The sequence below is a fragment of the Brassica rapa genome, chromosome A09, assembly GCF_000309985.2.
Source record: "Brassica rapa cultivar Chiifu-401-42 chromosome A09, CAAS_Brap_v3.01, whole genome shotgun sequence".
Taxonomy (NCBI): Eukaryota; Viridiplantae; Streptophyta; class Magnoliopsida; order Brassicales; family Brassicaceae; genus Brassica; species Brassica rapa.
Genome location: NC_024803.2, coordinates 28,511,503 through 28,645,590, shown reverse-complemented (window position 1 = coordinate 28,645,590; position 134,088 = coordinate 28,511,503). Strand labels below are relative to the sequence as shown.

At 36.1% G+C, this 134,088-nt stretch overlaps 14 protein-coding genes, 2 long non-coding RNA genes, 1 other non-coding gene and 1 pseudogene across 30 annotated transcripts; 8 read left to right on the top strand and 10 right to left on the bottom strand.

Annotated features, from left to right (window-relative positions):
- Positions 1–6,760: 6,760 nt before the first annotated feature.
- LOC103838950 (receptor-like protein kinase HSL1) lies at positions 6,761–10,530 on the top strand. The gene is made up of 2 exons (XM_009115413.3): positions 6,761–9,623; positions 9,832–10,530. The coding sequence occupies exons 1-2, from the start codon at positions 7,034–7,036 to the stop codon at positions 10,224–10,226; spliced, it is 2,985 nt and encodes a 994-aa protein (XP_009113661.1). The 5' UTR covers positions 6,761–7,033; the 3' UTR covers positions 10,227–10,530.
- Positions 10,531–16,880: 6,350 nt separating this feature from the next.
- On the top strand, positions 16,881–19,409 carry LOC103838949 (NAC domain-containing protein 10). Its single transcript, XM_009115412.3, has 3 exons — positions 16,881–17,822; positions 17,942–18,134; positions 18,588–19,409. The coding sequence occupies exons 1-3, from the start codon at positions 17,634–17,636 to the stop codon at positions 19,139–19,141; spliced, it is 936 nt and encodes a 311-aa protein (XP_009113660.1). The 5' UTR covers positions 16,881–17,633; the 3' UTR covers positions 19,142–19,409.
- A 2,470-nt stretch (positions 19,410–21,879) lies between these two features.
- On the bottom strand, positions 21,880–23,159 carry LOC117127795. The gene is made up of 2 exons (XM_033278466.1): positions 22,050–23,159; positions 21,880–21,978 (listed from the first exon to the last, which is right to left on the bottom strand). Exons 1-2 carry the CDS (start codon positions 23,157–23,159, stop codon positions 21,880–21,882), a joined length of 1,209 nt encoding a protein of 402 aa, XP_033134357.1.
- Positions 23,160–30,720: 7,561 nt separating this feature from the next.
- On the bottom strand, positions 30,721–31,549 carry LOC103848134 (kunitz trypsin inhibitor 2). The gene has a single exon (XM_009125101.3). It carries the CDS (start codon positions 31,506–31,508, stop codon positions 30,840–30,842), a length of 669 nt encoding a protein of 222 aa, XP_009123349.1. The 5' UTR covers positions 31,509–31,549; the 3' UTR covers positions 30,721–30,839.
- Positions 31,550–31,797: 248 nt separating this feature from the next.
- Positions 31,798–34,478, top strand: LOC117128083 (B3 domain-containing protein REM7-like). Of its 4 annotated transcripts, none has more exons than XM_033279621.1 (5): positions 31,798–32,779; positions 33,275–33,337; positions 33,427–33,721; positions 33,807–33,889; positions 33,971–34,478. In XM_033279621.1, the coding sequence occupies exons 1-5, from the start codon at positions 32,582–32,584 to the stop codon at positions 34,268–34,270; spliced, it is 939 nt and encodes a 312-aa protein (XP_033135512.1). In that variant the 5' UTR covers positions 31,798–32,581; the 3' UTR covers positions 34,271–34,478. The 4 variants fall into 4 exon arrangements, with proteins under 4 accessions (XP_033135512.1, XP_033135511.1, XP_033135510.1 ...); XM_033279620.1 differs by having other exon boundaries at positions 33,804–33,889; XM_033279619.1 differs by having other exon boundaries at positions 33,807–34,478.
- A 181-nt stretch (positions 34,479–34,659) lies between these two features.
- On the bottom strand, positions 34,660–40,515 carry LOC117128082. Its single transcript, XM_033279617.1, has 2 exons — positions 35,231–40,515; positions 34,660–34,970 (listed from the first exon to the last, which is right to left on the bottom strand). The coding sequence occupies exon 1, from the start codon at positions 38,763–38,765 to the stop codon at positions 36,216–36,218; it is 2,550 nt and encodes an 849-aa protein (XP_033135508.1). The 5' UTR covers positions 38,766–40,515; the 3' UTR covers positions 34,660–34,970; positions 35,231–36,215.
- A 6,917-nt stretch (positions 40,516–47,432) lies between these two features.
- LOC103849836 (serpin-Z1) lies at positions 47,433–49,646 on the bottom strand. The gene is made up of 2 exons (XM_009126558.3): positions 48,592–49,646; positions 47,433–48,491 (listed from the first exon to the last, which is right to left on the bottom strand). Exons 1-2 carry the CDS (start codon positions 49,015–49,017, stop codon positions 48,255–48,257), a joined length of 663 nt encoding a protein of 220 aa, XP_009124806.1. The 5' UTR covers positions 49,018–49,646; the 3' UTR covers positions 47,433–48,254.
- Positions 49,647–49,674: 28 nt separating this feature from the next.
- LOC117128239 lies at positions 49,675–59,601 on the top strand. Its single transcript, XR_004451490.1, has 2 exons — positions 49,675–52,987; positions 59,473–59,601. It is a non-coding gene; the product is annotated as an uncharacterized LOC117128239 (long non-coding RNA).
- Positions 59,602–69,046: 9,445 nt separating this feature from the next.
- Positions 69,047–69,153, top strand: LOC117128624. Its single transcript, XR_004452018.1, has one exon. It is a non-coding gene; the product is annotated as a small nucleolar RNA R71 (small nucleolar RNA).
- Positions 69,154–77,796: 8,643 nt separating this feature from the next.
- On the bottom strand, positions 77,797–82,430 carry LOC103838948 (glutaredoxin-C9). Its single transcript, XM_033278967.1, has one exon. The coding sequence runs from the start codon at positions 81,597–81,599 to the stop codon at positions 81,186–81,188; it is 414 nt and encodes a 137-aa protein (XP_033134858.1). The 5' UTR covers positions 81,600–82,430; the 3' UTR covers positions 77,797–81,185.
- A 7,160-nt stretch (positions 82,431–89,590) lies between these two features.
- On the top strand, positions 89,591–91,960 carry LOC103838947 (syntaxin-61). Of its 7 annotated transcripts, none has more exons than XM_009115406.3 (8): positions 89,591–89,936; positions 90,222–90,278; positions 90,354–90,467; positions 90,702–90,819; positions 90,929–91,116; positions 91,234–91,324; positions 91,408–91,473; positions 91,577–91,861. In XM_009115406.3, the coding sequence occupies exons 1-8, from the start codon at positions 89,842–89,844 to the stop codon at positions 91,685–91,687; spliced, it is 840 nt and encodes a 279-aa protein (XP_009113654.1). In that variant the 5' UTR covers positions 89,591–89,841; the 3' UTR covers positions 91,688–91,861. The 7 variants fall into 7 exon arrangements, with proteins under 7 accessions (XP_009113654.1, XP_009113653.1, XP_009113652.1 ...); XM_009115405.3 differs by having other exon boundaries at positions 90,212–90,278; positions 90,706–90,819; XM_009115404.3 differs by having other exon boundaries at positions 90,209–90,278; positions 90,706–90,819.
- Positions 91,961–103,148: 11,188 nt separating this feature from the next.
- On the top strand, positions 103,149–105,869 carry LOC103838946 (transcription factor VOZ1). Of its 5 annotated transcripts, none has more exons than XM_033278963.1 (5): positions 103,149–103,356; positions 103,556–103,806; positions 103,890–104,042; positions 104,375–104,834; positions 104,921–105,869. In XM_033278963.1, exons 2-5 carry the CDS (start codon positions 103,576–103,578, stop codon positions 105,478–105,480), a joined length of 1,404 nt encoding a protein of 467 aa, XP_033134854.1. In that variant the 5' UTR covers positions 103,149–103,356; positions 103,556–103,575; the 3' UTR covers positions 105,481–105,869. The 5 variants fall into 5 exon arrangements, with proteins under 5 accessions (XP_033134854.1, XP_009113651.1, XP_009113650.1 ...); XM_009115403.3 differs by having other exon boundaries at positions 103,884–104,042; XM_009115402.3 differs by having other exon boundaries at positions 104,357–104,834; positions 104,921–105,868.
- On the bottom strand, positions 105,629–108,038 carry LOC103838945 (ras-related protein RABA1i). Its single transcript, XM_009115399.3, has 2 exons — positions 107,671–108,038; positions 105,629–107,602 (listed from the first exon to the last, which is right to left on the bottom strand). Exons 1-2 carry the CDS (start codon positions 107,889–107,891, stop codon positions 107,167–107,169), a joined length of 657 nt encoding a protein of 218 aa, XP_009113647.1. The 5' UTR covers positions 107,892–108,038; the 3' UTR covers positions 105,629–107,166.
- Positions 108,039–108,289: 251 nt separating this feature from the next.
- LOC103838944 (GDSL esterase/lipase At1g28580) lies at positions 108,290–110,887 on the bottom strand. The gene is made up of 5 exons (XM_009115398.3): positions 110,555–110,887; positions 109,457–109,672; positions 109,181–109,329; positions 108,822–109,098; positions 108,290–108,734 (listed from the first exon to the last, which is right to left on the bottom strand). The coding sequence occupies exons 1-5, from the start codon at positions 110,823–110,825 to the stop codon at positions 108,454–108,456; spliced, it is 1,194 nt and encodes a 397-aa protein (XP_009113646.1). The 5' UTR covers positions 110,826–110,887; the 3' UTR covers positions 108,290–108,453.
- An 886-nt stretch (positions 110,888–111,773) lies between these two features.
- Positions 111,774–114,092, bottom strand: LOC103838943 (F-box protein At2g38590-like). The gene has a single exon (XM_009115396.3). The coding sequence runs from the start codon at positions 113,484–113,486 to the stop codon at positions 112,149–112,151; it is 1,338 nt and encodes a 445-aa protein (XP_009113644.3). The 5' UTR covers positions 113,487–114,092; the 3' UTR covers positions 111,774–112,148.
- Positions 114,093–114,339: 247 nt separating this feature from the next.
- On the bottom strand, positions 114,340–118,306 carry LOC117127937 (annotated as a pseudogene).
- A 1,402-nt stretch (positions 118,307–119,708) lies between these two features.
- LOC117127938 lies at positions 119,709–122,649 on the top strand. The gene is made up of 2 exons (XR_004450928.1): positions 119,709–119,845; positions 119,898–122,649. It is a non-coding gene; the product is annotated as an uncharacterized LOC117127938 (long non-coding RNA).
- A 1,994-nt stretch (positions 122,650–124,643) lies between these two features.
- LOC103838941 (GDSL esterase/lipase At2g27360) lies at positions 124,644–132,784 on the bottom strand. Its single transcript, XM_009115394.3, is given in 6 exon segments — positions 124,644–124,899; positions 124,902–125,158; positions 125,249–125,525; positions 125,617–125,765; positions 125,875–126,090; positions 126,330–132,784. Coding segments are annotated over 6 exon segments (1,212 nt in total). The 5' UTR covers positions 126,598–132,784; the 3' UTR covers positions 124,644–124,854.
- Positions 132,785–134,088: the final 1,304 nt, after the last annotated feature.

Here is a 134,088-nt window from a genome sequence, read left to right as displayed (position 1 = left end):
CTCAGAGAATGCAAACAAAGCAATAATGAAATGCTTAAAACCAAAATAAGAAACATTATTCAAACTTGAAATTTCAAAGAAATAAAAACCAAATGCAGAAAACTTGAAGCTCCATGCTTCAACCTTCACCCGCTTCACCTTCACCCGCCTTCTTCCACTTCATGCTTCGACCTTGAAGCTTCAATCATCAAGCGTCTGTGCTTGAAACTCTACAACATAAAAACAAGGCATAAGAAAGGAGCTCATTGCATAAACAAATACTACACATAAGACAGTATAAAGAAACTAAGTGAAAAGATAGACATACCTTTCTGAAGTCGATCAAGCAACTCCACATCAGCAAGTATTTGCTCATTTGTAGTGACTTGTTCACTCACCTTGATGTCAGCATGCATCCATTGCTCAGTACACATGAGAACTTCTATCATGTAATGAGTTAAGCAACTCCGATATGGCTCCAAGATCCTCCCACTGGTGCTAAAAGCACTTTCAGATGCCACTGAAGATACTTGCATGGCGAGTAGATCTCTTGCCATTTCAGCAAGCACAGGATACTTCATCTTGTGGACCTTCCACCACGCGAGAATGTCAAACTCCACACCAAGCAAGAGCTTAGGAGTTTCAACTGCCTCCTTCAAGTACACTTCAAGTTCGTCCCTTGAATCCTCTCCCTTTTCAGCAACCATCTCCTTGTAAACACAATCCATCCGCTCATAACCGAAATCTTCAACCACCAGCTCCATTCTATCCGGGCCTTGATCTGTCGACTCTGGAGGAGGCTGAGATGATGATGCGTGATTTGACTGAGATGCTTCTCCAGTAGACCCTCTGAGTCTTGTGTTGTACTCTTTGAACATAGACCTGAGATCCAAAAACATAAATAAAATATTTATACAAGTTTTGGAGGCATTGTTATTGAGGTCTCGGAGATTAAATTCATGATTATAAAACAAATACCTGAGAAGATCACCAACAGATTCCAGCATTGCATTAGACTCTAAGCTCTCCTTCTCATAGAGCTTCTCAAAGCAGAGCTTGGCAAATTGCATCTTCTTCCTTGGATCGAAAACAGTGGCTAAGATCAGCATCCTGTTGACACTCTTGATACCATCCCAGTACTTGAGAAACTTCTGCAACATCTCCGACGCTTTCACCTTCAACTCAGGATCGAAGCTGTTGGCTAGTGCAGTGAGGTTTCTTTCTATGGTCACTATCTCACCGTAGCACTTGTAAGAATTAACCGTCGTAGAGGCAGAAACAACCAGAGTGCTGTTGTAAAAGATTATGAGAAACCTCTTGAGCTTCTCAACAGCACTCCAGTCTCTCAAAGAAGGTGGTCCACACCTCTTAACCCCATTTTCCATCTCTAAAAAATAATCATTATACAACCTATCTTCTGCCTCCATCCTATCAAATGCAGTTCTAAACTGAAGAGCCCTAGACAGCATAAGGAAGGTTGAATTCCATCTAGTCTTAATATCCATAGGTAAGCTACCTCGACTCATTCTCCCAGTAGTGACTCTAAGATCAAATGCATTAAGCCTAGGTGTTGAAGAGCGAACATACTGAATAGCGTTCCTAATGGCTAACACATTTTCTCCTACCTCGGTCAAACCCTCCTTAGCAATTAAATTGATGATGTGAGCACAGCACCTCATGTGCAAGAAACTCCCGTCTAGAACTAAAGACTCAGGGGATACATCACTAAAATCCCTATGGAATCTCCTAATGGCAGAAGTATTAGCAGTCGCATTGTCTACTGTAATGCAAAATACCTTCTCAATGCCCCATTCAGCTAGACACTCCAAGAGCACAGTTGCGATGGTCTGCCCCTTGTGGTCCATCACGTACTTGAAGCCTATGATAAGCTTCTTCAGCTGCCATGTTGCGTCCACAAAGTGGGCAGTTATCACCATATAACTTGCACCTGTGACAAATTAAACAAACAAAGTCAGAGTTCAGAAAAAAAATAAAAAACTTTATAAATATATCATATGCATAGAAGTTTTACGTGACAGTCTTTGTTAATTTTTTTTTTGAAAAAATGAATTTAGAAATTTTGAAAAGTGACATTCTATGCTAGCAAAAAGTATAGCATAAATAAAAGTTATAAAACAAAAAAAAAAAGCTGTAAAGAAAATACCTGTAACCTGTGAAACCCAAATGTCAGTTGTAAGTGACACTCTTTGTTTGGTTGTGCGAAGCATATTTTTCAAAGCTGCTTTCTTCCTCACATACATCTCAACGATGTCTCTGGTGGCAGTCCTTCTCGAGTGTGGCTTGTAGAGGTTTACCTTGCAAGCGTAAATAACAAAAGTATTAGTAATTTTTCATGTTAAAAGGAAGATAAAAAAATAGGTAATGGTATATTAATGAATTACCTTTCTGCAGAAGTGTTTCCAAGCACTGCTTTCAATAAATGAAAGAGGCAGTTCTCCTAGCACGATCAACTCATTTGATGCCTCTCTGAAAACAGCCTCTGCAACTTTTGATGACTTCAGGTTGCCATCAGTGTTGATCTCCATCTTATTCATACCTTGGCTGGTTAACCAAGCTTGGTACTCTTTGCAGATGGACAGATGCTTCTGGAGGTTTGATGTTCCTGATTTGGTAGCGCATGAGAAGATCTTCTGGCAATAGTGGCAGATGCATCTGTCTCGACTTTCTTTGGTTCGGGTGAAATGCTTCCAGACACCAGACCTTGGCACAACGATTTTCATCACCTTCTTTGACTGAGAAGAGACACCAGACGTTGCATCAACAGCAATGGCCTTCCCACGGTTTTGAGTTCGTTGGCACTCTTCTCCTTCAACTTGAACGTCAACGTCCATGGTCTCTTCAACGGTGTGTGGGATTTTGGAGGATGAGGAAACCATCTGCAAGATAATGAGAATAAAAATTACCATCAGTGACATCAAAAGAAACAATTCAGTTATTAGTTTCTATCCAAAAACTCAGCTCATAGCCGAAGAAGAAACATCAACATGTACAAAATTAGTTTGGAAAACATATATATCCGTAAGTTCATAAAAACCGTAAGTTCATGAAAAACCGTAAACTCAGCTCATAGCCGAAGAACAAACATCAACCTTGATTAATACGAAACAAAACCGTAAGTTCATGAAAAAGAACCTATTATTACTCGTACAACAAACCCAAAACATAAGACTTCCTTACAACAAACATCAAAATGCACGATATGTTTTCATTTCACATGTCAGCAAGTTCATGTAAAAGAACCTATGATCACTCGTGAATCGTGATGCTTGCTTAATACGAAACAAAACATAAGTTTTTCAATCTTAAAAATTGAACCAAACCCCAAAAACCCGAAAGCAAGAAAAAAAAATTTAAACAAGCATCGAGTACTCTGTAAAAGGAGGTGTACCTTTGCTTGATTACTTGAGATATGTGATGGAGGAGACGATGATGATAGCAGAAGTATTTATAGGATCTTAGACTTAGGGTATCGGGTTCAAATCGAGGAAGAGAATCGGATAGGAGGTGCAAAAACAGTTGGAGATATCCGATAATCGGACTTAGGAAATCATTTCGGTGAGGATATCTTGGGAGATCGAGATTTAGGAAAGGTTTCATGGATTCTCTCCTTGAAGATAAAGAAAAAATAAAATCGCGATACGATTTGGGGAAAAAGGGGATTAGGGTTAATGAGAGGCGGGTTTCGGGTGTAACCATTCGGGCTCTCGGGTTTTAACCGATCCGACCCGACACCCGACAGTAGCAAGACATCAGGCCCATTCGGTTTTTTTGACAGATCCGGTCCCGACCCATACCACCTTAAACGGACCGGGTTCGGTTCGGGTAATCGGGTTCGGGCCTTTTGCCCAGGCCTATTTGAAATAATTAAATGGATAACACTTTCTTTCCTTTTCTTTCTAGTTTTAACCTTTTGTCTTATAAGTATACGGTAAAGAAAATAACTGATGACATTAAAACTGAAAAGAAGAAAATCCGATTTTAACCTTTTGTCTTGCAAATATACGATAAAGAAAATTATTGATTATGTTAAAACTGAAAAGAAGAAAATGAAAGGAAATTACGAGGCATGGTTGATGATAGAGATAAAAAAACAGTAACAGTTATGAAACAACCGGTGATGATAATAGTTTTGATGTTACAATTGTGACAGTTATCGCGACGATGGTGATTATTGTATCGGCAGTGGTGATGATTACGGTAGGGGCAGATATGGATTCTGATGGTGATGATTATCATAGTATCATAGCAATGGATGTGAGTACGGTGGTATGGTAAAATTGTGATAATTTGAAGTATATAAAAGAGACAATGAGATAGGTGGTGATCGTGATGGTAATGACAATGGTGGTGGTGGTGGTTACAAAGAAAGTGGTGGATGTAGATATATAGGAACCAATGATTTTTTATAACATAGATTAGAAATAGTATAGAGCAAACTGGTGGTATGGCAAGTATTAGTAAAATTATTAAATAGAATGGTATATTCGAAAATGAATTGTGTTTCCTCCTCTACATCTATGGATGATTTCTACGTCCAAACCCAAACACTAATCACTAAATCCTAAAAGAAAATATAAACTATAATCCAAATATCAAAATATGCATGAAGCATAATCAAAATAGAATAGTAACAAATGAAATAGCGTAGTACATATTGTTCAAATTTTGAAATGTCTATGATTAAAGAAAAGAAGGTAATGTTTACTCCAATGTTAACCCAAACTTTCCATAAACTAAACTCAAAAGTCAAAACGCTAATCACTAAACCCTAAAAAGAAATATAAACGCTAATTCAAATATCAAAACACTCACATTGTACATAATATAAAGCATTATTAAAATAGAATAGTAACAAGAAAATAGAATAGTATATATTAACTTGAAATTTACAGTACATACGAGAATAACAGAATTGATAGAGGCGGTAGTTATTACGAAGGAAGAGATGATGGTTGATAGGATTGTGGCCTAAAAATATAAAATACTGAACAAAGATTACAGATTTGTGGTGATTGTAGTGAAAATGGCAACAATAAAGATACAATGGTGATTAAGAAAGAAATGACGGTGGTGGCGATTGGTAATTAAAGAAGAGCGTGTTTGAGATTTTAGTGATCGGATACTAAGGGCAATATAGTACATAATATAATAATAATGGTGACTCTTTTTTTTAGTTAGATTCTTAAATATGTTTTATTTCTTAGCTATCTAGCCTAATTTCCCTTACATTAATTATAAACACATTATACTAGTTATGTTTAGACAGAAATATCTTCTTTTTTTTTGAACGACAGACGGAAATATCTAAAACCAATCTAAATAGCTGCTACCTAGACTCATCGATATGTTCTCGCCTATTAGAGCATCTCCAATGGGTGGCTTCATTTTTATTTTTAAAAATTCACTTTCTTCAAAATGAAGCAAAAAATGAAGCAACATTCACTCCAATGGTTTGATTCATTTCTTTCTTGTAAAAGGAATATTCCAAATATATTCCATCTCCACTTTATCATTAATTATTAATATACACTTTATACTTTTTTATATTTACTTATTTTGACTAACTATTTTGTTTTAACAATAACCCAACATAATTATTATTTCATATAAATTTAACATTCTCATATAATGAATTTATTACATAACATGAATAAACAAACGCAAAACATCATAATTTGTATAAAAAACACCATATATATAATTTTTTTCTACGATTAATTGACAAAAGTGTTTAGAGTAAAAAATGAGTTTATTTATCTTTGATTTTTTTAAATGGAGTTAAAAAGTTCTTAAAAATAAATATTCATATATTTTTTGATATAAACATCTGATTAGATAAAAATAATAGTCGAAATTTTGAAATTAATTGGATTATATTAAAGCATATAGTTTATTTTAGCAAAAGATAAGAATAAATAAAAATTAAAGACCAATTTACAATGAAAAAGTTTATCTTAAAAAAAAATGAAGATATATACATTAGATCTTCAAATTTGAAGCAACACTGTTCGTTGCTTCATTTTGAAGTAAAAAATAAAGTAGGGTTGGAGCAAAACTTAATTCAAAATGAAACAAAAAGTAAAAAATGAAGTGAAGTTGGAGATGCTCTTAGCATGTACATCTATATATGATCTATATAAGTAAGATACATGCTTAAAATTACTAAACTTCATCTGGTATGTCTATATCTTTCTTTTCCACACAAAATCATGTCTTATTAATTGTTTAGAAAAAAACATGTCTTATTGCAGTAACTTACATCAACCCTTGTATAACTAAACTCGTTGGCAGAACAGAAACTAGTATAAAAGCAAGAACCAAAGTGCAAACACAATTTGCTCTCTAACGAGGTTAATCAACATGTCTATGGTTTCAGACTTTACTGAAAACATTTTTTTGTATAGAAGTACAATTAGTGCAAAATCTATTACACGACTATAGAAACTAACCCTCTTAGTTCGATCCCAGCACTCTCCACAGTCTTTAAAACAAGCGCTACTGATTTATTTTTTTATGTTTTGAAAAAACAAGCACTACTGATTCATCAAAACTTTCTCATCTGAGATTGACTCTTGTTTTTTTTTTTCTCTCAAAGAGAGCTAACAACACCACTAACCATCAGCCAACCTTATTCTCCAACATTCCACAGTTGTTTTAACTAAAATTAATTATTCTTAAATTAAAAGAAATATATAATTAGTTATTCTTATTGAATATTGATTTATAAAGGTTTTTGAACTAATAAAAATGAGAGAAGAATTTGGGAAATAATAAATGATAAATGTTCCCATAAGACTGACTAGTAGATATCATTATTTACAACATTCTCTTTTATGATCTGTAATAAATCTTAAAACAGAAAATAGTTAATAATAATTGCAACCGATTTAAAAATATTTGTATATAAACTCAATGATAGTAGAAACAATAAGCATGTCAGCGGTCAAAGCTTTCCAGACTTCTTATTATCATCTCACTTCCTTCAACACTCTCTCACTCTATCTCTTATCGCCGTTTAGACAGAACAAGAAACATGCATCTACTCTTTCTCCTCCTGATTCTTCCGACAGTTTACTCCCTAAACCAAGAAGGCTTCATCCTTCAACAAGTCAAACACTCTCTCGACGACCCACTCTCCTCTCTCGCCTCCTGGAACCCTCAAGACGACTCGCCTTGTCGGTGGTCCGGCGTCTACTGCGGCGGAGACTTCACTTCCGTCACTTCCATCGACCTCTCCGGCGCCAAACTCTCCGGCCCTTTCCCCTCCGTCATCTGCCACCTCTCCAGACTGTCGGACCTCTCCTTGTACGACAACGACATCAACTCCACGCTCCCCCTCGACATCGGAGCTTGCAAGAGTCTCCAGACTCTAGACCTTTCCCAGAATCTCCTCACCGGCGAGCTTCCCCACACCCTCGCGGATCTCCCCTTCTTGACGTCCCTCGACTTGACCGGAAACAACTTCTCCGGCGACATTCCGGCGAGTTTCGGCCGGTTCGAAAACCTCGAGGTTCTCTCTCTCGTCTACAATCTCCTCGACGGGACCATCCCTCCGTTCCTCGGGAACATCACCTCGCTCAAGATGCTCAACCTGTCGTACAACCCGTTTACTCCGGGTCGGATCCCGCCGGAGCTCGGGAACCTGACGAGCCTCGAGGTCTTGTGGCTCACGGAATGTCGTTTACTCGGGGAGATACCCGACTCGCTGGGCCGACTCACCGAACTCGTTGACTTAGACCTCGCGCTCAACGACCTGGTGGGTCCCATCCCTCGCTCGCTACGCGGGTTGAAGAGCGTCGTGCAGATTGAGCTCTACAACAACTCCTTGACCGGAGCGATCCCGCCGGAGCTCGGGGAGCTGAAGTCGCTGAGACTTTTCGACGCGTCGATGAATCAGTTGACCGGGTCTATACCGGAGGAGCTCTGCCGCGTGGCGCTGGAGAGTTTGAATCTTTACGAGAACAATCTCGAAGGCGAGGTTCCGGAGAGTTTAGCTTCGTCTCCCAACTTGTACGAGCTCAGGCTCTTCGGAAACCGCTTCACCGGCGAGTTGCCTCGTGACCTCGGCCGCAACTCGCCGTTGAAGTGGCTAGACGTTTCCCAAAACGAATTCTCCGGCGAGTTGCCGCCGGAGCTCTGCGGGAAAGGGGAGCTGGAGGAGCTTCTGATTATCCACAACTCGTTCTCAGGCCCTTTACCGGAGAGCCTTGGAGATTGTCGTAGCTTGACGCGTGTCCGGTTAGCGTATAACCGGTTTTCCGGTCAAGTTCCCGCCGGTTTCTGGGGGTTGCCTCATGTTTACTTGCTTGAGCTCGTCAACAACTCCTTCTCCGGTGAAGTTTCGAAGACCATCGGAGGCGCGTCGAATCTCTCGCAGTTGATACTTACCAACAATGAGTTCACCGGGTCTTTGCCGGAGGAGATTGGGTCTTTGGACAACCTTAATCAGTTGTCGGCGGGTGGAAACAAGTTCAGTGGCTCTTTGCCTGATAGCTTGATGAATCTCGATGAGTTAGGTACTCTTGATCTTCACGGTAACCGGTTTACGGGGGAGTTGTCTCCTAAAATCAAATCGTGGAAGAAGCTAAACCAGTTGAATTTAGCCGGTAACCGGTTCTCCGGTCAAATCCCGGTCGAAATCGGAAATTTGTCGGTCTTGAACTATCTTGATCTTTCGGGAAACCTTTTCTCCGGCAACATCCCTGTTTCGTTACAGAGTTTGAAGCTAAACCAGCTGAACCTGTCGTATAACCGGTTAACCGGTGAGCTACCGCCTTCTTTAGCTAAGGAGATGTACAAGAACAGCTTCCTCGGGAACCCGGGACTGTGCGGGGACATAAAGGGTCTGTGTGGCTCTGGGGATGAAGCTAAGAACAAGGGCTATGTATGGGTTCTCAGATCGATATTCGTACTTGCGGTAATGGTGTTTGTCGCGGGACTTGCTTGGTTCTACTTCAAGTACAAGACTTTCAAGAAAGAAAGAGCTGTGGAGAGATCAAAGTGGACGCTTATGTCATTCCACAAACTCGGGTTCAGTGAGCACGAGATTCTCGAAAGCTTGGATGAAGACAATGTGATTGGAGCCGGAGCTTCGGGTAAGGTCTACAAGGTTGTACTCACCAACGGAGAAACCGTGGCGGTTAAACGTTTATGGACAGGAGGATCAGTTAAAGAAGCAGGAGACACTGATCCAGAGAAAGGCGAGAGACGTGGAGTCAAAGACGAGGCCTTTGAGGCTGAAGTTGAGACGTTGGGTAAGATTAGGCATAAGAACATTGTGAAGCTATGGTGTTGCTGCACCACGAGAGATTGCAAGCTATTGGTTTATGAGTACATGCCTAATGGTAGCTTGGGAGATTTGATTCATAGCAGCAAAGGAGGAACGTTGGGATGGCAAACTAGGTTTAAGATCATCTTAGATGCGGCCGAGGGGCTTTCCTATCTTCACCATGATTGTGTGCCTCCGATTGTGCATAGAGATGTTAAGTCCAACAACATTTTGATCGATGGAGACTATGGTGCAAGAGTTGCTGATTTTGGAGTGGCTAAAGTGGTGGACCTGACCGGAAAAGCTCCTAAGTCCATGTCAGGGATCGCTGGCTCATGCGGTTATATTGCACCAGGTTAGACTAACTTTAATGTGGTTGGTTAATTAGTACATGTTGCATGTACATTCACACGAACTACATTTAAGGTATAGTAGTTGAGAGACTTAAATGTGCATTCACTGTCCATTGAGACATGTCTTAATCATTGGCTCCACAACGTTCACACTTGTTTATTAATGGATTTGTAAGATTTTAATTCTTGTTTGTTTCAAACTATTTGCAGAATACGCATACACGCTCCGTGTGAACGAGAAGAGTGATATCTACAGTTTCGGGGTAGTCATACTTGAAATAGTGACTAGGAAACGCCCGGTTGCTCCGGAATTAGGAGAAAAAGATTTGGTGAAGTGGGTCTGCTCGACGTTGGACCAGAAAGGCGTAGAGCATGTGATAGACCCGAAGCTTGACTCTTGTTTCAAAGAAGAGATAAGCAAAATCCTCAACATTGGGCTTCTCTGCACGAGTCCCTTGCCCATAAACCGACCCTCAATGAGACGTGTGGTCAAGATGTTGCAAGAAATCGGCGGTGGAGACGACGAGAGCCATAACAAGACTAAGGATGGAAAGTTAACACCTTACTACAATGAAGAAGCCTCAGACCAGGGAAGTATAGCTTGAGTCACAACAAGTCTACTTTATTATTGCCCCAAAAGCTCTCAATTTTTGGTTGCTTGAAGCTGTGAATGAGGGCGCTTAATCAAGATTCTCCTCCCATTTTTTTTTTTGCAAGGGTTTTGGTTTAAAAGAGGGTATCAGTGAATGTTAAGTTTTATCATATATATCTATATAAAATGTTCCTAAATCAGGAATTGGTGTTTCAGCTTCCAGTGTAAAGCTATTAGTAGTAACTCTGGTTTGTAAGAGTTTCGTTTTTCATTGCATAAATGCAAATTAAAATGCCAGCTTCTGGTGTTAACATGCATTTAAAATAGTTTCCATATCTGGCTAAACAGATTCTAGGTTATTGAAGGAACATGTCTGATGTATCCATCTTTAAAGCGTGGGCTCTCTCATTTTTAGTGAACTATTGGAGGCTCGTGTGTGTTGACAGTATGTGACTGTAGAGTCACATGGCTCTTAAATTCTCCAACTTTTTCAAATTTCAGGTTCTGTTATTTATATTTCCTTTCTTACTTTACGTACATAGGCATCAGAGGTAACAAGATTTGGCTTATGAGATGACTAAGAACATCAAAGTTCCAGCGAAAAGCTCTCTTATTGGGATACTTGTTTAAGTCCGTCTGGTTGGTTTTTCCGTATCTAATCAATTATTAAATACTTAAGATACAAAAACACATAAACTACATAATATATAAATACAAACAACGTAGTGTTTACTAATCTCTTTCTTCAAAAGTTACTATAAATCGTAGCAAACCCTTTGACCATAAAACAATATTGATATTGGAGTATTTAAGTGCGAATACTATATCTTCCACAAGTATGTATTTCTATATACAATATCGAGTTTAGACTCTTAAAAAGTAGTTAAGTCATCTAAATCAAAAGAAGGTGTTTAGGCGGAACGTTTAACTTCCTAACTGCAATGAATATACTCTTAATGATGACTTTTGTGTTAAAATATAACTTATATTGTCGATTACAAAACAAAACAAGAACAGTGACATCTTACCATTACATGTGCTTTATCTAAGTGGAGAATTTACCTACACAAATGTAATTTACTTCCTACTCGTAAGAAGTAGTTAAGTCATCTAAATCAAAGAAGGTCGTTAGGGAACGTTTAACTTCCTAACTGCAATGATACTCTTAAATCTTAATGATGATTAGATAATTTCTATGTCGAGTACAAAATAAAACAAGAACATTGACATCTTACCATTACATGTGCTTTATCTAAGTGGAGAATTTACCTACACAAATGTAATTTAAGATTACATAAATAGTTAAGTAAAGAATCTAAAGATTAGCTGTTGTTGGGTGAGGAAATTAGAAGTGGGACTAATAGGCACTGAAGCCTTCATTGGTAGAGAGTATCATTCAATAAGGGACATTGACACCTCGCCTTCATCTTTGCCTTGTCTCTCTGTCTCTTTCACTCACTTCCTTTTCTAAATCATTTCTCATTTTTGTTTTCATTTTCTTTTTGTTATTTATCAACATGTTGGATGATCAAGTCCAATACATATTCCACATATTTTGTTTTTTTCTACAACAAATATCACGCTTCCATTTTATCTTTGTGAAATTTTTATTTTTAATATACGTTGCAACTTATTATAGCAAAGCTAGGCAACTTCTCTCATTCTAATAATTTTGGTATTGTATTTGCTAAATGGTTGTCAAGTAAGAGAAAAGCATATAGTTTGTGGAGATTTTAAATAATTTATAAGAAACATTCTTTTAAAAAATGGAAAGCATAGTAGGGACCAGAGTGCAAAAGATAAGGTAGGATTGCGAAATGATCACAGACATATGAGTAATTGAGTATGATGACCCACATGCATACGGTACACACTCACACCTTGAGAGTTGGACAAACGAGTAATTGAGAATGATGACCCACAGGCAGACGGTACACACTAACACATTGGGCCATTCGGCTTTTGAATGGGCTTATCGGACCCACATGGTTATTTTCTACATTTTCACAAATCTTCACATCAACTACTATAACTTGTCAAAGACTGCCCATTCTAACAATAAGGGAATGGTATATTGCTTTAGCTGAATTTTGGGTATCTCTTTGGAAACATGATGAAGCCAGATATTTACTATCTTTCTTACATATACATCTCTTAATTATACTGTAATCTTTATATTCCTAAGACAAACGTTTGTTCTATGTTCTAACCATGTAAATTGGCAATTTAGTCTCACCGTCGGACTCAAGATTGGTTAAAAGTTGAGTGGTGGGAGGATTTAGTAGCTGAATCAGAAGTCACTTCCCCTAAACCATTTTATGTGCCATGGTGGCATGGTATACAGTACCAGTCCGTAGTCATGGGCGGTAGAAACATGTGCTTCTGGCCCAATACAAAATATCTAATTTTCTGGCTATGATTTGCATAAAAGCTCAGTAGTGTAGTTGGTTAAATATAATATTTTTCGATGTAGTAATAATTAGTTTTGTGTGTTTTATTTTTATTTATAGGCACACAACTATAAATTTTTCTCTGGACCGGTACTGATGGTATATAACATGGCAATATTAGAGGGTGAGTGATTATACGAAATATTTTGGCTTGAGAATCCATCAAACTAAGGGTGAACATTTCAGTTTAAATTCGGGTTTTGGTTTGGTTCGGTTTATTTGAATCTAAGAAAACGTTAATAAAAATCAATTGAAATTAGTTTGGTTTGTGTTCAGTTTGATTTAGTTTTGTTTCGGTTTAGTTTGTGTTCAGTTTGGTCGGTTTAGTTTGGTTTTGTATGTTTCAGTTCGATCAAATTAATTTCTTAGTTTTGTGTTAGTTCAGTTACAAAATATTATTTATAAAAACATAAAAATCATCATTTAACACTAAATCATTATTTTCTAAATTTTAAACATGAAGTCAAACATCACAAGAAAATATAAGAGATGCAATTTAATAATTTAATATTATTATCTTCCAACCTAATGTAAATATCATAGGTATTTTTTGCCATTTTTATGCTAATGTATGAAATTCATATTTATATTCTTTTATTTTATTTTTAGTTGTTTCTTCTATTCAGTTTGAAAAAAAATTATGTTTAATTGTTTAAATTTTAATGGTTAAATATCTTAAATCTTAATTTTATTAGTATATTCAAGTAATCTAATTCAAAAAAACTTTGGTTTAACACCGAATCAAACCGAACCATTTGAATTGTACAATTTTTAACAAAATGGTGTAGACATATATTTTGGTTATGTTTGGGTCGATTTGAGTTTAGCTGGGTCGATCTGGTTTGGTTCGGTTTGATTTTTTTCCACCCCGTACAGGCGTACATGACACATGAATCATGTATAGTGATATATGGTGTTTTCAACATCATAGTATATGTGTTTCTTGAGGTTTTTCAGTCTTCTATCGAATTTGTCTAGTCCTTTTGTGATTACTTCAGGTACGGAGTAGACAGAAGAATGAAAGAGAAGATGCATAAAGAAAGATGCCATTCTGGAGCGTTTCACGCGGAACAGCCAGTCGGAGCAGCCCGAAGATTGTTCTCACAGCAGAACAGCTGAGAGACTGTTCTCGACAGATAAGGAAACCTCCAAGGTTATTTCGGGAGTTTGCCCTAGCTACCCTATTCCTCCTTGGATATTATCGACGCCTTCATATAAAAACAATGCCCTAACTATTTTACCTTTTACACTAGTTTTGCAAGAGACTGAGACTTGTATTTGGCGATTGCAACTTGTACAGAAGAAGGCTTCATCTCTCGCCTAGAGAAGACTATCCTGAACCCTTGTTTCTTATTTTATCGTATACAGTATTATTTAGAAATGTTGTCTTTGAATTCTTGCATTATGATCGAGTAGTCGGCTAGCTCGTCTAGGGTATTAGGGTGTTGATTAAACAAGCTAAACATAGATAAGGGATTCCCTTGTGTCTTCATTTATATAGCTCTTATTGCTTGGATTAATCTGATCACTTAATGTTTGAACTTAAGTTTAATCACCTCGCTAACCGTGTAGGAGATGACTTGACATTGTATGAATGAGTTTAGTAACCCTAGTCAGCGAAAGTAGATATTAGGGTGTTAAGGTATCGGACTTGATCTCTAAGGCTTACCATCGTATCTTGTTCCAAGCGAAAGCTTAGGCAACAAGATCGATTCGCAAAGGGAGCAGCACCACCTCAGTGGGCTGATCCAGTGGAGTGATTCGAGTTCTAGATGGTTTTTTATTGCACTTGAATAATTGTTTGGTCAATATCAACACCCAATGAATTACCCTAGGCTAACCTCTAGTTACTTCATTGAAATCAAAACTCATTATTGTTCTTAACTTGATATAAAACTTATAAGAATAAAGTGTGAACTTGTCTCCTGGATTGAATCTCAAATATTACAATTACAACTGTTAAACTTCACAGTAGCAAAGATTTATTTTTAGTATATCATATAGTATTAGAGATCCGGACCAAGTATATGACACTTTCACTCGGGAAAATAGACATATATCTCATGAAAATATTTTTTTTTACTTTCATATCAACGTATTTTGTCCATAAAAGTTTAAAGTTTAACGACAAGGATTAGCGGTCAACCATAATTTATCTCTAACATGTGATAGGTGAATAGAACTAGTCAACATGTGAAAATTGAAAAATAACTTATAATTGATTTCATAAAACATTCTCGCTCTCTTCTGCAATTATATTTCTCTTGTACTAGGTCTCCTTGAGTTGCGTGTTTTTCCGTGGTTTCTTTATCCGCTATAATAAGTTGCGCTTGCAACATTGTACATTTTTTGAAAAAGATATAAATTTTAAAATTTTACCAAAGAAAAACAGAAAACATTTTGATCGATGGTTCATTACGGCAATTCTAAAGATGTACATTTAGATCTTCTTACATATTATCAGAAGTAAGAATTAATTCACTATTAGGGACTCAATAAACAATAATGAATTTATCTATAACTTCTGGTGAGGTATCTGCTGTCAAGGAGCTAAATATAAGAATTTTTGGTGTGGTTTGCTTGCTAAACAAGAAAGTTTGTTCTGTGCGTGAAGCTAGGGTCTTATTTCTGCTACACCTACACCAAGTAGGACCAACATGTATATATATATACAAGTAAAACTATATATGGACTATGGAATATGATCCAACATTTTTCTTTTAATTTTATGTTGTTATATAAATGAATTCTACATATATATATATACACATGTGACAATATTGATCGTCTAAGGGCAACTTAACGTTTAGACATTGCATAGTGCGCAATCTTGAATGAATCAATACTATTAAAAGGAAAGGAGTCTAAAAATATCTATCTATAAAAGTTGTTTGGACACTTTCATTAAATTCATTATTTTTTGGTCTTACCTTAAATTTATACTAACAATATTACCATATATTTCTCTAACAATAATTTAGTCAATTCTTTTATTTATTTAAATCTCACTCCTAAATTCTAATCATTACTATTACTATATTTATCATTTTGATTTTTAATCGTAAAAACATTGAAACTAATGTTTTATATTATCACTTTGATCATATAATATATGATTTAAAGCAAGATATACAAGACATATATGTGTACATTCTAACTTCCTCTTTCGTTTATAATAAAGTAATCATATCATATATAAACTTTCCCACTAAAATCTCATATCATATACAAAACTTTCAACCGTCTATAATTTGATAATATTTTCATATTTAAAAATGATTTTCCTGAATATTCATGTTACCTTCACAAAAATAAAGAAATTCATTGGTTCTATTAAAGCTAACCCGACTTCACGATATCAGTATTGATTATTCAAGATTTTGAAAATTATTTGTTTAGATATTATACTTTTATATACTTTTCACTTAAAACGAATCAATACGATTAAAAGAGAAAAAGTTTTAAAAAATCTAATATAAAAAAGTTGTTGGAGTTATGTATAACTATTTATTATTTTTTTGATAATACATTAATCATTCTAAACATACAATATTTTAAATATTTTTAACAGATCTTAATATTATTTCTTATGATACCTTTACTCAGAAAAATATTTCATCAACCATGTTTTTGTACAATAACGTTAAAAATCTATATCAAAAAGTTGTTGGACCTGATATGGACGTAATGGATCCACATCTGTTCGGGTATTTAAGATCCTAAAAGAATTCGAAATATATAAAAAATCTGAAAAATATTCGAAACACGAAAAGTATTTGAAACTCCAAACAAATACCAAAAAAATTTAAATACCTAAAATTTTAAAATCCTATTCAAAATCTAACACGATGAACTGGAAAATACCCAATTTCTTTTTTAATTTGAAAAATTTACCTGAAATCAAAACTCTAATCGTAAACCAAAAACTTAAAAACAATATCCATAATACCGGAAATATATTCAAAATATCCAAATATACCTAATAAACACATATTTATGATCGGGTCTAGGGTAGGACCCGAACTCAAACAAAGACCTGCGGGTCAAAAAAAACACAATAGGTTATCTTCTCTCGACCTGAACTAACCTATAATTTTGGGTCGGTTTAGTTTGTTTTTTTGATCCGAATATAATTCTCATGTCGAAAAGAAACTTACGTAAAAGTGTACATATAAAATCTCAAATAAACTAATTTGTAGATTATATAGCTGTTAAAAATTATATTTTTCGATATAATAAAATTTTGTATTATAATATAATCCAACAACCCCGCGCTTTCCAAGTGCGGGTCAAAATCTAGTTTTCTTTTAATGGTCAAAGGATTAATCAAAGATTATATTATGGTGTGATACCTTTCTGTCTTCTGACTACAAAAATTATTAAAACTGGCAAAAACTAAAAGTTAGAAAAAGAAAACAAGTTTCAATAACGACACTCCATCTCATTATCTTTCTTGTCTGTGAAGATATTACTTTCTGTCTTTTATTCGCATATATATAAACTACATATCCTGATTTAATATAATATTTTCGTGCACAATTGTTTTCTTCCTAATTGTAGTTGGATGCCACATTTAATTATTTAACACGAATCCGGCTAATAATATATAATACACGACAAATCAACTGTGGAAACTAGAAATAAAATGGTCAAGAATAGTCATAATCAAATTTTGAGAAATTTGCATTTAATTTTGTTGCAAACGTATAAACATAAACCATTAATAGACGTGACGTTCAAGCAACCTCTCAAAATATTATTTTAAAACCATTAACTTAGTTTAATATATACAATTAAGTTTTTGGAAGAAAACTTATCAATCACTTGCCTCTCTTTCTATATCACCTCATCTTTAGCTGGTCTCTCTCCCTCCCTCTCTCGACTCTATCTTTTAGTAGTACTAATTTTAATTAGGTTTAGATTTTGGTGGGTTTGTTCTATAGAGAGAAAGAGAGAGGGATCAGTAAAAGATGAGCTGGTGTGATGGTTCAGATGACCTCAATCTTGAAAGAGCATCCAATATTGATCATCCATCGATTCAACTCAAAGATCAATCTCAATCATGTGTCACGAGCCGTCCAGATTCAAAGATTATCGTTGAATCTCCCATTATGACTTGTTCTTCTTGTGGACATAAGATGCATCAACAAGACGACCAGGTTATATATATAAACCATGAATGGTTCACCTTATAAACCTCTCTAGTCAATTAAATTATACATATATCCTGTACTTTGTATTTTGGCGCCCATATTAATGTAAATAAATGAAATTTAAGGTTGGCAGCATCAAAGATTTACCAAGTTTACCGGCAGGAGTCAAATTCGACCCGTCGGATAAAGAGATCCTTATGCACTTGGAGGCGAAGGTTTCATCCGATAAGCGGAAGCTTCATCCGTTGATCGATGAGTTTATACCTACACTTGAAGGAGAGAATGGAATTTGTTATACGCATCCTGAGAAACTTCCTGGTATAAAACAAAACGCTCTCTTTGTAATATATCAAATTACATAACATATATAGTTGGAAGAAAGAATAATGTTTGTTGAAAATTAAATTAATGCAATTTTCTCGCCATTTTCATTTTTCAAGCTTACAAAAAATTCTTTTGGGTTTACCCATTTGTATTAGGGCTTTATTTTGTAGAAAATTTATTTTGTAGAAAATAAAATTGTAGAAACAGGGATATTTTGTCAGAAAAAACGGCAATCTTTCTTAGATTTGATGATAGTCGGTAATCTTTCTTAGATTTGATGATAGTTGTTTTGTTGCGCTTTACTTATTAATTTATCTCAAAAACAAATGATCAAATCTAGTAACGTAATGTGATATATTGGTGACAAAATATAACACAGTCTCCATTTTTTGTCTATGATTAAAGTGGTTTACATATGCTAAACTTATGTCAATCTTGTCCAAGTAGGAGTAAGCAAAGACGGGCAAGTACGACACTTCTTCCACCGGCCGTCAAAGGCTTACACGACCGGAACACGAAAACGTAGAAAAGTGAGCACAGACGAGGAAGGGCACGAGACACGGTGGCACAAAACGGGAAAGACCCGACCAGTTTTGTCTCAGTCAGGAGAAGCTGGTTTCAAGAAGATCCTAGTGCTCTACACGAACTACGGTCGCCAGAAGAAGCCCGAGAAGACGAACTGGGTGATGCATCAGTATCACTTAGGCCACAGTGAGGACGAGAAAGACGGCGAACCAGTTCTCTCTAAAGTCTTCTACCAAACACAGCCTAGGCAATGTGGAGGATCGACCGAAACTAAACCTAAGAATCTCGTAAACCTAAACCGGTTCAGTTATGAAAATCTTCAGGGCGGTTTTTCGTATGAGCATGGAGGGAAAAGCGAAGACACGACGCAGGTGATTCGAGAGTTGGTGGTTCGTGACGGCGATGGGTCATGTTCGTTTCTTAGTTTTACTTGTGATGCAAGTAAGGGTAAAGACAGCTTCATGAAGAATCAATGAAACATATAATATACAAATGCAGGTGCTTTGTGGAGTAAAGATGGGGAAAAGAATGATGTGACTGAGGGAGAACAGATTCTTTGTGTGTAGGTGTTGGGTAACTATCATAGTAAATTATCTCAAAGCTTTAAAGAGATTTTAGGTTTAACTTTTGTTTGGGATTTAAATTGGGGAGGCAACTTTAACCTCGACGCATTACTAATCTTTGTTTTTTTTCGTCCTAAATAAAATCTGTCGAAAAATACTGCAATAGCTCTTTTTTTTCCAATTATTGTAACAAAATAAGGTAAAATCAAATAAATAAACGGATATTAATACATATGAAAGTTGGATATCTGTCTCTAGGCTAATTAATGTATTTTTTCTATTAGTAAGCACCATGTTACGTAATCATATCCAGATTCAAATCCTCTCTGTGCGTTGCAGTATGCTCTTTAATTTTTTTTTTAAAAGAAAAAGCTAGAGGATTCTTTCTTGTATACAAGAAAAAGATGAGTTTCTTATTGTTATGTATATAATCCCGCATCAATAAGGTAACCCAGCACGATTTTCACATGGTAATTTGTAAAATTATTTCCATAATTTTATTTTTTAGATATATGTAACTATTAAAAATGATAGCTTATGTTTTCTTTCATCGAAAACATATTTCCTACTTCAGTGTTTCTTTATAAAGTAACATTTGTCAGCTAAAATTGCCGTAGTTATAATTCTTTTACGACTGTAATAACCCTAGTCAAATTTATCACTGACTTAAGTTTTTTTTTGTTTGATAATAAAAAAGCTAAAATATATGACACATGCCTAAAAATAATATATATGACACATGCCTATCCTATTATTATTGTTTTGTTCGTTTCCATATTTCTGAATCCTAAAAAAGCTATCTTTCCTGTTAGAGGCTTAGAGCTACCAGCCTACCACCAGTGGTTACATAGCGCTCGAAATGGAAGGAGTGTTTGGACGATACCCTAATGCATGCGAATGTGCTAAGTCAATGCTTACTGGGACAAGACCGCCTCTTTTTGTGTGTAAAGCTGGTTTAATGAACTATTGAGTCTGTCTCTGGATGACTGAATTGGATTTCCATTTGTGACCTTGTCTCCTTGACGTATTCCACTTTTGCCGCTGTCGGGAGTGAATGAACAAAGAGATGAATGAGAATGAGATTTCTGTCTCACGGAGTAGTATATTGCTATTCGTGGTGACTTGAGTCTCAAGCAAACATTGTGCATTTTGTAAAAAGGAAATGCTTTAAAGTGTCTTTGCCAAAAAAATGCTTTAAAGTGTCGGTGGCAAGATCGATATATATCAATGAAGTCTTTTGTTTTTTTTTCTTAATTGGCAACACGAGAAATAAATTCACATAAATGAACAATCAACAATCTCATGGAACCTAGCTAAAAGCTGAAGATGATAAAGTGCAAAACCACCGATAACTCATGAGAACAAGGTGCCCAACGACAGCAACATGTGACTCAATTGGTTATGTTTCTGACATGCTCTTATGGTCAGAATTATGATGCACACGATGTTAAAATTTACTGACCGTCCATCTGATGCATTAAACGATTACATAAGTCACCAATTTTTCCAGCAATTACAATGACTCAAAACTTAAACTTTACCGAGAGAAGAATATAGGAAATTCATCCTTTACATAATTCTACACCAGATAAATTGGAAACTAGAGTGAAGAAGATGATTCGTGAAGTGAAGAATGAATACAGAGGAGAAGCTTATATGATAAAGTGCAAACGAAGTAGAAGAAAAGGTCAAAGAGAGATGATGATGATGCACTATGATTGTGTCTAAGTTAGTCATTTGTTTTAAGAAATGATAACATCAGAGAAACCATATAAGAAAAGATGCAAAAATCTATTACACCTAGTTTTTGATCTTCTTGTCTTACTTTGAAGACAAAGGAGAAGCTCATATTTTATAAGTGTGGTCGAAATGCTTATAAACGAAAGAGTAGGAAATAAACAAGGAGCAGTTATATAAAGTGAAAGTTCAGACACACTACAATTAGAACCGTACACAAATCTCTCAAGAACACTTTCTTGTATATTAGAAATCTTTTAAACAATCCTCCTAGATCTGTTTAATCCGGTTTATGCTCAGTCACACACGACTAGCGACGGACCAATTTCTAATCTCTAAATCACAGAAACTCGAGCTGAATACCCTTCACTCGATTTCCGAAGCTGACAAGAACACACCTCTTGTTCTAGCTTTTTTCTATCTTAACGCGTAACCTAAAACACTTCTAGGTTTACTTGTTAAATACACGTGAAAAGGCAATATTCTACTTCCTAAAATATCGCCAACAGAAGATCTTCCTTGCTTCGCGCCAAAGCAATATCTTCTACTTCCATCAGTTTGTAACACGTCATCACGTCGTAACAAATATACCGCACTATGTTACACACTCATCACCAAGTGTAACACAGTCTAGGCACAAACCAAACAAGCTCATAATTCTTGAGCTTACATTCTCCCCCTTTTTATCTGAATGTGACAATCTACTCAACCTGTTGCAATCAAAGCTCAACACACAAGACCACACGACTATTTTCCATATCAACCATAAGGATTAGTCTAACATCATACCACAACCTTAAGAAATTAAGGTTTTTCAAATCCATACACAAACAGAAGCAAAGAAGGAAAAGAGTACGATGCAAAGTGCAACATCAAGGTTCAGTACATGGTGCATATAATGAAACACAACAGATTCACTCATTAGAAACTTTCACTTTCTTCACTGTCCGGTTCCACTTCATCTTCCTGCTCATTCTGTTGAGTCCGACGAGGATACTGTGGATATTCTCCCCCTGAGTAGATGCACATTAAGATAAAAACAAAAGGTTAGAGACTCAGAAAATTTAAGAATTTCAACAAGTACTACTCCCTTACTCCTCAAGCGAATCCGAATGCTTTTAAGATCAGCTATGGTTCGCTCAATATCAGCCAGAAGATCAGCGGCACTAGAGTTACCCCCTTGGCCTCTGCCTGCCTTGATGTCTTTTACCACCAGCTTAGGATACCCGGTATACTCTTCATCATCTTCAAATGACAGCACTGTCCGTTGATAGTCAATCACTTGCTGAATCAATGTAGGGAAAATGACTCTCCGAGACCTGTCAGTGCTGATGTTAGCTGCAAAGCTGATGATTTGATCATAGACCATCTGACCAAAGTCAAAGCCCCTGTGATGATGAAGCATGTAGAGAAACTTGAGTCGTTCCTGGTTCATTGACGTGTAGTTGGTGGTGGGAATCCAATTTGAGCACACCAGCTTGTAGAGGACTTGATTCGTCGGGGTCAGATACTTAGAGCTCATGGCTTCAGAACGTCGCACACGATTATCCGTCAGGAACGAGCACACTCGATCAATGTCTACTGCCAAGTAGTCAGGATCTTCTTCAAAGCCAGGGATCAAATACATAGCATTAATCAAGCTAGGCGAGAATTCAACCATGGACCCACGAAGAAACACAGCAACACCATCTCCTCTATTCTCAGCCGCACCCAAATTGGCAATAAACTCTTTCACAACATTTGGATGAAACAAGTCACTATCAATCAGAGTATAGATCAACCCTGACCTAACTACCACCCGTTTCACATCGAGCAAGTTCTCGTCAGTCACATCGATCCTCTGTTGAATCACAAACTCACGTGAAGCCAATTTTTCATACCTCTCAACTGAATTGCTGGTGACAAAACGACTCGAGAACGGAGTGATGTGGGAACGAAGTAGTTCGGGGTTTTCTTGATTTCGTGCTTGGAAGATCGCACGGCTTGCTTGATAGCGTGGCTCTTTGAGTTGAAAAGCTTCAACCTCGTCGTCGGTAGATGTATATGCAGCAGGCGGAGAAGACGGTGGCGGAGTCACCTTTCGGCGTTGTTTCCGGATACGTTTGCGGGAAGATCCAGACGGACCAGAAGAGGAGAGATCCGGAATAGCTGTTTCTTTCTCAGACAATCGATAGCTTCTTCGGGTGGGTTGCATGTTTCGATTTTGGAGAGAGAGATATGGCGAATCCCCCTTTTTTTTTAAAAAAAGATCCGACACAACCGATGACCTAATTGCACTCAATTTAAAACATTAGTCCCCAATCAAATATCTCAGCTCAAAAAAAAAAATTAATACGCTGAGTGTGATGCAATAGAACTTATGTGTAACTCATGCATGTAACCAGGAGCATAGACTTCACTTACATTCGTAAGAGAGTTCGGGAGTCATGAGAATTTGTGATAATTGTCAGGCCGATATACATCAATGGATATGATGCCTGCATCTCAGGGGTATAGTCACTGAAAAACGATTTTCGCCACACATCTAGCTACCAAAGCATTGTTTTTATTGAAAGCAATGAATCAACCCAAGTCTGTAGCTATTTCTCAGCCGAGTAGCTGTCACAAACGAGATTCTGCTGTGTCCATTCAGTCAACCCAACTCTGTTTTCCCACTTAGCTGTATGGTCTGGAAACACACGTTAGGCTTCTTGTGTGTCTGTCTCTCCAACTCACAGACATTCTCGTTTTATCAACAGGCAGTTAATACACAACTCTAATTCTAGGACAGAGATGAACTCCAGAGACAAAGTGGGATAACACCCTGCTCCGAAACATGTATCCCAAGAAATTGGTACCAAACCTGCCCAGTCAAGACAGTGATCGAAACCAGAGACAAAGTGGGATAACACCCTGCTCCAAAACGAGTATCTATCATTCCAGGCCTTCCTTTCCTTTTGTTTTGTTATGAGTCACATACCTCTTTCAGAAAGTTACACATGAGTCTTACCTTTGACCCTTTTTGCGTGACACACATTCTCCTTTTTTTTTTTTTTTTTTTTAACTATCTTTACTTACACAGCACTCATCCTCTTATGTGTTTCCTCATTCAATCCGGGCAGTGATCAATGCATCAAACGTGAAATGGGGTAACATCTCAGTTCAAGATGAGTGCCCTTCACCAGTGAACCAGGAAAGCGAGATAACAAGAGTCAGGTGACAGAACTTACACAGTAGAACTTGTTGACTCAAGGTGTTAGTGAGGGGGTAGCATCGAAGCATAGAGTCCGGCATTCTTACAGTGACTCTCCCCCCTTTTTTTAGGACTTACTCAGAGTTCCATGATTCCCAACGCCTTTCTAAGACCCAGAAAGGTGTTGTAATCCAGTGGTTTGGTAAAGAGATCAGCAAGTTGTTTCTCTGTTGGGACATGCTCTAATATCACAATCCTCATTTCCACCAACTCTCTCACAAAGTGATGTCTTATATCCACGTGTTTAGTACGTGAATGCTGAACTGGATTTTTAGAGAGATTGATAGCACTCATGTTATCACAATGAATAAGCATGGGAGAAGAGATGATACCGTAGTCAATAAGCATTTGTCGCATCCACATGAGTTGAGTGCAACAGCTACCTAGTGCAATGTATTCAGCTTCTGCTGTGGATAGAGAAACACAGTTTTGTTTCTTGCTATGCCATGAGACCATGTTGTTTCCCAAGAAAAAGCAACCACCTGATGTGATGTGTCTGTCATCTAAGCAACCTGCCCAATCAGCATCACAAAAACCTGCAAGATTCACATTAGTCTCAAATGTATAATGAAGACAAAAGTCAAGAGTGCCTTTTACGTATTTGATAATACGCTTTACTGCATTCATGTGAGATTCTTTTGGTTTAGCTTGATAGCGAGCACAAATCCCCACACTGAGGCATAAATCAGGACGACTTGCCGTGAGGTAAAGGAGACTCCCAATCATGGCTCGGTAGAGTTTCTCATCAACTGGTTTCCCATCGCTATCTCTGGAAAGTTTGGTTGTTGTGCTCATAGGGGTTTTTGCAATCTTACTTGTCTGCATTCCAAATCGCTTGATGAGATTTTTGGCATAGGTACTCTGTGACACTGTGATTCCATCGGTTAGTTGCTTGATCGGAAGTCCAAGGAAATAGCTCAGTTCTCCAACCATACTCATTTCAAATTCTTTTGTCATAGTCTTCACGAAGTCATCAACCATTTGCTTAGACGTTCCTCCGAAAATGATATCATCCACGTAAACTTGAATGATCAGCATGTCATCTCCATTTTCTCCGATGAACAGGGTCTTGTCCACACCACCTCTTTGAAAACCAGCTTGTACCAGGAACTCCGTCAGACGGTCATACCAAGCTCGTGGAGCTTGTTTCAACCCATAGAGGGCTTTCTTGAGTCTGTAGACGTGATCCGGAAAATGCGGATCCTCAAACCCTTTTGGTTGTGTTACGTAGACTTCTTCTTGTAATACACCGTTTAGGAAAGCACTCTTGACATCCATCTGATAGAGTTTGATTCTCAGATTGCACGCCATTCCAAACAGTAGTCGTATTGATTCAAGTCGTGCAACTGGAGCAAAGGTTTCATCAAAGTCTACTCCTTCGATCTGAGAGTATCCCTGGCCAACTAATCGCGATTTGTTTCGAATGACATTTCCTTCCTCATCAGTCTTGTTCTTGTGAATCCACTTGGTTCCAATAATGTTTACATTCTTTGGTCTTGGTACCAGTTCCCACACTTGAAGTCGTTCAAACTGTTCAAGCTCAAGGTGCATCGATTCGGTCCAAAATTCATCATCTAATGCCTCCTGAATGTTCTTAGGCTCAATGAGCGACACAAAGCATTCCACTTCATTCATCTTCACCACGAAACATGCCAACTTTACCATCTCTTTGAAGTCGATTTGTTTCTTTCTTGTAACTCTTTCATCAAACAGTCCGCCAATCACATCTGAAGAGGAGTGGTTTTTGTGTACTTTTCCTTGATCAAGATCGACCTTGGTCATTTCAGGTTCATCGTCTCCTTCAGACTCCTCTTTCACTTCATTCTCAGCTTCGTTTTCAGCTTGTCTTGAAGAACTTGGCGTGACACCGTCTATTGTCTGTGTTACACGAGCCTCATAGAATCCAATGCTATCGTCAAAGACTACGTTAACATTGTCACCTACAAACTTTGTACGCTGATTAAACACACGGTAGGCTGAACTGTTCACTGAGTATCCTAGAAACATCCCTACGTCACTTCTTGCTTCAAACTTTCCAAGATGTTCTTTATCATTCAGAATGTAGCACAAGCATCCAAACACATGCATATGACTCAGATTCGGTGTTTTGCCTTTGAGGATTTCATAGGGAGTAGTCTTGGTCTTTGGCTTGACATAGACCCGATTTATCACATAGCATGCAGTGTTGATTGCTTCCGCCCAGAATCCAGATGGAACACTGTTTCCACACAGCATTGCTCTAGCCATTTCTTGCAATGTCCTATTCTTTCTTTCCACGACTCCATTTTGTTGAGGAGTTCTTGGAGCGGCATACTGATGACGAATACCTTGACTGTGACAGAACTTGTCAAACTGCTCATTCTGAAACTCACCGCCATGATCGCTCTTAATCTGAATGATTCCTCCTTTGTCCTGTTTGAGCTGAAGAGCAAGGATTCTGAAACTCTCAAGGGCATCAGACTTGTTGCGTAAGAAGTCCACCCATGTATACCTGGAAAAATCATCAACCAATACAAAAATATATCGCTTACCAGCAATTCTTTCAGGAGTTATAGGACCCATGAGATCCATATGAACGAGTTCCAATATCCGTGTAGATCTGATCTCTGAAATTTGCTTGTGTTGTACCTTGACTTGCTTCCCTTGACAACATGCTCCACATACTGTCTCTGTTTGTTTCTCCAAATCAGGGACACCTCTTACAACTTCAGCATTTACGAGTCTGAAGAGTCCATTTGTGTTCATGTGACCCAGTTTCTTATGCCAGAGATCAAGTTTGGATTCAGCAGCTGCAAAACACACGTTGGAAGGTCTCCAAAGATAGCAGTTGTTTCCTGAACGAATACCTCTCAACACGACATTGTTTCTTGCGTCAACGGCACGACATTCCTTGCTGTTGAAGATAACCTCTAATCCCTCATCACAAAGTTGACTCACACTGATCAGATTTGCCTTGAGGCCCTCAACGAAGTAAACATTTGAGAGTTTAGGCACATCAGGTATGGAGGTTATTCCAATTGCACGGATTTTACCTTGTCCACCATCTCCAAAAGTGACTTTTCCACCTCTGATGAGTTCGAGTTTCTCAAGGTAGTCTTCATTTCCAGTCATATGCTTTGAGCAACCACTGTCAAAATACCATGGAAGTTGTGTTTGTGATACTTCTTCAGCAGAGGTATAAGCAACATTACTCACGATCTCTGTGTCTACTTGCACTCGCACCAGGTTGCAAACTAGATCATGTTCTGCTTCAGTGTGTGACTTATCAGAACTGGTGTTTATCTTGGAGTGATTGTTCTCTTTAAAGTTTGGATACAGATCACGTTTGGCTATCCATACACAACCGTAAGCAGTTGGTTCGGTGAAGCACAGATTTAGCCTCCATGCTCTCTCATACTGATGCCTTCGAAAGTAACAGAATCTGGCGTTGTGTCCTTGTTTCCCACAGAAATGACATCCGTTTCCGAGTCTTCTTGGTTTTGAAAGGACATTCTTGTTTCTTTCAACAGGGACTCCTTTCTCTTGAGGTTTCTTTTCTTCATTAAGAGATTCCTTCACAAACTTCGTTTCAGTATCCTTTGAGGTAGAACCTTTATATCCCAAACCGGTGTTGAGACTTGGACACTGTCCCAATGTGAGTATGTGATCAAGAGTTGCAGTACCAGATGAGAGCATGCGAACCTTCTTGTGATTTTCAGTTAGTTGACTTTCAAGTTGCCTGCTTCGGTCAGTCTCTGCGGCTAAGAGTTTATTCAATCTTTGTATGTGTGTTTCAGCTTCCTTACGAACTCGTTCCTGTTCTGTCATAGCTCTCCTTAGTGCAAGAACTTCTTGATCTGACTCTTGGTCCATCGAGTAAGTTTTTGTCTTAGTGGTAGGCTGGTCAAGTTCCAGTATGTTGATCTGAGCTTTCGTCATTGCTTTCTCCTTCAGAAGCTCGAGATTCTCATGACTGAGATCAGAGAATTTGTCAAACAGAGTCTTGTACTCAGTTTCAAGATCTTGTTCAAGATCATCATCCCCATCACTGCCAGCATCAATTTCCTCTCCACTTTCTCGACCAACTAGAGCCATGAAGTTTAGGTGCAGCTCACCTTCTTCACTCCCGTTTTCAGATTCAGTGTCACTGAAACACACAAGCGACTTCTCTTTCTTGAGGATGCTAGGACACTCACTGCGTGTATGCCCAATTCCTTTACACTCAATACATTTTTGCTCTTTTCTCTTAGCAAGGGGACACTCGCTCCTGAAGTGCCCGTAACCTTCACACTCATGACACTTCTTTGTGTTCTTGCTAGAATCATGCTTGGAGTGCTGAGAGCTACTCCTTTCATGATCATCCTTTTGGTAGCGTCCATTGAATCTACCACCACCTTTCTCCATACGCTTGACAAACTTGTTGAAGTTTCATGCCATTAAACTCAGGTTTTCTTCAATCTTAGTGACTCGACCATCATCCTTAGACTCAGCTGTGAAAGCAATGCTTTTCTGATTAGTAGATTGTCGGTCGGTTTTCTCAAGATCATGCACTTTCAAGATGCCTGAGAGTTGATCAAACTTCATCTCATCTGTGTCTACAGCCAGTGTAAGTACAGCTTTATAAGCTTCAAACCGGGGTGGTAAGCACCTTAGCAGTTTCTTCACCAGATCCTTTTCTTCATACTTCTTCCCAAGGACAGATGCTTCACTTGCCAGTTCACTGATCTTGCATATGAATCCATCAATCGGCTCATCGTCACTCATTCTCAGGTTTTCAAACTTAGAGGCTAGATGATCAAGACGTGTCCTTCTCACACTGGTATTCCCTTCAAAGTGATTTATGAGCGTATCCCACGCTTGCTTGGCAGATTCACATCCTTGTATGATCTTGAACTGCTCAACATCTACTGATGAGAATATGACAGTTAGAGCTTTGGAGTTGAATTTAGACGCCTTCTTCTCACCATCAGTCCACTGGTCTTTAGGCTTTGGACCTTCAGACTTATCTTCCAGGACAACGGTAGGAGCACTCCAACCATCTTCTACAGATGTCCAGGCATCTTCATCAACCCCTCTGATGATGTGTTGCATCCTTACTTTCCAGTGACCAAAGTTGGTACTGTCCAGCATGATAGGCTTATGAATGTGTAAGAGTTCCTTCATGGTGTCCATGAAATCCGCAGGATCTCAACCTGTAAGTAGTACTTGATACCACAGAGGTTTCCCGCTCTGATACCAAATGAAAGTTCAGAGACACTACAATTAGAACCGTACACAAATCTCTCAAGAACACTTTCTTGTATATTAGAAATCTTTTAAACAATCCTCCTAGATCTGTTTAATCCGGTTTATGCTCAGTCACACACGACTAGCGACGGACCAATTTCTAATCTCTAAATCACAGAAACTCGAGCTGAATACCCTTCACTCGATTTCCGAAGCTGACAAGAACACACCTCTTGTTCTAGCTTTTTTCTATCTTAACGCGTAACCTAAAACACTTCTAGGTTTACTTGTTAAATACACGTGAAAAGGCAATATTCTACTTCCTAAAATATCGCCAACAGAAGATCTTCCTTGCTTCGCGCCAAAGCAATATCTTCTACTTCCATCAGTTTGTGACACGTCATCACGTCGTAACAAACATACCGCACTATGTTACACACTCATCACCAAGTGTAACACAGTCTAGGCACAAACCAAACAAGCTCATAATTCTTGAGCTTACATAAAGTACTTGATGTAATAACATACAAAGATTAGACTGTTTGGTATGCTCTTTTTGTTGAAATAGATTATGCAAACAGTCATAAGGGCATTATACATATCTCACTAAAAAATATGAAAAAGATATACTATAATTATATACAAAGGCTTTGAAATTTGAATGATAACCAAGTTAAAAGAGTTATAAGGGCATTAATTCCATTAATACACAACTCCCACATCAAACACACAGTAAGCAGTAACATAGTTAAATGTAAAAAGTAAGCAGTAACATAGTTAAATGTAAAAAGTAATGCTAAAACACCGCGAGTCGTTATCTCAACTAGAAAGGACATTAACTATTGCACCAGAGGTTTTTGATTCGAATGATCGCTGGGACGAAACTAATAATAAATTTTGAGGTTTCGGGCATAGAGAGAATATGAGTTTCGGCCCCAACTTCATTGTATTCAAAAATAAATAATGCTATTAACACCGAATATCATCATTCTTTTAGAATTGTGTAACAAGTAATGTGAATGTGCAATGATATTCAAAACATGCTTGAGATGGAAGCATTCTTCCTGCACCTGAAAGGAGAGGAAGACGCGATTTCATAGACTGCTTCATTTTTCAGAGGTTCTAACCAAAAGTTTATCATTGTTAAAGCCGAATAGTAAATTGACACATAGAGAATGCTTATGATCGAGCAAGCAAGGGCCCAATTCAGCCACAATGTGAATTGTGAAGAGGTTCTGAGCAGTTTTGGTTGTACTGGTTTGCTTAAATTTGACAAGAGTTTGGTTTCATAAAGAACAAAGACCCTTTGGAACCAAAAAGCAAAGACACATTTAACTTCTTATTAAATCAAACGAAAGATGGTGTAGAGGTATTGTTTCAACCCATTATTTTTCATAATACAACTTATTAAACACCACTCGTTGAAATCTCGGTAACTTAGAAAGTAGGGAACATCCTAAGACCCTTCGAAAACACATTCTCTGTGGATGTGTCAACCTCACGGAACTTAACTGGAAAAACATTCTTATCATCATTATCATCGTTAAGAACAAGAATGGGTGCTCCGAAAAAACCGGTGGTTGCACCAATACCTTTTATAACCGAGTCACTCTCGTAGTGAACTAGCTTGTAAGTGCTTTCGTCGTTTCCATATTTCTTAATCCTGAAAAAGCTCTCTCTCGTGCTGGAGCTACCACCAGTGGTTACATAGTTCTTGTCAGAACTTGAGGAGGTATCGACTTTCCATATCTTTGAAGAAGGGCAGAGCCATATCGGAGACTGGAATTCGATAATTAGATCGGTATTTGTTGTCAATACATCATCATTTTGGGAAGATGGATTGGAGAAATTTACAGGAAGGCCTGGCTGAAATGGAAGGAGTGTTTGGACAATACCTAATGGACACAAGTGAGTTAAGTCAGTGCTTGCTGGGACAAGACCGCCTCCTTTCTTGTCTGAACCTGGTTGGATGAAGTACTGGGTTTGACTCTTGAGTGGGTTTCCATTTGTGTCCTTGACGGGTTCCACTTCATCTCCAGCCGATACTGCAACAGCTGACACGAGAAGGAACAAAGTGATGAATGACAATGGCTTATTGTTACCCATGGTATTTCTGGTGTGACTTGAGTCCAAAGCAAACACATTGAAATGGGTATTTATAGCAGCAAAATTAATGTTATAAGGAACTTCGACCGTAAAAATGTAAAATCTTTGTTGCTTTCATAAGCTTCTCGTGACGCAGAAAATGGCAAATATTTATGAGCCATGTGTACTGGTTCCTGTCATTTTCATGAAGGATAAAGTTCTTTATAACATCAGGACTATTAGATTAATACGTTAATAACCAATTATTTTGTAGGCAAACTATATGATTAATTTTGGAAATATTCAATTAGCATGTCACTTAGGTAGGGGTCACCTTTTACACTACTTATTCCAGACAGGAGTTCTATATATATATATATACCTTGAACTGCAAAGTTTCAAGTAATCTGTTTGCTGTGACCGTAATTGCAGACGCAAGGAAGATTGTTGACATGAAATATGAAGCTTGTTGTTAACAATCGCCAATCAAATTAGAAGAAAGCCAAGCAAGCAAAACATATTGAGGCAAATATCTGTTTAGGATTTATATATTATTATGTAAATGAATAATTTTACAATGATTTAGACTCATATTTATAACAGGCTTAAAACATGATTTTCTTTTCATTTTACTGGTACACCGAGATTTAAAACACATTCAGATATAATGCTATTCTATTTACTATTTATGTTGATGTTTAAAATTGTACAAATAATAATGAACGCTATTCTACTTACTATTTATCTCCATATACGCCCTATATATAATGGCAGAAGAACATAGTGCTATTTTTTTTGTAATATTTGAAAATAAACAGAATATCATTATACACACTATAGTTTTGTACACTGAATGATACGTTCCCACATCATCTCCTATACCCACCCAGCTATATCTCTAATCTCTGTAAGACATGAAAACAAAACAAAAATGGTAAGTTAAATAAAAAGCCGGAAATTACATTTAACCCTAGAACATTTGAAGTATTTACCGGTTGTACCTACCTTAACCAAAGGAATAACCGAATTGAGTTGAACCACGAACCAATCCCTAATTTCGACCCGAAATTAAAACATAACCGTCCAAAAACCGAATGGTACCAATTCCCTATCTTAAATCCCCAAACCAGACCCGATTCCCTCTCATTTTCGGGAAGCCCTTCCCTCTCTCGACACTTCGGCGACACAACCGAGGGAGATCCCCGCTACCCCCACCAGCGACGGCCAATTCCACCGAAGAGGAGACTCCTGACCAGCAACGGCCAATCCCACCGATAGCGACACAACCGAAGGTATGTCTTCCTCGTCGGTTCTGTTTCTCCATCGATCGAGTTTACCATTTTTATGAAGAAACTACAAAACGTCGGTTCATTTCTTTAGGGTTGGAGAAAACGTCGGCTTTGTTTAGTGTTGCTTAGGGTTTTTTAGATGGCGACACCACCAAATGGTTAATTAAGTTGCTTAGGGTTTTTTAGATTCGGTCCATCGATCGAGTGACGGCTTTGCTTAGCGTATTTGATTGATTGAGTTCATGAATTAGATCTGTTGATCGAGTTCATGATGCTAGTTTTGGTTATATCGAGTGCATGATGCTTGATTGAGAATTTTATGCTAGCTCAGTCGATGGAGTTCATGATGCTTGATTGAGTTCATTTGCTAGTTTTCGGTTTTAGCAAATGGTTAAATAAAACTGAAAATGATATAGAATGATATAGATTTGGTCTGTGACTTTAGCAAGTTCCTTGACATGCGTCTAACTTTGTCTAGCTTTTGTTTCTTGTTTGCAGATGGTGCAACCGCAAGAACCTCATTTCTTCCAACCTTTGCTTCCTGGATTCCAGACTCACTTGGTAAACACACTCTCTGTATTGCCTTTTCTTGATTGCAAGAACCTGATTTCTTCCTTGTTTGTGTAACTTACCTCAAATCTTGATTGCAGACAATACCCATTGTATTTTTCTCCAAGCACATCCAAGGGAAGACGAATGGGAACACATGGACACTAACATCCGACGCTATGGATCAAACATGGCAAGTGATACAAGAAGAGAGGCGACTCACCCGAGGTTGGAAGGAGTTCGCTGAGGCACATGACCTTCGAATAGGAGACATTGTCATCTTCAAACTCAAAGGTTCCATGGTCTTTCACGTCACTCCCTTTGGTCCGAGCTGCTGTGACATCCAGTACACATATCCCAACTCAATGGAAGAAGCCCATGACCACCAGAACAATAGTAAGTGTGATTCAAAGTCACCGCACTAGCATAGGTTACTTATGAGGTTTTTTGAAGTTGTTGTTTGTTTCTTGTGTTTCAGCAGGAACAGGGGCTAGGTTTTCTTACTCGTGGGACTACTGTTTTAAGGCTGAGGTCACGGATTCTAATGTCCGTGAAGACAAACTTGTGAGTGAAACGAGTGTTCTTTTGTGTACTTACACATCTTTATGTTGTTCTGACACATATGTTTATGTTCTTTTGTTGCAGAATCTCCCTGTGGGGGCTACTGGTTGTAATGCTCTGAACAAAGAATGCAAGAAGGCGAAACTAGTGAACATAGAGGGAAAGGCGTGGAATGTGTCAATGCGATTTAACGAATCAGGCGGCTTCTACTACATCAAAGGGTGGAGAAAGTTCTGTGCTGAAAACAAATGCCACATTGGAGACAGCTTTGTCTTCAATGTGGTTGGAGATGGGAACACTTTGCCATTGATGTGTGTCTGTTCTCCAAGTAAGGAGTGTCTTAAATCTGCAGGTGACATTGCTTCTTCCTCCCGGGTGAACTAGGAAGATCATGTGTTCTAGTTGGGGACGCGTCTATGTTGGTTGTGACTTGATCTTAAGAGCACAATGTCTTGTGCTTTGAACTTATTTTGTGTGTCTTTTATATGTTTGCTTTTTGGTACTTTCAACTTGTTATTTTGATTTGATGGTACTTTGAACTTGTTATTTCGGTTTGATGTTGCAAACTTTTAGTTAATCATTTTCATGTCAATTAGTTATATAGAGTTTCGACTTTTGGTTAATCATTTTCACGTCCTGAATGATAATATAGATTTGGTCTGTGACTTTAGTTAATCATTTTTCGACTTTTAGTTAATCATTTTCTTGATTTTGGTTTGATGTTGCAAACTTGTTATTTTAGTATAATGTCACAAGACACACGCATAGAGAAGTAAACCACAAAACACATAAACATTAGATAGATAGTTTAAGTCATAAGACACACACATAGAGTCATAAGACACACACATAGAGAAGGAAAGTAGCAACATGGATCAAAGTACCATCATAAGACATAGAACAACAACAACTTAGAACAACAACAACTTAGAGCAACAAGATGGGATCATGGACGGTGGAGTTGGTAAAGCTGAGCCTTGAGGCGATCAATCTCCTCAGCCATCTCTTTGACACGGTCTACTAACTTAGTAACCTCGTCCTGAATCGCGATCACCCACGGCGTACGAAAGTGGAGACCATTATTCTGCACAAGTTTTATCACAAGTTATACAAGTTTTTCAAGTTTTCCAGTTTTACCAGTTTCCTAGTTTTCCTAGTTTTCTAGTTTTTTCTAGTTTTTCTAGTTTTTTCTAGTTTTTCTAGTTTTCCTAGTTTTTTCTAGTTTTTCTAGTTTTCCTAGTTTTCCTAGTTTTCCTAGTTTTCCTAGCAAGTTATGCAAGTTTTACCTGCTTAGCAGGTTCTAGTTATACAAGTTTTACCAGTTTTGCACAACATGAAAATTACCTCAAAGTTTTTGCAGGTGAAGTACCTCCTTCCAGGTTGCGTATCAAAATCATTGGGAAACTTGTTACACGGAGATACCTCGGGAATGATACCTCCACCACACGGGCACTTGGTCGGGACGCCGTACTGCGCATCAGCCACGAAACCAAGCATGTCGTTGTGTCTCTTCAAGGCCTTCATGTGACTGTACTCCTCGTCGGGATGAGTCATGCTTCAGTTATTACTGTCAGAGAGAAATGGGAGAAACCGAAAGAGATCGAGAGAGAGGAATGAGGGATGGAGTGGAGTGGAGAGAGAGAGAGAGAGAGAGATGGCTCGGTAAAGAAGGGGGAGGAGGGAGAGAAGTAGAGGGATGGAGTGGAGAGAGAGAGAGATGGGACGTGACATAGAGGGGAAATGGAAGAAAATAGAGAAAGAAAATGAAAATAGTTAAAATAATTAAAATAATTATTTTCCCTCATATGTTTTGGCGCCAATGTAATTTCATTTCCCTCCCCGAAATTTGTTCTTAGTTTTACATAAGATACTAGTTTTACGAGATTTGCTCATAGTTGTACTTTCTGTGGTTTATAATTTATTCAGTGTTACCAGTGCTTTCAGTTTGGTTTTCTTGTTTTACTTTCGATTTTAGTACTTGAACATGATATTTATCTTGTTCACTGCACAAATATTTGGGAAACAAACATTACCTGATAATCTCTTTTGTGACATGTTCTTCATTCACAAAGTGTGAGTGAAACTATAAGGTTTATTATGGAGATAGTAAGAGTTTTCATAATTTTTGAGAAAGTTTTGAAAAAAACATGTTTAATTGAATTATTAGTCAGACTAGAGTAATCATAATAGTAAATGTCATAACGAATCAAGTTTCCATCTACATAATAATAATGTCACACTCGAAACACAATGCAGTTTTACAAAGATGATAAAATAGTTTTCCAGAGTTTTCCAAAAAAAATACAAATTACAGAGTAACAAGTTGTGGTTAGGCCGTGTTCTGCTCTGAAGGGCTTGAACCATTTCCAAATAACAGCCAATTGAAACCAAAATTTTGCCTAGGCCGCTTTTTGTTCTGTGTCCTCCTACGGCGTTCTCCACCAGATGGAAGTCTATTAACTCTTTTCCTTCCCTTCCGCTTGATAGGATCCGGAGGTATGATCTTCAGCTCCCTGATGTGATCCGGGACTTCCCATACAGACATGTCTGGCACAGCATAAATTGTCCTGCAATACGCCAATGCCCACAGTTCCGTCCAATAGTATTTTGAGCACAACTCATGATATACTATGTTGATATCACGGCTCCTACCACCCCCATTATCCACCTCATTAGTGTAATAGATATAAGCAGCCAGTCCGTGCAGACAAGGAATCTTTTCATAATCCCACACCTTGCAAGTACAAGTTTTGGCAATCAAGTTCGTCAAAAACATCTTCCCATGACTATCCTTGACCTCGTACTCTAGCTCATAACTATTAAGCTCCCGCACAGGTAGCGTTCGCGCAAGAACCCATAGATCGTGCAAGTAGTTCTCAACCAGAGGCACTAGCATGGTACCCAATGATTGTGAAACAGCATCCTTCCGACGTTGATTAAACCAATCAGAGAATGTCCTAATGATACAATCCAGCATTGGTATCAAGGCCCACCTCCTTGCCTCTCTAAACACTTTGTTCATTGATTCCACGCTGTTGCTTGTGTCCAAGTTGTACCTGTCACGTGGGAAAAAAACCCTTGCCCATTTGTCTTTTTCAGTTTTCTCCTCCACATACGTGTAAGCTGAAGGGAACCTTAGCTTAAATCTTTCGTAAGCAGCATTGAAATCAGCCATTGTGTACATCTTTCCCAACTCCATGAATCTATGCCCGACTACATCTTTGGTGACGTTAGAAGCATGCCCTTTAACATTTTCCTTCAAATGCCATAAACAATGACCATGGTGAGCCTGAGGGTACACGTTTGCTATTGCAAATATCAGACTTGGATTTCTATCACTCATGAAAACCAGTTCAGAAGAGTCTGGTATAACGCTTCTAAGCATCTCAAAAAACCAGGTCCAACTAGCATGATTCTCTCCATCAAGTACAGCAAACGCAAGTGGATAGCAATGACGGTTAGGATCTTGAGCTTTGGCAAAAATTAGAACACCCCCATATCCGTTCTTCAGCCATGTTGCATCGACAACAATCACTTTTCTCATAACTGCAAACCCTTCAATGCAAGCTCCCAACGCTATGAAGAGGTACTTGAATTTACCTGAGTCATCCAATTTCACACTAGTTTTTGTTCCCGTGTTCATTTTCTCTAACATGAACAAATAGCTATACATCATCCTGTAGCTATCTTCCGGACTACCACGTGTATCACAAGAAGCCAAATTCTTTCCACGCAATGCTGTGGAGTAGGATATCATGACACCAAGTTTGGACTTAACCAGAGCCTTAATATCTTTTGGAGTTGGAGTTTGCACATCTCCTGGGAATTCCTCATTCAAAAAACTTGCCACTACTTCTGCTGACGCTCTTCTCTTGTCGTTGCTGTCACTTTGTTGTGTCCGCGAGCATGTATGCATCTTCGTGTAGCTTTTTATTGAGAAAATTTCTGTCCCAGCAATCCTTGAAGCTCGTATTACCCATTTGCAGTCAGCTTGCGAACATGTTATCACCAATCGATTTCGATCTGACTTTTTAGTGACATAACGATAACATTCACAATATGCAGCTCTATCCACCATCTCCTGAATTGCCTTCTTACTTGGAAATTCGTCATGTTTATTAAGACTCAAACCATCGCCCCATTCCTCTATACAACTACTCCGTACTATTGCAGGTGGCTCTTCAACATACTTATCGGCGGTTGGATGTACGGTATCAGTCTCCGCAGCCGTTTCATTCTCCGCAGCCGTTTCATTCTCCGTAGCAGTATCATTCTCCATACCAGTATCAGTTTCCGCAGCCGTATCATTCTCCATACCTTTATCAGTCTCCGCAGCCGTATCATTCTCCATACCTGTATCAGTCTCCGCAGCCGTATCAGTCTCCGCAGCCGTATCAGTCTCCATACCAGTATCAGTCTCCATACCAGTACCAGTCTCTTTAGCACTCACCTCGTTATTCCCCTGGTTCTCACCAACGTACAATGTAATGGCATTAGGTCCAACTTCATGTTCCAATAGCTGCAAATCGTTGTAGTTCATACCAACAGAACTTTTACCCGCTATCGAAAGTTTATCTTGTGGTCTCGCTCCCGACCTTTCACTACTCTCCACAACCAAAAGACATCTTTGGTTCTCTTTATCGACACATCCGAGGTAAACATAAAGATCGTCATCATCAGCAATAGTTACAGCTTTCTTGCAACGTATCACCATCGGAATGTAGCTCAATTTCAGTTTTTCCTTACGTTCATCCAACCCAAGCTTCTTATATATCTTTTCATGTAACATTGACAACGTCACATCCTCCACTGATGCCTTCACAGATATACCATACATGCAGTCTTCATATGTAAAATGTACGAATACGTTATTGGTCATTCTATCCTGCCAAAAATATCGCACAAGATCAACAAAAACAAAGTTATACCAGTTGTTCGAGTTTTCCTAGTTATTCCACTTTTCTCAGTTTTCCAACAATAATCCAAAACACTAGGTTTCGAATCGCATCTATCAACGTTTAATTCAACCACATTAATGCATTTTATACCAAATCGCTATACTAATTGACCCATCAACTAAACAATGCCGTTGTGCATTGCTCCTAGCTCGATTCCAAATACATGCATTTCTCAAGAGAAGTTGGGGGACCTGAGTTTACCTGCAATACCCAACTCTAGACCTCCGGAAACACTTTGAAAATGGAGGAGGAGGAGAGAAGCTGCGGCGACAGAGCCGGATGGGGGAGCGGGGATGGGGGAGGGAGCTGCTCGGGGAGGGGAGCGGGGGGAGCTGCGGGGGGGGAGGAAGAAGATTAAGCTTTTCTCAATTAATTTTTTTTTAATAAAACCATTAACCAAACTTCCCAAACCAACGATTTCAATCACAAACCCAACCCAATCACATTACAATTTTCGATTTTCATTCAACCCATCCCCCCAAATCAAGGTCAGTTTAGTCTTTCCACAATTCATTAAAGAGTTATGGGTATAGATGATTTTAGTAGGTATAGGAGATTGAGTGATGAGGAGGATGGACAAATGAGGTGATGTCCCCCCACAATGTTCATGTGGGTTATAGGCACATACTCACTTAGAAACACATACAGTTCTCGATTTATAATGATCGTTTTTTACGATTGAAATCATAGTATATGTGAAAAGTTATTTACTAAGCTGAAAAAACAAAAGGCATACACTTTTTTTTTTGCGATATATAGGACATTACATCCAAACAGGTTTTGATATGTGTATTGTTCCTGCCTTCTTGCATGCGTATTGTTTATTCATGGTGATTATCGAGTGACTTGAGTCTAAAGCAAACACATTCATATGTCTATTTGTTAATTTGTTATAAACAAACTACAAGTCTACAATAAAAAGTAGAAATATTTTATTGCTTGCTTGAACTTCTATTGACGCTGTCAGAAACAAAATTGGCCTATTCTTCTTAACAGCATGAGAATCATACGTGATTAGCCACTTTGTCGTTTAACCACGTTTTTCGTATTATATTCTCTTAACATAATATAGCTTAAGAGCCACCGTTTAATCGACTCTTTATAAAAACAGAAGCAATAAAGAACTTTTTTTATTGTAACTGGTAAGTGAAACTTATGATCGCAGACACGAGAAAGATTCACACAATTGAATTTTTTAATGGGAGCACCTAAAAAGATAAAGATGATAGTACTATCCACCGGCTAACTCATGGGAGTAAGCTGAAAAGTATCAGCGACATATTTTTGTTCCTGGCATGTATTAATTAATACACCGAATTTAACAAATGTGTAATATTTAAATGGAAGATACTCTCTACGGAAAGGCTAATATGTTGCACTGTGTTAAAGACAAGAACAGAGGTGAACACAGAGCACTGCTGCCGTAAATGATACTAGGTGGTTGATTCAATATTTAATATCCCCTATACATTAAAAGAGAAGTCACTTTAGTGATTTCTGCTGAAGTAGCACTTATATGGAACTTCTCAGGAAAAACGTTATAATTCTATTGGCTGGTTTTTTTTTACTTTTTCTTTTTCATTTATTTTAATCAATCGCTTATGTAGACAAGCCCAAAACTATTGTCGATTTTGTTAAAGCCCATATATAGCTAGGGGATAATAATTATCGATTTAGTTTAGCCTTGGGTACCCGTTCGGGTTCGGGTCAGGTATTTCGGATTTTCGGATATTTCGGTATAGAAGTGTAGAACCCGTTCGGGTATTTCTGTACTTCGGGTCGGATTCGGGTATTTTTAGTTCGGATTCGGTTATTTCGGATCTGGTTCGGATATTTAGATTTTGAAAAAAAAAAAAAAATTTCATTTCTCAAGTTTCTTATATTTAAAAATATAACTTTCAGTTAACTAATTTTTTATTTTTAATAGATTGAATAGTTAATAGATTTGGATATAACATTTTAAAACTAAAAAGGCATTAATTTAGTTATTTTTTTTTAAATTTTGGATGTAACTTTTTGTTAATTTTTTAAATAAAAAACTTGACATGCATTTTAAGTGAGTAGCAAATCATTTTTTTCGTAATTGTATGTATATCATATGAACTTAAAGTATGTGTAGTATCAATATAAATATTTTATATAAAATGAGAGATGTAAACTAGAAATATAAGGTTAATTATACATATGTTCGGTTATCTTCGGATATCCATTCGGGTTCGGGTATTATCCGTTCGGGTTCGGGTATCCAATCTCTCCTTATTCAATACCCGTTCGGGTATTTTTCTAATTCGGTTCGGATTTCAGTTCGGGTTTTTCGGATCGGGTTCGGGTGCCACTTTGGATATCGGGTAAAGTGTCCACCCCTACTAATTAGGTTGTTTGTTTTTAATAACTTACCTTTCTAATATGGATTACTTGCGCAAGTTGAAATCATTAAATATGCAAATAACTTATTGACAAAATTTGTTTTTAATAACTTACCTTTCTAATATAGATTACTTGCGCAAGTTGAAATCATTAAATATGCAAATCACTTATTCACAATATGAATTACTTGCGCAAGTTGAAATCATTAAATTTTATCGATTTAGTTTACCCTTGGGCATGATTTAGAATTAAGACAAATATTAAAAACTTTCCTTATTATTCAAACGGTAAACTTGCGCATGTTGATATCATATTTATTATATTCCTTACAAAATATTTTAATGTTTCTAATTAGGTTGTTTGTTTTTAATAACTTACCTTTCTAATATGGATTACTTGCGCAAGTTAAAATCATATCATATGCAAATCATTTTTTGACAATACACATTTAATATCTTTTTTTAAACGATTTTTTTATTTATTGTGCAAAATATTAAAATCATTAATATGAGAATAAATCGACTGTATATATATAGGAGACACCCAAGGTCTTAAAATACAAACATTCTCTTTTTATTCTTTAAAGTATTATTCACAAATCTCTCCTCTCATACTATTAAGGTACTACGACAATGCTGCTTGTGTTCTAAGAAAAATGTGTTTAGAGGCAAAAGCTCCTCATCTTTAGAACCCTGAACTCAACTCTTTGTGTCTTGTCTCCAAAAAGCATGTCTGGTCTATCTTTTCCATGTGTTGAATACTGGTAACGACAATATGGTCTTCCTTTTTTTATATGTAGACCAGGTCGTGAGAGTGATAGTGATCCAGAAAACATTGATTGAACATGCTGAGAAGCTTCGCCAAGTTAAAGCAGTTCTTGAAGAGGTTCTTTAGTACTTTCTCTCTCTTTGTTGAATATTGTCCGGGAAAGTATTACATAGTATCATTTAGTAATACTATCTTATATCATTTTTTTTGTTGAATATACTATCTTATAAGTAAGCTACCGTTATGCATTTTTTATTAATTCATGAGGTCATTTTCTCACAGCAGAGAACCTTTTGGAATGACACATAGAGGAAATTTCTCAGGGATATACATGAAGGTTCAACTGAAGCCGCTGAAGTGGGATGGTGAAGGCGAAGAATAAAGACCTGTAGAGGCCCTTATGATTCTTAAATACGGCGGTATTCTAACTCACGCTGGTAGAAAACAGGTGTTTACATACTCTACTATTTAATTTGTCATTGTTATATATATACTAGGTACGAAACCCACGCGATATCGCGTGGGAGCTCATTTAAAAAAAGAATACATATCACTTTATAATTTTAATTTTTATATACAAAGATTTTATTTTTATCATGTCAAAGCTTAGAATATATGTATTTATATTCATTTATAGATAATATAAAAAACTTATATTTTATAGTTTTAGATTACAACTAAAATACAAATATGTCAATACCAAAAATATAAATCTTCTATTAATTTAGGTAAGTTTTATGAAAATTTAAATGATATTTAACATTTTTGAATTAATTAAAATAAGAAATACATTTAAATTTAATCATTTAATAATTTAGTAAGGTAATTTATAGTGACAAATATTATATTCATGATTTTTGAAGCTTTGTAAAAATATGTAATAGTCAAAACATGATTGATTATATGACAACTTTAACAGATCTTGTATATTACATATTTTTATTGGTAAATCACACATTTTTCTTGGGTGAATTTTTTGTTTACCACTTTTATGGTACCATTATTCATTTTTACTTTGTTCATATCTATTCATTATGACCATTTACATCTTTTTGGTCAAACCTATTGCACCATTTTGGTTACGTTCATGACACTTTCATACTTTTTTAGTCATGATCCATTCGTATCTTTTTGGTCACAACCCGTTCGTAACCTTTCGGTCAGGACCCATTGCACATTTTCGGTCATGACACATTCGCCCTTTCGATCATAACATGCTCTTACCTCTTAGAACACATCATGTTTATACCTTTTAGATTATTACACATTCATACCTCTTAGATCAAAACAAATTTATATATCTTTGTTGATGACACCATATTAATATTTATAATTGTGTAAACAGTGTTAATATGAAAATTTTTCATCTCTTAAGTTTTTAATATGAAAAGTTATATTTATTAGCATTGAGATGAAAACTTCTGTCTTTTTGTTTTTACTTTGCTCATATATGTTCATTATTATGTCATAAATATTTGCAATTTTTATATTTAAAAATCAGTGTATTAATATGAAAATTTGAATCTTTTAATTTATATATGAAAGTAGAATCTTTTAAAAAAAGTCCATGAAAATTTTCTTTATTAGTTTTCATATTAAAAGTTGTATTTTCCCCTTTATTTTCTCATATCTATTTATTATTAATTTACATAAATATTTACAATTATTTTATATCTAAAAAGAGTGTATTAATATAAAAATTGAATCTCTTAAGTTTTTTATATGAAAAGTTGAATTTGTTAATTTTTAAGATGAAAGATTGCATGTATTGCTTTATGAAAAGACAGAACATTTAAAAATAATACATTTTAAAAAATAAAAAGAATAAAAACATGTAACTTTTTACATTATAATGAAAAGACATAAATTATAGATGAATACATCAATTTATAATTTGACAACTTTACAAAAACTATTTCAGTTTTTTTTTTTGTATGAAAAGGCACAACTTTTAATATTAATTAGGTTGCCAAGTTTTTGAGATGAAAAATTGTGTTTTTCATTTTTTTTTCTCATGTCTACTTATTATTTTTTTACATAAATATTTACAATTGTTTTATATTTAATAATTAGTATATTAAACAAAAACTCATTATACTTCAAACTTCAATCAAATCTCTCTTCAGAGTAAAACTTTCAAACTCTTTTTGTTTGTTGTTATTTTGATATATTATTGAAAACATATAGTTTTATACGAATATAAAGTTGTCTTCTTTCTTACTTTCTCTTATCCTCCCGTCAAACAAAAACTCATTGTCCCACGTGATCGCTTCAATTAATTTTTTTTCTATCGATCTAGAAACACCTATTTCCCCTAACCAAACGTGTGACCTTTATCTTTATATTATACATCAAATTTAAGATATGTTAATTATATATTTTTGGATATATTTTAATATATTCTTAACAAAATGACCGAATCATAAGAGTGATTGATGCATCACTGCAATCACTATGAAATAATGTATTGGCACAAACACAGAGTTACCCCATGGCCCGAGGTAATTTGAGAGTCAAAAGATTTCAAATTAACGATTGTAGATCTCTGAACCAATAGATTAATATTGTATCTCACACTTGAGATCCTATAACAAGAACAAATCCACGAACTTCTTTGAAACCAGTCGTGTCTATAATAATAATTCTTTACTTCTAAAGTTTTTCTTTGTATTTTCATTTGTAAGAGATCTCATATATCCGTTACTTCTAAAGTATTTTCTTGTTTTTCCATTTGTAAAAGATCTCATATATCTCACTTTATGGAAGTTTTATGAATCCTTTCATTTGTGAAATCTCTTATCTTCCAAAGTCTTTTTTATATTTTGCGATGATGATCGATCGCAAGTTGCCATTGTTATCCTCTTGTCATCATCATTCTCTCCTTCCCTCTAATCGCCTCTCGGCTTGGATGCGATTTAAGGAGGAGCCACCATTGTCGTCACCAAACACCACTACAGGAGAAAACAGCCGTGCCATCAAAAACCATCGTAATCGTAATGGATCCGATGGAGACGTGGATGAGAGAAGACAAAGATCAAATTCTTTTACAATGAGACTTGCATATTAAAAGAGACAAATCTCAGATTGGCGTTACTCTACTACTTTAAATGAGACTTGCAATCTTATTTTATTTGTTCTTATGTTCTAGCGGCATCAATAGCTATAGTTATTATCCTATTTTGAACGCTTTCATGTAAACCTAAAAATGTTCGGATAGTTTAATGCTAATATATACAAACTTCGACATGTATAAAAATTATGAAACGTTAACGATGGTTGGAAAAACTTACAGCTAAACATATAAAACTTCTATAGCAAAATAAACTTCTAAAACATGTGACTTCGATGGAAGAAAAGTAAAAACTATTGATGTTTTACAGACAAATTGAAAAAGTTCTAATTGACGTGCTCGTTCTCATAATCACAGAGTTTTACAGATCAAATTGAAAAAGTTCTAATTCGATACAGAAAGAGTTCGTCCCCAATCAATTTCAAAGACATTAAATCAAATAAGATCCAAACCAAAGACAGAGAAAGTAGAATGAGAAAAACAGACATTTACGAACCTTGAGGTTGACTTGCGTTTGTGTAGGACAGAGATGGGCGCTTTAAGAGCAAACGTGATAGAACAAAGAAGCCATAGAGAGAGAAAGTGCAAAAACAATAGATAGAGGTAGGGAGAGATTAAAACATGTATAATATTCTCCCTTTTTATTTCTCGTGTGTTTAGGGTTTTATCTTATCAATTGTTTTTTATTCAATTTATGAAACGATTTTGTAAAAACATTCCGCGCGCAAAAAATTCAATATATAGATAGTGAAAAGGTACGTTAGAAGATATGTGTTTTTAAAAAGGTAACTCTTCACATAGAAGAGTTGCGACAAGAAATAAGTTATTTAAAGCAAAAAATTAGGGCCATTAGATTATAAAACAGACAATGATGACCGTCTGATTGTAACGTTTAAATATATATAAATAGTGACAATATTTATATAAAAATAGAATCTCTTAAAAATTTATATGAAAAGTTGTGTTTCTTAGTTTTTAATATGATAAGTTGTATCTATCGCTTATGAAAAGATACAACTTTCAAAACTAATACATTTAAATAAAAAGAATGAAAACATTCCAATAAATATGAAAGGATATAACTTTTCATCTTAAACATTGCATTAGTTCTTATAGATTGTGGAAATAATATAAAAAATATGTCTTTTCATAACAATATGTCTTTTTATAAAAATTCATATGAATAATCATAACTTTCATATTTTAATTAGTTATTTAAAATAACACCTTTATAATGATAATAAATAATTTTTTTAACAAAAAATCAATTAATATACATTTTTATGATGAAAAGATACAACCTTTAACAAAGAGACACCTTGATGAACAAACATAACCTTTAACCAAAAGACATCTTAATGAACAAACATAACTTATAAATTTATGATGAAAAGACACAACCCTTAAATCTAATATTTTTTAGAGTCACATGTTTTAAAACACAACCTATCAATTCACAACCTTTGGAATTAATTGTGATTGTTATTATTAGTAGATATATATCTATATCTATATATATATATATATATATATATATATGTTTTCCAAATATGGAAGAATTGTTTAACTTATTGACGTTTGACATCACTTGCCATATAATCTAACGAATATTACAAATAACAATTTATGGAAACTATTCTCGAAATTATTGAAAGACTAATAATGTTTTATTTATTACTTTTAATATTTATAACCTATAAAATAAAATGAACGGAATTTTATATAAGATAATTATAATAGTTTTATCCTCTACTTGATGAATTGTGTTCGAATATAATTATATAATAACTATTTTAAATATTACAAAATCCAAAAAAAAGTTTTAATATTATTTTTAAATTATTTATCGTTGTTTAAAGAATAAATTTATCATAATTTTAAAATAATTTATAAAATACTTACAAAATGCAAGACAAAGTTGCACTTTCAAGAGTTAAGTTGAGATCTGGATTAAAAATCCTAATAACTGGTAAAGAAGGGAAGCCGAAGACAAAAATATTGAATGTTGTCTACAAACAAATTTTTCAGAATATTCCGTAGTCACGGTACGTAATTTTAATCTACTTTTTTTCAAATACAAATTTTAAAATATATAAACTGTTACAATTATTTATTTTTTTGTATTTGCCAGATGGGTTGTGATGAGTTAGGAGACCGATGACGGTATGTCAATTTAATATTATTTCATGTTCAATAAAATTTAGAAATTTATAAATCTATCAAATAATGTTAACCCGTCAAATTGCTTACAAAAATTATTTAATTTTTTGCACGTTTCTAATTGAATTTGCTTTCTTTATCGAGAAATGTACTTCATAATTTATATTATTTATGGATAATATTTTGATTTTTTTATATTTTCTTTTAATATGTCTACATAAATGTTTGTTTATTATTTATGGAAAAATAATATTATTCACCTAAATACAGAATTACGACACATATACAATACAATTCTAATTAATGATAATATAAAATCTGTTACTTCTAAAACTATACACTATTTATTCCATTTTTTTTAATGAAAGTATCTTCTTAAACACACAAAATATTTTGTGACGTTGCAATTATATATACACACAATATCTGCCTCTTCATACTGACGTTATTGTGTTCTCTCTCGTCCATCTCAAATATTGACTACCAGCTTTTTTCCATGACTGATGAATTCTCCCAAAGACGGTGGTACTATGTTGTAAAATCTGTTACTTTTAAAAACTATATAATATTTATTCCATATTTTAAATTTTCTTATGCCCGTACAGGGTGCGGGCCGGCCATCTAGTAAATATATAAATATGAATCAATTGATTAATCAAAATTTAGAAAAAGCAAAAGAAATGAAAATTTATAAAAACCAAATAAAACCATGCGATTAATGAAAATTTTATGAATAACCAAATACATAAATATGAATCAATTGATTCATAAAATCAAGATTGAATATAAAGCTCAAACCTAATTCAACTTATCCGGTCATAACTTGACTAAAGCGAAAGCCTAAGCAGATTTCTTGGAAGGATCAAAGATCTGACCAACAAACAAAACAGTTCCAGTTTTGTCTTCCCTAATTAAGAACAAAAATGGATGATCTGCCACAAAATATATCCTCTTAGGAGGCTCCATATATCTCGCACATCCACAACTGGCTACAAAAGTGGCAGCAGCAGCTTCGGCGCCTTCTTCATCAATCTCCACACATGCTTTATGATACAACGCCATTGAATGGCATGGACACTGAGGTTCCACTGAGAAGTTGGAACTCTGTGTCTTTTGTGTAAGACTTGTCGAATGGAACTTCCCATGCTCCTTTGAAGAACAGTGCGTTTCCAAAAACGCAGCCGGTTTGACGCGAGACGGATCCAGGAGGAAGAAGATCTTTGATGAGACCATTGGTATGATCTTCAGCCCATTTAATCAGCTCTATACGAACTTGTTCGGCCTGTTGTATCAAATTTTTATGTCAGACAGAACATAGAAACAGAGTTAAATCAAGAAACAGAGTTAAATCAAGAAAGAGAACTTAGGATTAAAAAGCTTACGTTTGTTAGGAAGTCTACGCGATCGAAAGCAGCTTTGAAGACATTCTCAAAGAGATCCTTGAACGATGAATCAATGGGCAGCGTTTGCTCGATCCAGACACCGTTGACGGACGTGATCTTTGGTCCACCGTGGGCGCTATGGTCAGCGAAGACAACGGAAACGAGCTTGCTGAAGACGGCGTTGAGTTCGTCGGTTGAAGAAGACCTCAGGAAGGAGAAGATCTCGTTGGAGACTGAAGAACCGTCGGGGCCAGAAGCCGCCAAAGTGAGCGCGGAGTTTATCAACGCTGGTGAGAAAACGGAGTTAGAGTGTTTGGCTTTGGTAGAGAAGAGATGCTTCGAAACGATCAGCGCTATGTCCTTTTGGTTCTTAATGGCTTTTTCTACACCAATGGTTGACTTGGACGGTAAGCTAGAAGGATTCATTGTGATCTTAGCTACAATTCTATGATTAAGAAAACTTCGTGGGGTTAAACAATATTTATAGGTTAAAAAACCCGGGAACCGGCTGACCCAATGAACCGGACAAACCCCGGTTCATATATAAGCCAAAATTTTGTTAATGAAATAATTATTTTTTCTTCTTTTTAAATAAAAATAAGATTTATTAAAGATTAATAAAGTATTTTCTCTCGTCTTTTTTTTGTCTGTCTTTACAATTCATAAATTACAAGATTCAAAAAGTTTAATATTCACATCAAAATATTGTTTTTGTTTACTTTTCACTTTGTTTAAATTTTATTTCATGATCACTTGTTTTGAAGAATTTAAATAATTGAAACATTTACGTTTGTGAAATTTGTATTTCAAAATCTAACTTTTACCAAATGTGTATATAATTTTTTTTAAAGGTAATGAAGATTTAGAGTGATAAGATCTGCGAATAAAGTTCAAATACGCTTTTCATATTGATTTTAGAATTTAGTTGCTATTTTTAAGTTTTCTACACATTATGGCTATTTAAACATTTTATTTGATATGACCTTTTTTTTTTAAGAATATGCATATTATTTATAAAATATAATTAAATTTAGTTTAATCTAAGTAAACTCGATCGAACCTGGTTCAGACCCGATCGAACCCGGTTCAGACCCGGTCGAACCACAAAGACTCATGACCAAAAAAAATTTTGGTTTGCTAGCCGGTCCGGTTTTAAAAACACTGGATTGGATTAGTTGAAGTCGGTTGTATAATGTTTCCTTTTTACATTTTATTTCCTTTCTTCTATTTGTATTATCCTTTTTTTTTGTTCTTTGACTTTGAGAGTTTAATTTACTTTTTCATAGACTTGTTATATGACATCCTTTTCTAATTTTTTTTGTCTTTTTACCTTTACACAAACTTTCCATCTTTTAATACAATTATCTTTTTACGCTATCTTCGATTTTTGTGTGTGTTTAAGTTGTTATAGTTTTGTTCTTTTCAGTTATTTTGATATGTTATAAAATAATTGTGTAATAAATTTTTTAAAATATAAATAAAATACATTTTATAGAGAAATAGCCTTAAATAAGCATAAAACAAGTTTTTGTTCTTAAATTAGCATTTATAGGTCAAATGACAAAGACTATAGTAAAATTATCCCCATTCTCTACATATATATATATATTTCTTTTTCTAAAATGTACAAAAACTTTTTGAAATTTCTTTTAAAACTTTTTTAACCTTTAATAAACCTATTTTGGTCACTTTCACTTTTGAAAGCTATTTAGGAGACAAAAAAAAATTAATATTATTTAGGAGATTTTCCCTTTTTATATGTATCAAACTTTAATAAATAATATTTTATCTTAATTAATCTACATTATATATTTCATATACTCTATAACTCTAAATTTGTAAATTTCACATTTATATATTCAATACATTTAATACACCCCATATTTATACGTTTTTTAATCTTTGAAAGTATCCCAAATCTATAAAGAGCTTCAGACTAAATCTTTAAAAGGGTTGCGGCCGACGGATAGACTCACTCCGAATGTTTAAATGGACCGTATTGTAGATTCATTTCCACGCGCCACAAGAGTAAAATATAATGAGATGCCTTCGACCCCGAATTTGTTAACAATCCAAAGTTTGTCTACCACTTGAAAACCACCATGTGATTAAACTTCACATTAATTTAACTAAAATTATGTATATAAATATAAATTTATTGAAATATTATTTATTTTTATTCTGTTGAACTTATTTGAAAGGATAAAAGCAACAGTGGTCAGTGTTAATATATTCTACTTGCCAACTTAAGAGTAAAGTTTAGAGTACTTTTTCCACTTTATCAACAGTGCTTAGGGTAAAAGTAAAAAAAAAATGATTTTTTGTCTGATTGGTAAACTTTTAGCTGAATTTAGGTAAAATACTCTTACTCCAAAACATTTACTCTAACATGTATATACAGTCATACCCTTAATGGTGGAAAGTTCTTGATCTGCTTTTCGATCAAAATACCTGAAAATATTTTTTTAACACAATAAATCTTTGGAAACACCTAAAACACTATGGAAATTATATAAAAGACTTACAAATTAACCCCATTTGAAATCAGGGTACTGTATTTAAATTAGTAAAACTTAAGAGCCACTAGGTTCTGGTCCGCGCTATGCGCGGATAATGTTTCAATATTTGTTTTGGAAATATAGCGCGGATAATGTTTCAATATTTGTTTTGGAAATATAGATTATATTTTAAAATTTTGGTGTTTCAATTGATTAGAGGTCGAAACTATTATAATTTAATATTAAAATTATTTTTAAGTTGATAAATGAAAAGAAAAAGTTACGAAAGAGTGATGTTTTAATTAAGAATTTTTTTAGTTTTCTACTTTTCTTTGTTATTAGTTTCTATTTACAACAATCTTTAAAAATTGTTACGTTGTTTTCATATATTATGTTTTCTAAAAACATCATATTAGTAATAGTATATTTTAAAAGTATAACAGATGTACTGTTCCATTATTTGATTCAAAGTTGTTCATTTATATATATTGAAATAATATAAAGTTTAAGTGTATATTTGTATGTCATATTTGCCATTTAGTGTAGCCATAGTGATTTTTATCGTTTTATTGTTTTGGTTTATTTTTATTATGCGCTTTAACTTTTTTTAAAATATTAATATTTTCTAATTGAGAGTTGTTAATGATAGACCATATTGATTTGAAATATTTCTATAAATACTGATTATATATATAATGTTTAATATTTTAGTAATGTGTAGATAAAAGAAGTTATCATATGAATTTTAACTAACTTAATTTTTTTGAACAGAATGATTAGTATTCTTAACTATTATATTTCTTTTGGTAGCATATTTGTATTTCTATTAGTGATTTTTTTAAATTGGTTTCCATAACATGTAATCTTTGGTAGAATTCATTGAGTTAGTAGAACTTAGTTTTTTGGTTGGTATTTGAAGATTTTTATGAAACTAATCAGTTATCTTACTGTTTTTTTCGTTTAATAGTTTTTAGCTGTATACTATGGTATATTTTTATATGTAGTAACTATTTTTAAAATAATGAGGATACATAACGATTAAAAAGTTATATCAGCTAATCACATATTCAAAAGAATGATTAAAATTTAAAAACTTGACATTGCTTTATGAAGGTAATGGATATATGTGATTCTGATTTGTTTCTATAATAGTTGTTTTTACTTGGTTGATGTTAACTTTCTAATGAGTTACTATTTGATATCGATTTAATTTTAACAAAGCTTATTTTGAACTAAAATATGTAGCTATATTTTCTTATTCGGTGTATTAGAAGCGTAAGATTTTATAAATAAAAATGAGTATGCTTAATATAATGATTACTCGAGTCATTTACAATGTACATTTTAAATTGTAGTTTTAAAATTACCCTTTTACTTTAAAATTGACATATAATATAAATTTAGAACATATGAATTTTCTTTTAAGATACAAAAAAATTCTAAAATGAATTGTTTCACTTTATTAAATTAAAAGGTAATTTGATATTCTGTGTGTTATTCTTATTTGCCTATTTAAAAACTATTATAATTTGATGGAAAACAATACAATTTAGAAATACATAAATAGTTATATAAACAGATTATAGATACAAATATAAGAGAATTATAGATATTAACTTTATTTATTTGAGAAGTTAACAACTGAAACATTAGATTTTTTTTTTTGCATATTTTTTAAAGTATATCTCATATATTTACCACATTCAGAGTGTTGCAAATAAAAGGTCTTGTCAACCTTCCTAGAAATGAAGTAATTCTATGGGTGCCACATAAGACAAAATATTATCAAATCTTTATTATTTAAAATCATTAATTATCATATATATTATAATTCCGTATGTTCTATTTAAGAAAACAATGAAGACTATTTTTATATTAATAATTAATTATATGATTATGTTAAGAACAATATGGATAGCTGGTAACCAAGCCAAGGAAGAACGGACCGCGTCCAGGCCCAAGACCAAGACCGCGTCCAAGAGAGAAAGAGAGAGAGGCGGCCAATGCATTGGACCGACCTTAAACCTTAGATTTAGGACTTTCCTTTTCTCTTCATGTTTATCTATAGGTTTTCCTTTTTACTTTAGGATAAGGATATGTACTATTTCCTTTTATCCATATCTTGTAATCCCCTATATAAGGGAACACTTTGATTAATTAATGACACACGAATTCCCCTATTGTTCACAACACGTTATCAGCACGATAGCCTCTAATCAACTGAAACCAAAATCAATACCTAAAAGCCTATTACCGGCGACTCTAAGCTAAACCCTAGACGTTCTCCATTGTTCCAAAAGCTTGGCATTCTCAAGACCGAACGTCCTCAGCTTCCTGATCGTGCCCTCAGCTCGCACATAAGAAGAACGCATCCGTCCAGCAACTAGCTCGCAGCTCGCGTCCGTTCCCAGCTCGCATCAGACTACATCAGCGACCCGATAGGAGGCAGCAAGCGTTCTTTCTCATCAGCTTGAAGTTTCATCCATTCTCAGGTGATCCGGTTCTTTACCTCTACAAAACTAAGGTATGAACACAATCTGAGAACATAGAATAAGATCGAAACCCTAATCCATCATTATGGAAATCTTATTCTTGTTGAAACCTTAAAGGAAAAGTACAAGATCAAAATCGACAAAGTCTTAGAACTAGAAAGTTAAAATCGATTCCAAACTAGAACTTGATTGTATGATGATTAATTTAATCTGAAACCTGATAAACCCTAATGAAGGAATCGAAACCCTAAACCCTAAAAGATAGAAATCGATTGTATGATTGATATTGCTTGTTTGATTTCTTGCTTACTTTGAAGTTTAGGAAAGTTAGATTGTTCTTCTTGAAATAATCTAACTAAGAACACAAAATACTTAAGGCCTTGAAACCTTAACATAAGGTTGATAAGAATTCATAGATTGGAAACCCTAGGTGTTATGAGAAGTAAAATAAGGTAGATTGCTTACATGAATCCGAACATGGTAATGCATTCATACTTGATTGAAACAAGATCGACCAGCATATAGATCATACGAGTTTAGGTTGTTAGAAAACCTATAGAACCGTGCGGTTCATGATTGATAGCACAATGGTCGATTAGAATTGTTTGAATACCATAAATGCATAAGACGTGTTGTGGCCGAGCTTGCTTATATCCTGCGGCCACGTGAATCACATTGTGAACCTAATACCTTACATGATGATGTGATTCAGATGTCGAAAATAGCAAACAGAGACTATGCACCCCTCAATCTCTCCGGAGACAACTACTTACAGTGGGCACTAGACACAAGGATTAGTCTAAAGTCCAAGGGACTCGGTGATACTATCATCGAAGACAACAATGAGAATGAGAAGAACCGATACAGAGCCTTAGGCCTTATGCGGCATCATCTCATTGATGGTCTTAAAGATCAGTACATGACAATCGAGAATCCACTAGATCTTTGGATGGCTTTAAAGAATAGATATGATCACCACAGGATGGTGTTGCTTCCTAAAGCAAGGCATGATTGGATGCATCTAAGATTCTTAGACTATAAGTCGGTGGATGATTACAATTCAGCTCTATTCAAGATTGTCTCAATACTAAAGCTGTGTGGTGAAGAGGTAACCGATAGCATGATGCTTGAGAAGACCTATACAACTTTCAACCACTCGAATTCTGTGTTGCAAGAGCAATACAGGACAAAGGGCTTTGCCACATATACTGATCTGATCTCATGTCTACTCCTGGCCGAGGCAAAAAATGAACTCCTACTAAAGAGTAACGGAGTTAGACCGGCCGGGACAGCACCACTACCCGAAGCCCATGAGGTCGAGAAGAAAGATCCTCCCAATGAAACCTATTACGTCCAAGACAACAAGAAACCATACGGCAATAGCCGTGGTGGGTTCAAGAGGCGTGGACGTGACAACTCAAACGGTCGAGACGGTTACTCAACCGGCCGAAAAGGAAGCCACAATAACCGTGGTCGTGGTTCCAATTACGGCCGGGGTCGAGGCAGCTACGGCCGCGGACGAGGTGGCATATCCAAACCATCTTACACGTCCAACAAGTCTCTATGCCATAGATGCGGCAGTGACAATCATTGGGCAAAGAATTGTAGAACTCCGAAACACTTGTGCGACCTCTACCAAGAGAGCATCAAGAACAAGAACCCGGAGGCAAACATGATCCAAGAAAACGTCCATGAGGACAAGGGATATGGGTATGATGCTGACAATGAATCCGACAAGGATAACCAAGAAGACCCAATGGATTTTGAGACATCCGATTGTCTCAAGGACTAGTTTTCGAATCACATTGTCTTATTGCTTTATGTTTTGATTTGGTGTTTTTATTTTATGTAATGGAATTTTTAATAAGAAGAGTTTTAAACATCTTATGAAGTCTCTAAAGTTTATTTTATTTATAGAATGAATGATGAGATGAGTGTACTTGTGGTGGATAGTGGCACAAGTCACACAATACTTAGAGACAAAAGGTACTTTATAAATCTCATAATGCAAAGTGCAAAGGTACACACCATTGCGGGTGAGGCTAGCCTGATTGAAGGTCACGGCCAAGCCTATGTGATGATGCCTAAGGGCACTCACCTAGAGATCAAAACCGCCTTGTATTCCCCAAGCTCTAGAAGGAGCCTATTGAGTTTCAAGGATATAAGATTAAACGGTTTTCACCTTGAAACATGGGAAGAAGGAAACAAAGAATTCCTTAACATAACCTTGATCACCAAAGGCAATAAAAAGATCCTAGAGACAATGCCCGCAATGACCACTGGTCTGTACTATGCAAGGATCAGTATGATCGAGGCCAATGCCTCCGAGTTATTCACTTTATGGCATAACCGGCTTGGCCATCCCGGAACAGGAATGATGCGAAAACTGATGATAAATTCACAAGGGCACACGTTCAAAGGAGTTATCCCACGAAATCTCACATGTGCAGCATGTGCACAAGGGAAACTCATAATCAGGCCATCACCAGCTAAGGTTCACAAAGAAACCTTAAACTTTCTGGAAAGGATTCAAGGAGACATATGTGGACCAATACACCCACCTTGTGGGACGTTTAGATACTTCATGGTCCTCATTGATGCATCGACCAGATGGTCACATGTCTGCCTACTATCCACTAGGAACCTAGCCTTTGCACGGCTGCTTGCCCAAATGATAAGGCTAAGAGCACACTTTCCAGATTTCCCTCTTAAGACTATACGTCTAGACAATGCTGGTGAATTCACGTCCCAAGCGTTTAATGAATACTGTATGTCCATGGGGGTAAGAGTAGAGCACTCCCTGGCACATGTCCATACACAGAACGGCTTGGCCGAATCATTCATTAAACGGATCCAGCTGATAGCCCGGCCACTGCTTATGAAGTCTCAACTTCCGGTATCAGCATGGGGACATGCGGTTTTACATGCAACGGAACTGATTCGCATCAGGCCATCTAGTGAACATATATATTCCCCATCCCAATTACTCACGGGTCAAGAGCCAGACGTGTCCCACATCAAGACATTCGGATGTGCCGTCTACGTTCCAATTGCTCCACCACAGAGAACTAAGATGGGACCACAAAGGAGGATGGGAATATACGTAGGATATGACTCCCCAAGTATCATAAAGTATCTTGAGCCAACAACCGGTGATTTGTTTAAGGCCAGATACGAAGACTCACAGTTTGATGAGTCCAAATATCCGTCCTTAGGGGGAGATAACAGCCGGTTGATTTCAAAAGATTTAGAATGGTTTAGACCATCAATATCTTGGCAAGATCCTCGGACTAGAGAGTGTGATCTAGAAGTCCAAAAGATTATACATCTACAAGAGCTAGCTAACAAGTTGCCAGATACATTTGCTGACCCAAATAGAGTAACAATGTCACACAACCCGGCTTGTAATGCACCCATAAGATTGAACGTCCAAGATGGACAATGTCAAGTGGCTACAGAGTCTAAGCAACGTTTAAAACGTGGTAGACCGATTGGTTCCAAAGACAAACAGCCTCGGAAGTCCAAGAGAGGTGCTGGATCCGAGAGCATCAAAGAAACCGTCCAGGACATTGATGGACCGGTCGAGCCGACCAGCATGGTCGAGCCATGCGTACCGGCCACACCCGATGATCCGGCCGTTCCTCAAAGTGAGGTCCGGGACGCTGGGCTTCACGGGACAGAAGAGCCGGACAACCAAGAGATCTCTATAGACCATGTAATGTCTGGAAAACAATGGAACAGAAAAGATATCAACGTTGATGATTTATTTGCATACAAGGTAGCACTTGAGATCATGGATAAAGATGAGGATCTAGAACCCACGTCCATACAAGAATGCATGCTAAGATCAGATTGGATCAAATGGAAAGAAGCTATTAACGTGGAGTTACAATCATTGAGAAAGAGAGGCGTTTTTGGCCCTATAACATTGACACCAAGAGATGTCAAACCAGTGGGATACAAATGGGTCTTTGTAAGGAAGAGAAACGAGAAAGGAGAAGTAGTGAGATACAAAGCACGGCTTGTAGCACAAGGATTCTCCCAAAGACCTGGAATAGACTATGAGGAGACTTACTCCCCTGTGGTGGATGCAACTACACTGAGATATCTAATCAGTCTGGCAGTGAAAGAAAACATTGATTTACGCCTAATGGATGTAGTAACTGCATACCTATACGGACCACTGGATAATGAGATACACATGAAAGTTCCAGAGGGCATTGAGCTCAAAGACAAGAAAGGTTCTCGAGAACAACATTGCATAAAGTTGAACAAAGCCTTATATGGTTTAAAGCAATCAGGTCGGATGTGGTACAATAGATTATCCGAGTACCTAGTGAAAGAGGGTTATAAGAATGATCCAATGAGTCCATGTATATTCATAAAGAAGTTTGACAGCAAGGGCTACGTGATCATGTCTGTCTATGTGGACGACCTGAATATTATAGGAACCTCTGGAGAGATTTCCCAAACAGTTGAATGTCTAAAGAAAGAATTCGAGATGAAAGACTTAGGGAAAACTAAGTTTTGTTTGGGATTACAGTTTGAGTATAAAGAGAATGGCATCCTTGTGCACCAAGAAACTTATACAGAAAAGATACTCAAGCAATTCTATATGGACAAGGCTCATCCCTTGCCATGTCCTATGGTCGTGAGGGCCTTAGACCTTGAGAAGGACCCATTCGGACCAAAGAAGCCGGACGAGGAAGCACTCGGACCGGAAGTGCCTTACCTAAGTGCCATTGGGGCCTTAATGTACTTGGCTAGTCACACTAGACCGGACATAAGCTTTGCCGTGAGCTTACTATCAAGGTTTGGTTCATGTCCAACCTTAAGGCACTGGAACGGAGTGAAACATCTGTTCAGATATCTGCAAGGAACAAAGGATCTCGGTTTGTTCTACACCAACCGGCCAGGAGAGAGCTTGGTTGGATATGCAGATGCTGGGTATTTATCTGACCCACACCAGGCTAGATCTCAAACGGGATATGTATTCACACATAGTGGAGCCGCAATAAGCTGGCGTTCTACCAAGCAGTCCTTAGTAGCCACATCATCCAATCATGCCGAGATCATAGCCATGTATGAGGCAAGCCGGGAGCTTGTCTGGTTGAGGAACATGACCGGCCATGTCTTAAGAGAGAGTGGTCTGGCCGTGGGACAAGAGAAGGAGGAACCAACGATCATCTACGAAGACAATGCGGCGTGCATTGCTCAGCTCAAGGAAGGATACATCAAGGGAGACAGGACCAAGCACATCCTGCCCAAGTTCTTCTTCACCCACGACTTGCAGAAGACAAAGGAGGTTCAAGTAGTTCAAGTTCGATCAAGCGACAATTCAGCCGACCTTTTCACCAAGTCTCTGCCTACCTCAACGCACAGGAAGCTGGTTCATCAGATAGGGATGCGCCGGCTGAAGGATCTTCAGTGATGCCTTCATCAGGGGGAGTATCATGCGTTGTACTCTTTTTCCTGTCTATGGTTTCCATTTTTCCCACCTTGGGTTTTTGGTTTTTCCTAGAGAGGTTTTAACGAGGCAACATCGTGCATGGTACGAGCCCATATGGTTACAGCATCCAAGGGGGAGTGTTAAGAACAATATGGATATCTGGTAACCAAGCCAAGGAAGAACGGACCGCGTCCAGGCCCAAGACCAAGACCGCGTCCAAGAGAGAAAGAGAGAGAGGCGGCCAATGCATTGGACCGACCTTAAACCTTAGATTTAGGACTTTCCTTTTCTCTTCATGTTTATCTATAAGAGGTTTTCCTTTTTACTTTAGGATAAGGATATGTACTATTTCCTTTTATCCATATCTTGTAATCCCCTATATAAGGGAACACTTTGATTAATTAATGACACACGAATTCCCCTATTGTTCACAACAGATTAGGGTTAATGAACAGTATAATATATGTTTAGATGAACCAAATTATTTTTCTAAGCTTAATTTTCGTGATGACATGTGTCATGGTTCAAAGGTTGTAATGTTTCTCTTTTAATATATAGAGGATGTCTACGTGAAAAAATGATGTTCCCAAAAATGTAAAATAACGCATTTCAAATTCTTTGTTCATTGATAATTATATTATCCCATTTAAGATGTGTTTAGCACAAAAGGAAGGGTTTCAATATATTTTACTTGATATAAAATAATATACTCAATAATATTTTATCAGCTATTCAAAAAAAATCTATGCAATTTCTATTGAATAATTTCTTCTCATTTTACTTTCTCTTAACCGCCAAAACACTACACAAGTTCATCTTTCAAGCAATTATCTATTTCGTATGGAAGGAGCGTAATGGACGTCTTCATTCAAATGGACATAAGCAACATATTTTGGTGATCAGGGGGAGGCTGAGTGTTTTCTAGATATTTAGATAATTGGAAACCTTTTTTTTAGTTCAGGGTTGGACCAGTCCGTTGGTATTTTAGTTTTTAAAAATATTCTCCACGTGTATAAGGTTGGGCCGGAATGGAGCAAGGTTGGGCCGGAACTTCAAATTGGTTTGAAACCAAGCCCGTAGTGACATGGCATATTGATTGGTGGGGAATATTTCTACCCATGTGGCACCCCTTAGAAACTCCAAAAATAGTACCTTTTATATAGTAGGATTAATGTCACTTGTGTCAATTTCTCAACTAAATGAATGACAACAAAATTGATAGATTAATTAATCTTCTGAATATTTATAGGTTTATTTTTAAATATGACTTAAAATTTCAATTCAAACACAAAAATAACCCATGCTTTTTTGAAACTTTTTTTCCCTATTCACCCTAGAAGTTTGAATTATTCACGAAAATGCCATTGCATTTTTTTTTCTTTTTTTGAAAATGATTCTTTTACCTTATCATTCTCATTTTCACCAAGTATTTATAATATTGCCATTGCTATCAATACACTAACCACCATGAACAATCAATTTGAAGTTCTTAATACACCAAAGTTTCAATTTTTACTCTTCATATCTCATTGCTTATGCACACAAATCACATCTCTTTCATTCTCTCTTCAAATTCATCAAAAAAAAAAACTAAGATTTTGATACCAAGCTTTGTAAGGTTCATAGAGACACTGAACCTCATGATTCGTGGTCATTAACGACTTGGTAGCTTTTGTAGTGAAGTTTTAGGTGCTTGGAGAAGCAAAGCAAGTAATCTCACGGGCTCAAGATATGTATTCATTTTTTTTCTTGGATATGTTCGTGAAGATGTTGGGGTCAAAAACGGTTACGACGGAATTACCACCCGAAAATCCTCAGAGATCGTATTTCCGAAAGAGTTAGTAAAAGAAGGGATGTAATTTTCGTAAAAATAACCTATACGAGGTTATTTCTACGAAGAAGTATTCTTTGGGATTCAAACCGAACGATCGTCCCGCTCGGTCGCTACGTAGCAACCGAGCTCGGGCCAAAGCTCGGTCGCTACGTAGCGACCGAGCGATCGTCCCGCTCGGTCGCTACGTAGCGACCGAGCTCGAGCCAAAGCTCGGTCGCTACGTAGCGACCGAGCGATCGTCCCGCTCGGTCGCTACGTAGCGACCGAGCTCAGCCAAGCTCGGTCGCTACGTAGCGACCGAGCGATCGTCCCGCTCGGTCGCTACGTAGCGACCGAGCTCAGCCAAGCTCGGTCGCTACGTAGCGACCGAGCGATCGTCCCGCTCGGTCGCTACATAGCGACCGAGCTCGAGCCAAAGCTCGGTCGCTACGTAGCGACCGAGCTCAAGCCGAAGCTCGGTCGCTACGTAGCGACCGAGCACTCGTTTCGCTCGGTCGCTACGTAGCGATCGGGCTCGAGCCAAAGTTCGGTCGCTATGTAGCGATTGAACCTTTCCGAACATCGATACGACACCAGTCCTTGCATTCTCGTCAAACCTTCGAATGCTATCTCCCGAAGACCGTAGCAAGCTCAGTCCATGTTTCCCGTTATTCTAATTCATCGATCAAACTTCGCGGATTAGAAACCGCGGAAAACTCGTAGTAAACGTGTCGAGTCGGAAGACGGCCCAAAGGGACCTAAAACACGACTCGAGGCCCATCCTATGATTTTTCTTAACCAAAGCCCGTGAACCACAGCATGGTTCGCGCTTGGCCCACGAGGAAGGATAAATGTCAAGTTTCCGCGGATAAATACGGAAGTTTTGAAGATAATTGTGAAGATCGGGAAAAATGGAATATCTCCATTTTTATATGACGGCTTAAGGGCAGAAGAGTAAAAGCGTAAACCGACCTTGGAGCTAGTATATAAGGAGTCCTAGGCGAGGAGCAGAGGAGGAACTTTTTCAGAGAAAACTTAGCACTTAGAGCGATTTAGGCAACTTTCCGTTTTTGTTATTTCGAGCTGCGACTCAATTAGGTTTAGCCGTCTTAGGGTTGCTAGAACTAGGAATCTCGCCGACAGCTCTCGAGCCCAGGCTTATACTTTGTTGTAACGCTCATACGCAGATTCGGAATAAGATCTACTTTGCTCTCTTTTCGATTTCTTATTTTTATCGTTGTTATTCTCGTGTTCTGATTGCTTGACGTGTGGTAATTAACAGATATCCGGGTCCTCTGGGAAATTAGGGTTTTCCTAGTTTCCTTATTTAAACGGAAATCGACAGTGTGAATTTCGGTTCCCACAGTTTGGCGCTAGAGAGAGGGGGCCTTACGGATCAATCTAACCCGCAAAAGCCACACACAGTCAGACATGTCAACCAACGACGCGGATAACGTGCAAACTCCCCTTAACGGAGGCAGCGGCACCGATCTCCACACTCCGGTAGCGGACGTATCTGCGGCCAACGCGCAAGCCAACGCCGCGACTCTCGAGGAGTTTAAAAAGATGTTTGCCACCTATGAAAAAAGGTCGGAAGAACAGGATAAGCTCGTGAATACCTTGACCAAACAGGTTGAAACCTTAACGGCAAGGACCCAAGCTATCCGTCCCCGCGGAACCACCAAAATCCGCGGGAAGAGGCTCGATTTCGCCACCCCACTCGATAGAGCAGGAGCCGCGCGGGAACGACCTTCCGGTCAAAACCCCAGCGAGAAGTCTCCCATCGAGAAGGGGAACTCTGAAAGTCTTCCGCTCCCTGCAAAGGACTCGGAGGATAACGAAGCCGAACATATTGACCTGGATCCTAGCGATGTCTCCAACGACACCGACGAGGATGTCGACAGACATCCAAGAAGGACCAGAAGCCGATCCGCTCGGGAAGGCTCCCCGTTCGAAAAACCAATGACGGAAGAAGAAGAAGTCGCCTATTGGAACGAACAAGAGGAGCTGGCCGAAAGGCAAACCGAGCTCACTCGCAGTAAGCGCCGACAGGCTCGGAAATCCACTGACGAGACATCGGATATCCGCGATCTTCGCGACTATATCACCAAGACTGCGGCAGAAGTGAGAGCCGTAAAGTCTCAAATCCATCATGCTACTAGTGCTGCCCCCGAGATCGATCGACTGCTGGAAGGAGCTCGAAAGACCCCCTTTACCAGTCGCATTTCGGACATGAGGGTGTCCGATCCGGGAAAGATCAAACTACCGAAGTACGATGGTACGGCCGATCCGAAAGCGCACCTTCAGGCTTTCCACATCGCGATGGGAAGAGCAAGACTGAAGGACGGCGAAAAGGATGCCGGCTATTGCCGCCTGTTCGTCGAAAATCTTGAAGGAGCAGCGCTCGAATGGTTCGCACGCCTTCGTCGCAACACCATCGGGAGTTTTCGACAGCTCGCATCGGAATTCCTCAAACAGTACTCTGTATTCATAGACAGGGAAACCTCCGATGTTGATCTCTGGAGTCTCTCCCAGAGGGAAGACGAACCCCTCCGCGAGTTTATCAGTCGGTTCAAACTGATAATGTCCAGGGTCAGCGGGATAAGCGACAAAGTGGCCATCGACGCGCTGAGAAAGACGCTCTGGTACAAGTCGAAATTCAGAAAATGGATAACTCTCGACAAACCGCGAACGATCCAGGACGCCCTCCACAAAGCAACGGACTATATCATAGTGGAGGAAGAAACTAAAGTCTTATCGCAAAAACATAAGCCGGCAAGACCATCCTCGAAAGACGCAGATCCGAAGGGGAAAAAGAAGAACTCTCGTAACGACAAGTACGTCCATCACGAGGGGGAAGATCTCCAAGGGGCGCATAACTATGCGATCAGTTCGGATCAAGGCCGGACCACGGGCAACACATGGACTCGCAATCAAGGGTATGACGAAAACACCTTCTGCGAGTTCCACTAATCCCGAGGACACTCCACGACCAATTGCAAAGTCTTGGGAGCAAGACTGGCCGCGAAGCTGCTCGCTGGAGAACTTTCGGAAGTAACTAGCGTCAAGGATCTCATCCTCGATTCTGATCGGCCTCCAAAGACGGACAGAAATCCGCCCGCCGAAAAATCTCCTCAACGAAACCAACCTGGGGATAAACGCGGTAGGAGGCCGGATGACAAAGGGAACGATAACAATCGTCGCAGAGTCAATATGATCATCAGAGGATCTCAATACTGCGGCGATACCGTGTCAGCCATCAAGGCTTACCAACGGAAGGCAGAATCAAGCGCAAATTGGCCTACATGGTCTCCTCCTCGAGACGGCCAAAATTGCTCGATCACCTTCACGGAAGAAGAAGCCGGCGGTATCGACCAACCTCACTGCGACCCGCTCGTCATAGATCTCGTCATACGAGATTTAGAAGTCGGAAGGGTACTCGTTGATTTTAGGAGTTTTCAAGGCTCCTAAGACAAATGTTGTAGTATAGAAGATTGTCGAACCAGTTCTGAGGGATATCAAAGCACTGAGAATGCAAGTACTCACTTAATCTAAGTGCAACCAATGATTTAGATGGGTTTTAAATTACTACTAAACTAGAAAGCAAATAACAGAATGATACTTTCTTGACTAAGGGAAAAGAGAACTCATGGGCATAGGGATTAGACCTTGGGTGATCAAGTATCGAACTAAGGATGGCAAATGATCAATCAAACTATCAACCTTAAGCCTAGACACAATTCTAAGCAAGCTCTATGTCTAGATGAATGCTCATTTGCTAACATATCTCAAACATCAAATGTCTTTGGTTGAATAATATGAAAGCAATCATTACTAACAAGTCTATTAGCTATCTTAGCATCTTTAACAACAAATGTCTTTGGCAAAGTATACTAAGAGCCTAGGAGAGTTGTCTCAGGCATTTCATCAAACACCTTTTGGGTGGGAAATGTCTATTGATCAACTTTTGAGTGGCCAACTCAGAAGATGCATTATGAATACTCTACTAGCAAGGAACAAGAATGATCTACACTAAAACATCCTAGAACTAACCTAATCACCCTTAATCTCCCTAACCCATGAATTCAAAAGGTGATTACTCACTAATCTCCATGATTCCTCTTAAACCCATATTGGATTTCAGATTAATCATGTAGAGAAACACAGGAAATAGATAAGAACACAGAATTCTCAATAATAAACTGATCAATTCATTCAAAAAGATCCCTTTCCAAAGGTTTTTGGTGGTTTTTCTAAGAACAAAGATCATGTGCCTCCTGGTGGCTTACAGAGTAATAAAACATAGGTTTAGAAAATAAAAACGTGCATAATGAAATGACCAAAATGCCCTTGAGAAATCACAAGTTCGAGCAGAAACAAAACACGGAGCGACCTCAGCCCGTCGCTCCGACAAGTCGCTCCAGGCTTCGGGAGCGACCTCGCTGTGTCGCTGCGAGAGGTCGCTCCGGGCTCGTTCTCGCGTCTCCGGGTGATGAAAACGCGAGCGACTTCTCCCTGTCGCTCTGGTATGGTCGCTCTGAGCTTCGGGAGCGACTTCAGCACGTCGCTCTGGAAGGTCGCTCCGAGGTGTAAATGTGTGTCTCCAGACGTGAAAACGCGAGCGACCTTGTGCAGTCGCTCTGGATGAGTCGCTCCGGGATGTGGTGCACAGCGACCTCATGCCGTCGCTCCGAGAGGTCGCTCCGGCTGTGCTCGTCCAAAGATCACTCTTTTCACCTCTTTTGAGCTCCAAATAACCTTATGTGGTACTCCAGTACCTAATAGAGACTCATGTATGCAAAATGCAACCTAAACATGTCTGAATCCTAATCTATATGATGAAAATGCTCATGGATGAATGGATAAAACAATGCAAATATGCAAGATATCAACTCCCCCAAACTTGTTCTTTTACTTGTCCACAAGTGAACTTTCTAGAACTCATAGGAAGAGAGGTTGAAGGTGGGAGCACATAGCCAAAAGAAACACAACTAGCACACTCTCTTATTACACTCTAGCTTCTCTAGGCCTATCTTAACTCTTTTTGTTCTTACACTCATCATCAAGCATCCACACATTCAAATCAACCAACTCTCACATTCATTAAGCACAAAACATCAGGTGAATTCTTGCAAATGGTCAGTTGGTCCAAGTCATTTGGTTGGGTAAGGGAAGGCTTTTATTCAAGTGATTCAAGAGGTTCAAAACATATGATCTTTAAGGTGGTTTACTCTCAAAACAAGTAGCCTTGACATTGCACATAATATATCTAAGAAAGGGACCAACTCATGCATACAATGCTCAATCTCCATTGTTCTACCCTTTTCCCAAACATATCATTACACAATCATTCCCAAATGTCAAACCCAACTCACATCTCTCACCAAAAGATCTTAAGAACTTTAACTCTTTCTTTTTGAAATCTACAAGGGATTTTTCTACAACCTCAAAACATTTCTTAGCTCCTAACAACTTTGCTAGCCCCCTTTTCTTTTTTTTTTTTTTTTTTCGATTTCTTTTTTTTTTTTTTTATATATATATTTTTTTTTTTTTAGGTTGGGGGCCAAGACTTTTCAAAACTAGAGCTAGAGGTTCTCTACTTATCCCAGAAAATCAATTCACTTAAGCACAAAGAGTCTATTCTTTTCCTTTTTCATTTCTCCCAAATCATAATCACAACACTCACCCCCCACCTATAGCTAGACAATAGAGTGCCCAATCTAGCAAGAATGAAGATCAAGCATTGTCGTTCCCGATACTCTCAACATTATGCGCATGTAAGACTTTCCGAAGAAGGCCTCACTCATCAAACAATGAAAGCTTAAAAGGAGGGAAAGGTTTTGGGAGTGGTCTACCACTAGAGTTTGTCAAAATAAGATTGGCATAAAGGATGTGACAACTCAAGTGTGTATAGCCATGACTCAGTACACAAGAGACCATGAGCAAGAAGCATTAAGTTCGTTCAGTTCAAATAAGGTTGTAGTTGGCTTCAAAGACTGAGTTTCAGCAATCAACAAGTTTCAGGAAGAGTTTTCAAGGCTCGAAACATACAAGTCTTTTTGAGAGGTGCAAAAGCTACTCAGGTGCAACGTAGTGTTCTTTACAAGGCATTTAAAATCATTGCTCCCAATGCAAGTGAATGCAACCTATATGCTCTAGACTCTCCTAAAAATGCAAATGATGCAAACTAAATGATTGATTTTTTTTTTTATCTATGCAAATAGGTATGCCATGCATGACTCAATGAATCAACATCAAAGCAAACATGATCAAATACTTGGTACCTCCCCCAAACTTGAGTTACACAGTCTCTGTGTCGTCAAGTAGAGAGAGATACCGAAAAGAAGACTAATATGCAAAAATGAAATGGTATATACAAAGGAGTGTGGTGGGTTACCTTCTATAGGGAATGAGTAGAGGGAGATGCTCCCTCCTCGTCGTCCTCAGGTGGTAACTCTTCAAGGTGCTCATCAGCAGGAGTGCCCATCTCTTCAATGTAGAAGGCTTGCCCGAACACAGTTGGTTTCCTCATTTTCCCCTTGATGTCAAAGTGGAGGATGTTCTCTTTACCAAATGGAGATCAATCGTGCCCTCCTTCACATTAACAATAGCTCCTGCTGTAGCTAAGAATGGCCTTCCTAGAATCAATGGATCTTGAGCCTCCTCACCCATCTCAAGCACCACAAAATCTGTAGGTATCTCATACCTTCCAATCTTCACAGGGAGGTCCTCTAAGATGCCCACAGGGTACTTCACTGAACGATCAGCTAACACCAGAGAGAGTCTACACTTCTTGTACTGAGTGAATCCAAGCTTCTTTGCAACAGACAAAGGCATCAAGCTGACACTAGCTCCCAAATCGCAGAGACTTTTCTCAAATACCATAGGTCCAAGAGCACAAGGTAGTGTGAAGCTTCCTGGATCCTCTAATTTCTCTGGAACATCAAGCCTCTGGATGATGGCATTGCACTCATGGGTAAGAATCATCATGCCTTCCATCTCCTTCTTCTTTGCAGCTACAACATCTTTCAGGAAATTGTTGTATTGAGGAATCAACATGAAAGCATCGATGATGGGCATTGCAACCTGAGCTTCACTCATTTGCTTCTCAAACAGAGCCTTGTACTTCTCTAGCAGCTGCTTCTTGAATCTACCAGGGAATGGAAGTTTGGGTTCATAGGTAGGGGGAACAAAAGAACTTTCACTTGCTGGAGTAACAACTTCACCATCCTTTACTGTCTTCTTCTCCTCTCCAACCTTTCCTTTACCTTTGGCTTCCACTATCTTCTCCAAGATCTCGTCATTGATCTTCTCATCAACAATCACCACTTCATCATCTATGTTGATGGCAACCCCCTCACCTAGTTTCTCAGCATCCTTGGTGAGGGTTCTAGGAGGTAACTGCTTACCACTCCTAAGGGTGATAGCTTTGGCCTCCTTGGGATTTTGGTCAGACTTTCCAGGTAGAGATCCTTGCTGGCGATTCTGGTGAGTGTTCATGGAAGCAAATTGATTCTCTAAATTCCTGACTGTAGAAGCAAGGTGTGAGAATTTGTTGTTGAGCTCATTGTAGCTCCCATCAATCTTGGAATGAAGGTTCTTCAACTCATAACCAACTTGCTTCTCACTTCTAGTCTGAGACTCCAAGATTTGCTTCAGTAAGGTATCAGTGCTGCTCTCTTGAGGAGCAGAGGAACCAGACGAGGGGTTTTGCTGAGGCTGATAGCTGCCTTGCTGGTTGTTTCTTGGCGGATAGCCACTCTGTTGGTTGTTTGGGTAGGATTTCTGTTGGTAGTTGTTGTACTGAAAGTTGGGCTCCTTTTTGTACCAGCTACCATTGTTGTTGATGAAACACAACTCCTCTTGACCTTCCAACCCCTCAACCTCATTGACAGCAAGTGGATCTTCCTGCTTGGAGTTACCAACAAACTTCAGCTGCTCTTGGGTGGCTTTTTCAGCAATGAGTAGATCGATCTTGTCTTCCAAAGCTTTGATCTCTTTCCTCGTCTGCTTATCATCTGTTCTACTGCCTCTGTCGTGGTCTCCACTGTAGACTGCATCACTCTTTACCATGTTGTCAACCAGCTCCTCTGCATCCTCCTCAGTTCTCCCCAAGAAGAACCCATTACTAGCTGTATCCAGTCTGGCTCTGTACTTAGGAAGAGCACCACGGTAGAATGTGCTTAGCAAGCTCTCCTTAGAAAAGCCATGGTGTGGGCATTGAGCTTGGTAGCCCTTGAATCTCTCCCAGGCTTCACTGAAGCCTTCCAAGTTCTTCTGTTGAAAGCTGGAAATCTCGTTTCTCAGCTTAGCAGTTCTTGAAGTAGAGAAGAACTTCTCCAAGAATGCTTTCTTGCAGTCATCCCAAGTAGTGATGGAGTCACTGGGTAGAGACTTCTCCCACTGACGTGCCTTATCCCCCAAAGAGAAAGGGAATAGCTTGAGCTTTAAGGCATCTTCGGACACACCATTGGTTTTTGACAACCCACAGTAGCTGTCGAACCTGTCCAAGTGATCAAATGGATCCTCTAGAGCCAAGCCATGATACTTGTTGTTCTCGATCACGTTGAGGAGTCCTGATTTGATCTCAAAGTTGTTGGCTGCCACAGCGGGTGCTCGGATTCCCAATCTATGACCATGAATGTTGGGGCGGTCGTAAGTGCCAATGGGTCGAGCTGCTCGCTGTTGGTTTTGAGGTATGTCTCCCATATCAGTACTCAATCTCTGCAAGTGAGCCTGTTGCTCTTCTTCTCTTCTATTTCTAGCACACTCTCTCTCTAAAGCTCTGATGTCTGCAGCTATTGGAACTAGGTTTGATGGACCCCTGCTCCTCAAGTTCATACACCTGTAGATTAAAGGGAGGTGAAGAAAGAGAATCAGTAACAAAAGAAAATAAAAATGACTTAGTCTCAAGCAAGTGACTAAATCTCAATGTTCAAATCTACTCAGAATTTGGCAACGGCGCCAATTTGATTTTAGGAGTTTTCAAGGCTCCTAAGACAAATGTTGTAGTATAGAAGATTGTCGAACCAGTTCTGAGGGATATCAAAGCACTGAGAATGCAAGTACTCACTTAATCTAAGTGCAACCAATGATTTAGATGGGTTTTAAATTACTACTAAACTAGAAAGCAAATAACAGAATGATACTTTCTTGACTAAGGGAAAAGAGAACTCATGGGCATAGGGATTAGACCTTGGGTGATCAAGTATCGAACTAAGGATGGCAAATGATCAATCAAACTATCAACCTTAAGCCTAGACACAATTCTAAGCAAGCTCTATGTCTAGATGAATGCTCATTTGCTAACATATCTCAAACATCAAATGTCTTTGGTTGAATAATATGAAAGCAATCATTACTAACAAGTCTATTAGCTATCTTAGCATCTTTAACAACAAATGTCTTTGGCAAAGTATACTAAAAGCCTAGGAGAGTTGTCTCAGGCATTTCATCAAACACCTTTTGGGTGGGAAATGTCTATTGATCAACTTTTGAGTGGCCAACTCAGAAGATGCATTATGAATACTCTACTAGCAAGGAACAAGAATGATCTACACTAAAACATCCTAGAACTAACCTAATCACCCTTAATCTCCCTAACCCATGAATTCAAAAGGTGATTACTCACTAATCTCCATGATTCCTCTTAAACCCATATTGGATTTCAGATTAATCATGTAGAGAAACACAGGAAATAGATAAGAACACAGAATTCTCAATAATAAACTGATCAATTCATTCAAAAGATCCCTTTCCAAAGGTTTTTGGTGGTTTTTCTAAGAACAAAGATCATGTGCCTCCTGGTGGCTTACAGAGTAATAAAACATAGGTTTAGAAAATAAAAACGTGCATAATGAAATGACCAAAATGCCCTTGAGAAATCACAAGTTCGAGCAGAAACAAAACACGGAGCGACCTCAGCCCGTCGCTCCGACAAGTCGCTCCAGGCTTCGGGAGCGACCTCGCTGTGTCGCTGCGAGAGGTCGCTCCGGGCTCGTTCTCGCGTCTCCGGGTGATGAAAACGCGAGCGACTTCTCCCTGTCGCTCTGGTATGGTCGCTCTGAGCTTCGGGAGCGACTTCAGCACGTCGCTCTGGAAGGTCGCTCCGAGGTGTAAATGTGTGTCTCCAGACGTGAAAACGCGAGCGACCTTGTGCAGTCGCTCTGGATGAGTCGCTCCGGGATGTGGTGCACAGCGACCTCATGCCGTCGCTCCGAGAGGTCGCTCCGGCTGTGCTCGTCCAAAGATCACTCTTTTCACCTCTTTTGAGCTCCAAATAACCTTATGTGGTACTCCAGTACCTAATAGAGACTCATGTATGCAAAATGCAACCTAAACATGTCTGAATCCTAATCTATATGATGAAAATGCTCATGGATGAATGGATAAAACAATGCAAATATGCAAGATATCACTCGTCGATACGGGAAGCACGGTCAACGTAATCTTCCGCGACACTCTCAATCGGATGAGTATCGAACTCGGAGAGGTAATTCCGACGCCAAAACCACTCACGGGTTTTTCAGGCGAAGTGTCGATGACTCTCGGATCAATCCAATTGCCAGTCATGGCCAAGGAGATCACGAAAATCGTCGAATTCGCGGTAGTCGACCATCCCGCTATCTACAACGTGATCATGGGAACCCCATGGCTCAACGCCATGCAGGCAGTTCCGTCAACTTACCACCTGGGTCTCAAGTTCCCAACGCCGAGCGGAGTCGCGGCCATTTGGGGATGCCAAAAACAGTCGCGACTATGCTTCCTCGCGGAGCATAAGTTAAGGCAAATCACGGCGTCTGCAAACGGCAAACGCGCGAAGATAGATCGATCTTCGGCCAAAAGCGCCCCGCACAAGGACGAAGTAAAATCGTCTGTCAACGCAAACGCATCGGACGTCGAAGCTCGACATAAATCCGAAGCCCACGCGACAACTCAACCGGAACATCCGGAAAATAGCGTCGACCCAGCCACGATCGACACGGTCAAGGCGGACATCGCGACACCAACCGCCGAGTAAGAACACTCGCGGCATGAAACAGAACTACGAGATGGCTTGATCCTCGAAAGGGGTACGTAGGCAGCTTGTCAAAAGACGAGTTCAGCTATCCCCCTCTCTAAAAAGGGGGGGGGGAGTGGGTGCGTATACTCGTATACTCCCACAATCGCCATTATTGTAATCGAGTTTTTAGAAACATAAAAAATTTTTACAATATACACTGTCTTATTATCGAAAACGCTTACGCTTCAGTTTACGCTCGTCTGCGGCCTCATCCGGCCCAAAAATCGTAAAGATTATCACCTTTCAAACACGCATAATCCTCGAAAATAACTGCGAGACGTCGCAAAAAGTTAAAATTCGAGGACAATGCTAAACAAATTGTCCGAACACGACCACCAAAAACCTTACACCCCGTTCGTCGATTGGCCCCGACGAACACGCCAGCCGTCTTAAACAAACGCAATCCGATCACTCTTTTGATCTTTAAAAACGTCCAGCACAAGGACAAAAGCGCGCTACAACAAAAATCCGAAATTTTGGTTTAGCACTTCCAGTTGATTCTGAGAAGATGCTCGATTCGTACCATACAAGTCATATAAGCCGAGAACATATCGCGGACTTTAAACCGGTGCGAGTCAGGAAGAAATCGCAACAGGAAAAACGATAGCCGGCTAGTCACCGCACAAACCTTAACCGAAAGTAAACCTAGGTCTTGCCCTAAACCCAACGCTCTGGTCTCAAACATCTCAAGGCATGATATCTAAAAGATACGAGATCATAAACCATGCCTCTCCGTTCGTATCTCAATGTTCTCGAAAATCGTAAAGACAGATAAATTTTTACGAAAATCACGAACGAACCAACAGATTGAACGTCTAATTAGAACTACATACGAGACGACAACTCGTATTTACTTCAACCCTACTCAGGAAAAACTCGAAACGAAACATTTATCATATAAATAAACCGCGTAAAGCGGCAAGGGATTCAAAGCCACCAACGGCCAGTCCCCGAAATACAAATACGGCCATCTTGGCCTAAACGAAATCCAAATTCAAAGGGCCATATTCGGCCGAAAACAAGGATAACTGATCCATCCCTCATAATCCAAAGTCGAAGTCCCCGGACAACGAAGCACCAAACGCATCCGCAGGACGATCCACTTCCTCACCACCGTCGTGAAAATCGATCGGGACCTCCTCGGTATCAGGAGAAACCGGGATGGAATCCCAGAACCCTTGAATCCTCTCGTCGATCGGAGGGATAAGCGCCTCAGCGTGGGCACGGTCACTCATCCCACTCTTCATCAAGCTCATTTCCTCTTCAAACACATAGTCGTCGGCTTGCGTCCTCCAAAGACTTCCGACCGAACCACGGCATTCACGAAAGTCGCCCACCGAGGTAAAGGCATTCTTAAGGTTCCCGTACTCAACCTGGAACTGAGATGCGCGAGTCTTCATCACCTCGACGATCTCTCTTTTGCCTTTCCTCTCCGCTCTGCGAACAGCCCGCGCATGATCACGAGTAAGATGTGCCTCTCGCTCCAGCATCTCGCCTTGCACGCGGGCGAGATCCCGCTCCGCTTTCTCCGCCTTGAAGCGGTAGACCATGGCTTCTCTATGACCCGCCTCGATGGCCGAGCCCAGCAAGCTCAGGCCCTGCAAAATCAATGGGCGTGTTACAAATCCATACATAGGATAATCACTAAAAAATTCCCAAAAAAAAACTAACCCCATTGATGATGCGAGATCCTTCCGCAACGACTCTCGGCCTCGCCGATTCTTTCGTAGGAGGAGGAGCATCGAAACCCGATGGCAGCCCAGCAAAGAAATCATCGAAGTCCGGAATGGGGGCCTCGCTCGAACCGCTTCCGTCGCCGTAAGCAAGGTTCGGATCCCATCCTGGAAGCATAGAGTCATCCATCGAAAACTCTATGTCGCCAAGATCGACATCTTTTCCCTTCCAAGAGCTCGACTCCGGCGCAGCTGTCGGAGCTTCAACGGGACTCTGGTCGTCGGGTTCGGAGTCGCTTCCCGTATCCACGTCCAAAGCTGGACCAGGTTGCACAAATTTCAGTGCCTTCCGAACCCTTCTCGGCGTGAAAGAAGTCCAGAAGAAGGGACCATTCCTGAGAAGATCCCTCACCGCGATAATGTCCTCAGGGAACGGAGCAAGAGGATTGATGAAGGGACGATTGTTCGGCAACCTCCGGAACAGTGGAATGCAACTCTCTTCGACGGACGCAGCGTCCAAACGAACAAAGAAAAAGAACTTCTTCCACGAGTTGAAGTTCGAAATGAACTTCTTAACCACCGACATAAATTTCCGAGGGACAAACCTATGCTTATCCGTATCCTTGACAAGTTGAAGCCTCAAAAGCGCTTCATAATGATCGACGGAAAGGGAAAGGCCATGCTCATAGCTTAGGATCAAGATCCCAATAAGGTGCTGAATGGCAAGGGGTGTCAACTGACTTATCGCGACTTCGAAGCGGTCCAACACTCGGACGAGAATTTCGGGTATGGGGAACCAGAGGCGACAACGCACTATGAACGCCTCATAACAAGTAAAGTAACCCTCCGGGGGGTTGTTAGCACATTCCCCGCGGCAGGGAACCCGGAACTCCACAACATCCGGGATGCGGTAGAACGACCGCATCGTCGCGAGAAACTCGTCAGTAGTCCTGCTTGCGTCCTTTCCCTCGACTCCACGATGGACCAGGACCGGGAATGGCTTCTCCTTGGGAGGGATCAACGAGCCGTAATGAGCAACCCACCATGCCTCGTTCTCGGCAGGATGCACCGAGTGAGGCACGAACTCCATCTTCGGAACGACGAGCTCTTCGTAAGGACTCGCGGACGAAGACCCTTTTTTCGCAATCTTTTTCTTGCTCGACATCTTTACACTTCTCTTAAGAGAATAGAGGAAAAGGGTGGAGAGAAAGATAGAAAGTTTTTTTTTTGAAAGATCTTAGAGAAAAACAAGAAAGTGAAAAAATTATGGAACAAGTTACCTCTCTTCTTATAAGACATGAGGATTTACTATTCAAGCTCGGACTTTCGCATATTAATTCCATCCATCACGCCTAACTTGCCAAACATGCCTAACCGCACGCTAGGATCCCCCCATGCATGATCCTAACGGGCTGGGGGGCTAACTGTTGGGGTCAAAAACGGTTACGACGGAATTACCACCCGAAAATCCTCAGAGATCGTATTTCCGAAAGAGTTAGTAAAAGAAGGGATGTAATTTTCGTAAAAATAACCTATACGAGGTTATTTCTACGAAGAAGTATTCTTTGGGATTCAAACCGAACGATCGTCCCGCTCGGTCGCTACGTAGCAACCGAGCTCGGGCCAAAGCTCGGTCGCTACGTAGCGACCGAGCGATCGTCCCGCTCGGTCGCTACGTAGCGACCGAGCGATCGTCCCGCTCGGTCGCTACGTAGCGACCGAGCTCAGCCAAGCTCGGTCGCTACGTAGCGACCGAGCTCAGCCAAGCTCAGTCGCTACGTAGCGACCGAGCGATCGTCCCGCTCGGTCGCTACGTAGCGACCGAGCTCAGCCAAGCTCGGTCGCTACGTAGCGACCGAGCGATCGTCCCGCTCGGTCGCTACGTAGCGACCGAGCTCGAGCCAAAGCTCGGTCGCTACGTAGCGACCGAGCGATCGTCCCGCTCGGTCGCTACGTAGCGACCGAGCTCAGCCAAGCTCGGTCGCTACGTAGCGACCGAGCGATCGTCCCGCTCGGTCGCTACGTAGCGACCGAGCTCAGCCAAGCTCGGTCGCTACGTAGCGACCGAGCTCGAGCCAAAGCTCGGTCGCTACGTAGCGACCGAGCGATCGTCCCGCTCGGTCGCTACGTAGCGACCGAGCTCAAGCCGAAGCTCGGTCGCTACGTAGCGACCGAGCACTCGTTTCGCTCGGTCGCTACGTAGCGATCGGGCTCGAGCCAAAGTTCGGTCGCTATGTAGCGATTGAACCTTTCCGAACATCGATACGACACCAGTCCTTGCATTCTCGTCAAACCTTCGAATGCTATCTCCCGAAGACCGTAGCAAGCTCAGTCCATGTTTCCCGTTATTCTAATTCATCGATCAAACTTCGCGGATTAGAAACCGCGGAAAACTCGTAGTAAACGTGTCGAGTCGGAAGACGGCCCAAAGGGACCTAAAACACGACTCGAGGCCCATCCTACGATTTTTCTAACCAAAGCCCGTGAACCACAGCATGGTTCGCGCTTGGCCCACGAGGAAGGATAAATGTCAAGTTTCCGCGGATAAATACGGAAGTTTTGAAGATAATTGTGAAGATCGGGAAAAATGGAATATCTCCATTTTTATATGACGGCTTAAGGGCAGAAGAGTAAAAGCGTAAACCGACCTTGGAGCTAGTATATAAGGAGTCCTAGGCGAGGAGCAGAGGAGGAACTTTTTCAGAGAAACTTAGCACTTAGAGCGATTTAGGCAACTTTCCGTTTTTGTTATTTCGAGCTGCGACTCAATTAGGTTTAGCCGTCTTAGGGTTGCTAGAACTAGGAATCTCGCCGACAGCTCTCGAGCCCAGGCTTATACTTTGTTGTAACGCTCATACGCAGATTCGGAATAAGATCTACTTTGCTCTCTTTTCGATTTCTTATTTTTATCGTTGTTATTCTCGTGTTCTGATTGCTTGACGTGTGGTAATTAACAGATATCCGGGTCCTCTGGGAAATTAGGGTTTTCCTAGTTTCCTTATTTAAACGGAAATCGACAGTGTGAATTTCGGTTCCCACAGAAGACTTCCAGAAGACTTCGTTATATGTGTTCTCCATCAAGAAGACTTCCTAGAAGTCTTCTAACTTTCATTTATTAAGAAAAAAAAAAACAGAAAATCCCAGAGAAGACTTCCCGAAGACTTCCCGAAGTCTTCTGAAAGTTTTCCTGAAATCTTCTCAATGTCGCAAGAAGTCTGCGTGGGTTACTTTTGCAATTAAAAAAATAATAGTGAAACATTTAATATTAATGAGAAGACTTCTTTAGAAATTTTTCTCAAATTTTATTTCGGGTTTTGGTCAAACCTTTGGTTACGAGAAATAACTTCTATAGAAGTCTTCCGTCAGAAGATATCTAGAGAAGTCTTCTCTGAAAAAGCTAAATATAGTCAATTGCAAAAGTATTCTAGGTAGACTTCTTACGGCATTGAGAAGACTTTCAGAAGAGTCTTACCCTAGAAGACTTCCCAAGAACTAACTTCTCTATAAAAAATCAAGTTTCTGACAAACTTTAGTCAATTACAAAACTAACTTGTTTATCAGAGAAGACTTCTCTGGCGTTTTCGAGAATTTTTAAAATTCAAAATTAAGCCAATATTTACAAATGAAGACTTCTAAAGATGTTTTCTGTAGAGTAGACTTCTTAAAAAGTCTTCATTCGTAAATTTGCAATTGCAAAAATGACCTAAATAGAAGATTTCTTAAGATGACTTTTAAATATTTTCTTATTAATTCATGTGTATTAGTCAATATTGGAGCTCTTGGATGAAATTCATAACTTATTTGGTGATAATTATGAGACTTCAAATATTTATGTTTACTAATGTTTTTAGCTAATCCGAGAAGACTTCTTAAGAAGTCTTCTCTAGAAAACTTCTGGAGAAGTCTTCTACGTTAGATTTTCAAGAGTGTTAAGTAACTTCAAGGTATGTTTTTAACTTTCAAAAGTGTTAAGTATGTAACTTCAATAATATCAAGTCATGTGGTTTAATGTGTCTTTTTAGATTATAAAGTATAATTTTTTAACTTACATGAGATTTAAAATTTCAACTTTCACTTAAAATTCAAGTTTGATCTTTTGTGAATTTGACTAAGTTTTCTTGTGAAGTCTTCTCTCTTAGTTTTAATAAATTTGACTAAGTTTTTGTGTTGTTGTGTTTTGTTATGAGTGGGTAGAATGGTTAAAAACATTTCTTGGTATGTTGTATCAATAACTTCAATAATGTCAAGTACTTTGGGAAAAACATGAACATACATACCAAATTCTTTTGATTAATATCTCTTCAAGTTCACAAAAGAATTCACAACTAAAATAGTACACATACAAATCATAAATCAGACCATAAACAAAACTATTACACATGAAGCTAGATATCATTCTTCAATATAGATAAGCTTGGACTCTACTTGACATCATTCCTTTGTACCACTTTGGGCAGAAGACTTCGGAAGACTTTCCGAAGACTTCGTGGGAAGTCTTCTAGCATAAAATACATTAGAAGACTTCCTAAGAAGTCTTCCAAGAGTCTTCTGAGAGTCTTCCAAGAATCTTCCGAGAGTCTTCCAAGAGTCTTCTGAGAGGTCTTCCAAAGTCTGACTCAGATCTTAAAAAAATCTTCATATTCAAAAGCATTCAAATGGCTTCAAAACAAAAAAAACTTCAAAAACAAATTCTTTATGCTTAAATAATAAACAAAAAATCAAATTAGGTTGAATTTATAACTTTTTAGAATATAATATATAAACACACACAAAATACAAATCCAAAATTTGTACCACATTGGGCAGAAGACTTCTTGAGAAGACTTCGGAAGACTTCTAGCATAAAATGCATTAGAAGACTTGCCTAAAGTATTCCGAGAAGTCTTCCAAGAGTCTTCTGAGAAGTCTTTCAAAATATCTCTTAGATCTGAAAAACCTGCAAACTCAAAAACATTTAAATGACTTCAAAACTGAGAAAAACTTCAAAAATATATTTTCATGCTTAAATAATAATCAAAACAGTCACATTAAGTTGAATCTATAGCATTTTAGAATCTAATATATATAACACACATATCCAAAATTTACAGATTTATCTTTGAATGAGTGAAAGATGAGAACCGTGTAATAAAAAATCTGCAAAAAGAAGATAAATTAGTTAGAAGACATAAGAAAAAAATGAGAAATAGATTTAAAGTTTGGTGTTTTGATATTAAAGAGATTAGAGAGAGGTTGGATAGTTTTAGAGTTAGAAACATTACATTTTTGTTGCAGCCATTTGAGAGGAAGAAAGAGAATGTGTAAATTTTCTTTATATAAGTAGATTAAATAATTTTGATACAGAAGACTTCCCTAAAATCAAATATATGAGAAGACTTGTGGAAGACTTCGCTTTAGGCGGGAAACCAAAATTCTACTAAAATTTAGGCATAAATATGTCAGAAGACTTCTGGAAGTCTTCCTGGGAAGTCTTCTAGAAGTTTTCCAAACCATAACATAATATAATAACTAACTAAATAGCAAAAAAAAAACAATTCATTTAACTTAAAATCAACTTATAAAGCGTTTAATATACACAAAAATAAACACATGTAGGTCATTTTTTTTTAAAAAAAAGTTAAAATTCTAAAATCAAACCCTAAATACAAACAATACTATAACATATGTTACAAAACCCTAATCCAAAGTCTTCTCGGAGTCAAACCCTATAATCAAATAACTAAGCAACAACATTTCCTTAAACTTAAAAGAAACTTAGAAAGAGTTTAAATCAAGTAATTAGATAGTCACAAAACACATATATGTCAAACTAAAAAAAAAATCAAAATCTAACCCTAAAAACACCAACAATACTATAACATATATTACCAAATCCTAAACCGAAAGCTATCATGACTCAGTTTACATCCATTCATCTATGTTAAAAATAATTCAGTTTTAGCAAAACTAAATTTTCATCACTTAGAAATGTTTATTAATACATGATTTTGATTTTTTCTCTTTCAAAATATTATTTATAAAATTTATTATTACTTTTAAGATCTAATACATGAAAAGACTTCTGGAAGACTTCGATTTAGGCGGGAAACCTAAATTCTACTAAAATTTAGGTGAGATATGTCAGAAGACTTCCCGGGAAGTCTTCTGTGAGTCTTCCAGACCCTATAATCAAATAACTAAATAAAAAAAAAACACTTTCTTAAACTTTTAAGATACTTAGAAATTGTTTAAATCAAGTTATTAGATAGTCACTAAACACATATAAGTTAAATTTATATATATATATAAAAAAGATAAAATTTAAAAATCTAACCCTAAATATACCAACAATATTATAACATATGTTATCAAACCCTAAACCAAGAACTATCATGAGTTAATCTACTTTCACTCAATTATGTTGAAAATAATTCAATTTTAGTAAAAATAAATATACATCATTTAAAAATATTTTATTATTACATGATTTCAATTTTTTCCCATAAAAGTACTTTTTATAAAAAAAATTGAATTAGTTTTAAGATCTACCGAACAAGAAGACTTACAATGGTGACTAGCAATTTACCAATGATTGAAATTTCACTAAAGAGAGATCCTAGACCAAACACACCACCTTGTGTGGAATCCAGCAATGGCAGAATATAAATGTATGTCAGACAAAAAAACTATCTATGGTGTAAACTAGGAAGACAAAAAGATTAAAAAAAAATTACATTACCTTCAAATACATTTCATTCTTTTTCTCAAGAGTTAGCTCTTCGGTTGTTAGGATATCGTCTTCAAACATATGATCAGATTCACCCCCTGATGATCGGTTCATCCCCTGGCATTAGTCGGAAAGTATTTCAATCTTGGGTCAGGCAGTGTGATAGCCAGTCTTCTCTGTAGCACTAAGTGTGTTCTTTCCGAAGCCGACCGGATCAGCCGATAGGATTTTTCGAAAAAAAAACATATGATCATCTACATTTTTTTCAAATCTTTCACTAATAAGCCTTGCCCTTTCATCTATTAATGATCCATCTGATTTCTTGTGTGTCTTACGAAGCACATCAATGTAAGATGCATCTCTATCCTTTTCTTTTTACAAAATAGAAATGTTAGAAAATAATATTTAAAGTAGTACGATGAAAACAATATATCTTACCAAAATACCTGCAACCCTAGCATATGAACGTGAGCCAGTTCGGTGCTTATGAGGTCCCAGCACGAACTCAGTGCTTATGAGGTCCCAGCACCGAGCGGTATGCCCACTTCCGTCTCTTTGAAGTGTGACAGAGCACAATGCTTACGTGAAGATGACAGTTGCTTCTTGACTCCAATATCTACATTTACTTCTGCTGCTCCCTTTTTTCTTTTAATAGGGTATATGGAAATCAACGATGAGTTCGCTGCGATGGATACAAATTATATAGGTTCTATATTTCATTTTAAATCAATTTTTACTATTTGTATTTAGTGAATATACATACATTCTAGTGACTTTAACCATTCTTCGATTTTATTATAGATAGGAAATCATTGATCCATCATAAAGCCTAAAGAATAAACATCCATTGCCGAATCAAAATTCAACATATATTTAAGGAAATTAAATCATTTGAATAGAATCACAACCACAAAGCTCCAACATCCTTAAGAATTGGAACCAACTCACCGGAGATATGAGTGGCCATAACCCTATCTAGCCCTCCAAACAACCTTCCTCCTATATAAACCGCCGGTAATTTCACCCTTTCTCTGCCGCCTTCAACGCCAATTCTCTCTAGCTCACTCATAACTTCCTCTTCCTTCTCCTGATCATCGATCTCAAGAACCGCTGGGTTTACTCCAAGTCCAAGAAGCAGGCTCTTGATAACGTGGCACATACAACATCCTCTCCGTCCAATCACGATCAGCGCGTTCTCCTCCACCAACGTACGAACATTCTCGCCGGTTTTCTCAGTTTTAAGTGGCAACGGTCGAGGAGATTCAGCGGCAGGGATCATATTATAATGCCTTGTACAAGAAATCGTTCCTTGCATTGTTCAAAAATGATTTAAAGATGTTAATGAGGAAGGGGAACGTTTTGTCGTATATATATATATTAATATATATACGAAGGAGAGTGTATGGAGGTAAGTTTAGCGTCAACGATGGTTACGCGAGGATGTGCGTCATAGCAAACGCTGCATGATGCTGTTTTACGTCACCGGATAAGAGTGGACTTAGTCATAGGACCGTGTCTTATTACCGTGTCGCATGATTCATGCTGACTTTTTACATCCCACTCTACTATTCTAATAAAAAGCAGCACGTTTTTTTTTATATTCTTTTGTTTCCTGTCTACGTGTTGGGTATGACAACACACATAGATTTTGTATCAGTACATAAATGGGAAATTACTATTTTCTTTATAATTGTTTTGTCCTTGTTAGACGGTGATATATAATAGGTTGATTACTCGAAATACTGGCATGTGACCACGTAGTAGTAGTGGATGCTTACCGACCAAATCACGTGACTATTTAAAAATTTGGTAACTTTTTTGGTTTTAATTTGGAAGTTTTAAAGTCAGGCTTATTACCTTTCTCAACAAGAATCAAACTCGTGTCCTTTAAGAAAGCTACATTTACCACTAGTCCAACCCGTATCGGTAGTCTAATAGTACTATTGTGTATACAGAATAATAATTACAGGATTTCAGTAGGGTTCCTAGCTCAAAAAAAAAAGAAATTTGGTTATATATTTCGATGCGAATTTTGGATTACAGATCTACGAAGCAAAACAAATATTAATGTGCAAATTCACAGTAAAAAAAGCAAATCATAAATACTAATATTGTAAGTATTATCCGTTATAAGAATATATACACATATATTTAAAATTATATATACAAATTATATTAATGTTATATTTTATGTAAGCTTTACAATATTTTTATTTAATAAATTTATTAAATTTAGATATTAAAGTTTTGAAAGTAAATAACATTTTTTGTAATAAAATATTTTTTTTTTAATTTTAATTTTAATTTATGTTTTATTTTTTATTTTTTGTACGGATCGAATCAAATCAAAATTTTAAAATCTCCAGCCAGATATACGAACACCGAATATCTGAATAGATATAGATTGAATCGAATTGAATAATTGATTATTCAGACCAAATATATCAGATCGCGAAAATCTCCAAAACTTGAATATTTGATTCGTGTCATTTAATAGAGAGTAGAGAAATATGTAGTTAAACAGTTTTCACTTACGTTATTTATTTTGCTATATGATTCTGAACTAAAATCAAGTTTAAGATTCCCTTTGAATTTAAACATTGAACTTCCTAAGTCAAAAATACGTAAAGTCTAAGACTGAAACGATCTGAATGGTCGAATTTCCAAACAAAATTTGAGCACTTGGTATTATTTTGGCAAGTGAATTTTAATGTTAATATCATGTTCCTAATTTTTGTTCAAAAAGTAATATTAACAAGAACTTTGTATATCATATATTTTGTTAATGTATCGTGTTATATATACATTTATTAAATTTGTTTTGGAGCAGTTATGTAACTATACAAAAAGATTGGATGTATATATATATTAATATACTATGTTGAATCAAATTTATATTGACATTTCTTTCATATTTAATTGTATGATTGAAATGTATTATTAGTATATTATGCGTTTTGGTTAAATTAAAAATGAATTACAACTATTCTAAAAATTCAATTGGACAGTATATAAATTGACCCGCTTATTTTAACTAAAATCATGGGAATAAAGTTAATTTTATATTCAAAATATGAAGCTGATATTGCTGGAATATTCCTTTTTATTAAAAAAATAATGATAATATTTTTAAAAGTTTATAATAAGGAAGGTTAAAACATAAGTGAATCACGTCTAATATATTATATATATGCAACATATTTTATTGGTAAGTTATAGTAATAAGCATTAATTTTGTTTATATATGGTAATATATACGTATTATAAGACCAAAACGTGGAAGCTAATTTTTAAATTGTTTTTCATAGTTTATGTTGTTTCAATAGTTTGTTAATATTTGTTTCAATAGTTTGTTAATATAGGTGTATTTTAAAGTTGATTTAATTACATTTAAATCAAATTTATTTAAGGAAAACACATTAATCTAACTAAAAAGAACAATCATTAAAATAGGAAATTCAATTTAATTCTTAGTGGCACGAAAGTATAAATAACTTTAAAAGCTAAGGAGTATTTTTAATAGATACTTCTCTTTTAATAATATAGATTGCAGAGCATTCCACATAGGTGAGGAGCCTATTAGCACACAAGAAAATGAAAAATAAGAAAGATCTCAGAACCATCTTCAATCGATGGACGGTGGAAAAAAAGTCGATATAAGTTAGCACCAGATACCATCACCAAACAACGATCGATGTGATACTGGTCTAGTAACAAATAATTTTAAAATTTTAAATAATTTGAGTTAAAGATATCTTAGTATATTTTATCATGTAATCAAGTGGATACAGTTCCATTATTATGATCCATTTAAATATTTAGAAAGAAATCTATTTGTAAATTACAATTCTATTTAGAAATTAGTCTAGACTCTTTTATTAGTTCGGGGTATAACAAGTTAACACCAAGGCATCACCTTAGTGCACTATTGTTGTAATGGTATACTAGATTTTGACCCGCGTTTAAAAGTGCAGGTTATTTTTTGGTTGATAAAAATATTTGATATGAATTAGTATTTTTGTCTTTTGTTCATTATTATGTTACAAAGTCATATTATATCAAAAATAATTTTTTTTAATTTGGTTATTTAATGTAATTATATTTTCAATTGCTTTTATTAACTATTTTTTTTTTTAAAAATTATGGTGTGATCAAATTCAGCATGCCTATTATTTTAAAATTAGATAAGAAAATTTTTTTATATCAAGTTCGGACCTGCGGTCAAACCGGTAAACAATGACTTGTACATAAGCTGGTTGGGATTTAATGAAAACTCTTTAATTTAAAGCATGTGAACTTCAAAAACTCGCAATCAAGTGTGACCCGCGCTTATAAACAAAAAAAACTTGTTAATTTAAGCTGGTAAACCAATTTTTGAATTGCATATAGTGAAACTAACAATAAACTCAATAATAGTCTTATTTAAATACTATCATCAATTTTCATTAAACATAACTAGAGTCGGTATCCGCGCTTCGCGCGGATTATATGTTTAATAAAAGTCCAGTTCAATTAAAATTGGGAGTTTTGAAGTTTCTGAAAGGGTAAGTTATATTTTGTTTATTTTATAATGCGAAGACGTTGGAAGCGGTGATCATTTTTTTTAAAAAAACAACAGTAAGTTTGAATAATAAATTGTTTTAAGGAATTCAATATTCGTAAGAGAAAATAGTATTTGAGTGTGCCTATTTAATTGACGTAGGAAGCGGTAATGTAAATTTTTTAAAAGTTGGCTGGTGTCGTTTGCTATGAGGCTTAGGATAGCAGTTTATTCCTCTTTTGGAAGCGTTGTATGATACTAATATCGTTGTCAAAGTAGAAGCACGGTCCATGTGTGGTTGTGAGTGATAGTTGTCCTGAAAAAGTCAAATATTTGTAAGCATTTATTTTGACATAAACTTTATGTTTAGTTTATTACCTTCATGTAACCGTGGAATGATACTTGTGATGATTACAATTTGGTTTTTCCTGGTATATATGTGATTTAACTCCCTGAAATTAGACGCCTCCTTGTCCCATAAAGTTAGACGTACCAATTTCAATCTACAAATAATTATTGTATTATATTTTGTTTAGTTGTAAACCAATTGTTATTTAATAAAAAGTTAGTACCTGTCTAAACGCAATCCAATGATGATTTTTGAATCTGTGTAGTGGTTATATAAATCACTTCCTTGGATGAGGCATATGCGGCCAACAACATCTGTAGGAATAATTTGGTTTTAGGGACAAAAATGTAGTATTTATTTGTATGTGAGAGAGTTATTGGTTTTTTTTTTACTTGGGAGGAAGTTGGTTGCATTTGCTAAGCTGATCAACTGGTGGTAGTGTTGGGGCCGGAATATGTATGAAGGGATCGGTGGAATGTTTTCTTGAATCAGTGTAGTAATTGTTGTCTCATTGATATTGATTATGTATGGTTGAACGGTAAGCATGTACTGTTGGTTATTGAGAAGAAGATTAAAATATCTAATGTGATAAATTTTCCCTTCCTCGAAGCGTTGGTAGATTGTGTCAGACGTAGAAATAGACACCCTCCCTTCCATTATTTGTTCATGTTTAGTGGTTAAAGGCCATCATTTGAAATGTAGTTGGAATAATTAAAAGTAAGTATTTTTAAGACAAACCTGGATGTTAAGACAAATAAAAGTTATTCCTAGAAAAGCATTTTTATTTTTGTGATTTGTGATGAGCCACATCCTAATGATCCTAACGATTATTGGATGCGGTCCGAGGGTGTCGCCCCAATTGTTTTGATCTTCTGCTGCATGTTATGCACAGATAAGAATGAGAATTATTTTGTATTGCCCATTTTTTATTAATTTCATATTTCTTTTGAAGTGAACATAGTTATGGTTTGTTTGTTTTTTTTTTAAATTATTGACATGGTTATTTAAAAATTAAAGTAGGCCGGCCCATAATTATTTGAATGAGGTCGAAGCATGAGTAATTGGAACTGGTAGTTGTAAATTTGTTGGGTGGGTTTGATAGTAGAATTTAGGTTTTTTTTAGAAATTTATAGTGACTGTGTGTAAAATGAGGGGGTTGTGTTATCTTGGGCGGACAATTTTAAGATGAAAGGAAACTTAGCCGGTTCACACATTGTTAAAGAAAACAGCAGAAATAATAAATTGTCTAAAAAAAAATAGAAAATTCAAAAGAAAATAGTTTGACAGTTGAAATAAGTAATTGTCCGAAAGAAATAGTTTTACCAAGACGGCGATTTGGGTTAATGGGCTGGGCTGCGAGATTTTTCTTTACTTGGCCCACCGGCAAATCGTAGACAAACCGAGATTTTTGTAAGCGACAACGAAGCCCAAATCTTTTATTGCAATTTTAATTTGAAGTCCAATCCGCTAGTGACATGGCAGTTTGATAGGTGGAGATTATTTTGCCCATGTGGCACCTCTAGAAAAGCTAGGATTTAGCTCCTTTTATATAGTAGGATTGGTTTTACATGATATTAATTTGTAGCTGGTAAAACAAATTATGGACAACCGTTCGTTAGTAACCGTTATCGTAAGAAGTTGATGAACACAAATTTATTGATGAAATATTTGTATGCATGTATGATAATAGTGTAGTTTGAAGGCATTTAATTTTGACCTCCAATTTTTTTTTAAAAAAATCGTATGGTGTAATAGATATCAAAATATATGTAAAGATAATAAATGATGAAATGCATTTATATAAGAACTAATCGTCGGAGAGCTTAGCAAATAATAAAATATATGTAAAGATAATAAATGATGAAATGTATATATATAGGAACTAATCGTTGGAAGGCTTAGCAAATAATAAGAGAACCTAATAACAAATTTTATATATATATATACATATATATAAATTATATAATGAATAGGTCCAACAAATTTTTGTAAGTAGATTTTTTTTAATACTTCTTCTCTTTTAATAATATTAATTGACGTTATTTATTCTTAAAACTCACCTAATCAATTTCTTCACTAGAACTACTATTTGGTGGTATCATTTATTTATGTAAAGTCACGCCACCAGTTTAACCTCTTAAAGGTTCTTTACGACCAGAAAAGCCTTTCCAGTTGCATCGTTCCACCAAATCCTAATATGGAAATGTCCATCATCTACCTAAAACGTTTTTTTAAATAAGAGTGTTGGGGACTGACAAATGCATGTCCGCTAATAATTATACAAAAAAATATTGAGCAAAATAATATAATTTTTTTTAAAAGAGTTCAACTAAAAGTATGCTGAAATGTTGATAGTAAATCCAAAATGTGTTCTTAACTAAAATATGGTAAAATATAGGGTGAATCTTGGGATAAATAATGTTTAATAAGGATGAAGGAAGGGTGAAATTTAAAAATCTCATGGATTTTAATTCAGCAATGTTTGGAAAACAATTTTGGCGTTTGATTGAAAAGTCAAACACATTGTCCTCGGAAATGTTCAAAGGTAGATATTTCAGGCATGGCCGTCTCAAACTCTATAAAAACCCTGTTCAGAAAAAAAAAGACTCTTTACAATAATCTAAAATAATTTACGTTCTTCTGATAAAATATTGTTATAATATATAATAAATACACTAATCTGATTTGAGTGAAACATCTTTGGTTTTATATTTAAAAACTTATAAAATACCTTTTTGAGACTATGAATTTTCTGGTTTCTTTTTTTTTTCAATTTTTTGTATCCACAATCAAGAGTCACATCTATAAAAAAAATTAATAAAGCAATAGAATCTGAATAGTGCTTAGACAAAAACCTGTAGATTTTTGATTTGATTAAATAAGAAGTTGGACTCTTCATTTTTTTTCTCGACATAAGCTTAGACTAGTTTTTATTCTTTATGTTTACTATTTTGTAAGAGAGGCTGAAAAATTATATATTTCTCTCTTTATTATTATCATTAATTAATAGTAGTTTCTTAAACATAATCAAATTATAATATTAACTTTCTAAATTTACATTGAATAATAAAACAAACACCAACAACTATTTTTTACTTTCCAAAATATATAATTGATATAAATTTTAATTACTTCCTGACAATTGCATTTTTGTTGGTTATGTAAACAAAATCAAAATTTTAATTTATATTTATTGGTTAATATATACTAAAATTAAATTTAAATATAGTTATCTGATTTTTTTTTTATAAATATATAATTTTGAATTTATAACTACTACTAAAACAAAAAAAAATTATGGACCCTCTAAAATTTTGAACCCTGTTCGACCGCTCCACTTGAACTTGCTAAAAGACGGTCCTGATTTCAGGAATGCATCATTTATGAAGCCGATCAAATCATACTCACCATCATATGGCTGGCGTAGTATCGTATTTGGTAGATTTATGTTTAGCAAATAATTATTCAAAAAGATGGGAGCAGAATCATCTATCTCAGTATGTAATGATTCTTGGCTCCCAACCACTCGCCCGAAACCAGCAAATAAAAATCAACACAACTCTCTCATCAACACAACAGCACGAACATGGAATACTCACATAATTTGGGCTTTAGCAGATCCTCATGATGCAAAGAACATTGAGAGTATACCTTTGGACCGATCGTAGTTAGCAGAGGGTGATGGTTGGCACTATACTAATGCCACCAGTGTTTGGTCCAACGGTTAATGATCTAGAGGCCCAATATTGGAAAGTTTGATATCCACAAAAAATAAAGCATTTTTTTTCTGGCAACTCGTATCAGACGGTTTATGTTGATGACAAAAAAAATATGGCAAATCTTCAAAAAATGTATTATGACAACTACATTCTTACTTTATAGATGTAAAAATATAGATAAATATTTGAATAAATACAATGAAAAAAAAAATTTCAAAAAACATTATTCAATATTCAAACCTTTTTCAAAAAATGTTTTTTTCTTTCTGAAATTTTGAAATCCAATAATTCTTTTCTGAAAATATTTTTGAAAATGATTACTATAAATTTTCAATCTTAATTTTAAATTCTTAAACTCCACCCCAAAACCACACCCCTCAAATATAAAATCTAAGATCAAATTAGTTAATTTATATGGATATTAATATTTTTACCTCTTTAATGAAATATATTTTAGTCATGTTGATCTTTAAGAGCTATTTTGTGATTTTTTTAATTTAATACTATCCTATGGTATTTATATATAAAATATACTCAGTTTTGAGTTTATAAAATAAATTCTAGTTTTCAACAACACTAAACTATGTGTACATAATTCCTTAGTAAGATAAACACCAACTAATTTTGCAAATATTTTCTCTCAAAAAAAGAAGAAGCAAATATCCGTGAGAATATAGAAAGTTTTATTTTCCTCAAAATGAAACTGCGTTTGGATTATATTAAAAACAATATATCAGATGTAATATTAAAGCAAAAAAGAATCGTCGAAAATTCCGACACACACTGAAAATCTCAGCACCCACGCTCAAAACACCAAAAACATCATCATCTCATGTTCTCGAAAACAAAGTGTGAAACAAATAAAAAGGCCGAGTTTTCAGTTAGTGGGCTTTGTAAGCTTCTCCAATAGGCCCAAAGTTGAAAGTCTCGAAGCCGAGAACCGCGGGTGATGCGTTTCAGAGAGACAAATCTCACGCCGGAACTCGTTTACTTCACCGCCGTTCGCTCTTCTTCCTCTCTCTTCACCGCAACGCCTTCCGCCTGGTAAACGATAGCTTCTTCCAATTTTCCCTCTATATCAATTGCGCTTTCGCACTAATCCCCGTCGTCGTCATCTTTCTGCCTTTATTCCGTTTTGGTATAGATCTTAAAAAGTAGAGAGATTCATAAAGCTCTAAACTTTCTTACCGTAGAATTTAATCGAAACCTTATTGTGCAGCTGTTGAATTTGCAGAATTAGTGATTTGAAATTCGAATTTCTCTGTCATTTAATTAAATTCTTCTTCCTTTTAATTGTATTTTGTTTCAATTTAAAGTAGGGATTTTGTGGGGATGTCTTCAGCGCAAGATCCATTCTACATTGTTAAAGAAGAGATCCAAGATTCTGTAAGTCTTGTGTGTTTGGTTTTGGGCAGAGGTTTGTCAGGACAGTGCCTAAATGTTGGATGCTTTTGTTGTTAGATTGATAAGTTGCAGTCAGCATTCCACAAATGGGAGCGTATCTCTCCAGGCATGGGGGATCAAGTGCATGCCACCAAAGAGCTTCTTGCTAACTGTGGAAGCATCGAGTGGCAGGTAGCTACACCCCTGTTTACTCTTCTATTGATACTTATAAATTTTATAGGATGTATAGATTTGGTTTATAAATTTAGCTCCTGTAGAATATGCTTTCTGTTGGTCAATATGGGATGATAGATCCTTGTTTTTCTGCTAATGTAATGTCAAAACTCAGTTATCCATTAGAATAAGTAAGTGAACCATTCAAAGTAGATTCCTTTTCATGGCTATTGAAGCTGTCCTTACTGATAGGAAGGTAGATGAGCTGGAAAAAGCGATTACCGTTGCAGCAAAAGATCCTGCCTTGTATGGCATTGATGAGGCTGAGCTTGAACGACGCAGGAGATGGACTAGTAATGCTAGGACACAGGTATGAATAAATACTGCTTTTTTTTTTACAGCTTTAGAGAGTGGCATAAGCTTGGCTGTTAGTTGACTTGTGCAAGAAAATTACAATATTTTTTTTTTTATATAAATAGGTGCGGAATGTGAAGACTGGTGTTCTAGCTGGTAAGGGTAATGCTGGAGTTGGTAATGCAAGTGAAGTGCGCCTAGAACTTATGAGAATGCCAAACTCGAGTGAAGCAAATAGATACGATCAGTATGGAGGGAGAGACGATGATGGTTTTGTACAATCAGAATCAGATAGGCAGATGCTGTTGATAAAGTAAAGCTCTTTACATTATTTTGCAATCTCTTTTTTTCTTTTTGCTTTATGAGGTTACAATGCTTTGTTGAAACAGAGCTGTGCCGTAACTTGACATTAACTCTTTCTCCACTTCAGGCAACAAGACGAGGAATTGGATGAGCTGAGTAAAAGTGTAGAGAGAATTGGAGGGGTGGGACTTACTATACATGATGAACTTGTTGCACAGGTTAGTAAGATAGATATAGCAATTTCAGTATCTGCAGAGATGAGAAACATCAAGTTTTGTTTTGTTTTGGGTGGGTTTTGCAGGAGAGAATAATAGATGAATTGGGTACAGAGATGGACAGTACAAAGAACAGGCTCGACTTTGTTCAGGTAAAGACACTCTAATGGTCTTTCTTTGCTGTAGTATTAACGTAAAGTGTGGTAAAGAAAAAAGGAAAGTTGAAAGGATGAAAATGGTTTTCTTTGTGAACAGAAAAAAGTGGGAATGGTAATGAAGAAAGCAGGAGCGAAAGGGCAGATGATGATGATATGTTTCTTGCTCGTCTTGTTCATCATCCTATTCGTTCTTGTCTTCTTGACCTAAAAAAGAGCCGGATTCTTACTTAGAGACTATCTCTTGATGTTACTCGGTTATGTTTTGTGGTGAAACAGAAAGGAACATGTATATTACATAGAAAGTTGTCTGGTTTGTCATTGTATCCTATCCACGCCAACTCTGGTAAATCTTTGAGATTTAATTCAATTTTTTTTGTGGCTGTGTCGTCTCACTAACACAAGTCTCAAATCTAAAGAGCACATTTTCCTTGCAAATCCAAACTCAGAAAACATTTTTAAAAGGAAACTACTTGATTTGTTATTGTTATTGTTTTTGTTCACCATTGCTGTTTAAACCCTAGTCAAGTTAAATACAAGATGAGCTGAACTTTCATTCACATAAACAAACATTAAACATATTCATTCCATTTCTTTTCGTATGATGTTTTAGAGTATATTGTATGTTTCAATTTGTATGGAGTTTTGAAACTATTTATGTTACACTATTAAAATAATTAATTAAAATATTAAAAGCAAATTAGTAAATGTTTGTTGTTTTCAAAACTTAAATAATCTCTTATATACTAAAGCACAAGTCAATCAACCAATAATATTTTGCCACATAATTTAAAAAAAAAAATTTAGCAAAATCAAATAAAATCAAAAAGCAAAAGACCAAACCTCATGCATTACGTTTGATTTTAAATATTTACCAAAAGTAAATATTTTCTTAGTCCACTTCTCCATCGGTTGTTTTTTCAACAACCCACAATCACCATAAAGAGCACTTTAAAAATAACTAACCTCTATTCAACTATTTATATTTGTCTGAGATAATTCTATGAATATTTAATATCTTTTTCTTTATAAAAAAATACATTCTCTCTTTCCTAATCCAAAAACCTGATAAAAGCATGCAGTGCTTCTTTTCCGATATAATGGTTAACTATACTATGGCCAACCTGACTATGGCTATTATTTATCAAACCTCTTCAAGGCATCAACAGTCTAAAGGTTATAGTTCTTTTCAAAATTTTATAATCTGAGATGAGGCAAAATCGATATATCTAAATTTTTCTGTCTCTTAATATACTGTTCAAATATCTCTATTTATCTTTTTGTAGTCTTTGCATAATTGAAGAAATAGTATCCAGGAGCTAAAAAAATAATGATTTGACTGATGCAATTCTTAAAAACGTGAAAAGAGCAACAAAACTCACACGCTGAAAAACTATCATAAAAAAAAGAAATTATATGTATAAGTATTCTAGTTTACTTAACCTTTTTAGTGAAGTTTTAAGTACCGTATTTTTGCATGGTTTATTTCTAATTGATATTTATTTATTTATTGGCACTAATAAAATAAAAGTTATGAAGATACCACATATATAATATCATTATTTTTTGTGAATTCTGTTAAAAGGCTACTTGAATAACAAATGCATATTTCTTTGTTTATTTGCCAAATCAACATGTTTTTAAAATATGTATAAATAGGGAAACTAGAGTCAGATTCCTTTTTTATAAATAGAAAATAAAATATCTTAATAAACAAATCGTAATTGATATTTTACACCAGTGTTCTATAATGAAATTGGAACATTTATCATTTTTTATCCGTACGCAGCAGTACGGGAAGTATACTAGTTTACAATAAAGTTAAAACATCATTTAGTTATCTAAATTTTACTACCTCTTTTATTTGCATCCAATTTATATCTTCTAAAACCATATCCAATGCAATCAGAAAAAAATCACATTCAATGTATTTGCTATTTTTTTTTTGAATAGAAAAACTCTATAATAGACATGAAATAGATTTCAATGTAATTCTGTATAACAGTTCTCTCCAAATATGTAGTAAATATAGAAAAATGTTATTATAAATTGAGGAAAATAGGAATACGTATTTTAGATGAAGAAATAGAGATGAATTATAATAATTTTGCCTTTAAATGTTATTATACCAGCAAATATAGAAGTGAGTCGGAGATGTTTCAAAACTTGTTTTTGTTACCTCTCAACGATTTATCATCAAACCATTTTTTAATAAATGAATCCAAAAGAAAAAAATAAAAGAAGAACAAATCACAAACAAAGAAAGTAACTCAAGAAATGTGAAAAAAAATCTATGGAACACATTCAGTTCAAAAATTGGATTTCAACAAGTTACCTATGAAAGAAAAGGTGTTTTATCCCAATAAAGAAGTTGATGAAATTATATTGGTTATTCTGAAAATAAATTTTCCTAAAACTTTTTAGCTTTGATATTTATTTTTCTATCTCTGTAAGTTTCCAATTTAAGTTTTATGGTCACCTTTACTAAGGCTCCGAATTGTAACATCCGTCCCGCACCGCACCGCAGTTAACAGTAACAAAAATCTCTACATATACCATATATCTATACGTTTTTATAACTGTTAAAACCGCACCGCAATCAAACCGCTTGTCCCGCATCGCTCAATCCGCTGTTACCATTCGGAGCCTAAGTGTAAAGAAGATGACAATAAATATGTATTAAAATATTAAATTTAAACAAATATATTTTCTGTTTCTCTTTTGTTGCTTTCTATAATATTTTCCATTAATTTGGTCTGTTTTTCTTTTGCTTTGTTTCTACTTTGTCTCTGCTTTGTTGGTATATTTTAATATATACTATCCCTCGGAATACATGTTTAGTCAACGAAATTATGTAGTAATGTCATAGGTTGTCACAAGTTATTGAATATCTAAGTAAACAAAATTTAAAGTTATAAATAACATGACCAGATATATATTACCACAAACTAAATTATACAAAATATAAACAAATCTACCTAACAGACAACAATAGAAAAACATAACAATACAAAGTTCAAAATCAACCCACTAATCTGACAAGCCTAATACCTTCAACACATTTTGGACAATTACAAGATCACAATTAATTTGTATGGGAAAAAATCATCTTTTTCAAAACAAATTTCCCATATGTGGTAACTTGTATTTGTTTGATCCTCCAACTTACAAAATATTTTGCATGCATGATTGAACAGTTATCAAAATATTGTTTACTTTATTGTGGAATATTAATCAAAAGATCTTTTTACCGCAATAACAAGATTTTCAATCTTTTTGGGCATTCCTTATGTTGTAGTGTCAGAATGACATTGAAAAACCAAAAATCTAATATATTTAGATCTAGTGAGTTTGGTGGTTAGCACATCAATTGAATTTTAAAACCATTTTTCTGTAGCTTCCTAAAATTTTTTATCCCCACATTCAATATATGTTTCTTGCATTATCTTGTTGGATAAAAATGGGTTTTCTTCGATATTCCATTGGTCACTTTTCATGAATAGCTGGAATAATCTTGTGAATTAGAAATATTTTTTTTGTTGACAAAAAAATTAATGTTTTTATATATTGTCTCTTGGTAAATATTGCTGCTTTGAATTCTAAAGTTTCAGCATCTCTATTTTTACTCCTCTTCTTAGATGGTTACATAGTAACAAATGGAAATATTCTAAAATTTCTAGAAAATATCTTTCTTTTCCTTCTTTAAAGCTTGAATGAGAAATATCAGCTAAAAACATAACTTTTTCAATATAGTTCCTTCATTGACATGTACACAATATCTCTTCTTCACTCGGAAGTAGATAATATTTCTCTGGCTTCTTTGTCATATAAAACTATTTTTCATCGATATGCACAATATTGTATATATCAATAATGTTTGGATCATAAGATAAATCATTCTTATCCAGTATACATATACAAAATTGTAGTCTACCTCACATATTGTCATACTTTAAATAAAGCTTTAAGCTATTGATATGTCATCGAATAAACTCTTCTTTCTTATGCCTGAATAACATTGTAAGACTCACATTCATACCCATGTTACCTTACACAAACGAACAACTTTGTGGTCGTTGTCCATGGCTATGAATGTTAATCTTACAACATTATTAAGGCATAAGAAAGAAGGGTTTATTCGACGACATATCAATAACATCAAGCCTCATCTAAAGGAAGACAATATGTGAGCTAGACTACAATTTTGTATATTTATGCTGGATAAGAATATTTTGTCTTATGATCCAAACATTGTTGATATATACAATATTGTGCATATCGATGAAAAATGGTTTTATATGACAAAGAAGCCAGAGAAATATTATCTACTTCCGAGTGAAGAAGAGACATCATGTATATGTCAAATCAAGAACTATATTGGAAAGATTATGTTTCTAGCTGCTATAGCTCGTTCAAAATTTTGATAAAGAAGGAAAATCAATATTTTATGGAAAACAAGAATCTTTTCGTTTGTTACTAAGCAACCATCTAAAAGGACACATAAAATAGAGATGTTTGAATTTTAGAACTCAAAGCAGCAACATCTATCAAGAGAGAATACATAAAAAATGTCTAGTTGACAAGGTTATTCCAGCAATTCATGAAAAGTGTCCAATGAAATATCAAAGGAAACCCATTTTATCCAACAAGCTAATGCAAGAACACATATTGAATGTAGGGATGAAGATTTCCAAAAATCAACATCAAAAATAGTTTTAATATTCAGTTGACTTACCAATCACCAAATTCATAAGATCGTCTTGGATTTTTCAATGTCATTCAGTCACTGCAATATAAGGAATGCCCAAAAATGATTGAAGACGTTGTTCATGCGGTAGAAAGGTCTTTTGATCAATAATCCACAAAAAGGTAAACAATATTTTTCTGACTCTTCAATCATGCATGCAAGAAATTTTAAAAGTTAGAAGATTAAACAAATACAAAATACCATGTGAAAACCTGTTTTGGAAAATGATGATCTTCTTCCTGTACAAATTAATTGTGATCTTGTATTAGTCCAGAAATTGTTGAGGGCATTAGACTCGTCAGATTAGTGGGGTTGATTTTAAATTTTGTATTGTTATGGTTTTCTATTGTTGCATGTTATGTGGATTTGTTTATGGTAATATATTTCTTGTCATGTGATTTATAACTAAATTTTGTTTACTTAGATATTCAATAGCATGTGACTACCTACGACGTTACTACATAGTTTTGTTGACTAAACGTATATTCCAATGGATAGTAACAGATGAAGGATATTAAAGCAGAACAACAAAGGTGAGACAAAGTAGAAACAAAGCAAAGAAAAACAGAACAAATTAATGAAAAATAAAGTAGAAACATAGCAAGAAAGAGAATTTGGATTTAACTTTTTAGTTCATTTATTATCTTCTTCTCCTTACACTTAGTAATAGTGGCCATAAAAAAATTAAGAAAGAAACTTATAGAGATTGAAGGATAAATATCAAAGTTAAATAGCTATATGAAAATTTATTTTCAGGGTAGCCAATATAATTTCATCTACTTCTTTACTGGTCTGATACTCTTCTTTTTCCACATGTAATTTGTTTCATTCTAATTTCTAAACTGAATGTGTTTCATAGATTCTTTTCACATATCTTGAGTTACTTTTTTCTTTTTTAACTCAACTTCGTACTTTTCATTTACCAAGTCATGATACAAGAAACTTGACGACAAGAGACTTTAACCACAAATGCATTGAGTCGGTCTATTACCACCCTAGCTCACTTGATTGGAACTAATGTTACCTAACCTAGACCCAATGCATTTTGAACCACAATGAGAATGAAACCAATCCACGACTCGGACTGATCCATCTCTTCAACAACATCTAAATTGACCTCATGGTACAAAATCATTTACTAACCCAAAGATAATGTCTACACCCGAGTACAATTGAAACAAACTATGGGTTCCTTATAATCAGCATTGAAGTCCTTGTCCCATTAGCATCTTCACCAAAAGGTGCAACATCGAGATTGTCTCCTTGGGTTTCAATACTGAGACCCTCAGCCTAAATCGGACACAAGATCTGAACTGAAAGACGGGGTTCATCTGAAACAAAGCACGAGCCAGAGTCAAGAATCCAAGCTTCCAGAGAAACAGAGCTCGTACCACCGGTTTAGAAGCAACTTTCCCGGTGCTGGTATGTAGAGCCACTGCCACAAACCTTTGCTAGGTTAGACCATCGGTTGACCACTCCATCGATGTAACCCAAAGTGCGTGTGATCCCCGAGAACCGGAAGACCTTCATCTGTTCACTTGCCACCGTATTTCTTGAGTTACTTTCTTTGTCTTCTATTTGTTCTTCTATTATTTTTTTCTTTTGGATCCATTTGTTCAACAAATGATTTGGTGACGAAGTAGACAATAAAAAACAAGTCTTAGAAGATATAAATTGGATGTTAATAAAAGAGACAATAAAATTTTGGTGACTAAATGTTGTTTGACTTTTTTGTAAATCATGTAAATTTTGGAAACTATAGAAACGTTTACTAATTTCCTTTTAATATTTTAATCAATAATTTTAATAATAACATAATAAATTTAAAACATCATATAAATTAGAAAATATATATAATTTAAAATACATACAAAAAGAAATAGATTGAGTATTAAATAAATGAAACTTGCTAAAGAAGAAAGCAAAAGGGAAGGGGTCAAATACAATCTATACTAATAAAAAAGACTATTTGAAATTCCATGCAGTGTCCACATCAGTATAAAATCCATCTTCTAAAAAATGTCATATGACATTATTACTATAAAAACACATAAAATTCATAATAAGTAAATATACAACATTAAGAAAAATAAATAACAAGTAAATATGCAATATAAAAATAGAAATATTGCATTAAACATCTATCATAATAGAAAATTAGAATAAATAAATATACAATTAAGAAATGTAAAAAACTAAATTAAATAATTATTTTAAAAATGTATAGTAAAATAAATAATAAGTAAATATATAATATAAGAAATATAAATATTACATTAAATATCTAACATAATATTAGATAAGCAAATATACAGTATAAGAAAAAACAAAAAATAAGTATATATACATTATAATAAATAAAAAAATTAAATTAAACATATATCTGAAATATATATAGTAAAATAAATAATAAATAAATATACAATATAAGAAATTGAAATAGAAATATTACATTAAACATCTTTCGTAATATTACCACTTAATATTAAAGCAAAACAATTGAATATATAAATATAAAATATAAGAAAACCTAAATACTAAATAAATATACAATATAAGAAATAGAAAACTATATTAAAAATCTATCTGAAAAATGTATAGTTTTTCCGGGTTTTTGCTAAGAAAATATGTGTAAATATACAATATATGTGTTTTGCTATATGTTATTTTTTGCCATTATTTTCTATTTCTAAAAGAAAATGGTTAAGCACCATTATCACTTAGGCTAAGCACACGAACAAAATAAAATTCAAACATCGCTAGAAATACTCGTAGCAACATTACAATACAATAAATTTAACCTAAATATTGAGAAATAGGTAAAGAAATAGGCTGATGTCCAGAGCAAACTTGCTAAGGGACGTGGACTAACCAGTAACACGACGCTAAGGGTAGCGAGAAAGCCAGATGATAATTCCAGTGAACCATCATCAGATTAATGAAATCTCCAAGACTCAACCAAAGTTAACAACAACAATCCGGTATGATTCTTTTCTTATACGAGGCGTTTTAGATTCTTTCAATTCACATTCTTGTAGATCGACCATCAACAGATGGTCATCACTATCATCATTCATCATGAAGAATCTGCCTAATAACAAACTAATCTAGTAACTTAGGTGAAAAAAAAAAGTTTTTGATGTTGAGGTTTTAGTAGTTGGTGCAGTGGTGCTAATACTTGTCTTTTCAACATTCCTTTGGTCTTTTAAGATGATTTTGAGGCAGTATTGGATAATGACGAATTCATTAGGAAAGCGACCTTGAGAGTGAGATACCAAATCATATCTTTGTCACTCTATCTACAACTCTCTACATCATATTTAATCATATTTATCTATAAGTGCTACATATTCTCTGTATATAACCAACCTTGTAAGGTCAAAACTTCCCGTGACAAAAAAAAAAGTCAAAACTACAGCGACAGTACTTAGTCTCGTTTGTTGTTTACAGTAAAGGCGATCAGGTTTTTAATTGTTTTCCAAAAAGATAAAAATGTTCATTTTAGACGAAAAGAATATATAGGCATGTTATTTCAATTCCACTAGAGAGGTACAGTATTCTTTTATTTATCTGATACTATAAGAAAGAAAAAAATAAGAAAAGTTAAGAGCGTATCTTTTTGGTGGTAGAGAAATGAAATAATAAGAGGAAATTTAACATTGAATTTCCTTAAAGCATCTTGTCTTTTTTTTTTAAATGACGATCAAAAAGGGAAAAACAAGATTCAAAAACGCATGTTACTTATGATGAGCTATTAGCTATAGGCTATTAGGCAAATGTACATGTTGTGTAATTATGAACCCCTTAAGTCTGCCACTATGTGTTACTCTTTTCCTTTTGTGGCAACTCCTTTACTAAACGCCTTCGCCTATTACCGTCAAATGCAAAAAAGAAGATCTATCGAGCAACGAGTTAGAATGTATAGGGGGAGCTAAGGGTGGGGATTACTCTTACACAATGAGTAGCTATCAACGAAACTTTTGAATGTAGATAAGAAAGCAAATGCTTAGAACATCATGGAGAACCTACAAACATAATCAAACACGACAAATGCTAACGTAATACCAAAGAACATCACCAAAACCTAACATCAATGGATTCATATTTAACATACATTACTCTTTTGTTAACGCTAATGACATGTGATGTTTAAATATGCTAGAAGCAAATGTTTAGCCTTAATCTAAAAGAAAATAATGTATGTTCATGGATGGATATTTATTAGCTAGAGTGTGATAATTCAATAAACATGGTTTGCAAAACAGAAAGTTACGCTTCGTTTTGAAAAGAAAATCAGGACCCCATGATTAAGCATGAGCTAGTGGAACCACTCTTTTCTTTCTTTTGTATCTGAGGTGGACATTTTAGGCATGTGTTATAGATATCTTATTATGGTGAATAATTAAAGAAAATAGAAGCTAAGAGGAATTAAACAACAACTTTCTCCACTGCATTAGTTTGGTACGGGTCTAAGTTAAAGTGAAGGGGTGGATCGATCCATTCAAAACCGATGAGCTATGATGTAAGGAGCAAAACATTTTTCATATCTATAAAAACTTTTAAGGAAAAATATTAGAAATGTGGCTACCGAACAAGCAAACGGGAGTCGTTAAAAGAACGAAAACAATTTGATTGTGACTAAAATGTAAACGTATAAGGTTAAGACGAAGATCAACGTGTACAGGACAAGGAGAAAAACAAGCAAATACATAAAGAATAAAGAAGATAGAATATGACCACTGATTAAATCGAAAGTAAATGGTGTGACGAAATGAAATGAGCATCACAAAATAGGAATATGGAAGAGAACATATATAGTGGAAACAAAGCTACTTATTCCTTCCTTGCCACTATCTCCATTCGTTACACCTCTTTTCGCTTTTACATCTAATTTTGTTATCACTTACCCCAAAAATGAAGAGAATAAAAATTAAAAAATTCAGTATTCACGACACTTGTCCAATTTGTGATTTTACGATTCTTTTATCAAGATCCCTTTGATTTTTCTTATTTCTTTCCCAAAGAGTCGTTGCAAATTTACTTTTCTGTTTGACCTTTTCAAAATTACCAAATATTTTAATTTTGCAAAATGTGATATTTTATATAAAGAATTACATAATACATGCTCTTGAAAAATACAACATTGTATTTAGTCACAATCAAATTTTATTCATTTATTTAAATTAGATTCTAATAAATCTAACCTCAAGAATGAAAAACCACATCACAACAGTAAGACAAGTAGACAACCTACAAAAGAAAAAAACTTTACATATGTGTATTACCACTACACGCCACAACACCGACCATAACCTTCTCCTAAAGTTTAATGGGATAAAACAAACCTACTAGAAACAAGAAATTTTACATTTTAAATAAAAAAACTAGAAACAAAGTAAAAATGCTCTTAACATTTAACTTTTTCTTAAAAAAGTGCGAAAACTATCAAGAATTACCACCCAGACATAGTAGATACTAGTTGGTTTAAACGCAGCTCCTTATTCAAATCCGGTAAATAGAATGTTTTACGCCCATAAATGATATCAACAAAAACTACTCCAAACCATAAAAAAACCTAGAGCCAATCAGCCAAATGCCCAAACTTCTCCTAGTTAACCATAAGAAAAAAGAAAAAAAAAACTATCATGAGCATAAAAAATAAGAAACATCTAGTTTAGAATATGTAATTCAGAAGTTAACGACAATCCACTTGATGCTCTAACATACTTGCTTCTTTTATTTAATAACCGTTAAAATTCTTCATTTATGCATCCAATCTTTTACATGTCTAAACTCAGTTTTTGAAAAGTTAGGAGTTACCAACATTTAAGTTATTTATCATATTCGTAACACGATATATTTAGACATGTATACCGATTAGTTTTGATTACAACATATGTGTCATCATAAATTACTTTGAGATAATTACAAAAATCGTCTTTGTTAACTTTCTTAGATTTTCAAAAAATGAAAAGAATTAGTTGCTTCAGAAGTAGAAAAAGTAACTAGAGTCCATAAACTACATACTTAAAAATTGTATATTCCGAAAATGATGGTTAAAAATCAAATAAACTTTTATACCCATAAAAAACATTAAATGGAAGAATAAAGAGTCCTGTTAATACAAAAACTCGCACCATCTAAGAGAGAGAAAAGAGTGAAAGAGAGATCTGAGAGATTTCCGGCCGACGGCGAGGCTCTCTGAGCCACCGTCGGTCCGGTTGTGAAGTTCCTTTTTTTTCTCTGGCATCTGGGTTTTGTTCGGGGTCTCTTGATCTACCTAGGTTTCGGCGTCGCACCTCTCTATGGTGGTCGTCCGACTTGTCTCCGGGAAGGGGTGGCTTTTTCAGCACTTTCTTCGCCGGCTTTGGGTATCGGGAGGCGGTGGCTTTTTCAGCATCGCCATCGTCGGTTTCAGCTTCCGGGAGGCGGTGGCTTCCGCAGCATCGCTGGCGCCGGCGTTCGGGTTTTTTTTAGGGCTTTTATTTTTTTTCATTTAGATCTACGAGTTTGAGCTAAATTGATTTTCGCTTCTCGATCTGAATCTGTTGCCGCTTATATGTCGGAGATGATGAATCGATTGTAGGCTTTAATATCTGTTGGTAATTCGTAGATCCGTCCGTTTTTTTGGTTTGAAGTTGATGCGTTTGATGGATTCGAGTATCTCGAGGTCTGGTTGAATGGTTGAGGCCTGGTTTTGACTTTGCTGTCGACGGTGGCCGTCGCCGTCGTGTCGTCGTGACGCGGTCGCTGGTACTGGAGGAAGAAAGGAGGCATGTGGCCTCGCGTGAAGAGCGGCGTCTGGTCTACTAGGGTTTCGGTTGGTTGTGTGGGCCTCTGGCCCAGTTTGTTTCTCTTGTTTGTTTGCCTATGTTTTTGGGCTTCGGATTGTTCTAAGACTTGGGCCTTGCCCTTTGTGGATCTATTCCTTTTAATAAACTTCAGTTGGAAAAAAAAAAGAATAAAGAGTCCTGTTCTCCAAGTGTACACAATACATGGTGGTCGTCTCTTTTGCTCATAAAAGGAAAAAGAAAAGTGGAGAAGAAGAGAACCAAGCAACGTTTCTTCCTTCTCCGATTCCTTTGTGGGTTTTCTCCTCCGATTGAGAATTGAGATCTTTCTCCGACAGTAAGGTCATTTCCTTGGTTCCTTAGCTCGAAAAAGCTCTCGCCTTTTTGCTTCAACATGATTGAGTTGTGCTTGATATGTTGTTACTTTTAACTCTATGCATGATTGATTCCTTGTTCCTAAGCTGTTTCCGCTCCAGGGTTTGATCAAAAGCTACGATCTTTCCTCCGTATGTGATTGTTTTTCTCTGTGTGTGTTTTGCAGAATCTGTGTTTGTGTTTCTTATGACGGGGAAGAGATCTAAGATAACTTGCAGATCTACTTCGCACAAGCTGTTCAAGGACAAGGCCAAGAACCGCGTTGATGATTTGCAAGGGATGCTTTTGGATCTCCAGTTTGCGAGGAAAGAGAGCAGGGGTGTTGATGTCACTCTTCTTGAGGAGCAGGTGAACCAGATGCTCCGTGAGTGGAAGTCTGAGCTCAACGAGCCTTCTCCAGCTTCATCCTTGCAACAAGTAATGGAATCTACTAGTATTGATTGTTTGTTTGTAACTTGCATGCTTTTGGTCATTGTGGGTTTTGTTTTGGTTAGGAACAGGGAGGTACTCTGGGGTCTTTCTCAACAGACATTTGTCGGCTTCTGCAGCTCTGTGATGAGGAAGATGATGCAACCAGCAAGTTAGCTCCACCCAAGCCTGAGCCTACTACTGATCAGAATCTTGAAGCTGGAAAAGCTGCTGTCTTCCAAAGGGTCAGTTACTCATTTTACTGGTGCTTTAGAGCATCTCCAACCCCACTCTATTCTATTTTAGAGTAAAAAATATTCTAATGGTACTCTATTTCTCATTCTATTAAGTAAAAAATAGTTTTACTCCAAATATAGAGTAATTTGTTTTTTTTGTTCATCACTTTATTTTCTACTCTAAAATAAAGTACCATTGGAGCAAACTCAAACTCTATTATAGAGTTACTCTATTTTAGAGTAAAAAATAGAGTAAGCCATTGGAGATGGTCTTAGTTGTCCGTGCAGTCCGTTATTGTGTGTCTAATGCTGAATATTGACAGGGATACAATTTGGTCCAGGAGAAATCAGAAAATGAGTTTCCATTGGCTGACCATGGCAACAACTTCGATGGAACCGCTCATTTGGATTACAATCAGTACGATCTGCAACAAGAGTTTGAACCAAACTTCAACGGTGGTTTTAACGAGTGTCCCACTTATGGTCCTCTACACATCTCTGCTTTCATCCCAACGATCTGTCCTCCACCATCTGCCTTCTTGGGTCCAAAATGTGCTCTTTGGGATTGCCCTCGGCCTGCTCAAGGCTTCGACTGGTTCCAGGATTACTGCAGCAGCTTCCACGCTGCACTTGCTTTCAACGAAGGCCCACCAGGGATGAACCCCGTCGTGCGTCCTGGTGGCATTGGCTTGAAAGACGGTCTGCTTTTTGCAGCTCTAAGCGCCAAAGCTGGAGGGAAAGATGTCGGTATCCCCGAGTGTGAAGGAGCTGCAACTGCTAAATCTCCATGGAATGCTCCTGGTAAGCTTTGGTCTCTTTGATTTCATGAAGTTTACGTTCTTGATCTGGTTAGACTCAAACCTTGATTTTTTTTGGTGTTACTGTAGAGCTCTTTGATCTCACGGTTCTGGAGAGTGAGACACTAAGGGAGTGGCTGTTCTTCGACAAGCCGAGGAGAGCCTTTGAGAGCGGGAACAGAAAGCAAAGATCCTTACCAGATTACAACGGTCGCGGCTGGCACGAGTCGCGCAAACAGATCATGAACGAGTTCGGAGGGCTGAAGAGGTCTTACTACATGGATCCACAGCCTCTGCACCATTTCGAGTGGCATCTATACGAGTACGAGATCAACAAGTGCGACGCTTGTGCCTTGTACAGGCTCGAGCTCAAGCTCGTAGTTGATGGGAAGAAGAACTCAAAGGGAAAAGTGTCGACAGACTCGGTTGCTGATCTGCAGAAACAGATGGGAAGACTCACAGCTGAGTTCCCTCAAGAGAATGTCAACAACAAACGTTGCATCAAAGGAAGGCCAAAAGTGAACACAAAAGTGGCAGCCACTACCACAGGGAATGTTCAGAACACAGTAGTAGAGCAGGGGAATGAGTATGGAGTAGGTGAAGAGTTTAACTATCTTGTCGGAAATCTAACCGACTATTATCTTCCCTGAGAAGGAACAAACAAAACACTGTTGCTTACTATTAACCAGGCAACAGAAGAAGAAGAAGCTTCTACATCTTGTAGGGCAAGTTATGGATTTTTCTTTTCTTTTTATCTTATGACTATAATCATCTCTATATCCATGGAGATTACTATGTGTATATATAACAAGAAAGGGGATGCAGAAGAAGACTGTCATGGAGTTTGAGAGAGCTTGTTTCTTCTAACCACAAGTAAAAGTTGAGAAGGAGACTGCTTTTTTTTAAAGATTCAGTCTATGGGAGGTGACATTCCGGTTTATATGTATTTTGATGCATTTTCGAATGCAGATGACGAGTTATGTAACCGTTTTGGTTATCGTTTTATTGTGTTCTTATACAGTCTGAAACTTGAATGATAACACCGTTCTTGCTCTTAGTCTATCATATGCCTGGGCGTATTTACCCACAGATAGAGCTGGGAATTTTAATTAATGCCCGCGGGCCCTGCCCCATTTGACCCGCTGCGGGGCGGGTGCGGGTCGAAGAATTTGAAAATTTGCAATGGCGGGTGCGGGTGCGGGTCAAGATTATTTTAAGCGGGGCGGGTGCGGGTCAGTCGAATTTGAGTCGCGGGTACTCGTTAACCCGCAAATTTAAGAAAAAAAGATTTTTTTTTTTTAAAAAATGTTTTTTTATAAAAAATATATTAAATCTCGTAAATATTTATATAATTTTAATTATTAATATATTATTTTAATATAATTTTTTAAAAATAATATTTTTTAACTATATAATAATTATTTTTAATTAAAATAATTATTTTTAATATAATTAATATTACCCGCGGGTTAAGCGGGTTACCCGCGGGTTTTTGCGGGGCGGGTGCGGATAGAAATTTTTTTGTTTGTGAGTTATGCGGGTCGATTTTTTGAATCAAAAAAATGATTCAACCCGCAGCGGGTCGGGGCGGGTTGACCCGCAAACCCAGCACTACCCACAGACCGAACTCCCTTGCCTTAATCCGAACAAAAAAAAAATAAAAAATCGATCTTAACCGTTTTACAAAAACAAAACTTGATCTTAACCGTTTTACAAAAACAAAACTTCAGAGCTTGGTACCGTAGAGTACTTTAGAGTTTGGGTATAACCAAAACCAAATTTAAGAATTTGGTACTTTACGGTTTGGATATAACCAGAGCCAAATCGCAAATATCTGAAATTAGTTATATATGTTAATGTTTATATATATATTAAGGTAGTTTGGATGTTTTATTTTAAAAGATTTTTGTAGTTTGTTTTATTTGTTATTTTGACTATTTTTAATTAGTTTAGATAGTTTAGCTAATTTTTAATTAGGTTTGTGAATAATTAATATATTTTGAGTATTTGTTTGTCAATTTTTTTAGTTTTTGAAAAATGTTTTAAGGTTATTTCAGACATTGGTTCTAATCGATCCGAACCAAATCTGGAAGGAACCGAATCAAACTCGAACCAATAATTAGTAAAACCCGAATGGAACCTATAAACATTATACCAAAAATTCAAAAATCTGAATCAAACCAAACCGAACCCAACTGGCCTAGGCCTAGTCTATCACGTCCTCACTGAGTATGAACTTTGTTTCTCTGATAATTACAAGAATGTATACAAATTTGCATGATAATTAGTTAAAATGAAAATACAAGAAAGACAGAGAGAGAGACAAGTGTGTGTGTCTAAGCAGAGCAGCAACCAGGTTTTTTAACAGCTGAGATATCATCTCTGCCTCCGACATTAATCGTCTGTCCTTTAGGCAAAGCCGTGGTTGGATCATCTCCAGCTTCAAGAGCCTTCTTGCTAACAACTCTGTAAATCTGAGTCAAAACTTCGGTGAAAGCATTCTCAACGTTCAGAGCTTCAAGTGCAGACGTCTCCATGAAAAAAGTGTTCTCCCTCTCCGCAAAGGCCTTTGCGTCTTCCGTTGAGATAGCTCTAAGATGACGAAGATCAGCTTTGTTGCCAACGAGCATTATCACAATGTTTGCGTCTGTGTGGTCCCTTAGCTCCTTTAGCCACCTCTCAACGTTCTCGAACGTTACGTGACGCGTCACGTCGTAAACTAGTAACGCACCGACGGCTCCTCGGTAGTAAGCGCTCGTGATGGCTCGGTACCTAATCATTGCCATTAAAGTTTCGTGAAAAGATGAGTTAAGAACACGTTCTTGAATGTTCTTTTGTACCTTTCTTGGCCGGCTGTGTCCCAGATTTGAGCTTTGACGATCTTGTCATCGCATTTTATGCTACGTGTGGCGAACTCCACACCGATGGTTGCACGTGAGTCGTGGCTGAAGTCATTTCTGGTGAAACGAGATAACAGGTTTGATTTTCCGACCCCGGAGTCTCCGGTTAAGACCACCTTGAAGAGGTAGTCGTAATCGTCTTCTGCTCTATATGCTCCCATCTTCTTTTGTCCACCTACTTAAACCTCTTTTGTTTTTATGAGTTTGTTGTCGGGAGACGAGTTATATTCAAGAATAAAAATGTTATTTGGCTGTTCCAAGAACATGGGATGATGCTACTCAATGTGTTTTTTTTTGTTTGGTTCTAAAAATATTTGTTTTGGTTTCTGTTGGTTTTAACGTTTTCTAAATTGGAGAGATCACCAATTTGAGTTTTGAATTTGGGAAGACAATGAGAGGTACCACTCAGAACTCGCAAATCTCGCTCGGCCAAGACATTTAGTTTCTTGTTTTGGTTTAGTTAGAATCTCAAAACCGGTTTTTTCTGGTTTGAGAAATTTCAGTTCAATTTGGTTCGGTCAAGTTTTTCTTCCTGTACATTTTTGCTGATACTACTTAATTTCAAATAAATGTTTCAGTTTGTGACCTTTTATAAGTTTGATCCACAAGTGCAAAACAGTTCATTTTTTCACCTTAAGTAGAAACAAACACATTAGGGATACAATTCTTATTCCTTACCAACTTAATTCTCTCACAAAGCCTTTGTGAAGTAGTAAATCTCCATCACCTACTGCTAAAAGAATACTGTCTACCTGATGATGTTCTGTTCTTAATATCAAAGCCGGGGCATGACCAGTCGAAAGCAGGAAGCGTGTAGGGTCCCTCCAGTAATCCCATGGCGACCCATCTATACGCAGACTCGGTCAAATGAAAACCGTCCCAATGCACATACTTAGAAGGATCAGTACAACAATCAACTCCTTTAGTTCCACACTGACTACCATTGTTGAAGTTGTATGGACCTCCTGTTCCACAGCAAGCTGACAAAGGTCGATTCACGAACCCTGATGATCACACACAATGATGGGTTTATTAAGAAACTTGGTTAGTTTATTGGTTAACCGAAGAAAAATGGGTATGTAGAAATAAACCGAATCTGGCCGGTTCTTGGAAAATATGTAACAAGGCGTTGTAGTAATCAGCATATAGGATTGTAACATGAGGGTAGAGTTTCTGGAGTCTGTTGAGTTCTTCTTGAAGCTCTTTGTTGTGATGTTCTACAAACTCGTTTAGCCAGTTCAAGCATCCTGTTAAAGGATTGTATTCTTCTTGGTTTGATGTTTGATACTGCGTTAAAAACGATGTCCAGCATCCGATTGGGAGGTCCGTAGGCACCATGATCGTTCTGCCTCCCATGTGAACCAACTCCTACATCGCGTTCAAGATCCTGTCTCATAACTCAAACCATGCAGAACATCAAAAACTGGACTTTCCAAGAGAGAATGTTTACCGTAATCACAGAAGATATAGTACTGATCACTAGCGGAACCAGTTCTTTGATCTCCTCGATGCTTTTTCCAACCAAGAGTCCGTAGTTATAATCATTCCCTCCGATCTCTCCAACGATAATCAAAGCATCTCCAATCATCTCTCTACAATCTATAAGAAGCCATTACAACTATGCTTGTTTTATTTTATTTTTGGATAAAAAGTATGCTTGTTTCATTGAACTTTTCTACTTGTTATAATTCACAAAAAAAGAAAAAGAGAGTTGATCTTCATTAACCTGAAGGTGAACCACATATATTTGGCAAACTCTTCTTGAAGCTCTTAAGCTGAACTCCTAAACTAACGTTGGTGTAAGCATAATGGATTCCTCTGCTCTCAAGAAAACTCCGTTCCAATGCGGTTGCACCCGCTACAGCGAAATTAACTCCTTTCTGGAAGCTCTCATTTGGGGATCCAAAGTAAGGAGGCACATAAGGAAGCCTTAAAAATTCAGCTGTAAAAAGATCCCAAGAAAGACCAATAAGACACATGAGTGTCACTTTAGGTATCTTTTTGCTTAACTTGTAGTTCAAGACAATAAAAAAAAACAGAGAAAGAGCATACGACTAGACCATGTTAGAAAAACATCTTACAAGAACATAATGTTAATAACATTCATTTGCTTCCAAACATAAAGTGACTTCAGCATTAGGACACAACAGAGAAGAAGCTCCAAGTTGTTGGAGATTTGCTATGCATTGTTTCAAGTGTAGTCACAAGTAGACTATTAGACCATCTCTAATTCACTTTAATTTTTTCTTTAAAATATAACAACTCTATAATAGAGTTAGAATTATATTCCAATGACATTTTATTTAAAAAAGAAAAATAAAGCGTCTAACAAAAAGATAAGTGAATTATTCTACTTATATAAAAGTAAACTCAGGCTAGTACTCCACTATTTTGGATGTTAATAAAAGAAATAAGTGGAATTAAAGGAATGATCAATTGATCATTAGTGGAATCAAATGGAATGTAATTAGTATTCCATTTGTTTTATAATTATTTTCACGTGGAATGATTTTTCAAAAAAATATTATTATTTTTTTTAGAACGACAATGAATGAAATGGAATACTCATTTTTTTTATTCATTGCAACTGGTGAATATTTTATGAAATAAAAATGAATTAAGAATTCAGTTCTATTCTAAAACATGCATTCCAATTATATCTCGTTTTACTCTATTTTTGAGTGAAAGAGTAATACTAAAATATTTTGACTTTGTTTTAAAGCTAAAGAATAGAATAGGATTCGAGAGAGTTCAAAAAAAAAAAAAATTAGGATTCCAGATATTCTTGGAGAGGTCAGGTCGTAAGAGAGAATATATCATCTACCTATGAAGTCGATAATGAGACGGCCGTTGGAGAAACGACCTGTGGGGACGTGGAAAAAGGTTTCACCGTACGGAGGAAACGCAGACTGAGGAAGGTTGTTAAGGTCGGAGAGGTGGAGCAAGTTTCCGGTGTCGGTGATGGAATCACCGAAGATTATGATAGACTTGAAATTCCGACACTGTTGTTCTGAAGTTACTGCGGCAGTGGTTAGCAAAGTAATTAGAAAGAAGTTTTTGAGTTTCTTGGAGAGATGAGAGGCTAAAGACGCCATGAAGAAGAGTAGAAAAGAGAAGCACTGTCTTCAGCAATGGGGTTTTGCGATTTTAAGTTTGAGGACAAAATCCCCTGTCTTCTGTCTCTGTCTCGCTCAATTCAGAAACTAATTCTAATAAATATTTTTTTTTTCCTTTTCAGAAAAAACAGCACCATTCATCCCAACAACTCCTTTAAAAATGGATTTCTTTTTTATTTTCAATTTTTTTTAAATCTCCACCAAACGTAATTTTTTTTTTTTTTGAAACACAACTAACTTTCATTCATCAACTTTCTTGAATACAAATACTAGAGGAAATTATCCATTAAACGTAGTTAAAATGAGTAATTTGTATTAAATTGTTACACAACTGATGATGTTTGAAAGAAAGAAAAATGATATAAAAACGAATATTGTTAGAATACAAATGTGATTGTAAACATGTTTTATTTTCTGTGGTATATACGAGCGTACAGTCCTACTCCTACCATACTTGACTTCTTGTTAATCACTTCTTTTTCATATAGTACACTATGTAAAATCAATAAAATCAGTTGATAAGCTTCATCATGTCTTAAACTTGCTCTGATACTTTTCTTCATCTCACTTGCTAATAGCATGTTAACAAGTTTTCATTTTACAAAATAATATTTTTGGTAAGGTCCTTAGGATCAGAGAGGCTGTAGGCAATCAAAAAGCTGAAACTTATGATCGGGGTTTGAAGTTCTGGCACTTAGAGCACCAGCATTGACGGTTTGTGAGTGGAGTTCACACGCTTCTCCAGAAAAAACAAATATTATAATATGCTACAGTAATGACCCTGTCTCGCCACGCTCCTTCCGCATGAACCCGGATCGTCACTGTTCAGCGAACCCCACGCCACGTAGCAGTCCGCTATTGGTCAATTTATTTATTTATTTATTTTTTTTAAATCAAACGAAAAATAAAAAAAATAATAAGAAATTCAAATTATGAACCCCAACCGGGGGTTCATTAATGCTGGTGCTCTTAGTTTCCGAGCTGGCGGTATTGAAACTAATCATCTCCTTTTGATTATATTCTTGCTCATACCATGAAAACTGGTTTCTGAGTGCATTGTAATGTTATAAACCTCAAGAATTTATAGCTAGTAATAGCTGCTTGGTTCAATTATCCGCAAATACAAAATATTTCTGCTTAAAAAAAGAAAGAAGAATTTATAGCTACGACAAGAGCGTAACCGAACCCGTAACATCCACCAGGACGGTGAGAATATCTAGACATCTTAATAAATACACACTGCATTAGAAGAGAGTTAAATGAAAGACTAATCATCTAGTTTTTTTCCTCGTTTGCAGAGTATCACACACTGCTACGATTTTCAATAGTGGCAAGTCTCGACATATTTTGATCATATCGTTGCTTTTCTAAGTCGCTCTGTCGTTTCCTTTCACCTCCTCCTCCTGCAGCAGATTGCTTGATTTGCACTAGACTTGGAACATATGAGCACCCGTTTGACTTACAGTAGCCTACGTCTGTGCCTGCACGTTCTACGAGCTCCAGCTTTTTCAAGTATCCAACTTCTCCAACAATGTTAAATGTATTGTGGTAACCCATTGCGACTTTCTTCTCCTCGTCAATGAAGAAACTATCACAATTAACCAGAGCAAAAAATCCCGTTTCCGTTTCCACTCTCAAGAACTTGCTCCACGATACCTTGTCGGCCTCAATCTTAGTGGTAATCCATATATCAAACTCCATTGGACCTGCTTCGTTGTGAGTAAGTAAAACCGCAAGCTTCTCTTCTCTAACACATGATAAAGTCACATAGTCATCCTCACCAGCGTCAAACGGGAGACGCAGAAGAGGACCGAAACTCTCACTTGTATAATCGAAACAGATGATGTGATCGTCAAGCACATCGTTTGTGTTTCTTTGTGAAGCAGGCCGGTAAGTGTTACCTTTGAGAGACGCGCCACGCTGACTAAATAGTATACGCCAGTGTGGAGTGACATCAAGAGTCTTCCATGTACTAGACTCGAAATCGTAAATCTCATACCATAAAAACTGGTCTATGGGTGCATTGTAGTACTTATCTATAAACCTCAAGAATTTGTAGCTACGACAAGAGCCCTTGTCCTCGTATCCGAGAGCATAAGTAAACCTGTCCCATCTGTATGGGCGGTGAGAGTATCTACAATCTATGGACCTTGTTTGACCCCAATAAGGATTCCAAACAATAACTTTGGTAGCATCTTCTTCCAAGACGCATAACAATAGACCGTCACAATGGAAAACTTGAGATATCTTACTTTGTATGTCTTGGCAAGTAAGCTTACCTTTACGCTCTAGGTGTGGATCTTCATTAACAAAGAAAACGACCCTCATGAGATAAAGATTGTAATCTATCATTGCGATCATCATCATAGACTCATCTGATCTTATTTTATCAGCGTGCATTTTTGAAAAGATTGGACTCTTGGATAAAGTGTCCCACTCTTTGCAAGTTAACCGCACTGCTCTCATATATTTCAAGGGAACCCTAGAGAGAATCTCCTCTACCAAATTTACCGGAAGATCGGAGATCTTCGTCGTTGTTTCAATAGGGATTGACTTGTTTGGCAGCGAAGTTACGATCATGTTGGTGACCATATCAGTGGGGGCGCACACTGTGCCTTTCAAGACGAGCTCTTCGGCCATGCTGTAAGGGTTGTTGAGGAATGAATTTAGGGTTTTTAACAAGATACAGAGGCTACATACTCTAAAAGTAGAAGATGTAATTAACGGTTTCGGCTTCACTAGTTATTAGGCACATTATAAGGCCATATTATACCCAACGAGTTTTTATGGGCTTCAAAAGAAAAAGCACTTCTAATTTTTTTTTATATATTCCATAAGTATAATTAAGTTTCTTAATTAATAATAAAATAGTTAAATAAACTAGTAAATTATAAAATTATTTTTGTAACATGAACATCTATCTATATTATTATACGAGAACTGATTTTGCTTATTTAAATTTTTTTCCATAATTTTAGATAATTTAGTTATTTGTCATGTTCTTATGATTTTAACTGAGAGTTATCAATTTAAATTTATCATGTTATTTCAACTTAATAAAAATAATAATTAGGATAGAAATCTAAATATTTTTCTCGACCAAATATTTAAAATCATATTTGTTATATGATATGTAACATAATATATATAAATCAATCAATTTGTAAGAGGTTTTAATTAGTGGAAATTATATATATTTAGAAATATTATATAGAGTTCGTATATTTAATTATTGTGTTTCAATCTTTTCTCAAAGAAAAAAATATATATATATATAAACATAATGAATTAGACGTCAGTATATTGATCAAAATTTTAAGATATACTCATAATTCTCAAACAAATAATACCAATGAATTAAATTCCATGCGGTTAGGTTAATTTCACACACTATAATTATATAAATAATTAAATACGTAGAAGTAAGATTAGAACATAATTCTAAGAATATATATTTTCAAGAAAAATTATGTGTTTTATATTAAATATTCTGCTTGAGGCTTTAAAATAATATTTTATAGAATATGTGGCATAATATTTTAATATGTATTAGTTTATTTCAAATAGCTAATTTATAGTTTGTTATAATGAATAGTATTATATTAGTTTATGTCTCTGACCTCTTCAATGGTTTTGCCCACAAAGAAAACGTAATTATAGTCGTTCCCTCCAATTTCTCCCATGAGGATCAAAGCATTTTTGATCATATCTCTGCAGTCTAAAACAATGATTTAACAAAGTAAACTATTACTACAAGTTAGCTGGAATGGTTGTGCATCTTGGCGGTTAACATAAACAAGTTGGAACTCTAAGCACAAACCAAGTACATAAAAGAAAGGTGTTGAACTTACACACCTGATGGGGAGCCACATAGCTTAGGCCAGTGGCGGAGCCAGAAATTTTTTGTAACCGGGTCAAATTTTTTTTTCCAAATACATAATTTATAACCACAAAAAACTATAAATATATTCTATGATCATTCATATTTTAAAACTTGTTTATCATAATTATTTACTACAATTTAAAATATTTTCGATAAAACAAATCAGAACAATTTTAGGTACTCATTACTACTGCGATATTGTAATACTATTTTTTGACAATTTTCACTTGCTGATATTTTTTCGCCGATTCAGAAACTGATCCATTAGTTAACTGGTAAATTTTAAAGATTAATCTACTTGTAAAAACAAAATTAGTTTTAAAAAATACTCAGATCATGAATATAAACCTTAAACATTTTTATTGAATTAGTTAATCATAATCATTTCTAGTTTGGTAAAATAAAGAGGAGAGTGTATAACAAAAAAAAATAGAAAACTTTGGGTAACATGAGAGTTCTTTCTTTTTGCGTTTGTCCAAAAAAGAAGCACAAATCACTTTTTTTCAAATTCACTCATTAATTTCAAAAAAAATAATAATTATTGGACCTAAAACAATTTGGGTTTTATTGAAATATGTAACTAACATTTAATATAAAAAACATGTTTATTGAAATTTAAGCTAAAATTAATATAAATCAAATGTTTCACAAATAAAATAAACATATTATTTATATAGTTTTAAATTATTTTCAATCTTTAATGTTTTGTGATTATTTTTGTGAAGTTATATTTTTAGTGGGGTCAAATTTTCTTTTTTTTATGAAGTCAGTACAGATTTTCTTAAATAAAAAAGAAATATTTTTTAAAAAAGTAGTGGGGTCAGTTGACCCCACACCTCCTTCACTACCTCCGCCCCTGTTAGGCAAAGCATCCTTGAAGCTCTTAAGCTGAACTCCTAAACTGACGTTGGTGTAAACTCCTAAACTGACGTTGGTGTAAGCAAAATGAATCCCTCTCTCCTCGAGAAAAGAACGTTCCAGTGCTGTTGCTTCCCCTACCGCGAAATTGACTACCTTTTCAAAGTTTGCGTTTGGAGGTCCATAAAAAGGAGGCACAATCGGAAACCCCTAAGAATCAGCTGTGAACAGAGCCATATAAGCTGTAAGTTAAAGAACCAATAAGGTTTAACCACACTTTGGTGGTTTTACTTTTAGATGTTTTCATGTGTTAGACATGAACGTTACCATTCATAAAAGAATAATCATGAAAAGAAGTTATACATATTTAGACCATTTCCAATGTATTATAATAGAGGTAAGATATACTTCAATGTATTACTCTAAAATAGCAATCTCAAAATATAAAGTAAAAGAAAAAAAAAGATATTGCTTCCTTTATAAATAAAGGAAAATATAGCAATCTATATTATAGAATATAATAAATAAACGTGGGTTGGAGCAATTTTACTTTATTTTAGAAATAAAAATAGCAATAAGTTGAAAATACTCTTAAAGGTATGAAGAAAATATCAGTAAAATTTGATTTAATATGTTATCTGTTTGATTTGAACCAAAAAAATTGGATATTCGTAATTCCACGAAACAAAACAAATACTAATATGCAATATCCGTAAAAAAAACAAAGTAAATCAGATATACTATTTTCTTTAGAAAAATGAATGTTCATTTTGATCCAATATATGCAAATATATACATATATTTATAAAACTATATATATATATATATGTATATAATTATATTTTATATAAGTTATGATATTTTATTAAAAAAATTAATTATTTTAGTTATTAGAGCTTTAAATAAATATTTTAGAAATAAAAGATAATTATTTTATATTAATTTTGATTTAATTTTATATAATTTATTTGAACGGATTGAATCTAATATCCGTTTAAAGACATATATTTTCTGGACTATGGGTCAAATCAAATCTTACGAAATAGATCGGATCACGAATACTTTTTAAAAAATTGGATATTCGATTATGCCTACCCATAATACGGAAGAGTGGTATATACATAAACAATATAACAAGGAAAGAGCAGAAGATAACTATCAGTAATTCTTCTGTTGGTTTCATCTCAAGATTCCAACCAGGAGTACAAAAGAAAACTATCATCTGTTCTGTTTCTTTATACTACAAGATAAAGATAGCGGTTTGGTAACCAAAATATTACATAATTTTCGTTGTGATTTTTTGTTGTCATTTCAAGAAGGGTGAAAACCAGAAACAATTACAAGTCCATGATTCGGTTATGCTCCTGTTGTTCGGAAGATCGATGTACATTCACATTCACTCACACTGTAAAGACAAAAAGATACATGATTAGACACGTTACCAATAAAATCGATGATGAGACGGCCGTTTGAGAAACGGCCAGTGGGATGGTGAAAGAAGGTCTCCCCATACGGCGAAAACGCCACGTGAGGGAGATGGTTAGGATCAGAGAGGCCGAGCAAGTTTCCTGTGTCGGCAATGGAATCACCAAAACTGATGATCGACTTGAAACGCCGACACTGCGTTTCCGAGTTTACAATAGTAGTGTGAAGTAGAGAAGATAAAAAGAAGATCATGAGCTTCTTCATCAACAGAGGACAATAGGGAGACGCCATGTGAGAGGCTCGAAGCTTTGGTCTCCTGCAGGGGCGGACCCACCCTTAGAGAAGGTGTGGCACGTGCCACATACTAAAGTTAAAATAGCGTCTTGTACAAAGTTAAGTATAAATGTTGCCAGCTCTGATGGTTTTAAAGGCTCAGAAGTGCCCCATGCAACCCATGTTCGAATCCCTTGAGCTCTTTTAAAAAAAATTGTGTACAGTTTATCTTATTTTAGTCACATTTTTGTAAGACAAGTTTTCCTTTCTCCTTCGTGTTTTTGCAATCAAATAGAAATAATTTATTTTCTTCCTTTACTTTAATATTAGTTTTCACCTTTTCAATAAAATAAATTATTTTATTTAAAAATAAATTATTTTATTTAAGTTTTAGTTTAAAAATCATTTTATCAATTTTATCTTTAGTACTTATATTAATATAACTAATAAAAAGTGTTTAACATAACCTATTTATCTTATTAATTGACTCAAGTTTTTTTCAAGTAACTTTTTTAAAATATAATTTAAAGAAGAATTCAATCTATTAATATATAATTAAAGTTTTAATAAATATATATCATGGTAATTCTCTTAAATAGTACATTTATGTTTTTGTCACAAAAATAGTCTTTAAATAGAAAAATGACCAAAATAATTTTTTATCTTTTTATTTTTTAAAATTTGAACTCCTATCTTAGAATTTCACTCTTAACTCTAAATCTTAAGTCCAGATTAGTTAACCATAAGGTATAAATATAATTTTTATATTTAATAAAAAAATTGGTCATTTTCGTCCCTGAAAACTATTTTTATGAATTAATGTAAAAAAAACTTATCTTAGATAATTTTTTTATATATTATGTTAAAAAATTATATATATTGTACCCACATTAAATTATTTTCTGGATCCGCCCCTGGTCTCCTGACTCGGACGTCCCTTTCAATTTGAAATCCCTTCTCTTTCTATCTAGCTACTCTTTTCCTCACTTTCGTGAGCTCAAAATGAACAAAAAACAAATAATAAATATAATTTATTCTATACTAAAAGCCAAATATAAAGGGATTATAGGATGTCCACGTCGACAATTATATTTGGCCAATGAAAACATTTCATTAATACACGTAGGATCTGCTCTTTGAACTGATGATTTCGTACGGGCTCTGATCTGTTCTCATGGGCTTCACCGGTTAGCAATGGGCTGAGCTATCCGGTTCAATTAAAAAAAAAAATAACGAGACGGATATCACGACGAACTACGCCTCTCTCCTCTATCTCTTCGTCTTACGGGTTCTTCTCTATCGTTTCAGTTCTCTCCATTCTCATCTCCACAATCAATACTCCATTACTTCTCGATCCATCAATCTCTTCTTTATGATTTCGATTCCGTTTACTCTTTCCCTGCTACTTTATATACAGATTTACTCTCCAGATTGCAAACCAAACCCTAAAATTCTCTAACCTCAATTCGCGATGAAACCGCATGGAAAATCCCCTATCACCTCCGATTATGATGAAAAGGTGATGTTCTTCTACGATGTCATGGGGATGACATGCCTGCATCCCACTGCAATGTCGATGAGTTTGACTTGAAAAAAAATTATCATTATTTTTTATATCTCTGTTCAGGGGAAGAGAAAGATTTGGCTCAACAGATGCCGCCAACATATTTTTTTATCCTTCTTTTCGCGTCGGTACTTCCACAACACATATTCTATAATTGCTAGTTTGTTTTTATCTCCTCAGGTCTCATTCATCTTCTGTCTATTTGGCAATTAAACTTACTGAAGAAGTTGCAAGGGATAAGCAAAGTTGCTTCTTCTTCAGGAAACAAGTAAGCATCACCTCCTCTCTGAGAAATGTTCCATTGTTTCTTCGACTTTGGATCAATTTTCCGGAGGTATTAACACTTTCACTGAAAATTTTAAGGTTAGGTTGCAAGAAACACTGACACCAAAGAAGTTGCTTATTCTAGCTCTTCAGGAAGCTGAGAGAAATTGAAATAGCATATATATTATCTGCCTTATCCGTGAGTACACTTATGGCTTCCACTCACACTTTAATTAGTGTTCCAGAATTAGTTTGGGGCTTTATGTTAACTGCTATTGGTTACAGGTCTGGAGGATTCAGAGGATGATGACCATACTTCACAGGTAAGTTCTTACATTACTACTTAACAATTTTTTTACCTTAGAGCTGAGAACCTTTTTTTAACAATATGAACCTTTGTGCCCACATATGTGAAAATAAATACTGTCCAACCCCTTCTTTTGTTTAGTCATGTGTTCTCCAAAGTACAAAGTTGTGAAATAGACGTTCCCATTATCGAGGAGATACGTCATACATGTTCCATCTATCTATTATGCTTCCCTCTGGTATTAGTTGTTTTGTTTCCATGATCAGGTGGCTAAGCGTTGATGCTTTTTGATCAGGTGGCTAAGCATTGATGCTCACTGCAGGTTTCAACTGAATCACTTTGGTTTACTCCAAAAGAGTGGTATTAGCTTATAACTACTATACACTGTGCTCTTTGGTGTCTGAAGGAAAGAAATCTGCTCTCAGGTATATAGGATTCATATAGTTTTAAGCACACAACACATATGCTAATTTGAAGGTTCATCGCAATGGAACTCTATAATGTCTGAGAGGTCCTCTACAGTTCCATCGTCAGGCTTCCCAAGTTTAATCTTTCTCCAAGGTATAAGTATTTTCACTATTATATTTTTAAATTCCACTCTCTTTTTATCTATGTAGTAGCATATTGAAAACCCAATGTGATAAGAATCTCTCATTCAAAAAAGTTTCCATATGGCGGAAGGGATGTAACACTTCTGAAGTCATTTGAGTTCCAAGACCTATAATCATGTGGTCAGTTTTTACCGTTTCAAGTTTCAACAGTGGTCACTCCACTTTGGGTCAGCTTGCATTCAATTACATGCCAGTTAAGTTCAAGTTTCTTCGTGCAAGAGCGTGCACCCGAACATCACCTCTCAATTTAGCTATAGAGATTCTGAAATGGAGTGAGGAGAGAACAAACATTTGCGTGATGTATACTCTATGTCCAGTACTTATCAAGTTCTTCTCAAATCAGTGTATGCACATTAAAAACAAGTCTAATATAAATAGTCACCACTATCTCGAGTAGAGATTCTTACACATTGATCTTAATTGATTGAGATTCAGTTCAGCGCATTTATTTCTTTTTTGAACTTGACCATTGAAGCTCTTGGCAACTAAACCATGACTTGAACCCCTCTAACCATCGACTGTTCTCTTTTTTTTTTGTGACTAATCGACTGTTCTATAATGAACGCTGACATTAACACTTTAACAATCTGTGAAACAAAACAACTCATCCTTCGTAAGTAATCCTGTTGAGCAGCATGCATCATGAACTAATAAAATGTTTTTTTTGGTGCAACATTAGTTATCTACTTAATTAACTTCATTTGGTAACTAAATGTCTTTTAAAAAAAAAAATTCTCTCGCAAGTTATCATGTAAATACCATATGTTTTGAACCAAGTGTTGTCCAAGGTTGAGTCCTCACAAAAAGAGTACGAAATATAAGGAAACCATAAGAGAAGACAAACTAATACCACATTAAACAACAACATGTCAACGTTTTTCATTTATGTTCACAAAAAATTAAAAAAAGTTTAAAAATCACAAAAATGTATGAAGTTTAACAAAAACAATAAAAACTAAAGTTAATTAGAAGTAAGAAAAAAAACTATGACAGAAATTTTTCGGAAATAAAAATCAATGAAGTTGTATCGAATTAGAATGTGATATTAATTCAAAACAGAAAATGTTTTTACTAAAAATGAAAATATGAAAACAATGGTTTTGGATCATAGTTTTGGACCAAAAATATATTCTAAATTCCCCTAAACAATTAAATAGATGCATTAATCCTTAATATTGTAATCAAGCATATAAGAAAAAACATTACGTTAGAACGTATATAAACATTACAAAAGATAAAAGATAGTAACTGTAAAATTAATAGTATTTAGTGGTAAAAGTAAAATAAAGTGTGAATATCTAGATTATATTTTTACACTTGTTTTAATCAATGAATAATATTTTAACTATAGTTAGATTGTCAAATATTATTCTGTTTATGATAAAAAATAGTATATTAAATAATAATAATTTTGTAGAAGTTTTAGTGTATTTAACTCATACAACATTGTTTTTACAAAAATTGTTTTAATTTTTTTGTATGAAAATTGTTTTTAAGTTAAAAAATACCATTTAGTTTATTTAAAAAAATGAATATATAAATTAGGTACACTTATTATCAAACAAGTAATAAAAAGATGATATAAGCTTTTGATAGAGTGTCCATGTAGGCGAACATAATCGGCCAATGAGAAACTACATTTTTGCCATGTCACCTCCTCTATTTGTTTTTACAAAATGATCCTTTAATTTTTTATTTAAACAATTATAACCGAAAATATTTATTTAGTGAAAATATATTATTTATAGAAATATAATTGTATTTTTTATTTACATAATAGTTTGTAAAGAAATATTTAGTGTAAATAATATCATAATTTTATAAAATATTAAAATAAATTTGGTTGGTTTTCAACTTTCACAAATAAAAAGTATTATTTGTACACTTAGAAAAGAATATATCAAAAATATTCTTTTTCAGGAGAGAAAATAGAAAAATACACCGGAGAAAAATTCATCTCTATTATGAAATTCCTCTATTTTAAAGAAAAAAAAAATAGAAGAATACATTGGAAATGGTCTAAGGCATGGCTGACGTAAATGATCGACGTAGAGATTTTAGCTTTTCTCATTCTTACTATTCTAATGTTTCAATATAATTTGAATATTCCCTTTGCTTTATAATATAATGGCTTAAAAGTATTTTTTGTTTCACTATATAAATTATTTTTATATTTCAATGTAACTTTATATTTATTGGATATTGTGTTGCCAATTAAATTATGTAAACTACTGTGTAATTGATTAAATTTATATATTAAATGACAGTTTTCTAAAGTAATAGTTTTTGAATATTTGTTCAAAAAAACTTTAAATATTACAGATTTTAATTAAACTGGAGGATATAAGCCTAAGATAGAGTATCCACGTAGGCAAAAATAATCGGCCAATGAGAAACTATATTTTTGCCATGTCACCTCCTCTATTTGTTTTTACAAAATGATACTTTAAATTTTTACTTAAACAATTATAACCGGAAAATTTTTTTTAGTGAAATATATTATTTATATAAATATAATTATATTTTTTTTACATAATAGTTTGTAAAGAAATATTTAGTGTAAATAATATCGTAATTTTATAAAATGCTAAAATAAATTAGGCTGGTTTTCACCTTTCCATTTGTAAACTTCGAAAAGAATATATCAATAGTATTCTTTTTAGGAGAGAAAATATAAAAATATATCGGAGACAAATCCATCTCTATTATGAAATTCCTCTATTTTAGAAAAAAAAAATAGAGGAATACATTAGAGATTGTCTAAGGCATGGCCGACGTAAATGATCGACGTTGAGATTTCAGCTTTTCTCATTCTTACTATTCTAATGTTTCAATATAATTTTAATATTCTCTTTGTTTTATAATATAATGGTTTAAAAATATTTTTTGTTTCACTATATAAATGTTTTTTATATTTCAATGTAACTTTATATTTATTGGATATTGTGTGGCCAATTAAATTATGTAAATTGTTGTGTAGTTGATTAAATTTATATATTAAATGACAGTTTTCAAAAGTAATTACTTTTAAATATTACAGATTTTAATTAAAACTGATTACATTTTGAAACAAATAGAGTAATCTATAAACTAACTTTATATAGTTATGAGGACAAAATTGTAAAGTGGTCTCACCTTGAATTTTTCTTATTCTGTGCATTCTTAATTGGAATGAGATAATCAACATCTAATATTATATTACTCTGAGTATATTAGAAATGGTCGAAGAGAATACCAATTAAGGATTGTAATGAAGACATAAAGATGTATTTCCAGTTATCACAAATATAGAATCAATTGACAACAACTTAATTATGTACAGCGTAAGACAACCGAAAAAAGTTTACATATATTCTAATATTATAATATCTCACTATATTAGTGGCTAAATCAGTTTTCTCTAGCACAAATACTTACTTCATTCTTGGAGTTTAAATTTTTCTATATGATGATATTAGTAGTTTGATCTAAAAAAAATGATCGAACGGTACATTGTAATTAGAGAAAGAAAACAATTAAAAATCAACCGAAGACTTTTAAGTTATATGAAACAAAAATTAGAAATCGCAATTCTCTGCAGTTAAAGAATAAGGTAATAAAATTGTAAAAATACAAAATAAAACAAAAAATATACACAGAAAGAAAGATTTAGTAAAATAAAATATGCTCAACGCAAACATACATAAAAATGAGGCATCATATTTGGATATATTTAAAATTATTAAATATATTATATTATTGATAATTTTAAAATTACTTAAGAAGAAACTACATTATTAAAAAATTAATATACAAATAAAACTAAAGCAATTTTAGTAACGTCAAAATAAAAAATGAATAAAAAATATATTATGTTAATAAAATAGATTTTAGATTTTAAAGCCTTATAATTCATGTAATATTACAAAATTCAAAATTTTTTTATTACAATTAATATTTTACCATTAGATATATTAAAATAATATTATAGATCGATATTCAGTTGTCAGTTTTCAACTATTACACGTAAAAATATATTATTGCGTACGTTTTTTTTGAAAATGGGGTTATATATTTTAAGTTAGTTATTGAAGTATTTTTTATTTTTGTGAATTTATTCGATATGAGATTCCGATCTTTTAAAATAAGATAATTTATGTTCTATACATAAATATTTTGTTTTACATAACTCTAATATCTCGGACTTGATTCTTCATATTTTATTAGTTAATTGTATTACATATAATAGAAATACTTACTTCGAACTAAAAATAGAAAAAAAATGAAATTTAAAAATTAGTTATATATAATTTAATATAAAAATTTACATATAAATAAAAATGATAAATGTAACAAATTTAAATATATTATCCGCGCTACAATTATAATGAATCACTTATTGGACGCAGTGGGTAGAGAATCAATTATTTTGTTTGTTCGCTGTTAGTTGATGCATGGCTTGCAGACTTTGAAAGAGATGTTATTAACTATACCTTAAATGCACTATTATTATTACTATTTTTGAAAATAAGTATAAATTAAAATCGTTTAGAGATTTTAACGTACTGTGTTATGAAAATATTTTTATTAACTGCATTTTGGTTCGGAACTTCTAGGGTTTAAAGAAAACATATGATATGAAATTTTCTAAAATAAATATTATTAGCAATATAACATGATTTTCAGTACTATTACTTGAGAACCACGTCTCTCAAACAGCAACACAATATGTAATTCAAATACAGGCTACAGCAACAACACGCGTATAATACAAATATAGGATCCAACACAAGCACTTTTAAGTTGTACATGATATAGTTTTTCTTATTATCTCTCGTTGTCTCTTAAATTTTCGGACCAGCTTGTTTCAGTTGTTCATCGAATAATTCTATGTGTCTAATGACTCCTTGTCCTTGATCTCGGAGCTGAGGCAAGACCAATCGAAAGGAGGAGTAGCATACGGTCCTTTGAGTAAACCCTCAGCTATCCATTTGTATGCAGCCTCAGTCATATGGATGCCATCCCAATTCACATACTTGGAAGGATCATTACAACATTCAACTCCTTTTAAACCACATTTTACGCCAAAGGTGTAGTTGTACCGTCCTCCTAAACCGCAACAAACGGGCAAGGGGTTGTTCATGAGCCCTGAAAGTATCATTAATTGAAAACTTGGTGAAAAAACTGAGTCAGTGATTTGGTTGTTTAGATTCAATGAAGGAGTCAAAGAAGTCTAACCGAATTTGGCTGGTTCTTGGATAAGGCGTAACAAAGCGTTGTAATAGTCACCGTAAATGATGTTGACATAAGGATAAAGCTTCCTGAGTCTATTGAGTTCAGCCTGAAGCTGCTCATTGTGGTATTCTGAAAACTCGTTCAACCATGTCAAACATCCGGTTTGGGGATCGTACGCTTCCTTGTTTGATGTTTGATATAGTGTCAAATAGATTACTGAGCATCCGAGCGGGAAATCTCCGGGAACTAGAAATGTTTTTCCTCCCATATCGACTAACTCCTGGACTCAAACATGAATCGGTCCCAAAAAGAACGTAACGTGTATATCATTTTTAAAGAAGTAATCAAAAAGATAGATCAAGAATGTTTACCGTGATTGTTGAAGAAATAGTAGAGATCACAAGGGGAACGAGTTCTTTGACTTCCTCAATGTTTTTGTGGCCGAAGAAGGGATAATTATAATCATTCCCTCCAATCTCTCCAATAAGAATCAAAGCATTTCCAATCATATCTATACAATCTAACAGCAAAACGAAACCACTACAAGTGTTATAACCCAATCATAATAATCATCACTCTATTGGAAAAACTAAAAAACAAAAGAAGATGAAGATGATGATCTTCACTACCTGATGGCGAGCCACATAGGCTTCGTAAACTCTCTTTGAAGTTCGTAAGCTGAACTCCTAAACTTTTGTTTTTAGGAGGACAACTAATCCCTCTCTCCTCAAGAACGGAGCATTCCAGTGCCGTTGCTCCTCCCACAGCGAAGTTAACTCCTTTCTCAAAGTTTCCATTTTTAGATCCATAAAAAGGAGGCACATGTGGAAGCCCTAAGACCTCAGCTACATAAACAGAACCAAGGAATTAAAATGTTTTTTTTTGGGTCTGTCTTCAGGTTTTAATAGTAAAAAAATCTCTATATATACCTATATACCTATATGTTTTTATTACTATTAGTATCGCACACGCAATTGTTCTGCTTGTTTCCTATGTTGTCATTCAGACCCTCAGTATTTGTTATTGGGTTCTTCTCAAAGACTAAAACAGAGTGAACTACATAGAAAGGAAAGAGAATAAGTACCAATGAAGTCGATGATGAGGCGGCCGTCGGAGTAACGGCCGGTTGGATGGTGGAAGAAGGTTTCTCCGTAAGGCAGAAACGCGGATTCAGGAAGTTCATTTGGAGTAGAGAGAGCAATCAAGTTTCCTGTATCGGTAATTGAATCTCCGAAACTGATGATTGACTGGAAGTTCAGGCACTTCGTTTCCGAGCTAACGGAAGTGACTAAAAGAGTATATAAAAAGAAGCTCACGATCTTCATCAACACATGAGAATCTAGGGAAGCCATGCAAGAGAGCTCGAAAATGCCTTTCTACTTATCTTTCTGTTGTTTTTGGAAAAGTTATATCAGAGACAAATGTTTTCGCACTGACGTAGACGAAAACAAGGACAAGAAGAAAAGACAGTTAGCGACAATTGGAAGGGGATGGGCCAATGAGTAGTCGTGAGTCATGAGCCTTCGCTGTTTGTATTATTAATAAGAGTGGGCAACGTGATTTACTTCTTGGCTTGTTTATTAATAAGAGTGGGGCAACGTGATTTACTTCTTGGCTTGTTTATGTATTTCATATTGTTTTTTATTCATACGAGAAAGTTTCTTTGGACGGTAAATCTCTCAAACCCAATTTCTTAATCTTTCTATATTAATATTTTCACATATGTTTAGCTATATGATTTAATTTAAACATTAAAAATATGACTGACCACTAGGAATAAGGCAAGCGAAGAGATCATTTCTCAACAAAAATTTCAAATTTCTAACCAAATAAATGATTATCACTTTTATGTCATTCTTTCCCCTACCTTGTTTAGAAACTATCTTAATAAACTATCCTAATGATGCTCTCTCTATATATACAGGGCCGGTCATGGACCAAGCCTAATGAAACATTCGCTTCAGGCTTCTAAAATTTTTGAAAACTTTTATATGTAAATAGATCCCCAAATTTATATATAAAAAAAATATATATATATATATATATGTATATATAACAACATAATAATTTGAAATTTTTATGTGTAAATATGCTCCCAAATATCAAGACCGGCCCTGAATAAATATATATACATATAGGTTATCTTAAGCTAGAAAAACAAACTCAAATTAATCTCAAACTTGTGCCCATTTATTCGCTACAAAAGCTAGGAATTGTGTTCATTATTTTGAAAACTAACTAAACAGAACGCAAAGACTAATAATGAACCAAAAGTAATAGAAATACCTTTCAATAATACAAAATCAAGTTTTTGTTCAAAAATTAGCACATAAAGAAGAAAAATATATATATATATATTAGAATTTATTAAAGAAAATAAATAAATATATTTATCGATTCAGTTTAGGATTAGCGATTAGAGTTTAAGGGTTAATATCTAGGGAGTAAGATATAGAGTAATTTACAGTTTTAATTGATTAATAAATGTTATTTTAGTATTTTTTTTTTAAATGTGATTTTTGTAACAAAAACTAAAAATGCTATTTGTGAGATTTGGCCAAAAAACAACCATTTTGAGGATTAAGTTTGCTATCAGCAACTGTTGTAAGTGCTCAAGAGACTGATCATATCACTTATGAGAGGAAATGCAGGCCCGACTATATATCATGGTTGCTATGGATTTTTAACCATGAAATAAGTTTTGTATTAGAGTTACTGTAGGTTTAAGTACGTTTTGGACCAGGATGAAGTATTCTGGAACATAAAGAAAACTGGAACTGGAAACTTTAAGTCGGAATCGATCTAAGAACATGGCGTCGATCAAGACCGGCACTTGGTGTTGGTCGACACCCATCGTGAACAAAGCACTCGACGAGTTTTTACAAATTTTAAAAAATTGCAGAATGGATCAAAGTTTATACTTAATTGCAAACAAGTCCAAATCGTACTTTAGACTATAATTAGGTTTCTAGAAATTTTTGTAATATTATTCCATCGTACTTTGCGATTTGGAGCAAGAGATTTTTGTCAGAAATCATACTTTGTTGAGAGAATATTATGAACTCCTTTGTGTTTTTACTTTTATCTTTATGCAATTTATTCAAACTATAATTTGTGTTTCTGATAAAATAATTCACTTGTTAGATTTAGGATTTCCAAGGGTTGATTATGAATTGTTACATTTGACTAAATTGTTTAGGTAGTCTATTACTTCTTCATCTAAGACTAATCGTCTGTTAGATCTTAGGATAATTGATAGATGCGGAAGTATTATTGATTTTTTTGAACTAATCTTAGATGAGCAATATACATACCTGCAAGGATATTTGGTTTAAGGATTTTTTGAACTTATCAAACTTGTTCTTCATCCTTGTCTGGATTGATTGAATTTGCAAAAAAAAAAAATTAAAATTCTAGGACTTAAGACATAGATAGTTTGTGCAACGAAATTTGATTGACTTGAACATTGTGTTTTGCATTCTAGAGTAGTTCTTAATTAAATCCCTGGCAATTTATCTGTTTACAATTAAACCACTAGTACATGTAGAAGACTGAAATGTTTTTGGACATGAGTAGGATAGACAGGAATCATAACTGAAAGTTCAAAGCTTATTTCTACCCTTCATTGAAATGCTTACTTTCCAAAAATCAGAATTAGTTCTTATAACAACACACATATATATACATATGATTATTGTAAAAGATGGAAGGGAAGTAAACCAATTGATATTTATTTACATTCATAATTATTTTTATATGCTGATAGTTTTGCTTATAGTGATCTAATCTTATAATCATATAGATAATAGATTTTCCAGTGGGACAATTTCAATTTGAATATTCACTAGCTAGCCTATATAATAGGGGGTAGGGGGGGGGGATAATAAATGATGACAATAAGCTTGGAAATCACATATGGGGCTCCATAGCTACAACATAGAAGACAAGTCTTCCAACGACTCACTGAGTTGGGATTAACCCGAACCAACCTTGGTTCCTCACCGGCGATTTTAATAAAATCATCAACAACAGTGAGAAAGAAGGAGGTACCGTAAGAACAGAAGGATCCTTTATAGACTTCCAAACTTTCATGTCTCAATGCGATCTCTTCGACTTGCGGCACTCCGGTAACTTCCTATCGTGGTGTGGTACCAGACATACCCATACGGTTCACTGCAGGCACGACCGCGCAATCTCGAACAGCACATGGGCAGAGGAGTTCCCTACATGCAGATGCTCATACCTGGCCTCCGAAGGCTCAGATCATCGGCCCCTCATATCCTACTTCGAACCTGACTCAAAGAAGCGAAAAGGTCTGTTCCGGTATGATCGGAAACTATGTAAAGGTGAGGAGGTTAAACAGCTCATTGGAGAAGCTTGGAACCAACACTACCGAGATTCAGTTGAGAACAAAATCGCAGCATACATACAAGCAATCTTGAGATGGAATAAGAAGCATCATGAAAACAGTCAAGTCAAAATCAAGGAGCAGAAACTTAAGCTAGAACAAGCCATGTCTAGTAGTGTAGCAAGCGAAGCGCTGATTGCAGAGATTAACAAAGAACTGAAAAAAGATTACAAAGAGGAGGAAGACTATCTGAGGCAGCGCAGTAGAACTTTATGGCTAGCACTTGGAGACATGAACTCTGGGTTCTTCCATGCCACAACCAGAGTAAGGCGTGGTCTAAACAAGTTCTCCGTAATCGAAAATGCCGAGGGTGATAATGTTTATGAAGAACCTGAGATCCTAGAGGCAATCACGACATACTTCTCCGGTCTCTTCACTTCAAGTTCACGTTCACCAATGGCAGCAATTGAGGAAGCTCTCACTTAACGCATCTCGGATGCTCTGTTCTCCACACACGAGGACAAGGCCCCAGAGCCAGATGGGTTCTCATCCAGGTTTTTCCGAACAAATTAGACAGCAGTAGGTCTAGATATCATAGCTGAGATAACTGAATTTTTCAGAGATGGAGTCTGGCCGCAAGGCATCAACCTCACTCATATCAGGCTGATTCCCAAAACAGTAGCGGAATATAGACTCATCGCTCTGTGCAACGTCTACTACAAAATCATATCCAAGATCCTAACGAGACGGTTACAACCAATGCTAGACTCGATCATCTCAGAGAATCAATCAACATTCATTGCCGGTAGAGTTATCACGGACAACATCATGATAACGCATGAAACATTGCACTACCGAAAGATATCGGGAGTAACAAAACATTGTGCCATGTCTGTGAAAACCAACATGAACCAAGCCTATGACCGGCTTGAATGGAACTTTATCGAGGCAATACTGCACAAATTCGGCTTTCGAGACTTTCTGTGGATGGATCATGGGCTGCTTGACCACAGTCCGATACTCAATCTTGCTAAACGGCAACGCCCAATGACTGGTTGTACCTACCCGCAGGATAAGACAGAGCGACCTCTTCTCACTGTTCATGTTCATCCTTTGTAGCGAGGTCTTTTCGGGACTTTGTGCAGCTACACAACGTCGCGGAACACTCTCAGGATTACAGGTAGCGAGAGGTAGCCCCAAGATCAACCACCTCCTCTTCGCAGACGATGCCATGTTCTTTACGAGGACAAACGAGAGGAGTCTAGCAGCACTGAAGGCAGTGATCCAAAAATACGAAGAAACTTCAGGTCAAACCATCAACCCCAACAAGTCCACTATCACCTTCTCAGATAATGCCAAGGGTGAAAATGTTTATGAAGAACCTGAGATTCTAGAGGCAATCACGACATACTTCTCCGGCTTTTCACTTCAAGTTCACGTTCACCAATGGCAGCAATTGAGGAAGCTCTCACTTGACGCATCTCGGTGACAGACAATATAGCACTCACGACTATCCTTAGTGCAAGAAAAATCCGAGATGCTTTGTTCTCCATACACGAGGACAAGGCCCCAGGGCCAGATGGGTTCTCATCCGGGTTTTTCCGAACAAATTTGAGAACAGTAGGTCTAGCTATCATAGCTGAGATAACTGAATTTTTCAAAGATGAAGTCTGGCTGCAAGGCATCAACCTCACTCATATCAGGCTGATTCCAAAGATTAGCTCTCCCAAAACAGTAGCGGAATATAGTCCCATCGCTCTGTGCAACGTCTACTACAAAATCATATCCAAGATCCTAACGAGACGGCTACAACCAATGCTAGCTCGATCATCTCAGAGAATCAATCAGCATTCATTACCAGTAGAGTTATCACAGACAACATCATGATAACGCATGAAACGTTGCACTACCTGAAGATATCGGGAGCAACAAAACATTGCGCCATGGCTGTGAAAACCGACATGAGCTAAGCCTATGACCGGCTTGAATGAAACTTTATCGAGGCAATACTGCACAAATTCGGCTTTCACGAGACTTTTTGTGGATGGATCATGGGCTGCTTGACCACAGTCCGATACTCAATCTTGCTAAACGGCAACGCCCAATGACTGGTTGTACCGATCCGCGGGATAAGACAGGGCGACCCCTTCTCACCGTTCCTGTTCATCCTTTGTAACAAGGTCTTATCGGGACTTTGTGCAGCTACACAACGTCGCGGAACACTCTCAGGATTACAGGTAGCGAGAGGTAGCCCCAAGATCAACCACCTCCTCTTCGCAGACGATACCATTTTCTTTACGAGGACAAACGAGAGGAGTGTAGCAGCACTGAAGGCAGTGATCCAAAAATACGAAGAAACTTCAGGTCACCCCTACAAGTCCACTATCACCTTCTCACATAATTCCGAGGGTGAAAATGTTTATGAAGAACTTGAGATCCTAGAGGCAATCACGACATACTTCTCCGGTCTCTTCACTTCAAGTTCATGTTCACCAATGGCAGCAATTGAGGAAGCTCTCACTTGACGCATCTCGGTAACAGCCAATATAGCACTCACGACAATCCCTAGTCCAAGAGAAATCCGAGATGCTATGTTCTCCATACACGAGGACAAGGCCCCAGGGCCAGACGGGTTCTCATCCGGGTTTTTCCGAACAAATTGGACAGCAGTAGGTCTAGCTATCATAGCTGAGATAACTGAATTTTTCAGAGATGGAGTTTGGCCGCAAGGTATCAACCTCACTCATATCAGGCTGATTCTAAAGATTAGCTCTCCCAAAACAGTAGCGGTATATAGACCCATCGCTCTGTGCAACGTCTACTACAAAATTATATCCAAAATCCTAACGAGACAGCTACAACCAATGCTAGGCTCGATCATCTCAGAGAATCAATCAGCATTCATTGCCGATAGAGTTATCACGGACAACATCATGATAACGCATGAAACGTTGCACTACCTGAAGATATCGGGAGCAACAAAACATTGCGCCATAGCTGTGAAAACCGACATGGGCTAAGCCTATGACTGGCTTGAATGGAATTTTATCGAGGCAATACTGCACAAATTCGGCTTTCACGAGACTTTCTGTGGATGGATCATGGGCTGTTTGACCACAGTCCCATACTCAATCTTGCTAAACGGCAACGCCCAATGACTGGTTGTACCTACCTGTGAGATAAGATAGGGCGACCCCTTCTCACCGTTCATGTTCATCCTTTGTAGCGAGGTTTTATCGGGACTTTGTGCAGCTACACAACGTCGCAGAACACTCTCAGGATTACAGGTAGCGAGAGGTAGCCCCAAGATCAACCACCTCCTCTTCGCAGACGATACCATGTTCTTTACGAGGACAAACGAGAGGAGTGTAGCAGCACTGAAGGCAATGATCCAAAAATACGAAGAAACTTCAGGTCAAACCATCAACCCCAACAAGTCCACTATCACCTTCTCACATAATTTTGAGGGTGAAAATGTTTATGAAGAACCTGAGATCCTAGAGGCAATCACGACATACTTCTCCGGTCTCTTCACTTCAAGTTCATGTTCACCAATGGCAGCAATTGAGGAAGCTCTCACTTGACGCATCTCGGTGACAAACAATATATCACTCACGACTATCCCTAGTGCAAAAGAGAAATTCGAGATGCTCTGTTCTCCATACACGAGGACAAGGCCTCAGGGCCAGATGGGTTCTCAGCCGGGTTTTTCCGAACAAATTGGACAGCAGTAGGTCTAGCTATCATAGCTGAGATAACTGAATTTTTCAGAGATGGAGTTTGGCCGCAAGGCATCAACCTCACTCATATCAGGCTGATTCCAAAGATTAGCTCTCCCAAAACAGTAGCGGAATATAGACCCATTGCTCTGTGCAACGTCTACTACAAAATCATATCCAAGATCCTAACGAGACGGCTACAACCAATGCTAAACTCGATCATCTCAGAGAATCAATCAGCATTCATTGCCGTTAGAGTTATCACGGACAACATCATGATAACGCATGAAACGTTGCACTACCTCAAGATATCGGGAGTAACAAAATATTGCGCCATGGCTGTGAAAACTGACATGAACTAAGCCTATGACCGGTGTGGGAACCGAAATTCGCACTGTCGATTTCCGTTTAAATAAGGAAACTAAGAAAACCCTAGTTTCCCAGAGGACCCGGATATCTGTTAATTACCACACGTCAAGCAATCAGAACACGAGAATAACAACGATAAAAATAAGAAATCGAAAAGAGAGCAAAATAGATCTTATTCCGAATCTGCGTATGAGCGTTACAACAAGGTATAAGCCTGGGCTCGAGAGCTGTCGGCGAGATTCCTAGTTCTAGCAACCCTAAGACGGCTAAACCTAATTGAGTCGCAGCTCGAAATAACAAAAACGGAAAGTTGCCTAAATCGCTCTAAGTGCTAAGTTTGCTCTGAAAAAGTTCCCCCCTGTGCTCCTCGCCTAGGACTCCTTATATACTAGCTCCAAGGTCGGTTT

Excerpts from the sequence above, each read along its gene's own strand:
- LOC103838950 (XM_009115413.3), top strand. The coding sequence starts at position 7,034 with ATGCATCTACTCTTTCTCCTCCTGATTCTTCCGACAGTTTACTCCCTA. Across the intron at positions 9,624-9,831 it reads ATGCGGTTATATTGCACCAG|AATACGCATACACGCTCCGT; the intron begins GTTAGACTAACT and ends AACTATTTGCAG.
- LOC103838949 (XM_009115412.3), top strand. The coding sequence starts at position 17,634 with ATGAGCTGGTGTGATGGTTCAGATGACCTCAATCTTGAAAGAGCATCC. Across the intron at positions 17,823-17,941 it reads TGCATCAACAAGACGACCAG|GTTGGCAGCATCAAAGATTT; the intron begins GTTATATATATA and ends ATGAAATTTAAG. Across the intron at positions 18,135-18,587 it reads GCATCCTGAGAAACTTCCTG|GAGTAAGCAAAGACGGGCAA; the intron begins GTATAAAACAAA and ends TTGTCCAAGTAG.
- LOC117127795 (XM_033278466.1), bottom strand. The coding sequence starts at position 23,159 with ATGCAACCCACCCGAAGAAGCTATCGATTGTCTGAGAAAGAAACAGCT. Across the intron at positions 21,979-22,049 it reads GCTTGAGGAGTAAGGGAGTA|GGGGAGAATATCCACAGTAT; the intron begins GTACTTGTTGAA and ends GCATCTACTCAG.
- LOC103848134 (XM_009125101.3), bottom strand. The coding sequence starts at position 31,508 with ATGGGTAACAATAAGCCATTGTCATTCATCACTTTGTTCCTTCTCGTG.
- LOC117128083 (XM_033279618.1), top strand. The coding sequence starts at position 32,582 with ATGGTACCAATTCCCTATCTTAAATCCCCAAACCAGACCCGATTCCCT. Across the intron at positions 33,338-33,426 it reads CTGGATTCCAGACTCACTTG|ACAATACCCATTGTATTTTT; the intron begins GTAAACACACTC and ends TCTTGATTGCAG. Across the intron at positions 33,722-33,803 it reads CCATGACCACCAGAACAATA|CAGGAACAGGGGCTAGGTTT; the intron begins GTAAGTGTGATT and ends CTTGTGTTTCAG.
- LOC117128082 (XM_033279617.1), bottom strand. The coding sequence starts at position 38,765 with ATGACCAATAACGTATTCGTACATTTTACATATGAAGACTGCATGTAT.
- LOC103849836 (XM_009126558.3), bottom strand. The coding sequence starts at position 49,017 with ATGAATCCTTCTAGCTTACCGTCCAAGTCAACCATTGGTGTAGAAAAA. Across the intron at positions 48,492-48,591 it reads GCGTAGACTTCCTAACAAAC|GCCGAACAAGTTCGTATAGA; the intron begins GTAAGCTTTTTA and ends TTGATACAACAG.
- LOC103838948 (XM_033278967.1), bottom strand. The coding sequence starts at position 81,599 with ATGCAAGGAACGATTTCTTGTACAAGGCATTATAATATGATCCCTGCC.
- LOC103838947 (XM_009115404.3), top strand. The coding sequence starts at position 89,842 with ATGCGTTTCAGAGAGACAAATCTCACGCCGGAACTCGTTTACTTCACC. Across the intron at positions 89,937-90,208 it reads ACCGCAACGCCTTCCGCCTG|TAGGGATTTTGTGGGGATGT; the intron begins GTAAACGATAGC and ends TTCAATTTAAAG. Across the intron at positions 91,325-91,407 it reads ATGATGAACTTGTTGCACAG|GAGAGAATAATAGATGAATT; the intron begins GTTAGTAAGATA and ends TGGGTTTTGCAG.
- LOC103838946 (XM_009115400.2), top strand. The coding sequence starts at position 103,576 with ATGACGGGGAAGAGATCTAAGATAACTTGCAGATCTACTTCGCACAAG. Across the intron at positions 104,043-104,356 it reads AAGCTGCTGTCTTCCAAAGG|GGATACAATTTGGTCCAGGA; the intron begins GTCAGTTACTCA and ends GAATATTGACAG. Across the intron at positions 104,835-104,920 it reads ATCTCCATGGAATGCTCCTG|AGCTCTTTGATCTCACGGTT; the intron begins GTAAGCTTTGGT and ends GTGTTACTGTAG.
- LOC103838945 (XM_009115399.3), bottom strand. The coding sequence starts at position 107,891 with ATGGGAGCATATAGAGCAGAAGACGATTACGACTACCTCTTCAAGGTG. Across the intron at positions 107,603-107,670 it reads GACACAGCCGGCCAAGAAAG|GTACCGAGCCATCACGAGCG; the intron begins GTACAAAAGAAC and ends GGCAATGATTAG.
- LOC103838944 (XM_009115398.3), bottom strand. The coding sequence starts at position 110,825 with ATGGCGTCTTTAGCCTCTCATCTCTCCAAGAAACTCAAAAACTTCTTT. Across the intron at positions 109,673-110,554 it reads TCTCATTATCGACTTCATAG|CTGAATTTTTAAGGCTTCCT; the intron begins GTAGATGATATA and ends ATCTTTTTACAG. Across the intron at positions 109,099-109,180 it reads CTATATCTTCTGTGATTACG|GAGTTGGTTCACATGGGAGG; the intron begins GTAAACATTCTC and ends AACGCGATGTAG.
- LOC103838943 (XM_009115396.3), bottom strand. The coding sequence starts at position 113,486 with ATGGCCGAAGAGCTCGTCTTGAAAGGCACAGTGTGCGCCCCCACTGAT.